Source organism: Seriola aureovittata, chromosome 18, assembly GCF_021018895.1.
Source record: "Seriola aureovittata isolate HTS-2021-v1 ecotype China chromosome 18, ASM2101889v1, whole genome shotgun sequence".
In the NCBI taxonomy this organism is placed as follows: domain Eukaryota; kingdom Metazoa; phylum Chordata; class Actinopteri; order Carangiformes; family Carangidae; genus Seriola; species Seriola aureovittata.
Window position 1 is genome coordinate 7245561 of NC_079381.1, and position 144179 is coordinate 7389739.

The window sequence follows — 144179 nt, forward strand, 5'->3', positions numbered from 1 at the left end:
CAGGTATAGCACGCTGAGTAATTGGCCAAACATGCTGAGTCACATGGAAGTGCTCTTCAGTGCCTTGCTAATCTGTGCGCCTCCAGTGTGTCACCATGACACCATAAACACTATGTGCAGGAATCTCCTTCCCCCTCCTCTCCAGCAGTAAAATGAGAGGCCCGCGCTGAGTCTGTGATCCACGAGTCAACAATAAAGTTGGTGGAAAGGATGAAAAGCCTTATTTCTCTTCAGCTGTCAAATACTATTCATTCATCTCACATGACAGTCAGAAATGGGAAACATCAAACAAACAGATGAATCTATAGTACATAAGCCTCAGAATAACAAATGTCGATGAAAGAGAGGTACAAATAATCTGTTTTGGACTTTTCGGGGGAAATAAGTGGAGGTGTGTATTTGTGCGTGTGTGTGTGTATATGTTTTCTCTTCGTGCACCCCTCGGCTATAACCTTGGCTGGCTCTGACTCTCTCACAGGTGAATGCTCTTTAACGAAGGTGCAGCCCCACCGCTCACAGCACCTCCCAAAGGGCCCCCGAAAACTGCAAGATGGGGAGAAAACAAAAAAACGTAACAGTGACCCTGTTTTTTATGGTTATTGCATATGTTCATTTAGTAAAGGTCACAAGTAAAAGCCTCGTTAACATTGCTCGAGTTATAGAAAATAATGAGATACAATATGATAATGACTAAATGATATCGCCTCCACAGAAAACAAAACAAAATACTTTTTGTTACTGGCATAAAATGTGTCCTTGAGGGTGCTTTTCTTGTGTCTTTGAACACAAAAGTAAGCAGGAAAACAGCGATTGCGTTTGGTGATAATCTTCAACTTGTGCCAATCAGCCAGCCTAATCACATTGGGGGATTTAATGAAAGTGGAGGACCACAGACAGCACAAAGTTAAACTGAGGCAGATAAGAAACTCCAGTGGCCTGTAATTGGACCTCATTGATCTGCTGGGTTTATAGATCCTTATCATCTCACATTATGTAAATTCTTCCATCTCACAAGAGCATTAGCAGACATCCCTTCTGACTTTAATTTTGACCCATACGGTTGTAAGAGGTTTCCTATATAAAAGACATAGTGGCAAAGAAATGTATAATATAAGACTGTATTTATTCCCCGTATTGCCAACTGTCCTCTGTATCTCTCCGAGAAAACAAAACTAAACTTGGTTGAGCACTTCCTTGCTCTCGTTTTGTCTTTCTAGTCATTTTTCTTTCCTTTTCCTTTTCTATTCTTTTCATCCCTGAATAAAATCAAAATTATTTGTGTCAAATATCCCCTCGACTAAAATGAAACCTCACTGCCTACCCATGTTCAACCCATGTGAGCTTATGTCCACAGAGACCCCATGGGCAGTTGACAGATGGCAAGGCACTACCATACGCAGATGCCCACCTCTTATCTCTCACGTCTTTGCCAAGACAAAACACATGAAGCAGGCATGGTATCAAGCAGTTGGGATCAAAATCTGGGGAGAAACACTGAGGGAAAGTGAGGCACACAAAATATGTATAGTGTGTCAAATAAGCAGAATCATGTCTGGCACAGGGAAAGTTCAGGAGTGTATTATCCTCTTTATGCAAATGGTTATACGACTACAAAATGGATTTTTAAAGCAGTTTAGCTTTAAAAATCCTATTAGAGAGGTATAGAGCTACCTTGTGTATGTCTTTACATGTGTCTGATTAAAGAAAATATATAGTTTAAAGTGCCATATGAGTCTGTTTTCAATTTTTAGCTCCTTGATTACAAATCATTTAATCTTTTTTACCTGTTAATGTTGAGCATTTTTCAATGCAAATCATACCGTTTCAGAAGTTTTGCATGAATTGGGGAAGGTAAGGCAGGAAGTATAAGCTTGTGTAACACACACTATCGTCCAAGAGTTCCATTATTGTCTATACCTCCCCGGTTTTTCATGATATCATCCATAAATGTAAATCTGCTACAGAAATTGAAAGAGAAATCTGAACTGACACCCACATGGGGAATAGTGCAAAAAACCTGAAGTTGAATTATTACCAATATGACAAGCTTTATAGAGGGTGCAATTGCTTCTGACAGTAAATCAGAAATTTTATTATACTAGGATAATAGATAAGATAGATAAGATAAGAAAAAATGGATTTCCAAAAACCTTTGAGTGATAGCAAAAGGGATTGTCATCCTGAAATATAGATCCATCTGCACTTCAGTGGAAAAAAATGAGAACAAAGCCTAAAAAAAAATTTCAAAAATTAAGAAAAATCTAACCAGTGAGAATAAATTCACAACAAAGACTCCATGAAGATTTCTTATTTTACTTCCACCGAGGATCCAACACCTGAAGTTTTTAAATTATATGTTGTATGTCAGTTAAAGTGCCCTGGCTCTGATGCTAAGTTTGTTCCATATTTAAACATCTGACATCATGTAAGGAATATAAACATCTAACTGACACATGGAGCCAAACTGGAGACAACTCAAGTGGAAGACGACCACCTATGGACAATATTCAATAATGAAATAATTGAACCAAGTAAGCCCCAGTTTTGCTGTCAGCAGCCTTGAGCAGAGGTTTAAAAGCCTCCACAGAACTGGAATTGTTGGCATAACCTTGTCGCCATTGTTTGCTCATTTGCGTTGTCGCTGTTGAATCTCAGAAGCTGTGTAGGCCTGTGACATCATCAGCCTAAATGGTGTAACTGCGCAATTAGCTGGCACACCTGATATTTATGTGCTGTTGTTTCCTTGTTACCTCTGCCTGCTGCTCCTGATGATGATGATGGTGTTACTATAAAACTAAAAAAGCTTGCGAAATCTGCCACTACTCCGTCTGTTTTGGGGGTAACTTTACTCTTATATGTGCTGAATAATAGTGGATCTCCTTGTTTGTGAAATATACTGTATATATTGACAAATAAAGAATCATATGATATGTTGGCACTGTTGGAATACAGGGCAGGAACTAAAAGGAGGGAACCACCATTACCTGCCTACAGTGCTGAATCAAACACTTCTTAAAATGGGTAATCACCCAGCTGGACTTCACACACACTGTAATGAGCAGGAATCTTTATGTACTATTGCAATAATGTCTGTGATGAGGAACAAAGGGGACTAGTATCAGCAGCACTAAAGGAAGCAAAATATATTACAATTGGATATCGTCACATCATGGCATTTCACTATTTAAAAGAAACAAGTGTAGTTATTTTCTATTCATTGCTCCACACTCCGGTCCAGTACATGTAAGTAACAATTCGCTAATCAATAAGTCAGTGAATTTATCAATCTTTAAAAATGATAATTTTTTCCATATTATTCAGATTTCACATTGCTTTCATTATAGTACAAAAATGGAATTAGTTGAACTGATTTAGTTGTATTACTTGAACACTGTCAGTACATGATTATTTAGTGCTGAGTTTGAAAAATCTGCATTCAGTCAACAACGGGCCACTTACTGTAATCAGTTACTCATTAAATATTACACGCTGAAAAAGTTGTTAATTTTAGTTAATTTACTAAATACTTGATTGTAAGTAAGTAAGTAAGTCACTTTTGCGACACAGCCCAGCTCTGTCAATGGTGCCTTTAAACAACTCCAAAACATCCACACCCACGTGTCAAGCTGTATTCAATACCAACACTCACCTCTGGACAAAAGCAGGTGATTCCTCAGGGGCTGATCTTAGTGTGAAGAAGGGACGTTGCCTTTTCCCCCTTGTTGGTAGAGACTAGCTGCCTACCCACAGTTCCAGCCCCCGTCTGGTCTCTCCACTGAATACAGAGAGACAAAACTGATATCAACCCTCATTCAAACTCCCAGTAAGTCAGCAAACAAGCACGCCCCCATATTTATAAAGTAACAAAGAATTACACATTAATAGTTTTACAGTTCGACCATCTAACCAGAATTTATTTGAAAAAAGTAGTGACACATTACTAAGTAATACATTTCTGTCCAACACTGTTAACAATAATATGACTGACAAAAGGAATGAATATGGACTTGATGTTCACTGTGAATGATTAAACAACCCGAGCACGTTTCCAGAGTCTGCTAATAGATTTTCCTTTTGTACAGAACTTAATGGAAAATAATGGATATCTGAAATGGGAGCAGGGATACATTCACAGTTCTAAAACACAAAATTGTGGTTTGCAGAATGTAAAGTATGAGGATTGTAGAACCTGTGGTAGAATATACACGATCACTGATGCAGGTCCTTTGACACCATATGAAACAACATCATAATGTAATACTACCCTTACCCAGTGCGAGAAAAACAAATAGTGTGCATTATCATGCTTGTTTAACATGATTCAAGCACTTTACATGTGTCTGATCATGTACATCCAAGCACCAAACACCTCAGCCCCAACCTGAGCTGCAATGTGTGGAACACAGCCTTCCAGATTGGAACCCAGCTTGGGGTAAAGGTTAATGGAAGCGACCTGCAAAACAGAGATTTACAACAACCACATCTGCTGTGGCAACCTTGGCATCATAACATTCTTTGTTCCAAACACATCTTTTTTTCAAGGAAAAAAAGAAAAAAAGAAAAAAAACGAAGAACAAGGAAAAACTTTTATTTTCACATGGCTCTGTGTTTACCGTATAAGCTGTCCCTGGATATTTGCTCAGTGATTCACATTCATAGGTGAACTCGAAAAACTCAGTGTCAGGTTGAAAATTGCCTTGAGGCAGGTTAAGATTATTCTGCCAGGCTTAAGATCAGAGGAAATGGAAAAAGAAAAGAACACTAGAGAGAACAAGTCCCAGTCTAATGTGAACATGGGAAGGACAGAACAGAGCTGTCTCTCACCCTGGAGATAGCCTGAAAATATCTTCTGGTGTCAGAATCACTTAGACAGAACAGGTGCACCAGCAAAGGCCATACATTCACCCATACAGTGCGGCCAGTGACCGAACTGCATGGGTAAACGTATGACCTGTAATTGGAACACAGCCGGTTAATCCATCTTTGCATGTATTTTGTATCCATATTATTCTTTTCTATTGAAAATACAAAGAAAATAGTATAATTTTTGACATTCGTCATAGAATATTTATTGATCATTATGGTGCCCATATGCTTTTTATGTAATGTTTGGTTCCCAGCAGGCAATAGAGATTACCTTCATTTTCACTCACTGAGTCATGCATTCAGACGTTTATTAGATTTGCAAGCTATTACCTGTTTTAATTCTCACAAGAATATAAACAGTATTTACACACATTATTGCATGCTATCGCCATTTAAGAATTATTTCCACTTCATTATGCATCGTGTTATGTTCACAGTCTCCAAACAAGACTCTCAGTGTGTACACTTTAATGTGTATAATGACAATCTTTAAAAAAACAAAACAACAAAAAAACAATAAGGATCTGGAGCATGTTTGTTCCATTTGATCTATGAATAGGCTCTGAGAGATCTTAAAAAGCGGTGTCATTGAAATCACTCAAGGCCTCAACATTTTCAACCTGAAAGATTGTTGAACATTGCCAGGCAACAAACACAGCTCCAAGCAGGGAAGAGTGTTACGGTAAATATTACCTGTAAAACTAGACTTTGTTTATAAGACACGTTTGTTGTTCAAGGCTCCTAACTTTTCTTTTCTTCTTTTTATTTATTTATTTATTTTATCTTGCATATGATGAATACTACCTACCTGACACACACTTACACCAACAAGCAGATGCAATTCATTGGGTGGTATGAAAAAAAAAGGTGAGGGTAAACTATACAGTTATATTTCTTGAGAAGATAAATCACTGTTGTAGCCTGTGGGCTGGCACTGTCTGTGTCTCCATAACTTCACAGGGTATTAATTGTTTCAGCGCCGTCAGCAGAATGGCCTCTGCTTGTTGAACCAAATCCAGAAGTAAAGTCATCAGCCAAATTGCATGGGAGCAGATACTGAGGCTGAGTTACAGTGCAAGACGCTGAATTTTAAGATGATGTTGGAGGATGTCTGGCTTCATTTTGGGAAAAAAAATAAAGGGTGCTCTGGAAACAGGTAACCAACACTGATCAGATGAATGGGTGGAAGACTAAACACATCAGTGGGTTGGTATCATGGCAATTTAGCAGAAGATGTAACATAGTCATCAAAGATGAAGCCATCATTGGTATTTTTGTGCTTATCAACACTGATCTACAATACTGCTTGGTATTTGTGAAGAGGATATACCATAAGACCACGTAAAGAATGGAATTTGTTGGCAGTCATAGACCACTGATTAGCAAGAGGTGCTGCAGGGAAAAAAACCCTGTGCTGCAGGGAAAGATTTTCATTTAAATAGACTTACTGTTCACAGTAAAAAAAAAAGGGACAATGGTGTAAGGCAACATCCAATTTTGTGGCATTTCTAATTTTGTAATTGGCTCTACTGGTGTTACCCATTTTTAACTGTCAGGGAGATTAAACTACTCTATACTATATATAATATGTTCTGTGAGCCGGTTTTTAATTAGAAAAAATATGCAAATACAGTAGTGATATAAGCAGACCTGTGATATTTCACGCTGAATTTAGTGGAGTTAAAGTATACAAAATGTAAATGCTTAATAAAGTATGGCCTAAGTACCTCTGCTAATAAGTTGATTCATAAACAAATATTTAACTGGCTTCATAAATTGTTAAACATGTTTTCTCTTTTCAACCAGATAACTTCCTATACTCTCAAGATATTCATTGAGAATGTGGGTGTCAGTATAAGGCCAACAGTATTTAAGGTTGAAAGAAAAGTGGACAACATAGATTAGTAACCCAGTACAGACGCAATGCACATTAAAAATTCAGGTGCCCATTTCTTCCTTAAATACAGGCAGCTGGGGGTGGCGCAGAGGGAGGCCGCTGTCGATTAAGTACCATTGCATTTCCAATACGGGTTAGTGCGGAATGTTAAGTAGAGTTCTGTTTATGACTGCTGGTTCAGTCGTTTTTCATAACCCGTTTACACTGAGAGGAAACAGACCCCTGGACAAGTTCCGGGAAACACTCCGCCTGCATTCACTGACTCCAATGCATCATTTCAGCACCATGGACAGCGTTCTGCAGGACTTCGCATTGGTTAACCCAAACCTCACTCTTTACCTTAAATCTGAAGCTAAGTATCAAGAAAAATGTAACCCCTCTCCATAAAAGATGAAGATCTAACACTCAAGATGGTCAAGATGAAGAGCTCACGCATACGCAAACATACTACAGAAAATACTATTTCACCGTTGGCTGCTTAATTTCTCATCATGTAGCCTACATACGCTGCATTCATACATACTTAATTCTTAATTATGATGATATCCATCTCATAAACATGTTTCATTGTCCTCAGGCAAATAAAGACGCGGTTCAAAATGAAGGGGCCGTTCATAATAATATTTGGCAACCTTGTTTTAAATCGTCTCACCGGTAACGTTTAACTCACGACGCAGCCTCGGACGAGCTCACGGGGTCGCAGTCTCACCAGAAGAGGGCATTCCGCTTCTGCCTGACAAAGTTGCTTTGACATGCAGACGTGATTAACAACAGCGTCATGCTGTATTTCAAACCGAGCCACGGCGACAATGAAAGGAACATTTGGACAGAAAGGTGGATAATTGGATATGTGGCTGTTCCGCGAGACTCGCTGACAGCGTTTCACAGAGACTTGTGGATAAGCCACCGTTACTTTTCCTCTGTGCGCCATGCGCGGATCACACTGAGCATCCTGTAGAATAGAGACGCCGGGGTTTTACTTGGGAGAGGAATCTAAGGGCTGCTCGACTCCTCTGGAAAATTACGACTTGTTTTCTCTCTTTCTTTCTTTTTTCTTGCATCGTGTCACTGTATTTGTGAAGTTTTGCAACAGGATTTTCGCGGAATCTCTTTGCGCATGTAAGACTGACATGAATTACTTGGATGTGGCTTCGTTATTGTCTGCGCCTACTGCAGTACTCTTTTTGGCTGTAACTTGAAAAAAAGAGAACGATTCTTCTGCTGCGAAGACATGGATAGGGTGTACTGAAACCGGATTTGTTTTTTTCTTTCTTTACCTCCCTTTTTAATCTGGAATTGGAAGTAAATGACATTCGCCCCGGTTCATTTGTACGGTTGTAGATGATGTTGTAAACCGGATAGCACACCCAGGTCCGGGAGAGTAAAGGGCAGGTGCGCTTTGGAGTCGGCGGCTGCGCGGAGAGACCGGGTTAGTGGATTAGGACGGTACCTGTCTGTGGAGAGCGCGTCATGCGGACTCGGATGTCGCGCACCAGAAGCCATTAAAACCTGTAGGCTGGAGCTGACAGATACGCGGATATGGGTAAGTTCTGTTTATGTTACCATCTTTTTTCTTTTTTTTTTTTGATAGCGTGGGTTGTTGGAAAATACACTCCAGTTGTCCTCCTTTCTTATAATATACCCCCCAAAATGCCTCGACTCCTCGGAGCAGAATCTGCTCTGAATCAGATGTTTGCATCAAAAAATGGTCGTCTTTTCAAATGCACTGTTGGAGCAGCTAATGGGGGGGGTTTGGTGTCTTTTGCGAAGTGGTTCGGGGAGCTTCAGGAATGTGGCAGAAGCCTGTGCTGTAGCTTGTTAGTCGCAGAGCTGCAATATATTGTTTCCTCCATTTCCTGGCGCTATACATTATGAGACACTGAGGATACTTGTGTTGTATTTCTGCAAGACTGTGCGCTGATTCACGAGCAAATCAAACAAGCCTGTTTGTCTAAGTGAGGTCTGTCCATTTTTACCCCCCCACCCCCCTTTCGACTAGTTAGAGTGGCTGGCTCATTGACATGGACTGGAATGCTAATCACGGTAAATGTTGGAAGCCAGTCAACTTTATAAAGCGTGGTCCTGCATAATCATTGATTGTCCTTAATCGGTACGCACGATGCCTATTGTCCAGTTTCAGCCCGCTACTGCTGCTGCTAACGCCTCCCCAAAAACTATTGTGGGCTGAAGGCATTTTGCTTAGCAGACTGATTCTCATTCAGGAAAGCCGTCGTGTTCTGCACCTGCCATCAAGAGGGACTCTCCAAATCGAGCATAAAACTGTGCATCCATGTAGCCTATCACTACTCTCTGACTGGCTCCCTCTCTCTCTCTCTCTGTCTCCTCCAGTAACGCATGATCGTATTTGAGTCTGTGCGCGTTCACGTGTGTTTTCCTCATCTTATTCTCAGTTCTGTATGATTACAAATTACCATTTTGCTCTGTTCTGTTTCCCATATGCGTGCGCACAGTTACACACTCATAACCCACCTCCCACCCCCTTCTTGGCCACTCTTCCACTCCGCCCCCCCCCCAACATTTATTTAAGCAATCCGAGCTTCTTCCACCGTGTGTACTCTCTTGGTCTGATATTCTTGTCTGAAGTAGCCTAATCTCCTCAGCCATTCTTAACTAGTATACAAATGGCCAAGTTCACTGGTGGTGCTGTGCCATTAATTGTAAGGCCGCATGATATATCGACCCACAGTGGGTTACTGCACCACATCAATATAAGCTACAACAGCATACAAAGCCATACAGTACAGGCTGTGGGAGCTCAGACATCAATTTATGTATACTGCAAGGCAGCCATATATGGTTAACTCTAGAAGTCTGGTTTATGATCTGGCTCTTAATTTGTTATGAGACCATGTCAGGAAACCCTGCATAGCTGAGGTGCAGTGATTTTTGACTGGGACTCACATGCAGGCGCAGATGCACTACAAAACACATTTGTGTTCAGGTGCACAAACTGCCCCCCCCCAAAAAAAAAAAAAAAAAAATCACAACTTTTGTCAACCATATATCTTCATGCTGTTGCCCACAATTATTTGATGATTACATGGCGCTGTAGTCTCAGTTATCCACCAGTGTGGCTGACTGTGATGCTCTTCATTAACAGCATGCAATGCACTTATGTTTCATGGACCATATCATTAGAGATCTGCTTTGCAGAAAGGGAACAGTGGAGCAGGGACAGTGCGGAAAAAAAGCTACAGACAGAAATGCAGATGCAGAGCTTTAAGATAAATTTAGAGGCCCAAATGACATTTCACACACCTTCCCTGCGTCTAAAACATATTTTTGCTGCGGAAATATGCCACCTGTCTGCATGATAAGAAATTAAATAAATGCAGTGTTAAAATTGAAATCAGTGCCCTATCAGTCATACCGCCTCTCCTGAGTACATTTCAGAGTAGCACGATACAGGCAACAGATGACCTTCTGCTGGCCCTACAGCATCCAACAGGCAGCATTCTTGAAATGTCAGGTGAAGCAGGTGAAGAGGGGGGGATCAACAGGCCCTTTGAGGGCAATGTCTGGGCATTTGTTATTTACATCTGCTTATTTTCAAAGTAAAAAATCAATGGCTCATGAAGCACTGGGGATCCAACATCCATTATCTGCAGTGTGCCTGCTTGTCCTCGTCGGGATTGCAGGAGCCTGGTTGCACTGAGCCACAAGCTCAGAGTTCACACTGGAAAGGTTCACTAATAACTCTTGGTATGAGGGCTAAAATAATTCAGCAATGTTTGACAATAGCCCCAATCAAAAGAAAAAGTTAGCGAGCACAGATGAGCTCTGTGTAGTTCAGCCTGCTAGGTTAAGATGATGATATTCAACAGAAAAGATGTGTTATAGGTAATGCCACTCTACTGGTTGCACATCCTTACTAGGACTCTTAGGCTCAATCCCATTTCACCCCTTGCCCCTACCACTTAGCCCTACCCTTCCATTTTGCGCGTTCACGTTTAGGCGTAGGCGTGTCCCGATTCTTGTTGAGATAGAGGGGTAGGGTGAAGAGTAAGGGGCTAACTGGCCCTTCAAATGAAGATTTTTCAGTGGCACACTTCAAACGTGTGTTTGTGTTGTGAGATATTTCCCCGAATGCCTTGCGAATCACTGGCAAAATGGCTGCGGAACAGACCCAAGCGACCTAAGAAACTCACAAATGTAATTTTCTCTGTTAATAAAGATTTAAGAAGTACGACAACCATTGTACTGTCTTAGCTTAATGTTGTTTCAATGAATTATGGCTCTCTTCTTCAAAAAATCGCTTGTAGTATGCTGATGTCTCGTTATAGCTATCGTTAACGTTACATCTTTATTACTGATTTGTGCGTGACAATCCCAGATTCTGTCATATTTTCATGCTGCACTCCCACCCCATTTGATGGCATAAAATGACCTAAATTTAACTGACACCCAGCAGCGATTTCGCTGAACTTTACCGCTCCCGTATCAATGCCGACTGTCGGGGCTGCCTACATAGAATTGCTAACAATAGCCTGGTTAGCGATGCCTAACCTATCCTAGCAGTTTTTTTTTTCTTTCTTTTTTCAATTGATCGATTGATGCGTGAAATTGAAGTTGTGAAAAAGTCCAATTTGTCCATGATTTTCACATTTTGACAGCACATTGAATCCCCGGCAAAAACATGTTGTGTCTCCTTATGTAACAGCCATCGGAGACTACTGATGACGTATCGCGTTCTTAAAGGGGCGTCCCATTTCGTAGGGGTAGATTTCAACCACTACCCCAGTTCCAAGGGGCAAGGGGTAGAGGTGAAAATGAGAAATGGGATTGGGCCCTACTGACATGATGCATTTTCTAGTCCCCAACCATTACCCTAATTCTGACTAAGTATGATGTTTTTCTGCTTGAAGAACTAAAGTGTGTGTTTTTAGTGGTTCTGCACCATTGGATTCATTGGGTCAGACTGCTTCTTTTTCCTGGAAGCTATTATAAGAAGACATACACACAATCTTTACCTGTGAAGTTACAACACCACTTGTATCAAACCTCAGCGCCTAGAACAGAATTTCCATGAGCAATGTTTCATTAAGAAATAATCATTGATAAATAATCAAATAATTAATAAACAGGAGGAAAGCTGTCTGCTGGGAACTGTTAATTTACCTGCACATTCATGTTTTTTTCACCTAATAGGGTTCTATCCAAAATAATCTCTGAATCTGCCACATCTAGGGATGTGTTGTGTTGTCACAGTAACCATAGTGAAAAGTACTGTAGAGAACTGCATGTGGCCTGAGACATATACTCCACTGCAGCACAGTGAAGGGTGAAGGCTGACTGGTTATTCTCCATAGCTCCACTTACATGGAGCTTATATAATTTTTCCAGATGTTGTTGATGATGTTTTAAGTTTACATACTTCAATGTCTCAGTGTTTCTGAAATGAAAGCATAGAAGAAATTAACAATCAGAGAAATTGAAAACAACATAGTCATGGAATGTTTTTTTTTGACTCATGCATGAGCAGTTGCAGTTTCAGTTCTTTCTACAATGTTGCAGAAGTTCCCATGTATGTGTTGTACTTGCAGGTTGCTTATCTAATACATATACAGAGGGGTCCAAAAGTCTGAGACTACTTTCCCATTCAAGTGAATGGGACTCCATACCTGTGTGTTTGTATTCACCCATTCATCACTCATCATTGTATTCATCAATACACCCAGCGGGGATCTTCTCCATTCTTCCTGATAAGTGCTACAAATATCAGACTGACACTTCAGGTGTCAATGTTTTCTGTTGTCAATGTTCTCTGACCACTGTTGAAATGGGTCTAACTTGGCAGGCCTTGCTGTCATCTCAAAGATAATTGGAGACTAATAGAATAGCTGAGGCTGGTCCGGGGACGTCCTTCCCTGTGTGTTAGGCTGCTGTCCAGCCTCTATGTGCAGTCAAGGCTGAGGCTGGTAGCAGTTTTGTCAATGACAGGCACCAAATAGCAATAAGCCACTTGTGTGCACTCAAAGTGCACCAGTTAGCGAGTCCATTTGCCAAGTTATTAAGCTACATTTGGTTTTATTTTAGGTCAGCAGTAAAGTGCACTTACTCTCTCTATGTGTTAGGGTTGAGAGGCAGAAATAGCTATCTTCTCGTGCTGAGGACAGCAGGGCTGTCTGCTACATAAAAAGCATTACGCACACGCCTTCAGACAAACTTTAGCTTTGACTTATCCATCCATATTAGATGTAGACAGATAACTGCAGAGGACGACAATGAAAAATGAGAAAGCAAAGGTCTCTGTATTATCAGACCGAACACTAAACAGGAAGCGAGAAAAATATACAAAAATTGGAAGAAAGCAAGACAGTCGGGGAGTGAAAATGGAAATTGACAAGTGGAGTGAAAGGTCTGAGGACATGGTTTTGATCACATGCATAAAAATAGACTTCACATTGTAAAAAAAAAAAAAAAACCTCCTGATGACTGCAGGGTTCAAGGACATGCAAAAATTGCATATTTTCAGAGGGACGGAGAAGGAAATGGAGGAGAAATCATTCATCTAAGCAGATACAGCAGGAGAACAGTAATGGAGAGGGGTACGTCATGTAAGAGGTAATAGAGACGCAAAGCCCATGAGTGACACCCCAGAGAGTGACTTGTGCTCCTTTGTGAATAAGATTAGAGGAGTACTGCGGAAGGAGATGGCTTACAGAGGCATTAGCGCACAGAGCGCTCATTAAACCACATACAGTGTCAGTAAGGGGGAGAGAGGTGTCTTGTGAGGCAGGCTCTATCTGAAAGAGATGGCGGAGTCACTTCTAATAAAGCATGCGTATTATGCACATGGGGAATAAAAGCAGTAGGGGGATTGTTTCTGCGTCCTCCTGGGATACGAGTCAAACATGAAATTTAGAAAACATGCATTCATGTTTAACAGCCCACACATTGTGTTCCCCAGTCAAATGTGTTGTCTATTAAAATTCCCTTAAATGCACATGGAACATTACACACGGGCACTTTCCTGCATCAGTATTCTTATGCCATCCCTACCTTTTTTTTATTTGCTAAGCCTTTGAGGCACAGAGTTGTTGGCAAATTAGTTAAAGCCACATTCAGAAACCCGAGAATATAAGAAATTGGCTGCCGTCAGAAACAGTGGATCCTGTGATCGCCATCTTTCTCTCTGCAGTATTAAAGTGAAAGTATCGCAATGGTGGGATCCGAGATGAAGAAACGTGATTGATGTATCTGTAGGTATAATCAATAGTCAGCACAAATTATCTGTACAGTTCCATGGTTCCCTCCATCTGTAAGGAATGATGAAAGATTCCTCTGAAAAACAAACACTCGCTCTCCATCACATTCTTACACAAACACACACATACATGCACACACACACGCACACACACACGCACACAGAGCAATACACACATACAATACCCATATGGGATCAGTAGATGCTTGGCAAGGAGTGAAATGGCTATGTTAGATAGCATATGCTGTATGATGCCTCTCAGGCACTCAATGTCAGGGAATTATTTCTGACAAATCCTGCAAAGATTACGGAAAATGCTAGAAAATTGAAATCAAGTTTGATGCCTCACAATGCTCCACAAGTCTCACTAAAGTCTGTAGAGTCCATGCTTTAGCTCAAGTTCATCATAAGTGTAACACGTTCAGTTTAATGAATTTGAAGAGCACGGCGACTGCCAACACGTTATTTTGTAAGCTAATTAAGGTGCGGACTACTTCTATCCTGACATATGAATCTTATCTCACTGTGATAATGGTAATAAAGTCCAAACTTGATGATACTGCCCCCCCCCAAACACACACACACACACACACACACACACACACACACACACACACACACACACTCCCCATACCACCTCCTCAAGGGGAAATCAATGTATCTTAATGACAGATCATTAGTGGCTCTGTAAGGGGGAACGATTTTAATGGAAACAACTCTGTCTCACCTCAGAACAAGGAGTGATATGACGAAGCCACTGACCACTTTTGCCTCACTTTTAAAATCTCATGTGAAACGGAGCATCCACTCCCAGACAATGGAGAAATGTATGTTATGAATATGTCAGTCAGTCATTCTCCACGGACACATTTGGCATTCGGGTAGCTGTTTTCTGTAGCAGAGATGAGTTGTGTAATTCCATAGGGGTCATGGTGTTTTGTTTTTTTTGTTTGTTTTTTTTATCTCTTTATTTGGACCTGTGGAATGCAGAGGCGATGATTCATGCTGAACCAGGTCCTGCTTTGGTTTGGTTGAACATGAAATGGCTGGAGTCTAAATTGAAACGCCTCCAGGATTGTATACACAACCATCAGCTCTTGAATGCTAACTTGCTCTGTATAGTCTGCCTTTTATGGTTTATCTGCTTCTGCCATTGGTGCGGTGATGGCTTATAGGATGACTGAATACAAACACAAGATAAAAATATGAGTGACTGAATTACAAGTCGCTTCGCTTCAACATTGATCGTCAATGTGTATTCACTGTAAACATGCAGCAAAAATGATATCAATCCAACCAGCTAAGACCTATTCCGGGCAATGAGGATTGAAGATATGAAATGTTTTTGTGGTTAAAATTAAGATGAGATGTATAACACCTAAGGACTGCATCAATAATATTGGGTAGTATATAACAGGGCCTAGTATATTCTTACATTAAAAGAAATAAATAAAAGTTCATAATCACCGTTTTTATTTATTTTATTTAACCTTTATTTAACCAAATGAGCAAACTATCAGACTGGACAAAACAACATTAAAAACACAAATAACTACACTGAAAACCAGGTGACAGTGTATAAAGGCTCAAATAAGCCTCTATACAAAAAGAAAAACACAACAGCAACAACAACAACAACAACAAACAAACAAAACTAAAGACAATGACAACTGCTAAAGGAATCCTTCACCATAGATTTTACAGTAACTTTGACTTCAGGCTGGAATATCAAGTTCTTTAGTTTAATTCCCCACTGTGAACAATTCCAAGCACCAAAACATGAAAGCTTTCTTTCCTGTCTCTGTCAAAACGCCAGTGACAGACAGCAGATATGTGTCTTGTGATCTAAGATCATGGTTGGAAGATGTATTCTGTGACATAATAGAAGTTTATCTGAATGTCTTTATAAATAAAAACATAACAGCAATGATAAAATTAAGAAACTAATAAGAGACACTCGCAGAACACAGGTGAAGCAAGAGTGTGCAGTGGTGGGAGTATGTCATGTTTTACAGTTTACAAGCAAGTGCTTAATTTAAATTTTAAGTCATTCCGCAAAATGCAGTGATTAGGTCATGCTGAGCCTCAAGTCATGAACTTAACCTTTACGTTAGGCTATATAAAATATTACAATCTGATGTAATTCCTGGAACTTATCAGACTGTCATTTGTCCTCTGGATTCACAATCTAAAGTGGAAATATTAAAAGTTATTTGAAAAATAAACTCTGCATGTGCAGAATCTTTCTTCTTTGTACCTTTTAATCTATAGATAAAATAGCTCACTCTGAGGAGTGATGAGTCACAACATTCACAATTTCAAACTATTTTCGAAATGGTTTTTAAGACATGAATAAAATAGTAAAAAGTTCCTGAGTTGTACTTTGGCTAATACAAATGACACATTTATACATTTACATTTATGGACCTAAGGATTTCTATATAGTTCTATATCTATATAATGTGTATACATATAGCTGTAGATACAGTGTCTCTCTGGGATTGCATTTAGGAATATTAGTCTGTAATTCAGTAGGAGGATCACTTACTTAACTACTGCAATAGTTGGAAGCAATCTCTCAAAAGCAAGATGAAAGGAAGTTCTACCATTTTGAACCAGGTTTTTATCCTCCAGCATTTCCACATCAGTTGGGATGTGGAAAAGTCTTCCTTCCTTTGGGATATAACAGCAGTTATTAACAATTTTCCTGACTTTCACAGCTCAATGTTACATTTTCTGGTGACTTTGCTTTTAAGCTTTTATGTTTTTTGGCAAAGGGGGTTAGTGTCCTTCCCATTCAGATGCACACTCATTAATCACCACATTGAATAAGAGCTAAAAACACAAAAGAGTTGACTTTTTGCAGCAGCATCGTTAATTGATAAGAAATCAGGTGATATGATAAGAAAACCATGTAAATGTAGAAGCATAGATACTTGATACTTGCCTCAGGATACTTAAGAAGTTCTAGACAAAGCTGCTAAGATGACAAGGCCTCATCTTCTCTTGGGCAATAAGTCACATCTGGGAATACGTGAGTATATCCTCCCAAGAAAAAAATTAAAATAGATAGGACAGATAGGTTGTTGAACATCCAATACCTGGAAAAATAGATGTGTGGCACCCATTTGTTTATTTATACTGTTTATTAAGTTTTTCCTTTTTAAGGAAAATTGCAAGTAACAATTTAGGGGTTTGGATTTTGTAATAAGCTCATCTTCTTTACATTCTCCTCTTGTCTCTTTTTCCTCTCCCCCTCCCCTTCCTTACAGGCTCTGCTCTGCGGCGTCGCTGGCTAGTAGTCCAACTCCTGATGCAGGTGTGGCTGGCGGCGAATCCATCTTTGAGTGAGCGCCCATGCCCCAAAAGCTGTCGCTGTGATGGAAAAATTGTCTACTGCGAGTCAAGCGCCTTTCGCGATGTTCCCAAGAACCTCTCAGGAGGTTGTGAAGGCCTGTCCTTACGGTACAACAGCCTTGCCAGTCTTCGCGCTGGACAGTTTGTTGGTCTCAACCACCTCATCTGGCTCTACTTGGACCACAATTACATTGCCTCTGTGGATGGAATGGCCTTCCAGGGGGTTCGCAGGCTCAAAGAGCTGATCCTGAGCTCCAACAAGATCACATCCCTCCACAACACCACATTCCACCCTGTCCCTAATTTGCGTAATCTGGACCTGTCCTACAACAAACTGCAAGCCTTGCAGCCTGGACAGTTCCAGGGCCTACGGAAGCTTCTCAGCCTTCACATACGCTCAAACTCTCTAAAAATCATCCCAGTGCGTCTGTTCCAAGATTGCAGGAATCTTGAGTTCCTGGATCTGGGTTACAACCGCCTGCGCAGTATCACTAGGAATGCATTTTCAGGCCTGGTCAAGCTCACTGAGCTACATCTGGAGCATAACCAGTTCTCCAAGATCAATTTCTCTCACTTTCCTCGTCTCTACAATCTGCGGGCACTTTATCTGCAGTGGAATCGCATTCGCTCAATGAGCCAGGGCCTCACCTGGACCTGGGCCTCCATCCAGAAACTGGACCTGTCTGGGAACGATCTGACGGAAGTAGATGCGGTAGTTTACCAATGCCTACCCAACCTGCAGACGCTCAACCTGGACTCCAACAAGCTGACCAATGTTTCCCAGGAGGTGGTTGATGCCTGGATCTCTTTGACTACGATTAGCTTAGCTGGGAATGTATGGGACTGTGGCCCAGCAATCTGTCCTCTGGTGGCCTGGCTGAGAAACTTCAGAGGAGCAAAGGAGACCACCATGATCTGTGCCTCCCCCAAGAAAGCTCAGGGTGAGAAAGTGATGGACGCTGTTGAAGCTTTCGGTGTTTGTCAATCAAACCCAGTGACAACGCTCACTGTGAGTATTCCTCCAACCCCATCCGATGTCCCTGTGCAGACTGAGCATCGCCCAGCCATTCTGGCTTCACCTACTGGTTCTGGAAAGAGAGGAGAAGGATCTGTGAGAGGCCCCACATCGTCAGCCGTTACCCCACCTGTGGCACTTCCCCCAGAGCAAGACTTGGAGCCCGTGTCCTTCCATAAGATTGTGGCTGGAAGTGTTGCCCTTTTTCTATCTGTCGCGATGATCCTGTTGGTAATCTACGTGTCTTGGAAGCGCTATCCTAGCAGCGTCAAGCAGCTGCAGGAGCATTCGGCAGCGGCCCGCAAACGCCGCAAGAAAGCTAGAGAGACGGAGCGCACCCTGAGCTCTCCGCTGCAGGAGTACTATGTGGACTACAAGCCCACCAACTCTGAGGCCATGGATGTGCTTGTCAATGGGACCGGACCCTGCACCTATACCATCTCAGGCTCCCGAGAATGCGAGGTATGACCCACACCACCGCCACTCCTCCTAAACAAAACTCTGTCCACAGCGAAGCGACCAGAGGTAATTATTTACTCTGCTTTGATAGATGATAAGTCTGCTACTTGATTACTTACCCTTAAAGAGCAGGTTAGTTAAATACATGGCGTACCCGTGGGTTTTTATTGAACGAAGCAGAGGTAGTTTTCGGAACACTTTGTGTATAACAAGATATCTCTTGTTTTCAGATGGGTGTTTGTATATTCGCTTAAACCTTAATCTCTGTTGAGATGCAAATGTTTGTTTTGCCGCAGAATTGTACAGAAATACAGATAAATGAGGTTGATTACATTTCCTATTCTGCATAATCTCGAGCTTAAGCTTTGCTGTTTGTGATAAGGCATTTGTGCTTGTTTAGGTACTCGTTTGCATTTTTTTTTTTGCTTGCACATCACAGGCTCTGTGCTTTGTGTTTGCTCTACTGCTATTCAGTTTTTGATGAGGGGGAGAATAGCTGAATGGAAGATAAGAAGATTCACTTATGGACAGTGGATGTGAATGCTAATAGAGACTCTTGTCACTGAACAGAGCTTCCTCTGAACTGATGACTGCACATTTTTCCTGACATAGCTGTGACTGAAGATACTTGTTGGAAAATAGTTAATGCTCATAGTCTCCCAACTGCACCCGCTTTCTGATTTTTTTTTCTTTTCCTTCCTTTGCAAACTGACTTGCTGAACCTACTCACTTGTTTACTCTCTAGCTTAATTGATTAGTCACACATAAACTGAAATGCACACTTTCACTGGCCATCCACACTTGAACTCACACGGAGAAAGAAAATGTACGCAGTTTATGACACCCACGCATGCACACACACACACACACACACACACACACACAAACACACAAACACACAAAGAAGTAGTGTTTGATATTCCCGTAAGGAGTGGGAATCCTTTGAAATGTTTTGTACACAGGCAAGTGAATTTCTTCAAAACAGTATTTACAGACTACAGCAATGTGGGAATACCACTTCTCTTCTCCTTTTGCTTTCAGTTGCTACGCTCTTGTGTATCTGACATACTGAACCGTTCTTACTTAAACCTTTTATTCCACTGTAGAGTTTCCCCGGGTTTTCCAAGCTACGGGAACCAAGGCTTCTCTAGAACTCTATTACTTATCATTGATTAACCGGCCCAGTTGTAACAAGGGGGCTGATGATAGGATAAACCCACCTGGATGATCAGGCAGCCCACTCTCTCAAAGCTGTAACTCAACAGGCCGTAAGACACATTATATATTTCCACATTACCAGCTCACTAATACTCAGTCTAGTATCTAGACTTTCTCTGCATTTCCATGGCATGAATTTCTGTCAGGTTCCCTCTGGAGGAATGACTATAAATGCAGAGGTTTAAACAGAAAGGAGGAGGAGGTGGAGGAGGGCTGGATCCTCCACACTCTTTTCCATTTCTGTTACTGACCGTCTGGCTTTCATCGAGAGGCGGGTCACCTGGTAACACGTAACACTTGCAGGTTGTTCAAAAAGGTTTGATTGCAAAGAGGGAACACATATCTCAGCTGCCACTTTGTTTGCCTTGGCCCTCCACTACAGAGGCTTACAGTGATATGTACTGTGATTTTTATTTATTATTTTTTTTAAACGTGATACTCCACGTAAAGTTATGTTCTGTAGGGGAATGAAAGTAGAAGACGCAAGTAATGATTTTCAGCAGCTGTATTTCTTTCCAATGCAGAACAACCTTCCATTAAAATATACCGTTTTCACATGACCTCATTTTGACACATCTTTTGTGGCTTCAGCATGACATGCTGTCGCCTAGTCAACAAAATGCATGCTAGGACATTTTATTTTTGGATCATGAATGATCTTATATAAATGCAGTCTGTTTACAGCTTACCATTTACAGAGGCTGAGATAAATGAAACCAGGAACTGTAAAATGTAATATTATCCAGTACAAGCACATTGCAAATATTGAATATAGACAGAATAATATAATAGAGATGTATTGACATTTCAGGTGCAGTCCTAACAGATAGAATTAAAATAAGCTTTCCAGAGGTAATATCTGTTGTGGGGGTATTTTGGATCTCAAAAGCTTGCGCACATGTTCATGTTCTTGTGACTATCTCCTATAATGTAAATGATTAGCTAGTTAATTGCAAAGCACAGAGCAGCTGACTTCTGCCCTCAGGAATCATATTAATATGAAAAACGGCATAATGATAGATGGACTTTCAAATTAGCAGTCATGCCCTCAATGTTGACCTGCGGATTGGTCAGTTCATTTCAGGTTCGTTTAATTTTTCATTTGTCAATTCTTTGACTAAGCCATTTATATATATAAGCAATTACAAAGTTGTCCTGGGGGGGGGGGGTTATTGGTAGCTCACATGTGTTGGACATTCACGTTGTCAGAGAACTTAAAAAATGTCATACTGTATGTTAGGAGTGTTTATTAGAGAACACTAACATAATATCAGGTAAAGAATGGAAGGCTATTGCAGTGAGGATCAGGAGGAATTAACAGAGTTGGGGAGGAGGGGATACTGTCACACTAGGTGAAAGCAACCAAAAAAAAAAAAAAGCACTGGTTACATTCCAGTACTTCACAAGGTATTCTCAACACTTATTTTTGTTGCAGATGCCCCATGCCAGTGGCATCGGTTTGATAATGAACGGTCTGAGGCGGCCCTATAAGAGACCTTATCTATTAAAGGTGCCCTCCACCTCCACTTAAAGGGACTGCACACAAAATGCCTCACAGCGTCTCCATCAGTGTGAACTAGAAGAGGGCTTGAAATCATTGCATCTATCATTAGCCTTTTTTTATCTTGACTTGACTGAACTTGCCAATTTAGCTGTCTCTTTTATCTAGTGAGCCAAATAAAGCAGGAGTTAACACATTCTAAGAGGGGCAAGGGCTAAATCAACACTACAGAGTCAGTCGAGTGTAATAACTCAGAAGCATTTGATGTTCATCAACAAACATATGAAGGAACTGTCGACGAAGATATAAGAGCCAGAAGAAAGCAGAAAGTTTTTGTTCTTTCAGAATTGAGGGCAAAACTGGAATAGATCCAGAGCAATATAAAGGAAGGTTGTTAAAGGACAAAGTGAAGTGAGCCCTTCTTAAAATAAGATAAAATAAGATATCTACAGGACTACAGGGCTCCCAACTATACAACAGCATTTGATCAATTGATCTTGAGCAGGTTTTACAATTTCTGATGCTTTCCACTTCCTATAAACTGTGTAGGTGACCTCCCACCTTACACAGGGGATGTAAGTCAGGCTGAAAGGTGAGATGTGTTCATACATACACTATAAATATCAGTAAAAGAGCATATGAACAAAGCTAATCAGTGCTTCACTTCTACAAAATATGTAGAGTATCTTTAAAGGAGCTATTTGTAAGCTAATTTGTAATTTGTTGTGGAGGTATTATAACCTCTTGTCTCGTAAATGCAACGATGGCTGAAGCTCGTCAAGCGACATTCGCCACCACCTGCTCCTGACAGCAAACCGTGTCAGAAAAAACGTACAAATGGCCCCTCTACGCATACATTTGTGCAATGTCTCATGTTGAAATGTTTTATTTAAAGTGTTTTAAGATAGAATCTTGGATTTACCTATGCAAGGAAGACAAGAGCATATATGGGAGGTACAGTAGCAGTACAGACTCCTGGCTGTGCATCTTTTGGTTAGTGTCCATGGGCTGATTTTTTTTTTTTTTTTTTTTTTTTAAGGCCTGAAGCCTACTCTGCCCCTCCCTCCCTGGCTTCCTGCAAATTGCTAATGAATTCAGTACACCTGTAGGGGATTGTTTTTGCAGCAATATTACATTTTGGCCTCAGGTTTCAAATAGCACCACCTGTAAAGCTATATTCATACTATGTGACATTATGCATGAAAACTGTTTAAGCTAACTTTGTGGAGGAAAAGTGAGTGAAGGCCTAACGCCCTGCTAATTCCTCTCGCAATAACAGGTCTGTGTCGATGAGACTATTTCTTTCTAAAATCCCTGCACTCTCCTCCATTTTGTTTCTTGAGATATCCTTGAAAATGCATCCTCTCCAGCCTTATCTGTCCCTCTGTCTCATCTTAAAATGTTGTAGAGGGGAGACAGGAACTATCAGTCAGCAGTCCACAAAGTCCTGAGTTCATCTCAGAATGTGCTCCGATCTTGTTTCTACATTTTGTTGCTCTCTCGTAGACATAAATCACTCGGCGGTACATGGCAGCACCTGCTGCACTCTCCCCACCTCTCTCAGCCTGGCTGTCTCTCCTCAGACACGAGGCCATAGCTGCTCGGGTCTGCTCATCTCTCCTGAGTGGGAATTGCTTATTCCTCCGGTGTCACTCTTACCGTTTCTTTCATTTGGATTCTGTGCCATCACTATAACTCACCCTGGACCTCTCCACATGATTGTCCTCTCTCAGCCCGCTGGTCCACTTGATATGAATGTGAGGTTTGGCAAGACTTTTTAGTGAATTACCTGAAGATGGTGCAATCCTCATTTTCCTATGTCACTTCAACCTTCAACAGAGAGGATTATTTCAATCATTTCATTCCCATCTTCCTTTGATCTTTTTGAATGTAGCTGTACTCCTGATGCAGACAGTGGACTTGACCCGATCTCGAGTCTGTGCCACTTATGGCCTCCGTCACCTTTTCAAGTAACAGAACATCCTCGGCCATTTTTGTCTAACCCATCTTGTAATCTGTCCACACCATATATTTTTTTTCCTTCCTTTACTCCTCTCATTGTCTTTGACTTTATAAAGTTTCCACGTGTCTAGAATTCGATCATCATCGTTTGACCTCTACCACCTTCCACACAGATCCGCTCATTCCTTGCCACATGCTGAAGCCGAGTTAACTAAGCAGACATCATTCTTTGCTGCTGACACAAAGTGGCTCAAATCTTCCTCTTTGATAAGGATGTCGATGATATGCCAGGCCTGCTCTGCCACTAGCGTTGCACATAATTCACCTACTGCCATCTCATCTTTCCCCAACACATGTCTTCCTTTTGTTAGGAAGGCCTGAAACTCATTTCTGCCAGCGGGGACTGCTACCTGGCCTTTTGACGTCAAGTCCTCTCTTCTTCTGATACTGCTTCTGACCTTTTCCAAACTACAATCATCCACTAACTATAATGTCACACGGCATATGGCTGTGTTTGAATTAATTATCTTGTTCCTGTGTTTAAGAACCTCCGACTCATCTGATACTCCAAACTAGACTATTAGCTATATGGCACCTACTTCTCTTTCAATGTGCTGTCCTTTATCCTGAGGTCGTTCTCATCGCTGCCACTCACCGTAATGTTGAGAGAAATCTCTCTCTCTCTTTTACGCCTGTGGCTCTAATACGGTAAATCATCAAATGTTCTTAAGACTTCGGCACACATAATGTTAACAGAAATGCCAAATTACACAAAACGAAAAGCTTCTTAAACATGAGGATTTGGCTGCCCTTCACTTTTATGTACCTGTAGATTTAAATTCTCTCTGATTTCAACCAGGGATGAGGCAAATACGAACGTTTTGAAGACATCACCTCGGGCCCTGAAATCACAAAGTGCAATTTTCTGACATATACAAACAGAATGGTTAATCAACAAGTAAAAAAAAAAAAAAAATGAACAAACTTACTAATTAATAATTGAAATAATTGCTAGCTGTAGCCCTAATCATCTGCACTGGATGATTAAACTTACTGTTTATTTCAGTGCTAAATATCTTGGTTTCTATAATCACTGTCTGTTTTTCTTAGACTGATGACACTCAACAGCAACTCAACAACAAATCCCAATCTGTTGCTCAGAAATTAAGCGAGAACTCCTTGATGAAAGGCAAAGTTCATCGTAGCTATAACAAAACAACTTTAAATCTGTGGTAGGATTAGGGTTCGTGTCGAAGTCGCCACACCAGTCTCTCTCGGCAGCTTCAGCAACATCAAGCTCCTTATTTGCTTCGTATTTCATACTTAGGGAGGGAAGCCATTATTTGCACGACCACAGCATGTTGCAACATGTAAACATATTTTAATATTTTAAGCAGCTGAACAGAGAAACAATGGTCCTCTTTTTTTCTAATTTCTCAAAATTGAGGCCTGCACTGCTGTTTACAAACTTGTATTTGCTTGCTGGATTTATGTCCACAGTGTGACTCCTATGCCTGAGCAAACTAGACCAGTTTTGCCATAGACTGGTTATTTGAGAAAGCATTCTGCTGTATCACTTTATTGTTGGCCTTGCTAATGGGATTTGTTACTTTTTTGTCACTCAAACACCCCTGAGATAAGACTGCAAAATGAGAATGTAAACACAAGGCCTTGAAATCTAAAGGTAAAAATATATTGTTACTCATTTGTCCTGTGCCATTGTACAGCAGTGGGTGTTTTTTATTTGAAGGTATGAGGCAGTTTGTCTTCTCTCTCTCTCCCTGTTTCTCTCTGCCTCTCTCTACAGTCCAAGGTCATGGTGTCAGATTGTTAATTGCTCAGAAAAAATCAACACAAACACCGGGAGGCTAGCCAAGGGCAAGTAAGCTATCTGTAATTCAGTGGGGAGGCTGAACTTCGCGATGCTAGTGTCTACTGTCGACAATTAGCCATGTAGGAGACTTCAAACATGCGCTGCGCGTGAGAGAGCAGGTCTGTCATCCTCTAATCCTGTCTGTTTCACACTCTGGTTCCATGCCGCTGCTTTCTGCACTCCCATTTGATCCATGCTTAATGAGGGTGTTAGATCACCAATATAGCAATTACTTTACCTGGAAAAGAGGAAAGAGTCTTTTCTGTTTCTCCCAGTTTCCACAGTGCAAGCCCAAGTACATCATTAATGCTAAGCTTCCTGATGCACTGCCTCTGTTATCTTTTCTCCTCGTCTCTGATACTCATCTTAAAATCTTTTGCAATTGGCATCTGATGCACTTGCTTTGTGCCGACTCGCTCTGCAATCATTATTGTTTTTCCCCTACTGGACCATTCACGTTCAAAGGCGTTTTTTTCAAAGCTGTGCATCATTTGTTTTACAGAGGTCCCTTGTCTGTTTTAGTACCTCTTATTTGCTTTACTACCTACTGATACAAATATCGCTACTCCACACAGCCTGTTCTCTTCAGACCCCCACATGGATGAGAAATCTTCAATGCCACATTGTAACTGCGTGTAACTGGACGAAGCAACAAAAAAACAGCCTGTTTTTATAAGTTGGATATCATAAAAAAATAAAAAATAAAAAAAAAGGGAGAAAAAAAAGCCCAGATTACTGACGGAACAAAAGCTGGAAGGGTTATATCACATTAGAGCTGTGGCTTCCTAAACTGCCAAACTAGCATGTGTCCTACAGCTACAGTTATTGCAGCGTGAAATATACAATCCTGTTAGAGAAACTGTGCAGCAACAAGCACATCGCAAACATCTGCATCCTAATAAGTGAGCTCTCTCTAAAAAAAAATTTGAGTTCCTGTTGGAGTGTGCCAGCGGCAGGTGTACCGCACCTTTGTCGTCATGGTAGCAAAAATGAACACGGTTTTGGAGCTTTTGGGACGGCCACAGTTTGGTTGGGTTTAGGAAAAGATAGTGGAACAGTCGTAGAGAAAAAAAAAAGAACAATGTTGGCTATGTCCTGTATTTTGTCGACGCATTTACCTTACATGAAATGGTAACTATAGGTCATAATGAGCTTTTTGGACTTGTTTTTCAACCTTCAATGAATAATCCCATTCAAGGATTTTTTCACATTTGTGTCTGTCTCTTAAAAAAGAAGGAATAACAAAAGTTATTGCACTAGAATGGAGAAAAAGAAATCTGTATTTCATAATGCTTAAAACAAGTACACTGTGTGCTGCATCTCTTTTATGATTTCAGTATAGTTGAGAAAGTAGTTCCTGGCATTTCACAGAACAATTTACTCTCTTTTCACATAGTTGTGTTAAATGCGTGACAGTTTCGTGGAATTACAGGAAGGTTAGAGGACATTAGCACCCCAATGAAGCACTCATTTTTTTCTCATTAACTATAAGATCATTTTCAGTAAGGTTGGACAGCCTTACTATCACCCTGGCCATTAGTCACTAAATTCAAATACTTGTAAATCAGTAAGTATGAGGGAAGATGAAGATGAGTCATCCATGGGCCTGCATCTAAGTACACCGCTAAGTACCTGCAACAGTACATCTGTTCAAGCCTATAGTGCAATAAAATGAAGAAATAAAAGGTGACCAAGCCATCCCTATGATCGGCATTTTTAATCCCTTTTTTTTTTTATCCAGACTTACTGTTGAATGAAGCACTTCTGCTGAAGTTGTGCAGGCTAGTTCACATTTACCAGAAAATGATGTGCTATTTAATGAATTGACAATGAGTCAAGTATAATTAGCCTGTCATCGTTGCATAACGCTGCTGTCAAATATTTTAGCTTTCCAAAGTCAATTTTATATTTCTGTTTAATAGGTTTCATGGGGCCTAGTGTCAAGAAACTTACTCAGAATTAAAGACTGCTTCTTTCAAGGAACTAAACTCTCAGTTCATTACTTCTAAGGAGACTTGTTATCTGATTCTATAGCTCGTCTTAATTAACTAACTACTGTAATTAAGAGAAATATTCAACAAAAAAAGACAGGGGAGATGCTTCCTCTTTGCAGTTTCCTGTGGGTGGACAGAGTATTAACAGTAAAAAAAACACAACTGTTTCTTCAGATGTCTGGCCTGTTTTTCTTTTTTGATTAATTAATTAAAAAAAATATTTTCTTTGCTGTTAAGAAAGGAGCAAAGTGCATGATCTTCCCACTGTCATTTACATCGCTTAAAATAGTGCTTTCATATTTTCTGTGAAACTAGTTAGTAAAAAGCAAATAGAAAAAAAAAACCCATGCAAAAATGTAATATATAATATACACAGTATGTCCCTATATCAAGAGCCATATACATCCTCTGGATATATGACGATATAAGTGTATAATATACGTATAGCCCGTAATGTATATGAAAAACTCGTGGTAAAATTTGTATATGTACATTTCTGATTAATATCTATAATTTATTTTTATATGGTACAACATATTTCAAGTAAAAATGTTAACAATATATATGTGCAGGTTTATTAGAACAGTATACATGCTTATATACATTATTTTAAAATTAATTTCTTATTAATTTGAATGTCTATCTCTCCGTTTTGGGTTCGGACTTTTGGAACCCACTGTATATAATATCGACATATTCTGACAGGCTTTGGCATGGATACACAGTATATTTATTTATGTGATTTATGGGCAAGACATATATGCCAATATATGAAATGGTTCCTATTAATAGGTTGATATATATTTTTTACATGTTTTTATTTCCTATGTACATACAGTATATTTCATTTGCGTATAGGGGAATTATGTGTTGCTTACTTCATAAGCCAGAAATCATCTCTGAGCCTTGTACGGGTCTTGAACCCCTGGTCTGCAGTGCATTATACCCTTGGCCAACTCCCTCAGGTATTTTTACTGAACCGATTAGACCACCTCTCTGCACTGTGCATGATTGACGGATTACTGATAGATTTCTTGCACCTTTTAAGAGGTGAAAACATACATCTTCTTCATATCTATTCATAGATTCATATCCTTACTGAGCAGATTAATCACAAGCTTCAAAGTAGGTAGCCTTGAACAAATGTGAATATGTAAGTGAGGAGCTGTAAATAGAATTTAACAATTTCTAACTGTTGGAATTGTCTTTGTCAAACTTTTGAAAAATGCATTGTATTGCATAAATTCTAAATCCATTATGTAATCATTTTAAGTCCGAGCAAAAACCTCCCCAGAGCTGAGGAGAAGTTTGTGATTTTATTGGTACTGACAGCGTTTAAGTCATCCTGCCCAGCGAATTCAACAGGCAGAAAAGATAGACTGGCACTCAGGGTTGAAGTGGACTGAGACAGGTAGGCAAGTGAACCTGGCAGAGCAGCGCGTTCAACAGGACGGAGCAGTCGACAGGCGGACAGGAGAGGCAGTTAGAAAGCCAGAGAAATCAGGCAGTCATCCAGACTCGACAGCTAGATTGGCAGGCGTCCGTCCACAAAGACACACAGGCCTTTGTCCACGGACAGCTGTCCATCCTCTGATCAGTGATGGCTCAAAGCTTTTTTGAAGTAAGATAATAAGTCTGAGGCAAGGCCGAGCAGATTGGCATGTTTTTCTCAGTGGTCAGATCAAAACCACTATGCACCGAGGATGGTGCGTGTGTCCTCAGAATTAAAGGGCACTTTTGATCAAAACTGCGTCCAACTTGTCCGGTTAATTAAGCGACTTGGTGTGAAAAAATTACAGCTGAGATGACAACACAATGGTACAGTTGCATTTACTCCTACACTAGCTGATAGTCGATGTAAATCATACATAGGCTGCTCTAGTTAATTAATATGACAGACTCTTCACTGCAGGGCCAAATAAGCACATAGTTCATTTTCAGTAATGGCCACATTAGAAAATATGGATCCATTTCAGGTTGTTATGGTTTGAAACAATTAGTTGATTGAGTGCAGTCAATGGAAAATGAATCAGCAACACATATTTCTGGGGTTTTAGACTTTTCATCACACCACACAAGCAACAACAGGTTGGTGAGCCAATCAGATGAGAGCCTCTCCTCTGATTGGTTGTTTTCTGAACGATCAAATGAAAATATAGCAGATTTTAGGTAAACACTCAGAGAAACCAAATCCTTCAAGGTTGGACAGAGGGTCCGAAAAGACTGGGCTTTGGGCATGGCTGAGGGCTGTGGCTGAGGGCTATGGCTGTTTCGTTGTGACATCACAAAGTTACAGAAGTCCTGACAGCTTGTTTCTGAGTACAGGCTGTGTGCATTTCTCTGTGGACTGAGTGCTTTGATTCTTTCACTGTATTAATATAGACCTAGACCTGCTTTCTAATCAAAAAAACTTCACTTTCTACCATATGAGATTTGTTCTGCATGATCACATCAATATTGAAAACTACAGGGGGACACAGTCTAATGAAAACAATCGCATTCGACATCTTTCTTCCAGCTTCATGGGCCACATAGTCAGAGTGCAGTTGTAGTCTTTATAGTTTGGAGGTCTAAACTCAAATGTGTTTTCGCTTGTTACGAGGTTTGTTAGTGACAGTAACTTGTGAGGCTTCTCTCAGCTTTCATTCAGGAATTCGAATCATGCACACACAATTTAGCTTCTCTCAGTTTCAAATTCCATTCAAACAGAAATTTGACATACATTGTCTAAATCAATGTGTACGTACATCAGGTTCCTAACACTTCTACATTTCACATGAGTCCGGCAAGAATCAAAGCGCAGCAGCAAAACCAATCAGATATCAAATTTCCGATGCTGCTGTGATGTGCTGCCAGTCTTTTATGTTGAATATATAAAGAACTCACAAGAAGGGGTGTGGGTAAGTGAAATACATTGATGCTGAAAATCCAATGAAATTTCCCATAGCCCTCAAGTTTGATCCTTCTACAGCGTGTAGGTGTCGGAGCAGGCCGGCTGCATGTGCTGCATCCACTCATGCTGGCATACAAAGTAACCTTCATCTCCCCAGCTGGGCTATTCTCGGAGGTTTCATTCCACTGTGTCTCCTGTTCCTTTTCAAGCCCTTTTCTCTGCTGTGTCAAGCACATATTATTTTTAGTTAATTACCTGTCTCTGCCAACCTACAGCATCCCACTCTGTGGCCTGACTGCATCAGCCCGATGCAGGTTGCCTTCCACTGCAGGAAAAAATGTAGACCCCTCATGATTGATGACTTCTGTTGTCCCACTGCCTCACTTTAGTATTCCAGCCTCACATATCCAAGCTGCAAAAAACACATAATACAAACACATGTTCTTAGAACGAACCCTGGCCTGTGGTCCACTTTTATTTTATTTTTTTCATGCAAGGTGATCCAACACAAACAAGAACGGCATCCCAAGACATTTGTGGAGGAGAAGGGGAGAACAAGTGGCTACACCATCATCGCTCTCCAATACACATACTCAAGCTATATCTGCCCCACGATGCAACACGCTCCATGTAGCAAATGTCATATATTTGGAGTCCATCTTTCACAGTAAAATATAATGGTCCCTCTTATTGATTGGATTAGCAAGGTAATAAAAGCCCTGTATTGACAAAACTGACAATGGATACGTTGGGGATTGATTGTGCCATGAAGCTAGTGAGCCTACTTAGGGAGCAGGACCCCTCTCTGTACGCGGAAAACATCACAGCTAATGATGATCATAAAATGATGAAATGAGGAAGACGGCAAACCCCCCTGAGTCTCGTGTCTGTCATAAATTTTGACATGTTTTGCTTAACATTTCAAAATCCTTATAAAATGATTATAATAAGATCAGAATTTTCATTGTTTTGACTCTGTTTATGAGCCTCCTGTTTTTCTAACATTCTGTGCATTGTGTATCTTGTTGCCTTTTAAAGAATAATTATTCACCGCCTTTCAGCTTGTACCAATCGTAATTAATCAAACTGGTATTTGGGGTGTCAGGGGGAATGGTTATGCACAAGGCCACAGAGAATGTCATGGACAGTTGGAGCAGCCTTCTCTCCCTTTTTTCTCCCTTTAGGTCAGGCTATCTCAAAATTCTTCCAGCTTTGCAGCAGTGGTTGAATTTTTACCCTGGGACTAGGCATCTCACTACAGTTTTATGCCCTAAAAACAGCACATATTTCCTGCCCAGTTAAGGGCTATTGGTACACTTACATATACAGTGTACAGAAATGTGTTAGCAGTGAGAAAAAACATCTGGGAAATGTGCCTTAAATTGCTCATAAAGAACATTGGACATAACAGATTACAACCAACTGCTCCTGAGCGGGAAAACCACCTGTCACAGGTTTACTGTGTCTTAATTAGTCTGTGGTAATTTGATTGAACACACATTTATTTAAGAATGTGTACCAGGTAAGCCTGGGACCAGGTATTACATTTAGATTTTGGCACAGGGGCCCAGTACGAGGCGAGGACTCGAGATTGGATAAAAATTGACTGATTGAAGTGATTAGGAATGTCACTATTCACCTCATCATATTTAGTTAGTTTAGTTTACAGGTCTTGGGAAGTACCAGTGCATACGGGAAAGGCTTGTCTGATAAATCGCTTCAAGTATTATAACTTCAGGGTCAGTTGGGGTTGAGGTTTGAAAATAAAAGCTTGGCTGTTTGGAGTTAGAAAGACATGAATTTACCATTCTCTGCAACCCATTCCTTATGTGTGGTTTAAGGCCAAATCTCTGACTGAATTGTCAGCAGTTGAGATGCATCGTGGGTAATGTAGGCACCAGGTTTTGTAAAGCAAATTGAAAAGATGTCTGCATCAATTTTGACCTTTATTCATTTATTTTGTAATGTTGCAGTACATCTTCCTTAAAGGAACTATTTATAAGTTTTGGTATTGCTACATAGCCAACGTTAGCATTGTTACCAGTCTTGAAGAAACGTGGTGAGTTCAGCATCAAACTTGATTCCTTTACTCGTCATGAGCTGTCTCCTGCGGTGGAGAGAAATGCCGGTGTTAACTCTTGTCTTTTCTTTTACTGAAGTTAGCATGCTAACCAGCTAGCCCTGTCAGTTTCTGAAAGCGACTCACAGTAGCTTCAAATCTGCCCCAAAGACATAGCGTAACTCAGGGTGCGTATTATAGCATCTTGTCTTGCAATCATGGTCGACAATCACCACCAGGCAAGAAACCACGTTCAGCGGCAGAAAGAATTTTGTAGTATCCCCTTTAAAAGCTACTTCTTTTAGCTATCTATCTTCTTTTAGTAATTACCAGTGAACCTTGCACGATCTGAGAGGTTTATGGAGTTTAGTGCAAATACACTAAAATGATATATAATTATAATATTGAACTACTTGTTCCCTCCTGCTACCCTTGTAATGACTTGTGCAGTGAAAGAGTGGATGTGTTTTCAGGGTTCTTAAAGGGCAGTTATACATCTTCTTTCTGCTGCACTGATGTTCTAGTACTGCTCATTATTGGTGATTTTGATACAAAAAATACTTCCAGCTTCTTTGTGACTGTTTTATCTTCTAAAATGTGACGATTTGCTGCATTTCTCAGTTGACATCATTGGAAATTGAATATTTTGTGTTGACTGGAAAATGTCAGATTAATCAATAGTAAAAAATAATCATTAGCTGCATCTCTAATTGCACCTAGTTCTACTTTCATTTTTTTTCCATGTCCCAGCTGTTCTCGAACCTATCTTGCCTTCATCTAATGTTTAAGGTGGATCCAGTAGGTGACACCATCATCAAACTGCCTTTTTCATCTGCAGTGTGTCTGATGCTTCATTCATTCATCTTACCTGATGCAGCCTTTGAGATATGATCCCCAGTGCTATTTTGCCACTGATTATAACCATTAACAAGCAGTCTGTCTGCGAATGGATGGGGTCACTACCCCCAACATTAAAACATTCATCAGGGAATATGATTTACTGGGATGCTCTCACCCAAGTGGGAGGAGATGCTTTTTTGTAACATGGACATTTAAAATGGGACGTATTCCAAAGTGCATCACAATCAATGCAAATAGAAAATTTTAATCAGCTCAGCAATTCTCCTTCACCTCTATTTTGATCGATTAAACTTCACTTCTGCGGCAAATGCATGTCTGATTTGACAATGCAGCTTCTCTCATGTGACTTAACCGAGCTCCAATGTGTCTATTCTTTAGACACATTGGAGCTCGACACAGATTCCAGCCTTTAACAGCGTGTGCCATTTTCAGTGCAGAGAACCATTAATAAAGTAGATGTGCATTTGACCCATGATAATGAAATTCTGCATTCACATATTTTTCTAAAGAGATCAACTTTAAACAGTTAAGCAGATTTTTATTTTTTTATTTTTTGCCTTTTTAATCAAGGCAGGTTGAGTGTTTTTCGATTTCTTCATAATAAGGGCCAGTGCAGGGCAGTAATCAACATCAGACTAACCAGATTTGGGTTAACAAATTGATGTCTCGGACCTATGACCGCTAGAGTTGATGAAGGTGAAATAATCTGCACAGTGCACATGAGTGCTTGGGTAAGATTAAAACGGTGGGTGCCAATCTGGTTATCCATTCATTTGAATTAAATCACCTGCAAATGGGATCCACATGACTACAGAACAATGCAGGGGATCATGAGAAATACTGGAAAGATACAATGACACATTCTCCCACAGTACTGAGGACTTAACTTTATATCTCAAGACTTTTTTTTTTTTTTCTCAAGTTTATGCTGTCACCTAAATTTATCAAGTCTGCTTCAAAGAAAGGCGCGGTATGGAAAGGGCACCGAAAAAGGAATGGAAAATTACAGTAGACAAAAGGAGAGGAGAGAGGCAGAAATGGGTAGGTGGACCTGCAGTAATGTAGGATTTGGGGACAGAGAGAAATTGATAGTTGGAAGGGAGCGCAGAGAAGAGCACACACAGTCACTCTCTCAGCTCTCTCTGACCTGAGAGGCACAGCCTGTTTGATTTAGTGCCAATCAGAGTTTTTAATGTCTGTGCAGCGCATCATAATTTATTAGGATTATCATAAACTTGTGCTGAGAGACAGAGCAGGGGCACTTGTGCCTCCTCTCAGAATGAATTACTCGCTGCGAGCTGGAGCGTCAGTCAGGCCAGAAATGGTGATACCAGCTTTTTCCCACTTTGTTTTTCTCCAATCTTTCAGTGCGGCCCATCAAAGCCGGGACCCACAATAAATATTCATCCCATCATATTCCACCCTGGACGAGGCCAAGGATATTAGATGAAGGAGAGCTAAAGGCAGGTTTGAATTACATTCTGGCTGGGGGGGGGGGGGCTGTGTCATGAACAGCAGAGGTGGAGACTTTATAGGGGAATTATTTGCTTTGGACTTAAGAACCAACCAAGTAGAACCAACAACTCCGCCTCTATCCAAACTATATAAAATATGTAGCGTATATAACAACAATACAATACAAGCCCAGTAGGGAATAGCAACTTACAGTACGTTCCTTATATTGGACGAGTAGAGCTTAATTGTATTCATATCTCTAAATATGCACCATTACATGAGTAGAATTGTTGCTATTAATGTGATTAATAGTTAATTAATTATCACTTCTACAACTTCACCCCACTGATCCATGCCCATGTAATTCTCATATTGATTTCCTTGGGTCTCCCGTCTCCTCTGTGGCAGCTGAGCTCCCTGCCTAATTTGAACACTGGGTAAAGGGGGCACTTGTTTCTTCGGCTGTTTTTGTTGAGACTGAAATGAAGATGCTGATCTCTCATCTCATCTGCTGAGCCCTTTTCACTCCGTTTTGATCTTGCAGAAGAAGGGAAGAGCCATTGAGCGGATCGTCTTCAATGTGGCGGTGAAGCTTCATTGTATCTGCCCAAGACTGAGAACCCTCTTAACCTACTTTAGCCTCTGCATCATGATGGACTGGTGCTGAATTAATTTACTCGGGGCAACAAACGGGAGAATGGGAGGAGAAACAAAGGTGACAGTGTAATTTGAGAAGGCTGGGTGGAGATCGCCAGCTTTTTCTCTTTTGCATTGTGTCAAGATTTTAAATAAACACCCATTATGAATTAATTTGGAGTTCATTCATGCTGAATGCGAAAACCCCAAAGTCATTTTTTGTTTGGAAATAACTCATGTAAGTTTTATTTTCTTTTGAAAAGCTCAAAAGAAAAAGAAAAACCAATACACAAATCTCATTTATTCACAGTCAAACTTTCTTGAATTATTCAAATGTCGAACAAGATGTTTTTTTTTTAACTGCATTGGGAAGTTATCCTTTTTAAAATTTACTGAGCACAACACAACCTGAGCAGGTAGCCTTACAAAGTAAAGGCCAGGTCCCTCAACTAAAGGATATTTCACCTCACTGCAAATTTAAGCATCATTGACCAAATGTGGCTCACGGTAAATTTCCCGCAAGCAGAGTCTTATCTGTGTAAGGTTATGTCTGTCCTGTTTAGGTGTTTACTGTAATTTAGTGAATATGCAGCGCAGCTTTAAACCTCACGGTGGCCCGCATTGATAGTGAAAACACACATTCCAATGAATGAATGGAAAATCTGTGGAACAATAGATGGGCTGGCTTTTGGGAGTCGGTTTGGGGCCTGTACTGGCATGAAGCTCAGTGGGAGTATGAGAGGCAGGCAGACTGGAAGCCTAATTAATCCAGCCTTCCTTAATTAGTCTCTCTCCCGTCCATGACGCACTCGCCAATCTTCTAATGCTCCTTTTCCCTCCTCTGCTTCTCCCTGTCTCTCTCATATGCTCCCTCTTCTTTCCCTCCATCTATATTTCTCGGTGACTTTCTCCCTTTCTCTCCCGCTCTGTCTGGTTTGCCATCTTTCCAGGCTTGACCGAATGGTGACAATATGTTCCGAGGTGATAAACAAGCACATGCGGCTTCAGAGGGCAGCTTAGGCAAAGCTACGGTTGTCTGTGCGCTTGCCTCGGTTGCCACTAGAGGACCAGACAAAAGCCCAGCTGTAGGCGGCAGAGATTGCCTGCACTGCATTGTCTTTAGAGATATACGGTGTGTCTCACAATGCAGGTGGTCACTGTGCGGCTGGATGGCACGACGCCCCGAGCGCTGCATCTCCTGCGTGCAGATCATGGCAGAAATCTGCAAACACTGGCACAGGAGAACACTGGATGCATCCCTCCAGCATGGCGGGATAACAGGCCATGGCAGTAGCTGTAAGCGGGGCCAAGCCTGTTATGCTCAAAGATGCTGACTTTAATGACGCTGTGCAACACTGAGGCCCAGCCCACTCACTCTGTGCCCAGAATAATGAGGCAGTTATTCCACCAGTGGCCATGGCCATTCAAAACGACTGCACTGTGAATACTGATCAAGACTAACTGTTGACATTCTCATGCACCATGCTGGCTTCATAATGAGCTGCATGATTAACTCATCAGGGTTTGCTTGTCTTTCTTGTGGGAAAGGTAATATACTCCACTTCAGATGTAGAGATTGATATTGTAGCGAAGGAAATGTAACTGAATGAAGGTTAGAATAGAAAATATTTTTAAAGAACGTGCTTTTAACCATTTATTTGCAGTGGGAATGCTGTTTATTTTGAGGTCCTGCATATTAAAGCTGTAATTACCAGCTTTTTCTTTTTTCTATTTTGATTGGATCATACAACAACAAGTAATGTCATGACAAACTTGTGGAATATGACCAGTAATTCTGCAGCTCCATGGATACTTTTAGCCTCTTTTAGGTCATTGTTTTGGTTTTACAGAAGATCTATTGTTTTGTCTCAGTGCTTTAACAGGAAGCTGTTTTTTTTTTTTTTTTTTTTACTCACACAAAAATGTAACACAGATAAAGTTAGCAACAAGCAGGTGAAGAACGTGCAGCTAACAGCAGCTACATATTTTCCATAAAGGCGTGGGAGTGGTCTCTCATCTAACCCTCGGCGAGTAAGTGAATGACCTTATTTCCCAAAATGTCAGACAACTCCTTTAAGCAATGCACATTACCCACACTACCACTGGCTAAATGCCCATCTCGCTAACATTTTTACCTGCTTTCATCCAAGTTTTTATTGAAAACAAAACTAGAACTAAAAGCTCAGAAACTAATCTCAAATCCAGCATATTAGGGAAGAATTAATTTATGGCTTTAAATGTGTATATGTAGCTTATGAGTCAGGTCTCCACCTGCAATCCATCAGGTTTATAGAATAGCTGTTAAAAAAAATATGCCAGAATAAAATAGATGATAATTACCTGAAAAAGATCTGCCTTACTTTCAGTGGACCATAATGTGATAAATATCTTAAGGGGGGATTTTTCATCTTTCTCCGTTTTTTTTTTTGCCTGTAAAGATGGGCTATTTGTGTATCAAGGTCATCTTGTATCCCCGCTGCATTTCCACAGAACACTTGCCAGTTTTTTTTTCTTTCTCTCTCTGTCTTTCCTCGTCACCCTTTTTTTTTATTTCTGACCTCTTATTTCCATCGGGGGAGGAAACAGTCTGAAATAGAGACCAAGGGAGGGTTGAGGTGAAGTTGTCTTTTACACTCCACAAGGTAAAAATCCCCTTTTCTCCATGCTCCCACCCTGTAATAATGCTTCAAATGTCAAACCTTAGTCGCGATTGCCTTCACCATATTATATGAGGCTTTGGTGGCATTTCGCGGTGAACTTGGTTCCAGATGAGATAAAAAAAAATCTAAAAAAAATCTCTCAGGTTATTTCAGATGGTATTTTTTTAGATTTCAGCTGGAAACTTAAAGGTTTAAGATTGAGATGTGAACATTTTCAGCAGTGTATTTTAGTGTAAGCTCCAGGAAAACCCACGCATCGAGGTGCTTCCTCTAAAGAAAAAGAATGCGGCCAAAACACAAGTCAGCGTTGTTAACTTTCTGTGTAACGCCTCGCCGAGTGTGTCTCTAACTCCTTACCCCTGCCTGTAATCCCAGGTTACTCCAAGGCTGTGTGGGTCTGAGATCTGGGGAGCTTTCAAGGTTCTGCACTCTAACTGGTGTATATAGTGACTCACCACTACACTGCAGTCTGCACACTTACCCATCACAGTCCCTGAGCACCGAGCATAAATCTGTTTAGTCTGCTCCAGTTTACTGTTTCTTTCTCCCACATTTCTTGTTTCTTTGACACTGTGAATCACTCGCTTTGAATCTCCTCTTTGTGAATAACAGAATTTTTTTTTTTTTTTGGTGCAAAGAAAAAACAAAAAACAAAAATTCGGCCTCTTCAGTATGGCCCATTTCCTCAGTGTGGGTTTTTTGGTTCTATCTGTGTCTTTATTTCTATAGCTCTCTCTTTCCCAGGGCCTCCTCGGCATCATTTGCATGGCCTACTTTCTGTATGTGGTTTGGTTAATACCCACAAGCAGACACTTGAGCAGTAAACACTTCCCTTGCCGTGACTAGCAGTGGGCTTTCCTGAATGAACTGATCCACTTAAGGCTTGATCTGTATAATGCCTGTTACACCATTCAGGACCATACTCTCCCTTCAAGATCTTGACCAAGCAATCACACACCTCTGCAGGGTCAACAGGATTCACTTCCTTTCTAAAAGAGAGACACTTAATACAATAATTATATCAACTCCGGTTCTTCTTAGCAGTGATATATAATCTGTACTCTGTAATTACCACACTCATACTCCTATATCGCTGCTGGTGCGACTAATTTTAATGCTTCACCCGTGCCGTGAGTGAGGAGTCAAAGTACCGAGTCCTGTGTGAAATCTGAGTTACCCTATCAGAGAATAATGAAAACCCGCCAAATTGTTTCGGCGAGGCAGAGAGTGAACCGTAGAAGCACTTCATGACTGACACAGCACAGATTTATCAACATACTCCACAGGGAAAAAAAAAAGGGGAAAGAGAATGCCTCCGAGGCATCTGCTGCTAATTAAAGTTATTGATCCCACCCGACACTTTTTAAGCAGAGAGAGAGAGAGAGAGAGCGCACGTTTTTCAGAGTTTGTCCGTGTTCCCGAACGTCTCGGAACAGTCGCTTTCGTAAGGTGTGATGCGATTATTTCTACCTGTCACAGTCCCTTTCAAATCCGGTTTCAGATGTGCAACAGCTGAATCCGGTGGAGAACAGACAGCTGCGCCTCTTTCACTTGAGAAGAATCCGGCGTCCCTGCTCGCGAATCCGTGATTTGTTTTCCTCTGTGCTTATTATGAAGTTAAAATTCCTCAAAACATATTGAAACTATTTGGGTGCGAGATGATTTGCAATTTTACAGTCACACAGGCTTTCTTACTTCATATTCCTTCTTTATTAATTTTTTTTTGTGTGTGTGTGTGTGTGTGTGTGTGTGTGTTTGTGTTTGTTGTCAGCGTTGCTGCATTTACTCGCATTTGCACACACGCACTCAAAGAACACACACACACACACACACATGTACTGTATAACCAAAGAGCACAGATACAGTATAAAATGTCAGTAAATGTAAAAACCCACACATCTGTTACCATCTTCACCTGTCAGCCTGAGCGCTGCTCTCCATATACCTCTGGGGCATTTCAGTGTTTCCCCCTTCAAAAAGTGTCAAATGATGAGAAGCATTCGCACATTAGCATGCAATTCTTCAGTATTTCGGGAGGGCGGGGCCGGGAGGGGGTGTGGGGATTTCAGAGAGCTAATCTCCCACCGCATTTGCAAGGCTTTCTGGGACACCAGAACCCCAGGAGGAGGAAGCCGTGTGCGCACTATAAACAACTTTCTCTGAGTTTTGCGTTGGACTGTCTTTGAGAGACGTGGAGGTTTGTCTTCCCAAGATGGGAGCAGTGAATAAAAGATGGGAGATGGATGAGAGATAGAGGGAGGGAGGGAGGGGTGGGGTGGGGTGGGGTGGGGCACGGTTCGGTTCATATATAATGGCTGACTGGTAGAGAATGAGAATTGGCTGTTTTTCATTTCACCTGTCGTCGTAAAAGAAGCGCTTGTCACAATGAGGGCAATGTCACCAGGACAGACAATGTTTCCATGACAACCAGGATTTTTTTTTTTTTCCCCCTCTTCTTTCTGATTTGTGTTGAGCTGTTGCATGGGTTAAGGTCTTTAAGCAGGGATGTGCTACTCCTCCACAGAACATAAATGAGAGGAACATTTCTTTTTTTTTTTTCCCGTTCACGCTGTGAGGGATGTTGCCTCTCGCTCTCTCTTCATTGTCCCTTTGCTCTTCAGATCTCTTTCTCCATGCTGCTGCTTAATTCTGCTCAAATCAAGCTGCGCCTTTTGATCGTTACTCTGCTTGTTCGGCATCAAACACTGGCAGTGAGAGTTAATTTATAGTCTGTCGTGCCGCTAATGTCTTACATCTGTGTTTAACATCTTGGCCAAAGACAAAACAATCAAGTTGTCATTCTTACATTATCAGACACTCTGAGTTTTTTTTTTTGCCAAGTGTGTTGTGATAAGAGCTGGGAAAAGACGTGCTGGAGATTCCACTTTGTCCAACAGAACAAAGAGTGCAAAAGGTTAAGATCCCAAGGCAGTCTATAAAGATAACAACAACCCATTGGGTTTAGGACGTTTCCTGTGCTATCCATGAAATCCCCAGGATGAAATGTATCAGCGCTGTGATCCAGGATAAGGCGCCGCTGCATACTGACACACAGCAGTGATTCCGTTCATCCGAGTGGTTTAATAAGTGTTGCAGAAAAAAAAAAAAACATCCTAAATCTCGAGCTCATAGTTATTATTGCAGCGAGTGTGAGTATGAAGGGCTGCTTCACCCAAATCCCCCCCCCCCCCCCCCCCCCCCAAAAAAAAAAAAAGAGATGTCTCCACTTAACTTACACTGCCTGGCCAAAAAAAAAGTCGCCACCTGGATTTAACTAAGCAAATAGGTACGAGCCTCCTATTGGATAATTACTGCATGGGCGATTATCTTTCAGCTGGCAACAAGTTATTTATCCCCAACTGGTGCAATGAGTTGCCTCTCATTGCTTAAACAACCATGTCGAAAGACACATCCCGTGGTCGTGGAAAAGATGTTAGTCTGTTTGAGAAGGGTCAAATCATTGGCATGCATCAAGCAGAGAAAACATCTAAGGAGATTGCAGAAACCACTAAAATTGGATTAAGAACTGTCCAACGCATTATTAAAAACTGGAAGGATAGTGGGGACCCATCGTCTACGAGGAATAAATGTGGCCGGAAAAAAATCCTGAATGATCGTGATCGGCGATCACTTAAACGTTTGGTGAAATCAAATCGAAGAAAAACAACAGTAGAACTCAGGGCTATGTTTAATAGTGACAGTAAGAGCATTTCCACACGCACAATGCGAAGGGAACTCAAGGGATTGGGACTGAACAGCTGTGCAGCCTTAAGAAAACCATTAATCAGTGAGGCTAACCGGAAAAAAAGGCTTCAATTTGCTAGGGAGCATAAAGATTGGACTCTGGAGCAATGGAAGAAGGTCATGTGGTCAGATGAGTCCAGATTTACCCTGTTCCAGAGTGATGGGCGCATCAGGGTAAGAAGAGAGGCAGGTGAAGTGATGCACCCATCATGCCTAGTGCCTACTGTACAAGCCTGTGGGGGCAGTGCTATGATCTGGGGTTGCTGCAGTTGGTCAGGTCTAGGTTCAGCAACAGTATGTGCTCAAAGAATGAGGTCAGCTGACTACCTGAATATACTGAATGACCAGGTTATTCCATCAATGGATTTTTTCTTCCCTGATGGCACGGGCATATTCCAAGATGACAATGCCAGGATTCACCGGGCTCAAATTGTGAAAGAGTGGTTCAGGGAACATGAGACATCATTTTCACACATGGATTGGCCACCACAGAGTCCAGACTTTAACCCCATTGAGAATCTTTGGGATGTGCTGGAGAAGGCTTTGCGCAGCGGTCAGACTCTACCATCATCAATGCAAGATCTTGGTGAAAAATTAATGCAACACTGGATGGAAATAAATCTTGTGACATTGCAGAAGCTTATCGAAACAATGCCACAGCGAATGCGTGCTGTAATCAAAGCTAAAGGCGGTCCAACGAAATATTAGAGTGTGTGAACTTTTTTTTTTGGTGGCGACTTTTTTTTTGGCCAGGCAGTGTATTTTGTGTGGTATCTGGACGTGCTGATAGTCTTACCTGTGTCTGAGATATCCATCTCGGAGATTTAATGCTGCAAAACCAAACATAATGAAGGTGACTCAGGTTTGTATCCCAGTCCCAGTGTGTCCCGGTAAAAAAACTCATCGCAGCGATCAGAGCAGCCTGGATATTGTTCGTAGAAAGACACAATAATGTTGAGTTTATTTTTATGTAATTTTAAGTGCTGCTATTTACACTCCATTGAGTGAGATTGGGATATCTCAAAGCCTCAGCAGATAAAAACAAGAAGCTATCTGCAGGCCGGGACAATACTACAGTTAAAAATGGCAGAACAAAGATAAAAATCTGTTTTCTTTTGTCATTTTCTTGAATCAACACTTTCCTAATAAGAGGAATCTGATGGCATTGAGTCAGATGAGATGTGACATAAAACACTATACAAAAGTGTTTTTTTTTTTGTTTTTTTTTTTGCGGTTCGTATTGCTGAGGCATTGTTGGCTTTGAGCAGAATCAGACCTGATGTGGAAAGAAGAAATGAGTTCGAGCAGAATCAGAGGCCACTTTTCTATTGTCACGCAGTTGGAAAATGATGAGGCCAATCTGTTCCATGCAGGGAGAGACAGTCCCCTGTAGGCTCGCTGATTTTAAGGCAGTACGTTTACGTTATGTTCCACCATCTCTCATTTTGGGAGCGGCAGGTGGGCTTTTTTTTTTTTTTTCTGGAGCACAGATTCTAGCTCCCGCCACCCCCACCCCCACCCCCACCCATTCCCCTCCCCCTCCTGGCATTGAGTCACTTTCCCAAGGTAGTGACAGACCTACTGTAGCACTGCGCTGCTTTCCAGATGTATTTACTTTGGGCAACGGTTATAATCGAGGTCCATTTCACCTTCAGTGAAGCAGATTATTATGCGGTATATCAATATATTGTGTTTCAATCATTTCTTGGATATCACATATATATTTACTTTCCATAGTAAATAACATTTCTAAATGTCAGTGAGGCAATCGAATCACGGTGAATTTAATGGTATGAAACCAGTGATGAATGACGTCTCATGCCTCCGCGGAGACGTTTTGAGTTTGCAGTCGTTGCAGAAAACACGATGGTCGGGACAAATGGAGAATTGAGGCTAAGCACATATGCTACATATTGATTCCCATCTGTGCCACATATTATTAATCATCTGTGATCCAAATCTTGACCACAGATTATCTTTAGCATTCTGACAAAGGCAATTTTTATAATCATGCAAATCCTGTCCTCTTCTTTTAAGTGTCTCTAAACTCTAGTACCACAAATTTGATTTGTTCATGTCAGGACGTCAACATACTGCTCTGTAAAAACATCGCAGAAATTTTCTTGGTGTTTTCAGTTAAAGGCAGAAATCTCTGATATTCTCTGCCAAGAAACTTTAGAAGTTAGTTTTTTTTTTCTACAGCAATCAAGTCCAGGCTCAAAGTAGGCCAAAACATTAGTCATTCCCAAAATCAATCAGTTAATTTTCTTTCTTTTTTTTCTCTTTTTTTTTTGTTGTTGCCACTTTCTTGATCAGTTTCTCTTTTAATCAATACGTGCATGGATTTCTATTTGAAAGAATGTCGCTGCATTGATTGTATGGGCTTCAGACGTCCATGCTGATCTGTTTCTTTTACGAACATAATTACATGCACTGATTTTTCACTGAAATTATGCAAATTTTATATTGAGTACATGCAGAGCTTAATGCCAATCAAGGGACTACTATGAATTCAGTTCAGTGCACGCTGTTGTGCTTGCTGAGCCAACCACCTATCCCAGCTATGTGCGGTCCTTTAGATATGAGGTAGATGAAATAAAATAAACACCTGAAAAACATCTTTAAGCTGCTGGTAAATATTTAAACTTATGTAAATATTGTAAATATACTTTTAGTGCATTGACTCAATTACATGAATTAACTTCTCCTAACTTCCCTTCTAAATTTTATATAGATAAAAAAAAAAATGTATATGCGAGTTTGTCTAAAATCTGGTTCATGCTTAATGTGCATACGGTCAAAATGATTAATTGTAATTGTAGTTATTTTTTCATGGTTGGTATTGAGATATCCAACAGTCGAACTGACAGTAAGTATAGTAAATGCCTGCGCTTGGCTGTCCAGAGATATGCACAAACACGCCGGGTGTATCACCTCTCTGATTCATACACAGCCCAGGCATGCTCAATTCAATCAGTCTTGAGCTGAGTTGTCAGATGGAGGGTCACAGTTCAAACAAAACTCTTCATGACTCCCAGCAGAGACAGCATTAGGCTGCGGTCCCTCAGTTCAGCGCGATGCAAATACACTGGAAGTGTGCATTGATTTTCCCATCATGTCAGGACCATTCAGCAACGCCAAATCCTTTTCCAGTCTCTCCCAATTAGCTTTCGGCCTGGGGAACGCTGTCGATCCCCATCTGCCCATCTGCCTGTCAGTGGCTTCATTCCACTGAAGGAGGGAGATAGAGTAGGGGGAAGTTAGGGAAGGAAATGAGGGGGAGAGCAAGCAAGAAATGGATAATTCTGTGTTTGGCGGCTACGGGCAAGAAGGCTTGGCTGATCCGTCCGCAGCCAAAGCCAGTAGGGGTGGTTTGGAAGCGGATGGACTCCCTGAGAGAGATACTGTTGTTTGGATGATAGAGTGAGGCACAATGCCCACTCGCTCTCTCTCCGCAGCCATTTCTCAATGAAAACACAGGACCTGTTCTCTGTTCAGCCTCCGCCAGGGACGGATGCAGATTTCTCTCTGTTTATTTCTATCTTCTCATCTCACCTTGGGGTGGAGATGTCACTGCTCTGCCCTGAAGGTTAAGGAAACGGGGTCCAGATAATGGCCTGTCTAAGAGTTCTTCAGATGGGTCTTTCACTCTCCCCAAAGGCCTTGGCGCTTAACGTCGGCAGAGCCAGGTGGACGTTCTGTATGATTGCTGCATCATCATTTTCCTGTGGCTTGTTCTACTCCTCCACCCCTCCCCGTGAAACAGAAGATAGTTCCCCTCTGAACCGAAATGAATGACAGAATGTATCCTCGCAGTCACCCTGCATGCAACGTCTGTCCGTGTTCTCAACTGCCAAAAATTGGCCACATGCCACAATTGTCAGTTTTGGGAGCTGGAATGAGAAATCTGTGCAGAGTAAATGAGATAAAAGAATAGTCCTGTCTGTCAAATTTAATTTGACATCCAGTTTTCTCCTCACGGGGTTCTTTTGCCTTGCCCACCTCCCACAGCTGAACAGTGTGTAATTGCATTTGTATGGAATAGCTGTTATATTCCATTGGCTGTGAGTGGTTTCATCCTTTGGAATTGGCTCCTTGCTGATGACGAAGCTTTGTCCACGTACATATAAATCAGAGCCCATGCTGTTGTGGCAGCTTTGTTGTCCTCACTCTCTTCACTCATTGGTATTCGTCTTCACTCCTCGTCCTGATGGGTGGTGTAATTACTGAAGCCACGGGGAGGCAGCTGGATTTTATAGTTTGCTGAAAACCTGCTGGGAGCCGCCCACTAGTGGGGAGGAGGAGGAAATACACGGCACCCTTCCGTAACCTCATCAACCCGTGCGGCAAAACTGATTAAACCCAAACTTTGATGAAAAAAAAAAAGAAAATGCATGTACACGCACTGATATTGAGACGTGATTGGACGCTATCGTCCATGCGCACAACACACACACTGAAAAACACTCATATAAATGCGTGCTCACACAGCAGAGGCCGTGTAGACATTGTGGAAATGTAGCTGTCCGCCCCTGCACACAAACAGATAAAGTCGCCATTGGCCCGGGCTGCAGGCCGATGAATTTTCCCCCTGCATCCATTTATGGGTTGTACTTTTTTATTTTCCTGCTGGGGTTTTATCTGGGGGCAGCAGTAGCTGAATCCACATATCCTGGCCCTGGCACAGTCGGGACTTCGCCTACAGTGCATTAGTTCTCACATGAGGAATGAGTTTTTTGATGAAACGGCCCACCATTCTCAGGCCTGATGGAACACCACTATGGGTTTACCCACAGTGATCTAATCCACAGCAGGGCCCAGACACTGGCTGATATACTAGTGAGAGGGCAGAGAGACAGAGAGAGATTGAAGGAGCTGAGTAGGAGAGATGTGGAGTAAGAGCGGGGGATTGAACCAGAATGAAAAGGATATACTCTGTGAGGAGAAACAGCGTGAGAGGATCCTCCATTAGAGAGTCCATGTTTGGTATGTGGACGTGTGTGTGTGTATGTGTGTGTGTGTATGTGTGTGTGTGCGTGCTTGTATCTCACCCATCTTTCTTGGCAGATAAACAATGCCTTGCATGACTGCAGGCGCACTGGTGGGTCAGTGTGGTGTGTTTGAGGGGATAGAATGATAGAATAAACATCAATAACAACAGCCACAGTAAGAAACAACAACAAGCGGCGGTGGCGGCGGCGGCAGCTGCTGCGGCGGTGGCGGTAGAGTTGCAGAGTAACCCACAGCGGTGGCCCCTGGAGGAGCAGTGGCTGCATTCAGAAGCGTGGGTATGACTCATCGCAGGGCTATAATGACCACAGATGGCCATTAGCGAGGTGTGAGGTGAACAGCATAGGCCCCGGGCCTCTTGCGCCGCAGAGGTGTACACCGCTCGGCTATGACAGGCTTAGACTTGATGTGCATCTAACGAGCCCCCTGGTAAATCGTGCTTGCATACGGAACGTCTCCCTTCCTCACCTGCCCGAGAAATATTCTAACAACACGGTCGCTGCGGGCAGATTCCACATCACCAGTATCATTTACTAACCTGAAACGTGTAGACTACATTTTTAAACTGATCCTCTGGCTTCTAACCAATTACAAATTAAATTTGTCACTGTACTCTTGCCTCTTAGTCAAAGTCTGGGTTTTGAGTGGGATAAGCACTTCTCTCCAGGGCACAGAGTAATCCTTAACTCCCAAATTTCCATCAAACTCACATACTTTTAGACATTTTTTAGTCAATTTGAATTTTTTTTTTCCCGTGTTTTTTTTATTTCCATGTCAAAATGTTAACAATTCTTTAGTTTCACATACAGAAGTTGACTGTAAACTGGTTAAAAAAAGAAAAAAAAGATCAAATTCCATTACTAACAAGAAGAAATAGAAAGAGATGTTCTATTTTCTGTATCATAAAAGATGTTGTTTTCATGGATGGTGAAAATAATTGCCGGATTCTGCAGGGAAATCTAGTTTTGGGTGAACCTTTCAATCAATTTGCATGTATAATAATGACCCTTCTACTCGAACCTGGCTCTCGTTGGTCCCCCCCCCCGTATCCACTGCTGTGCAAGGAGAGTCTCAATGTGCCACTCAGCTCGCTCACGGCCTCCGAGGCGCTCCTTTTCCCCAGGTGTATCCTGTGTAACAGTATGGCAGATGCTAAGCCCCTCTCCAGGGGAGTGGGTGCTCAGATCCTTCAAGGAGTTAGGGCCGAGTTTGCCGCTTTCCCTCTATCTTCTGCGGCCCCTCCCTCCCCCTCACCTCTCCTCGTCTCCCTCTGTCTCCCATCTTCCTCTCTAAGCTTGTTTAGATTCCCTGCCACGTTCTGTCGTGGCTAAGCTGAATAAATCCCTGCATATTTTCCCAAAAATTGCCTGATGGAAGCAGTGCTGGGAAATTTGGGCTTTATTTCTTTTAAAATGAGTTGTTGAGGGAGGAGAGGGGGAACCGATTTATAGTTGGATCAAAAGGAGCATTGGCATACTAATATGAGTTTTTTCATTTATACACTCTAACATAAAGCAGGTTCCACCTTCTACTGCACTTTATCTTAATATCTGTCCACCTGCTGTTGTCTGTATGTAAACCACAAATGACTGAAACATGAGTCTACTACTGACATTTTGTGTACACCCATATGGCCTCAATGAGAAAATAACCTTCCACTGTGAATGCCGGTCTCCTGCCTGCCACATACTGGGTGAAACCATGTATTATTAATAGGGTACATTGCACTAAGCCTGGGACAGCCAGAAAGTGAAATGCTACACGTCCAGGCGGGAGCGGGGACACTGCTGTCCCACATGCTGCTGGTGGTGGTGTGCTCCTCTTCTTTTTTCTTTTTTTTTTTTTTCACTTTGTCAGGTTTTAGTTTGACACTTTTTCCAGTTTTGCTGGCGATTTCAACTGGGACCCAGTTACACACCCGTCCAGTAGAGAGAAGAGTTTGCAGGAGAGTTTACCTCATAGTATTCATTTTTTAAACAAACCCAAACTGGTCGGGGATTGTGCGTTTGCTTGACCGTGTGAACCTAATCTGAATGCATATGTAGATATTACGTAAATATAAATGTAAAAAAAATGTCTATGTAAGCAGCTTAACACTGAGTACATTAAACTATTACACCCCAGGGGACAAAATATAAAGAGGTATGCATACACAGCAGGACGTAAGCTACAAAAGTGAAGATACAATCTATAATTTACATGCTACCACAATATACGACATGGTTCAGATGCCATGTCAACTTTTTTTTGTTTCTTACAAAATGTAGGCGGCAGAAGTGAATGGATAGCAGCCTCACTTCCCAGGAAGCTGTACTATTTACTGTGTATACTCCTGAACAAGTCCCTCACTCAAGAGCATTGCTGCTTTTAGAGCTATTCACCAGAAATAGAAGGCGACGGTTAAACTGGGCAGCACAGAGGTAGGAAGGTTCAACGACGTACTTTTAAAAAGTGAAGCAGCTCTGTAGGCAAAGAACAAGCTTGTCCATTCATTTTCTTTTGCCTAATTCCAGTTAGCTTTTGTCAATGTGCATACAAAGGCAATATTTCTCATTTTCCGGTTCAGTTAAAAGTCAGTTTCATAACTTTCTCCATTAGTGTCTAACATGACAAAACCTAGTTTGCACCTCGCCAAGGATCAAACGCTTCTCATCTGCCGCATCCTTTTTCCTAAAGCTGAAAACTTCTTCAAACAAAAGTGTTGCGAAGCAAGACTGTTCACAACTCTTCCTACTTTGAATTTTTCTACCCCGTCCTTTCTTGTTAGTCAAAACAACAAAGTCCGATTCCCCGAGAGACAGCTATAGGTTCTGGGCGTCCTTTGTGGTCCTTTATGGTGCATCAGGCCGGTGATGGAGCGGCTTTACATGACTCAGCAGGTATCAGTCTCCAACTCCTCCACTCAGAGGGAGCTGGACACCAAGCAGACAGAAAGTGCAGAAGCCTGTGGCAGGGCTGGAGAAAATGGATCACATAAAAACAACACAGGCTGACTGTAAATGAGCATGAGAACAGACAGCGGGGAGTTGAAGGAGGAGGAGGGGAGGGAGGGAGGGAGGGAGGGAGGGAGGGAGGGTGGGGGGGTGCACAGAATGGCGGCGGCTGGGTGAGGCAAGGAGCCAACAGGCCTCAGACCAGACGTGCCGATTCAACATCTCCAATCGTTCACACCGCCTTGATCCACAGCGGGGGTATTATGGGATTCTTCAGGTTTTTTTTTTTCCCTCATTGACTCTCTCTGTGATTGACAGCTATCTACATTGATTGACACTTAGGGAACTAGCAGCGTGCTGAGAGGAGGGGGGCGCCAAGCTAATTGACTGTCTTCCAGCTGGTTGATGGCTGGCTCCGGAAGAAACGGCAGGCCCGCAGCCCGCCGCCATTTTTTCTCCCTGGATAGCCTGGAAATCATGAATCCTGCTGGAATATTTTGGCAGAGATGCATGGAACCGGCTCGTCGATTCTCACTTTGTCTTTTCCATAAACATGGGGGTGTGGATGTGAGTCACCATCACCACCACCACCACCACCACTCTGGATGTGGGGAGTTTTCTTTTGCCGTTATAAATACAGTCTCCACGCTCCAAAGGCAGAAATTAGAATTAGATGGAGCTGAGGGGCTCTACTAAATAAAGCATTTCGGTGGTTGAATTATTGAACAAATAGAGATGTATACCTGCAGCAAAACAGCAGGGCCTGATGGTCTTTTTGAACACAGCAGCAGAATCAGTCATGTATTAAATTATGTGTTCCAATTATTTGCTCCAGTTTACTACATTGGACAAGGAGATTCTTTTTTTTTTTTTTTCTCTCCAACAATCACATGATTAGTAAATAATGGATATTACACACAGAACACACGCATGCACTGGAAGTGAAGACACAATTCTTGGAGAACCCGACAAAACAGAAGAGACAGTTTCTGAGAACTCTGCTGTAGTCGGCCACAGTGCTGCGAGCCAAACAGGAAAAAAAAAAAAAAAAAAAGTGCATTGTCATGTATGATTTATCGCACATGATCATTTATCCGCCAAGTATAAAATCTTGCTTTACCCGTATGATCTTCGATGATTAAGAGAGTAATAACTCAGTTCCCAGTTACTTCAAGCCAGTTGAATAGACACTGAATAGAAGCTGTGTGTTTAGCAATAGTTTAATTCAATAGTACAGCACAACAGTGACCGTAAAAATGTTACTGAATGTTCTATCAATACATTTCCAGCAAATATTGGAATAATAAAGGGTTTCAATGAAATAAATGCAGTGTCACGTTTAGTGTAAATTGTCACATGACCAGAGCTGTTTACTTCCTGGTTGCACCATGAGAAGGGAACGGCCGCATCAAAGCTCCCAAACAAAAGGTTGGTAAAGTTTGTTAACATAAACATAAGACAAAGTAGTTTGGCACACATCATCGTTAAGTTTTCTAGTAACGATTGGCAATTACTCAACTTTGTTCTACCAAACATTCTACTTACTTTTAGTTTCACTCTGAGTCGAGATCCTGTATGTTGGACCTAGGTGACTGCCCAGATTGCCAACATTTCCTTTATACCTCAAAATGAAAAAGATGCTTTCTTTCCTCCTACACATACGCCTATAGAGTTTAGCAAGATTTTATATTTGGTGGATGAATGATACATTTATAACGTGCAATAAATCATACATGACAATGCACATTTATTCCTGTAGAATTGTGATCACTGCATAGGAGAAATAGGATGAATATGTTAATTCAGTCTACCCATTCTCCCACCTGTCATAATTGTGACCGACCATAAAGCAAACATTTTCACCCACTACTGATGACACAGGATTTGGATATTTTCTTTTTTTTTCGGATTAAATAGGGTAACATTTGAGGAAGTGAATTTCCGATCATACTTTGGGACTCCCGTTACCTTTCTATTCTTTATGCAGAGCTCTAAAACAAACTTTCTGAGCCAGAGGATAAGAGCAACAACGCAGCCTCAATATGTTTTTAAATATCCTCTTGAGTAATGCTGATAAACAATATCTGGTCCAAAGCTAATATCCATTTTAATTTGCAGTAGATACACAATGTCTACACTCAGGTCATCCTATTGATTTAATGTAAGCCGCCTCAATGGGAAAAATGGCATCTACTGAGCCCATGCGCGGAGGGTTGCATTTGCAATAGATCTTGTAAGAAGACGCAGTCATTGTAATGTTTTTGTAGAATTCCACTATGGACTCTTCAAGACAAATTAAAACATTTGATTTTACTACGGCCGCAGAGGATAATCGTTAAGCTGAAGGCTCCGTGAACCGTAAAAGCATCCTAGTCAACTCTTATGCAAGCCACTTGTCACTGTAACTATCAAGCTGCAAGGCAGGAGGTCCTCTGCTAATGCACCGAGAACGCTTCTTTTGCAAAAAAGAAAGTGGCCAGCGTGGAATTTGGATGGGCCATCCAATTTTCTGCTTCAGTAAATGTCTGTGGGTGGTAGCTGTACGTATGGAGGGCCATACTTTGGCGGTAACACACAGAGGCTTCAGACAGGAGTCAGCAAAGAAAGGAATTAAATAACTAAGAGAGAGAGAGAGAGAGAGAGAGAGAGAGAGAGAGAGAGAGAGAAAGATAGATAGATAGATAGATAGATATGAAGGTAGGTAGTCTGACTTATACCATGATGCTGTGGGCTTATATAAAGAGAGGGTGCTGCGTGTAGTGTTGCTCCACAGCTCTGGCTCAAGCCTTGGCATTGACAAGCTGTCCACATCTCACTGTAATTTAGAGACCTTACCCCAGAGAGCAGGTCTGAGTTATAACATTTCTCTCTACCCACTCTTCTTCCTCTCTTGCTCCTTCCTTTTCCCTTCACCCATCTCCCCACCGTCTCCATCTTACTTTCTTTTTCCAATCTGATCTTGTTTGTCCCCTGGAGGTAGGACTCGGGTCTCGGTTTCATAGTCATAGGCCGTCGCTCCCACTGATAATAATAACAACACTGCACTCAGCAGGTTGCAGAAGGGCATCCATCTGCACAGGAAGATCATGCATGGAGATGTCGTATACTGACATGGATGCTGATAATTATCTGGGACAGGTTGGAGACTGACTTTCTGGGTCAACTTTGACTCACCAGTTGTGGGTACGTACAGTTTACCTGCACAATTAGGGATTATAACCAACATTTTGGGCATTTCGCTGCTTATTTCTTGCCTGATCAGACTCTGTTGTAGCAATGTCTCTGAGGCAAGTTGCAATAAACCAGAATTGTCCTTCATTCTCCCCTTCCCGCCTCCATATCAGTAGCTTCTTACTTTTCCAATAACCCAACTTAATACCAACATCCCATTTGGACTGTTTACAAAGGTCACCATGACCGCTGCTGTTACCGTCTTTGGTTGTGATATGGGTTCCTTTGGCCCCATCAACAGCTATTTGGTGCCACTCTCTAAAACTAAGGTTACCTAACCCTAACCCAACCCTAAACCTAACAACATCAGTCAACATGAAAAGGTCTTCCTGCTTTTGGGGGATTAAGTGGCTTTCTTATGCAGATTCAATGAAATATTGATTGAATTTTCTCTAACGATCTTTGCATCTTCTTGACATTATATCCCACAAGATGGTACTGCAGCTAATTTTGACAAGTAAATTGGAATGAAAAGTTCTTTGATGCGGGACTGCAGGCGTTAGTAACTGTAAAAGCTTTTTCTCCCATTTTCTTCACAACCAAATCTATCCTGAGTGGTGTGAACCTTCCTTATAAAAGCATAAGCAGCCTGCAGTCCTTGATCAGGTGTCCCACAAGACCGGTGAGAAGTTAGTTTTCTTTACACATGACTGAGAAACAATTACAGTAAATGAAAATGGACATCCCTCTGGATGCTGAAAAGCCAGTTTATCAAAACTCTAATTTTGTACCAGCAAATTACAATGTAAATTTGTCCCCGCTTTCAAAACAGATGTCTGTGATCAGCTTAACAAGAATTCAAACAAATGCTATAGTGTTCAAAGTAGGCAAGGTAAGAATTCCACAGAGGTTCCATGTGCCTCTTCACTGTTGACATTTCCATCTGACTGTGAGAAATTAAGACCGTCCACTTTAGATGCTAATTTAACGGCTTAGCACATGATTTCCTTTTCTCAGTAAAGCTTTACTCCCGCCATAAAGCTGTCGCGCTGGCTTCACATCCCGCTTCCTCCCAAGCACGAGGTACAGAGGTACACAGCGGCCCTCTTCCCCCACCAAGAGGAACAACAACCTTCATTATGTTCAGTTTTAATCACTTAATCCGTGCTTTAATACAGAAGTAAACAAATAAAAGCACATCTAAGTAAATGAACAGTTGGAGTCATTCTGTAATAGCTCGTAAATCTTTCAGAGGTCGTAATGAGCTCCTTTCTCCTCTGGGCTCAGCAGCAAGAAATCAGCACTTCACACACGAGTGAGAGGCGGCGTGCAGGCAAACTCCCATTCTAAATGTGTAGCATTGAGAGACTTGGGGGAAGATTGGATTGTTTGTTTGGGGGAAGTTGTGTTAATCCGTAAGAGCATCCCACACTCCGCCTCGATCCACAATGAACATCTTGAGAAAACGGGTCCTGGTAAATATAGATTTATATTGCCGAGCAGTTGAGATGTTACGCGTTTTATTTACTCGACTGTCTCATTTATTGATAAATGCAATGTCATATTGTATTTAATGGGTTACCTCAGCCTGAAAACATGGAGGGGGTGGGTGAGTGGGTGGGCGGGGTCACATATCTAATGCAGTGAGACGTCATGATTGTGTGCTTTAATATGCACGTGGATTTCCATTTAAACATCAAATACCTAACAATAAGATGAGATGACCACCCCCCCCTCCCCCCTGTATCTAGGCAACAAGAACACCACATTACATTTTCCTTCCTCTCTTTCCTTCTGTCTCTGACTCGTTTTCTCTTTCGCTGCAGGGAACACCTCATCTTACTTTTAAAATTAAAGGCTTGCGTAGATTTTTTTTTTTTTTTTTTTTTTTTCTGTGGAAATTTGTACTGATCCATCCCCTTTAAGCACATAACTGTACCGGCGGATTCCTGGTGCATCATCCACTGAGCTGTGACTGTGTTTTATGGCTCTCCTTGAGGAGTGATGAAATGTTTACCAGTGGGTGAGGAGCAAGCAGGGCAAGAGAGGGAGGGAGGGGGGTTGATGTGTGGGAGGACTAGCTCTGTTCTACTACAGGAAGGATGGCGAGGGAGGAGGAAGGGGATGAGATATAGGTGGAGTTTGATGTCATCGAGGCACAACCCCCACCAAGATAAATAATGGGTGCAAAGTTAGTTAGAACAGTGTGTTTTTTTCTTCATGTGTATGTGTGTGTGTGTGTCTGCGTCGCAAATATCTACACTCGTCCTCTTTCTGTGTCATTGGACTGCTTCCGTTTTCTGCCCACCAGTCTTCAATTTGCAATCATTTCTGAGCATCAGACTTACATAACCTTCATTTACCCAGTGATGTCTGGCATTCAGTGCTGATGCTTTGAAATCGAGTTGCCAGAGAAACAGAGCTGGATTTTTTTACTGCTGGAGGGAAAAAAAAAAGACAGCTTTGAGAAATAATAGTTTTTAAAGGCACAAAGGACCATTAATTGTTCCTGGTATTGTAATTAATTTCTCAGTAGCCCATTATAAGTAGTTATCAGTTATTTGCAATTAATTTCTTGATTGGGATGTAACACGTCAGCCTTGAATACACATGTGATAAAATAATTTCATGTGATTTATACTCCTCCGCTTTCAACTTAGAAAGATGTAATTTATTTCTTTTAATTAGCCGGTGATGATAGGAGACATGCATTTTCCAGTTAATCTCTTTCTCAAAATCTCTTTACCGATGTATTATTTTTTTATTTCCCCCATCTTTTTTTTTTTTGTCAATTATAAACAAGCTTGTTGGATTAACTTGTACAAAAGCCCCTGGTGCATTATGTATTTCTGCTCTTCATTTAATTTCCTTGCTTTACTCTGCTGCAGAAGCTTGTAATAGTTCAATTTGATGCATTGGTGGAGTTGCTATGTTCAGAGATTAAAGAGTCCATTTGTCTTTTTTTTTTTTTTTTTTTACATTGCTACTGCAGCCCTCTGGTGTGCACATCAAAGTGTTAAGTGACAGTATACAGTATCTGTTGCAATAAAATGACAGCATTGAGGATGTTATGAAACAGACCCACACACACCACGCTATTTTAGGCACTGGTTGCTGAATGCAGGTAAATACAGGTAGTCTCCAACAAGTGCAAAAAAAAAAGAAAAAGAAAAAGAAAAAACATCCACATTTTTTTTAAGAGCTTCCTCCTGTAAAAAAAAAAATTGGGAAATTGTGGGACTACATCTAGCGGCTGTAGTAATTATGAAGGAGGAAGTCGTTGTCATGGTCTCAGCCTGGAGGCTCCAGGGTTTTGGTTTTTTGGACTTTCTTGGTTTGGTTTTCTGGGTTTTGGGTTTCTGGTTTGGATATTTCTAGTGTCTAGTTTAGTCTTCCCTGTCTTGTGCTCTGTTTCCCCCGTGCACTTCCTGTTTTATTTTGATAGTCATGTCACCCCAGTGTCTGAGTTCTAGTTTTGCTTCCTTTGGTTAATCATCCCTGATGTGTCCCACCTGTGTCTGCTTCCCCACCTGTTCTCCATTGTTAATCAGTTCCGTTCCTTTAAAAAGCCCTTGCTCTGTCTTGTCTTTGTGGGATCGTTGTTGGTTGTGAGGTTTGGTGTGTGTTTTGTCGACTCATGTTTGGACTTTGGTTTGTTTGAATGAATAAATTCTTTGACTCTGGTTTATCCTCTGCATCTGAGTCTCTCACCTTCACCCCTGCCTCATCAGACCGTGACAGTCGTGTGATGTAGTTCATAGAGCCACAAAGTTCATGCTACTCTGTATGTTATGATTTAGCACTATATAAATGAAATGGAATTGAACTGAATTGAAATCAGGATGCTAACACAGGTCTCCCACACAGGGGATCGCTGCCAATGTGAAACCAATAATCAACGTTTTCTTTCATCCTTGACGGTTTCACAACCTTAACCATATTTATCATTGTAACCATAACAACAAAGTTCATCTAACCTTGTGGAAGTACCCAAATTATGACCTTTTACTAAACTACAAAGTATTTGCGGTGCGTAAGCCAAATCAAACCGTGACCGTTCCACTTCCTTCCACTACCATCAGACACCTGCCACTGGTACGATGCTGTGGTTTGTATCTTCTTCACCACCTCGTTTCTAACTTCGTCTGTCTGCCTCTCTGTGCTGCGGAGGTAGTAAACAGTGAGAATAATATAGTGGTTCTTCCTGAATATAGCAATGAACCTCAGGATAGATGTGCCATAAAAACCAAAACAACAATCAAAAAAAAAATTCACTATCCTTGCAGAGTTTGGTGATAACACTGCAAGCAAACCCTGCATTAGCATTAACTATGTGAACACATGCCTAAGATTATCTTTACCTGTACTTAGTTTTTCTTCTTCATCCCCAGAAAAGCAGTAAGGCGGCGCAGGAAGTTGGCTAGAGTGGGAGATGAGACACTGACTCTAGCTGATAGTTTCACATGATGGATGCGGCTCACAGGTGACGGTTCATGCTGACACCCCCAATGACAAAGCCATGCTTTATAGTGGCCGACAGACTACTACCTGCAGCCCGGCCTCTCCGCGGATGAGGCTTGATATCCTCTGCAGTGTAAAAATCACTTGTGGCCACATGCCAGCGATTCCGTGCAGTGATGCTATTGACAAGTACCATGTAGAGGTAAAGTGGAGTGATTTCTAAAAATGTCTCATATCCAGCCGGAGCCATCCCATGGTTTGATTCCATCTATGTTGTAGTAATAGTGTGCCTGGTGGGCAGACTTGCAGGGAAGAATTACTAGGCCAGTTGTTAATTATAACTATGCTGCACTGCATAAGTGCATATTTGGGCAACTTTGTGCTTGAAGCGTGTGTGTTTGTGTGAGTAAAGGCGAGGGTGTGTTTGTGAATATATACTGTGTATATATATATATATAGAGAGAGAGAGAGAGAGAGATTTTGTGCTTGCTGTGCACCTCATGTCTGTGTGTAAACATTATCGTGGTGCACATTAAAAATGGCTTCTCATCAGGTTTCCCAGGAGCTGGTATAAGCACCAGCATGTTATGACACAGGGAACAGAAACAGAAAGAGTCTCAGAAATTAAAATACACTTAAAGACATCTTGCGTATGGGAAATATAAGAAGCAGCTTCCTGTTCAATCTTGCCTTTTGTAGGTTCATTCCATGACCTTATTTTTCCCTCTGAAAACTTCCTTTCAAGAGGAGAAACCTTCAGGGGAGAAAACAAAACGTCAACACCTTGTTGTCTATTTCTCTGTTGTTTGACTTTTTTTTTTTCTTTGTTTTGTGTGAACCATACTCTCTGGCAAACTGAGACTTAGAGGGCATGAGAAGAACTGAGTAAAGAAGATAAGCTAAGACTCCCCTTTAAGTACCTCTCCACCTATTAAGATGGAGATTATAGCTTCAAAGCTAATTGTTTTTTTTTTCTCCTTCTTTCTTATTCTCTTCCTGGAGAATGTGCAGGAAATCAAGAAGTATGACCCTTTCTTTTCAATTTCCCTTCCTAATAAATTCCTCCGCTTTTATCCCTTGTCCTAATATAACGGCAAATTAAAATTCATTGAATTTCAACATGTTCATTAGGCTCTGAAGGTGAGCTCTCTGTGAGAGGATGTGGTGCTGCAGAGGTACTTGCCTTCCTCTGTGTAAGTGAATGACAAATAGGCTAGAGATAGAGTGTCAGAAGTGAATGCAGAGCAAGTGGTGAAGAGCTGGTGGCAGGATTCCCATTTGCTGAAGGATTTTCACTTAATGCACAGTATTCTGTTTGAGCAGTATTGTTGTTGTTGTGTATGCTCATGAGCATGCATTGCAAAAACACGATCGACAAGCAGTCACCGGCGTGCAGCTCCATTTGTACTCTACTAGCCACATGCATGAAGACACGGGAGCAGATACTTACTTATTTAACATGACCACAGACAGTTCAGCACATAATGATGAAAAATGGCACTGGTAGCTGTTGAGAATTCATGTGCAGTGCAAACAATGGTGTCAGTAACCCTGACTTTCTCACAGAGACAGCCTGCCAGCAAATAGTCACAGGGGGGTCCTCAGGGGGAAACTAAATGCCAGACTGTGAAAACCTTTTTCTGTGAGAAAACATCATGAAATCATCAAACAGTATGAGTTGCAGAACTGTAAGCAAAACCGAATCTCTTTGATAAAACACCATCAGACTAATAAATGGGGTATGGCCAGATTGTCATATGTTGTTATTGTGTGCAATGCTTGTCCATGCATCATCACAAGCTATTGCTTCTGTGTATTTGTCCTTTTGAGGTTTGCTTTTTAGCCTCATACCAGACAGGAACAAGTGTGTTTGCAAAACAAAATTGGATCTGAAGACCATTTATTAAAATACTGGAGTACCTTAATTGGGTTTTATATAGAAGTGAGTTTTCCTGGGTTTGCAGTATAAGAGGTCTGAAGATCTCTGTCTCTGATAAGATCCTCACTGTCTACTATCTACTAAATTTACGAGTAGGAATGAAAGGAAAGACCAGAAAAAAAATGTTACCTCACACTTTCAGACCTGTATATGTTGCCAAGGAGATAGCCTTACTCTGACTGGATGGGAAGAATAATGTATTCTGTATTACTGCAGCCATCAGTGAGGTTATGTCTAAGTAGAGTCATTACTGCAAAAATACTTTGCTATTACTAAAACTCCAGAGGTGGAATGCAGAGTAAAAAAATCGGTTTCATTCCAACAGATTTGGTGAAGCAGGTGACAAGTACCCATACATTAATATAAATGCTTTTTGAATGTGATTATTAGTACATTTTCATGCAAGTAACACTTGATAAAATTCAAATACATCAATGTAAATGTAAAGTAAGCCTCTCTTTTGGCAGAAAAGTACCCTTAAGTGCGCTAAAGACACCCTGGTGGATTTATATTAAATTTAACACTTATGATATGAATTAAGTATGTTGGATTCCCAGTGGACTATCACATCTAGGCCATAATACATCTAAGCAGGGTCATTAATTCCCTCCTGAAAGCTTTTCACCTTCTTGTTTTGGGCTGAGGGAGAGACAATGACAGAGAGCAAGAGGGAGATAGAGAGGGACGGACAGAGAAAACAACATAGTTCATCAGGTCTTGGCCTACTGTGAAGTGAACGAGGGGCGTGCAGTGTCTGTGTGTGTGTGTGTGTGTGTGTGTGTATGTGTGTAAGTGTGAAGGTTGGGTGCATGTGAATGTGTGTGTGTGTGTGTGTATGGGATTGGAGGGTTGATGAGAAAAATCAAGGACAGCCGCCTGTGCCTTCCCTAACTCTGTTAGGCCAGACTGGCATTTTAATAAGGGCTGGTGAATACCACTGCTTCATCCTCCCGGGGAAGCCAAACACACACGCACACACACACATTCACACATCTTTGGCCTCATGCACACAAAGTATACAGAGGGAGGTAGAGGCACAAATCATGCGTAGGTGTGTATGCACTCTAGTGTACACAGAATGAGGAGGTGTGTGTGAATGTGTGTGTGTATAAAAAAAAAATATACCTCCATAACTACATATTATAAAGACGTGAAGGCGCACTGGTGAAAGTGTTCTAGATATTAAATTACTTCAAAAATAAATCTATAAATGGTAAATTAAGTGTCTGGCAGAGACAGCCACTGGGGAGACCCTTGCCCATATTGTAATGCCATTACTGTCCATACAAGAGCAGCAAGGGTGGCCCAGCTGAATACAAGAGAGCTTTCACATTCTCTCATGTCAAGCACGGAGCCCACTGACAATAAGGAGTGGGAGTGAGCAGTGAGATTGCAGCGCTGGTGAAACACTGCATGGGGCTTGTATTAGTGTTTCGCTGCCTATCAGCTGTAGCATGATGTGTCGCAATCCAGAGGGGGTGCATCAGGCGACGGGGACTCATCTCGCGGAGAGAGTAATATAGATAGATGAACGCCAGCTCATATTGACCAATGTAGATGAAAGCAAGAGTCATACATAATGTTCACACATACTGTGGCGGCTTCTGCTATCGATCTCAAGTGTGGAAGTGGCGGAGATGCTGGCGTGCTGTGATGCACTCATTGGATTGCTGCTGTCACACTCTTTACTCTCAGCAACATCCTGTGTCAGTATTTATGTAATGCATCTCTGCATGGAGGCCCAGCCCCGGTTGTGTTACAATTCTGTCTTAGTTTCCTCGGAGCCCGCTTTGATCAAAAACTGAAAAATATAGCAAATGTAGTCATCTACATATAGAAAAACGCGAAATATTTCTATATAATTTGTTTCTTTTAAGCAAGAGTGAAAACACGATTGCTGAGTTTGTATGACAATTTGACTGGAGCAACTTGCAAATGCAGTTGGGACCAAACTAATATGTTGACCTTTTAAGCTGACAAGTGTGTAATGTGATTGCGCGCACGCAGCTCCGTTTCTATTTTCTTGAGTTTCCTTTTTTTTTTTTTTTTTTCACACAGCGGGGAGAGCAGCCTGCGAGAGGGATCAGAGTGGGCGTGATACCACTCGCCCTTTTTTTTTTTTTTTTTTTTAAAAAGAAGAGATGAAACAGAGCAACATCCTGATTGAAGATAAATCCACCCTGATTAGCTTTGCTGTGCTCTTTATGTTGTTGTTTCTACTTCTGCTTTTCTTCTTCCTGCTCCTTTTAGTTGCCATTCCAGCTGAAATATAAAGTCTGTCATGAAACACTGACATGCTTGAATAATTGTTCACTCTATAGTCTTGTTTTTTTTGTTTTTGTTTCATTTTTTTATTTTTTTGACTAAAGCTGTTTTCCAGATGTCTGTGTTTTTGCTTTGCTTGTCTGAAACCAACAAATAATTTGACTTCATCTGTAGTGCGCAGCTACAGAAGGTGCGTGACTTGTCAAGCATGAATGCAAGCGGAGACATGCATGAAACATTTTGAATTATCATATGTATTACTTCAATTCAATTATTGGTATCCCCTTAAGTTAGAAGAAAATATTATTGGATTTCCATTTTACATCTTGATTTATTCATTTTCCTTTTTCCACCAAAAGCCATGGCGGGCAGCTCTGTCCATGCCTTTTTCTTTTTTTCTTTTTTTTTTCCCTTTACATGCCTGCAATCATTGCTACCAGATGGTCCTTATACATACACCTATGCATAACCCCAACATGTATAGGCTCTGGCTCGTCCCTTTACATTATTGGAATTGCCCAATGGGCATTGCCAGCGAGGGTTTAATGAATTAAAGTGGACATAGCTGACTCAGTTCAATCGATAACTGGTCCCCAGTGGAGCCCACTGCTCTGTGCGCCAGAGACAGCAGAGAAGGGGGAGATGGGAAGACAGAGATAGAGTGACAAAGAGAACAAGAGAGAAAAATGAAAGAGAGAGCAGAAAAGAGCACACAAAAGAGGAAAAAAGACATGGTAACCCTCGAGAGAGAGAGACAGAGAGAGAGAGAGAGAGTGAAGGGAGAGGAGCAGGGATGGGGCTGAATACGAAAATGGATGGAGGCGATGAATGACGTCCGGCTGATGAAAGGGTTAAGTGTTTTGCAGTTCCTCACCCTAATGGCTCCTCAAGAGGGCTAGTTTGTGCTATATTCCCACAAGATCCTTGGAGATACACACTTGATTCCTGTTTTTTTTTTTTTTTTTTTTTTTGTTTTCCCCTACAGCGGCTTGTTTGTACTTTAGAGCACAAACAAACTGGGACTTTATAACACATGTGGCCTCATTCAGTCCAGCGCTCATAGAAACAACATTTGTCTTGCTCTTCATCTCGATGCTGAAATCATAATTGTTGTGGCCTTTGGAGCAATAAAGACTTTCCAATGGTGTGCTTTGTTCCAGCATGCAGCCTGGCAGTAAGAAAAAGGGAGTTTTGTTTTATTTTGCATAAGCAACAGATTAAAGAAAACTATTGGCCTTGAAAAGAATTACATAAGATAAAATGCAAAGTATAACCATTTTACAAGGCTGAACGATCCCTCTCCCTCTCCAGGGTCCACACCGACTTACATCAGGGATTCCAAACACCCACTATTAAATGGATTTTGGCTGTTTTATGGGTTTCTTCCACTGGTGTATGCGAGAATAGATGCTACACAGCTATCCAGCAGAGCCTGCTCTTGAAATAAATGACAACATTGGTCATTGGCTCACACAACTTGAAACAAACTGTTTTGGTTGAATACTGAATCAGGAAATAGATTGACGCTCTTAGGGGGTATTGTTCAATGAGAATGGGAGAGCAAATTGTAGATTCGGAGCAAGTGCACACAAAGTAGTATAACCTCTGAGATGTTGTCTCCATATAAAAATGTAATGGCTAACATGTTAGCAAACAATTGCCTACACCTCGAGCAAATATGAAGCAACGTAGGCATTCATTTAGGGTCATGTTACATGACAATGATTAGTGTTAATCTAATATGCACTCATCTTTTTGATCTGTTTTAGTCTTTACTAAATCCTGAGAAAAATCTGTCTCTTTAAAGGTGCTACATGTTCAACTGTCTTCAATACCTAGTTGTAGTACCTAATAGGGACCTAGTAGTACCTAACTTTGCATTTCTGCTGTGTGGTACAGGGCTGGTAGCAGTTGAGTCATGTGCTGCAAAACCAAAACAATGAGCTTGAAAGCTCTGAAACAAGTCGCTTAATTGTTGTTAATTCTTTGATCCATATTCATTAGCGGCACTTTAATCATACATGTTCTTTTTCACATTTCTTAAACACACACAAATTCAAGGACTGGATGAAGTTGCATTTACAGTCAGCAATTTTTTACATTTTGAAAACTATAGATTTTAAAGTCCCGTGTTTCCAGTGTTTTTAATAAAAGTTTTTGTATCCATAAGAAAATATATTTGTGATTAAGTGTAGTTTTCCATCTCCTCTCTCAGGCTTTGGAACTCTTGTAACAACAGGTCGGTGAACCAATCAGAAGAGAGGCTGTGAGCCTCTTCTCTACAGTCAAAGAAACACATTCCTAGAAGGTTGGATGGTGGGTTCAGGTGGGCTGTGCTGGGGGCATGACTGAGGGCAGTGACTATATAGTTGTGACATCACAAAGCTACAGACGTCCTGACGGCTCAGTTTCTGAATACAGGCATTTCTCTGTGGACTGAGCGCTTTGATATTTTTCACAGTATTACTACACAACCTAGACCTGCTTTATAATAAAAAAAAAAACATGGCAATCTCACTTTATACAATATGGGACCTTTAACACTACGGATTTCCTTCCAATTGTGTCAGATGAGCATAAACGCATTTCCATCCTGTCTGAAATGACTGTCTCTGTCTCGCCTGTTCTTAGCTGCGCCACATTTTCTCACATTCTATTATTTTTTGTTTTAGCTTACCCCCGGCCGGTGCTCTCTTTTCATATTTTTCTGCCTTGACAGGGAACGGGTTCGCCTGTCAAGTCACACTTGTGACTGACTGCGTGATGGATGGTATTCTGGTTAGAGCTCTTCTCTGTTTAAGGCACACAGCGGGGCAGAATCACCCAGCCACCTCCCACTCTACCTGTCATGCACCGCACCCTGCTCACGTCACCCTGTATTACTTGAGATTTTTCCCTAACCGCCTCTCCTTTTCAAAGCAACCTTGCTCTGCCTCTCCATCCATTTGTTGGCTTTTCACTCTCGTCTGGCACTATTTGTCTTTCCACTGTGTATCTGTCAGCTGCACACAGTCCATCATTGTCTTATGTTTTGAACTGTGATTCATCCCGCATTTGCATTTCGCCTTCATTTTAGTATAAGCTAATACCCTAATAACACTGTCTCCTCAAGAAAACCTGCTGTCTGGCGTTCAGTTGCTGGGTTTTTTCCATTTCGTCTTTACGCCTAAAACTCTGCGGTTTAATACGACTCTCCCCGCACTACAGTCGTTCAACAAAGACAATGTAATCTAATGGTACCCTCTTTTTTTCCATTAGGCTCTCTGTTCTACCATCCTTTTGCTCCCAATTATTTCCTTGCAATTTCCCATCCCACTAATCATAGTGTGCGCAGATGGACAAAGTGTAGTTATGCTAGCAAGGAGCAGGGCAAATGCAGCCTTTTTTTTTTTTCAGGCACTGCTGCGGTAATGGGTCCTTGACTGATTGACAGGCCTATTCTCTGCTCCTCCTGAGTGACAAGTCTGCAGTCGCCGCTGCAACGTAGGAAATGAGAGTGGAATTACAATACCGACCATGTCACCTCCTCAGGGGACAGGAGAAAAGAAAATACAATCACAGTCTCCATCAAACACACACACACACACACACACACACACACACAAATACACAACGTCGCAGTCTCCATTTAGCTTCACTCTGGTGGAGAAACGCACACATGCATGCACTCACACAACTAGTCTGCAGCAGTGGTTTTTTTGCCTGCTATTATGCGAGCATATACATGGGGTTAACATGACATCCTCCCAAGCTGTTCAGGCACTGAAATGGGGAAAGCTGCACGTATGCGAACCAACAATCTTTGGACGATGTAGGTATTATTCTTATAAGCCAAAACCTAAAATTCAGTAAAATAAAAAAAATTTGTCCTTTTTATAATGATAATAAAGATGTTTCTTTTTTTCTGCTTGGAGACCTGTGGGACCTCAGCTTAAATAGTTTAACTTTAGAGGAAGTGACAATGTGAATACAAGGGGAAGCTAATTCATTTCATCCTCGTGAAGTAAATGTGTGAAGTGACTGTGGTTTTCTTCGAAAGAACTGCAAACCCCCTTAATATTTTAGGGTATCCGAGGGATTTGTTTAAAGAAAATTATGAAAAAGACAGAAAGTCTCTCTATCTTTCTTCATGAATGTGTGTGTGTGTGTGTGTGTGTGTGTGTGTGTGTGTGTGTGTGCATGTGTGTGTGCATAAAAATAAAGTCACGGAGCAAAGAGACAGTGCAGGAGAGTTGAGGTACAGTGTGTTGTCTATTTACACCACATGAAAAAATGCAAATTCAAATCCGCAGATTCCTCTTCTGTCAGTCAAGGCTCAGTAATATAATCCTTGTAAACAGGAGGGGAAAAAGATACTAAGAGACGATGACCGAGGCATCAACTAGCGACTGAACCCACGGGAGGAGCTTTGCCGCCTTTGTCCAGTTCATGCTGCGATTGCACCATGCGCATTACTCCCTCTGAGTCATTACCAGGTCTGGTTAAAATGATGCTTTGGCAGATTAAAGTCTAAGTGGGGACATTTCCTATTAAAAGCTTTCTATTATGTCTGCTTTTACATGGAGACTGCCACCGGCCCCGCAGTCTGTTTGTGCTGCATTTACCCTGTTCCCCTGTCGCTCTGTCTTTACTGCCTGTGGTGCGAGTGGGGGTGTTTATGAGTTTATAAAGGCTCGTGACGCATCATCATGCTTTTATAAATTCAAACTTGAAAAATCAGCCCACACGCCCTTCCCTCTTTCTCCTAACTACCCCCCCCCAATATACACACACACACACACACACACACACACACACACACACACACACACACCCTTGTTTCCTAACCATCCCAGTACACTCATTTAACCTTGTTAAACCCTCTAAACTGGGCTGCTCAAGGGCTGCTACATGCCACAGTAATCTCTAACAGGGGATTCATTTCTGTCACCGTTAAAGGGGGGAAACGGTTCACATCGGCCATCTATAATTTACAGAAACGGAGCTGGAGATCTTTCGAGGAGGAGGAGGAGGAGGAGGAGGAATGGCGATTGTTGTGATGTAACTTTAAGATGTGGCCTTGGGGGCAGAAATAGAGACAAGAGGCAGGATGGTTAGTGCTCGGAAGCAACACCAAGGCCTTTTGTGTCGTGACAGGCCAACACGAGGTGAAAGGGTTAGGACTGTAAGAGCCAGTGGTGAAAGGATACACATACACACACACACACACGTGTTAAGCAGCAGCTGGATGGGTGCACAGCCACCATAATGAACCCTATTGAAGGTGAGCAGCAGCCAGGTGGCCAGCCTTTCAGAGGTGGACGAAAGGCAATCAGCCCTGTGCCCACTTTTGTTTGTGTGCATGTATGTGTGTGTGTGTGTGTATGATGCACATGCTCCTGTAAGAGTGAAAAGGGGATCAGTCAGAGAATTGAATTGCGTATGGCATTGAGAATTGCTTTCAGGAGAGCTGGAGTGTGCTGCTGTGGATGGACTGGTGTTATAGCCTCAGCAGACATCTATTGGAAAATCCCCTCAGAATTCATTGTGGTTAGAATAAAGTCTCAGTGTCAAGCATAAGACTGTTCAATAATTCTCCACTGTAAATTGATAGTTTTGAGTGTATTGCGTCTCATGGTGTCACGGGCTTCTGAAATTGTTTTTCGTTGAGCTATAGGTTTCCAATCCTGCAGTTAATGATACTTGTATTTTATTCTTTCAACTGCAGCCATCTGTACTCTTGAGTTTCCAACCAGGCTCATGAGCACACCTGTTTGAATGAATAATGGCCGGCGCAATATTGTGCAGTTAAGGAGCGTCGTACGGGGGGAAAGAAATGGTGATTGTTTTCTTCCTAGAGATGTTCTCCGCAGCCACAGCATGGGGCCCCTCTCCATAGATAAACCGCCAGATGTTTCAGCGCCGTAGATTTGGCTATGAATCTTCTTAACTGCTGCTCAACCCCCGGATGACAGAACGAGTATATGGTCAAATCACTGTTTGTGACAGCACCCCACAATTTTTGCTCCACCTAACAACTGCCATTGATGGTTTTCCTTTACTCATCCCCCCGCCCCTCCAATTCCACGGCTCTTCCTCACATTTTTTTTTTTTTTATTCCCCCTTCTCACAGGGTTCAGCTCCTGTGTCACGTGGCGATATTTCAAACCGCACAGTTTGCTGGTGCTAATGCATTTAGTATCAATGGCTAATTAAAACTGCAAGATCGCTTTGGTAAAACATCTGTTCCACTCTTAATAAGCAGGGCTGTCTTGAAGCGATTGCGTTAAGTGTCATTAAGTGCTGATCAAACGATGTTGCCCAGTCAATGGTGGTAAACGTTGCTGAATGATGAGTTGTGCATGCCCTGAATTCAAATACACTCCCGTACCCAACTATCACAATATTCTGGACCTTTTTTTTTTTTTTTTTTTTTTTGCTGTTGTTTGTTTCTTTGCTTCTATTTTATTTCATTTATTCATTTTCAGGCTGTATATTAACATCTGTTCAGGAGCAAATATGATGCTTTTAGGCAAATGCATCGTCCATCAAAATATCGTTCAATTTCAAGTGTTGTTCTGGACCCCTGGTCAGTCTGCAGATGCCTTGAAATTTTTTCAAGAATCATGAATTTCAATCTGCCCCTGATCTGTTCTGACATCAAAAAAAAAAAAAGAGGATTTTAAAACTGTTAAATTAAACCTTAAAAATGAAGCTTCTTGCCTTGTCTCCACTGTGTTGTGTTGACTTACCCGATATCAGTAAATGGAACAACAAATGCTTCCCTATCTGGGTCATCCATTTACATAAAGACAAAAAAGAGACAGGGAGAGAGAGAGAGAGAGAGAGAGAGAGAGAGAGAGAGAGAGATAGAGAGAGTGAGAACAGGGAAAGATAACCGAAAATTATTCATTTAAAAGTCTGAGAGCAGAAAGAAACGAACCTCAAAAGGGAAGTGAATTTTAAGTATGGCGCAGGATACTTCAGAGAGATTGATAATGTGCCTCCCAACTAGGTCAGATGAAGGAACTCATGACATCTGAATGACCTATGAAAATCAAGTTTTTAACCTTGTTAACATGTCCATGTGATGGGTTTTTTTATACAATACAAGACATATCATGAGTGTAATAAGCAGTGAACGCCATGACTGAGTATTTTCACCTTGGAACTGCAGCAGTGGTGGGCGGGGCACAAGGCCGGATCCAGATTTCTCAAAAAGGAAGTAAGATTTGATGTACCTTCAGTCCCAGACTTTGACTTTTTTTCACTTTTTATGTGTGAAAATCCACGTTAAACAAAATATTAATCATAGCAGAGTATTATTTTTACATAGGAACTTTAATAAGTATGGAAGCAGTTCAGTCTTACATACCCAATCATTCAATGTGACACATGTCAAAAAGTGGTTATATATTCTTCAGGAGGTGAGTTCTGCTCTCTGCTCTGTATATATCATTATCTTTTATTTAAAAGTTTTAATCTAAAGATCAATTTGAGGGAAGTCACACATACTTTGTAAAATTGTAGGGAAAACAAAAAAACAAAGCGGTTTATGAATTCCATGACGTTCCTTTTGCTTTTTTTTAATTATTATTTTTTTATTAAAACTTAATGGCTTTGGTTGGCCAGGGCGAATTTCCAAGGTTTCAGTGTTTCTAAAGATTCTCTTTTTAAACTCTGCTCTTTTCTTCCTTCCACCACCCTTGCCTGAATCACTCCGCTCTGTTATTACTGTATTTCCATTTTATTCTCCTTTCCATGCATCCCCCTATGCAAGTACTCCGTCGTTTGTCCCCCATATAATGTCTAAAAGGCAGCATTCCAAGTCCTATTGTGTAAAGCATTGGTGTGCATTGCTGAACTAATGGCTTTTAAGATGTCAAAGGGAAATGTAGCGCACAGAGAAAGAAAACTCCTTGCCCTGTGTGGGTTTTCATCTAAAATTGGTTCCTGTGCACTCTGCACTCGGACAGCTGCCATCCATTCTGCGAGAGACCTTTCTCTTCACTCTCAAAGAATGGTTAACAGCGGCAGGCAGCAATGACAATTCAAGTGGATGCATATTAAATCTGATAATGTTCACGCCGCCTCGTGAACAGGCATACAAAAGATGTTCCTGTAGCTGCGTGAACTGTGTTTTTGCAGCGTGCGTCCTTGCATTTTACACTTGGCTTTGGGCACGCTCAGGTGTGTAAAGAGTGAGGCGGCGCCTGTGAAAATGTGGCAGTGGGATGGATCCGATCCCATTATTTCCCACCCTGGCTTGTAAAAACACTGTCTGGCCTGCTCTCAGGTGAGCACATCCGCTACAGTAACAGCCATCAGCTTATACAATGCTTCTTTGCTCAGGCAATCTTTTTACTCGGCAAATGAAGGGCTGTGTGAGTTTTATCAGCACTGCAATGCTCCCTCTGAAGGCTTCCTCTCAGGAAATGGAGGGGGAAGTGAGGGGTTGTGCACCGTCAGTTATCAGATATACAGTAGTTGCTCTGGGATATTACTCGCTGATAGATTCTGAATAAGACATCTGCCAAAATACTCGGAGAGTCACTTCTTCGCATAGGTGCTTCACAGGAGAGCAGCGGCACACTATTTGATTCCGAGATTGGAAATGCTAGAAGTTGCAATTGTTCCGGTTCTTATCGGTGCAACATAGTGAAATTGCATACAGCCAAACTCACGCTCCCCCCACTCCCGCCAATTTACCCCGTGTGTCATGTGGGTTAAGAGGAAGTGTAACCAACAGAAGAGGACAAGTCCACTATATCCACAACACTTGCACCGACACATCTGACAGGTGCTAAAATGAGACATAAGGGCCTGTAAAAAACCCCAGACATGGAGGGCAAGGGAGCTGAGGAGCTGCAGATTTCGGAGGAGAAAAGACAGAGACGCTGCTGTCTGAGGCCACAACCCCAACAGCATCACTGTGTACCATTTGTTTTCATGGATGTGACAGTCCTTAATTATTTCCAGGGGAGGGCTGAATGATTTGTATTTCAGTCGATGAGCTACGGGCCTTTTCTTCATCTAGTGTTAATGATTTAACTAAGTGCCTCTCATGTGCTTTATCTGCATATGAATTCTGTTAACCATATTTTTTAAGCTCAGCATGTTCTCACTGATAGCTATATGATTCCCTGGCTTCGGTTTAATTAGCATTATCATTAGTGTATAAGGTAATTGTATTGCTACCGATGCTATTGCCATAAGTGGCTTCATCACCTGGTCCGATGGCCGTACTGTTTTTTTTTTGTTTTTTTTAAAGCGATGTCCTTCAGTTGAGAATATAATATGCTAATGAAATTCTTTTTGAAAATCAACCTGCAGGCTTTGAAGCTCTGCTTCTCGCTCCATTTCGTGTTCTTTGTTTTGTTTGCCTTGTACATTGGTGAAATCTTTTCCTGAAGCCCCCCCCCCCCCCCCCCCAAACTCTCTTCCCCTCCTATTTCCCAAGACGTTGCCACTGTAAATAGATTTACCTTTCCCCATAGCAAAGTCCCTTCTGCATATGTTTCCCCTCCCCGATTGAGCCTTTCATCCCTCACTATCTGACTTTTTTCTTCTTAACTTGAGACTAAACTGAGGGGACGGATTGATTCGAGGTGTCACGTTAATAACACCTCCCCTCTGGCATCTCAATGTTGCCATTAAGTTTGGTTCCATTTGTATTTCTACACCATAATGCAGTGAAGTCTGTTGTACTCGTACTGTTTTATCTGTGTCTAGTCAAATGTCTATTTCCCTCTAGTTCATTAGAAAGCAACATAAACGATCCAAAAATATGTTTATATGCCAATCATAAGATGAGAATGTATGAGAATAGCCTGTTTAAAACTGTATTAGCACACCGGGTGCATTATTACAGTCTCACTAAGCTGACAGTGTTACCTTGCTATTCATAACATTTAAATCTTCCTGCCATATGACAGCAAACAATGTAGGAGTGGCTTCCAAAATCCTCAGTAATCCATCTTCTTAGTGATTACCACAAGAACTGGCTGTTAACTGCTTGTGACAGCCAACATGAAACACTGAGACAGATGTCATAAGTTATTGTCGTTGGCAGTCAAGAGGCATTATGCAACTTTAATGGTGACTTACATCAAGCTTCACAAAGCATCGTCGACTCCGAATGAGGATGCTGTGTCGCTCGCGGTGCAATGTCTCTGCAGCCCAAATACACCACCCGAGTCCGTGAGCTGCAGCCAGAAGAGCATCGCTCCCAAAAGACTTACTGGAGCAAGGCCCCGAGCCACCTTGAACTATACCACTGCTCCTCAAATAACTCAAATGGAGGTCATTTTACAGAGTGAAGTTACTGTAAGCACAATGGATGTACTCACTCTGCAGCAATAGCCTGAAGAGTCCAAGAGCATAAATGAGGCCTGGGATATTATATTTCAATCTCCCCCTCTCTTCCTCCGCTCTCTGTCATTTGTGCACACATGCACAACATGCTCTCTCTCTCTCTATCTCTCTTCATTCCTCTTTCTCTCTGCCAGGTTTGCTTCTTAGAACAATTTACAGGGAAAGTGGCACAAGTCCACAGATTGCAACTCCTACTCGCATCCCTCAGCTCGTTAGCGTTCAGACAGACAGTGTAGTTCCTGTTCCAGCTTAACTCCCCCCACCACCACCACCACCACCACCAACACGTCCCTGACTCTTGCTCAGTGCCTATTTTCAACCCCATTTCCCACACCTAAATCCTTCTCTGTTGGACTAGCATGCCCCACTGTCTCAAATTACCCTCAGTTACCCCCAGACCCCGTTGCATGCAGCATCACGGAAACCCACTCATCTACAAATGTTGCCTTTCGTTACGCATGGTTACCGGCCCGTCGACATAATTCTCTCCCCCAACTCATTGGGCTGCTAATACCAACCAGAGAGAGAGAGAGAGAGAGAGAGGGAGAGGGAGAGAGGGGAGGAAAGGATGATGGGGTTGGGTCTGGGCAGGAGGAGACAACGAGGAGGGGGTGGCGGGGGGGGGGGGAGAGGAGTATGATCTGGCTTCTGAACTTAGCGATAAAAATATCATTTGCCAAAGACCACCAAAGTGTAATGCACAGCCTTAATGAATGGGAATAGCAAATGAGGGACTGGCATATACAAACACAGGCTGTCTGAATAATTCCATTAGAAAACAGTCAATGTTCATTTGGGCCGTAATTAGGCCCCCTCTCCCAGAGACATGCTGGCCTGATTGATAGTCAAATTGCAGGAGATTGTGTTTACTTTTTCATCCTATCTAGTTAGGAATTCTTCCTACGTCTCATGTCTCATGTTCTCTCTTTCATCCCTCCCCCAACCCTCCATCCATCTCATGAATAAAGCAACAGAATGGCCGGAGGTTGATTCTTGGAAACAGGAAACACAATTATTGTAAAAATCTCGCTACACCTCTCCAAAGGGAGTGTGTATATATGCGTGTGTGTCTGTGGGTGGGTTGGTGGGGGGGATAACAGATGCATTTCATCACTATGGGTGTGCGCTATGGCTGCGTGTCTGTATGCTTGTTTGAAAACCACCATTATAAATGTCATTTGTCTGTCATTGCTCACAATAACTGGCTCACTTGCTCCTTTCAAAACATTTGAATATTCCAAAATCGTTTTTTTTCCTAGTGTGAAGCGATTTAAACAAAATCCCCAAAGTATTTTAGTTATCTCTTTCAGCTCTGCTTTAGTGAAAAATATTTGCTTTTTCCATGGCTCATGGTATAATATTTTATCTGTGAGAGAAGAGGCATGGCATCATGGTGTCATCATGATCCTTGAAATCTTTCGCCTTAGGGCAGCACATGGTGCTTGCTGTGTTGCAGTGTTTTTTTCTGTAGAGGGGGCGCGTGCCTTCCAGTGCACTGCTTTTAGTACAGTTATCATACGACACATTGCTGAAGAGCAGGATTATTTATTTATTTATTTAATTCATTTATTTATTTAGTTATTTTTGGCACCAGGTGGGTGGTATTGCGTTTGGATGGCATGTGCTGTTCTCATATAGCTCAAATATAACTTCCACTTTTTTTGTGAGGACCTTTTTCTCAACCTTAAAATCCTATTAGATCCTGATTGCATCCGGTTGTAAGGTGAATGACTCAGTCCAAATCATGTGATTGTAATAAGCTTGTCAGTATTTTTTGAAACGTTGCTCGGTGTTCGAAAATCAATCCATCTCACTTTCAAATGCTCTAACTTCCCACTCCTCATTTCCTGGATCCCAACTGTTTCTCCATCATGCAAGAAAAAGGACCTAAAAATAAATGGATAATATAACTTATTTTTGTTTTATTTTTACTATTCCACGACCAAACCGCGTGTTTCGTAAGTGCCCACGACAGCAGTTTTGTTTTCCTTATTGTTCGCTCATGAGGCCACACTGATGAAAAAGGCGTCCTGCATGATCCAATGGCAGCACACTCACCCTGGCAGCCATGTGTGCTATCGGAAAGTGCTGGCAGAGCCTGCAGTAATGACTTAATATCAGTCCTCCCACGGAGGAGCAGATGAGAGCACAGGTGTGCAGATTGTCCCCTGTCACATGGCACTGCAGGGTCCACACATGCCGTTCTCCATTAGTTAACCCACCATCAGACCATTAATATATACACTGACATTAGCATATTTATATATATATATATATATATATATATACACACATATTTATGTGTTTATATATATATATATATATATATATATATATATATATATATATATACACACATATTTATGTGTTTGCTTAGTACGCATTCCTTTCCTGTACTAGCTCCTCCTGGCTGTTCTCTGTTTCTTCTCAGGCGTCGAATGGAAACGTCTCAAAATCCTACCATCAGGGGAAGGCTGTAGCTTTCTTTATCTTTTCCTCTCGCTTGCTTTTCTACGTCTCCCTCCTTCTGTCTCTTTCTCTCTCCTCTCTGTCTCTCTTTCACACACACCCACACTCTTACATGTGCCTACATAACCACATTGTCTTGCACAAACACAGTAAGGGGGGGTGGGGGGGGTTTGATGACTAGTGATGGGAATGTGCTTTGGCTTGAATCTCATCCGAAGCCGCCCCAGCTGCCCCAACCGTGGCAGACGGACCCAGCTGCTATCGCGGGCCGCGCATGCACGGCTCTGTCAACAGGTCAGGGTGCTTCACTGCCTGCACTTTGTTCTTCCTCACAAACTGCTGCAGCTTTTGTGCTTTAAGACCAAGCTAAATTTAATCTCATTTCCAGTTCTCTGCTCTGTTCTGATTTACTCAGCCTGAAACCAAAGTCAACAAAATGTAGTTACATTTCCGTGGTTGAGTCCAAATATAAACAAGAAATAGCTGCTTAGAAAATCAAGTACCCACACATCACCATATACAGTACATGCTGTTTTATGTCACAGACAGTTGCATCATCAAGCCCAAATTAATTTTGTGCATGCTTTAAATGATGATTCTAGTCTATTACAACTTATTTTAGTGGTTTTGGCCATCACTTCTCTCACACTGTGACGGACACCATGTTCCCAGACCTCCGCAATTACTTTTTCTGAGTACAGTGTTATCATAACTGATGAAACAGACGGCCAAGTCTATCTTAATAAGCCTTGTGTTTTAATACACTGGAATTATCCTTTATAGTGCTTCATTTAACACAGCTGTGGCTTCACTGCAGGTGAGAGATGTGAAGTTAAAGTGACAAGGCACAGGCATACACTTCTTCTTCCTCCCTGGAATCTCAAGTGTATTTTTTTTTTTTGCATTGTCAAAAGTCCTTAACCTGTCACGGAAGGTAAAATAAAATAACAAAACCTCGGGGGGAAGCCGATCTGACTAGCTGCCACGGGGTATGAGCCAATTATACACTGTAACATATGACTCAAAAATTACTGATGAGCAAGAACAGTAATGCGTCACAATGTGGACGTGTCATCTGGGCAATTATACAGCTGAGAGTGTCAGCCTCCTGGGAAACAAGTATATATGCAGAACTCTATATTATTTACATTCCCCCGTTTGCACTCCTGGAGGCAGCTGAACTGTGTGGGTCACAGCTGACAGGTCGAAGAAAACATGTCAAGGTAGTTTGACTCGCTGCTGGACACCAAAGCACTAGCTGGGTTTGAAAACAACAACCAACTCTTACAGTGTGCTTCCGACTTCAGAAGAAAAAATATCCTTCTATAGATGAGCTAGAAGGGAAATGCAAAATGAGACCACTTTTGACATTTGACTTTAGCCTTTAAATCACAGTTTTTTTTTGGTTTGTTTTTGTTTGTTTTGTTTTGGTTTTGTGCTGGTTATATAGAGTTGTTTTTTAAGTAGAGACGTTTAAACCAATATAAGAAAAAAAAAGTATTTATAACTCAACAATAATGACTTTATAGTAATTATTGATAATTGTGTGAGATAAAATAAATGTATGACTTATCAAATTTCTACATGACACTGGTACAAAAGGAGCAAAATATCAGCTGTAGCATTTTTTCCAGATACAATTTCTTGTTCTTGTTCAATGTTCTTTTTACATCTAAATGAAAGAGATAGAGATTTGTGCAGGGCTATAGAGTTTTTTGTATGTGTTTTGTAAGTAATCATGATTATTTTTCTAAGCAGCAAATTTAGCCCATCACAAGCAGGGACATAGCCAAGTAGTCAAATGTCTTTCAAAGCAGTGAATATACAGTTCTGAGAATTGTACTGTGAGGCCCATTTTGTTGTTAGAACACCTGCAGCAGCTGTAATAATGTTGACGGGAGCAAAGGAGGAAGTCAGGTGAGGTAGTATAAAGAGCAACAACATACGTGTTAGGAGGAGGATGCTGGGGTAAATGCATAGGTCTGCTGTTTGTGTCCAAGTCAAAGTTGTTTCTTTTATCTGTGACTGTTCCACAACCTTAACCACATTTTTATTACTATAATCAAGACGAACTCACAATCTCTCCCTAGTCGTAACCATGACAACAAAAGTTGCTTGCTTAAGGTAATGATCCCATAAGTTGTATTAGAAGGTGACAACTAATGACCTTCATGGTCATTCAGGTTGGAGGACTGTTGTTGCCTTGTATGTTGTGATGTTGCCTATGTGGTTTCCAAACTAAATACATTGTGTTATACCTTTATGCATAGTATAGGAATTGGCATAAACAATAACAATAAAATTTGTTAAGTAAGTTCAATTTGGATGTACTTAAAAAGAACTATTTGCAAGTTGTGCTATTGCTACATAGCTAATGTTAGCATTAACAGCTGTTTACTTGTCAGTCTAGAAGAAACGTTATGAGTGCAGCATCTAACTTCATTCATTTACCCACCAAGGAAGTTAGCATGCTAACCAGGTAGCCCCACTCAGCAGGCAAGAAACAACGTTCGGCGACAGAGGAAGCAAACAGCACCTTTAGAAATAGAGGGGACACTGGAGCCAAATATGTCATTGGCAAAACTAATATTTAATTTAGAAAAAAACCTCCTCATACTGTCAACAGATATATTAGACCAAGTATGAAACTTTGTTGTTGTTTATACATTGATTATTTGATTGAAAGGTTGATCACCGTTTAACTGTCATTGTCACTGATGAACATCGCTGCATTAGAATTCTCAGTTCCAGATAAGTATCAGTAACCATATTACTACTACATAGTAGTAGTACATAGTACTATTTTAATATAAACAAAATGCAGTGTTGTTGATTTTCCTGGTGGGTAGAAGGTACAATAAGTTTCAAAGTGAAATAACTGACTGAAAAAGCCCAAATTCCTATCAGTCTATCTTTTCAAGTAATGACATTCAAACAGGAGTTGTTAATTTGGCTAACCTCATGACATGTTCAGTACCTCACAGCTTCACAGATGCACAATTCATATCATTCGCAGCAGAGCTTAGAGGATTGTGGGTGTAGAATTAGCGATAAGCTCGAAAAATGAGAGACATGGAGTTCATTATCGGGCGAGTTACGCATTCAGAAATAGTACCAAAAGATCAATAAAACCAAGGCACTTTTGTTAAGTTCGAAAAGCTATAGATATCCGCCTGTGTGTCACCTTCTATTCAGAATATGGGGAAAATAACATTCAAAAGTGAAGTGCAATAACTACATTCACCAAGTGACCTAAAAAAAATTCCTGAAAAACCAGGTTTCCTCTACGGTGAAATGCAGTTATTATGAAAATATCCTTATACTGTGAGTCCTAGAGGTATATAATTCCTATGGTGGAGTAAGGATGAAAGACTTGAGAACATATGCAATGCATGTGGAGTCATAAAACAAACCGTGAGTAAGATCTTACAGCAGTCTGAAAATATTCACTTGGCATTGACACACAGGTTTAGTTCATCTCTCAAGAATTTAGGCAAATTCGCTACCAAATAGTTCATAGTACTAACACATGAATGTAACAGTGTAAAACAGAGAAAGAACCAATGATGCGCATTATCCAGTCTGTAATGTTTCCATGAAAGTAATAAGGATCCTAATTCATCCAGTATTTATTACCATTTTCCCACTGTAGCTGTAGGGGATAAGTCATAGTTTCCATTCAGCGTAGATAGTGTCTTTGAAACAGCCCACTGTTGGAGGGGTTCTCTGGAGCCACCATTTAGTGAGCAGTTTATAGCTTGGAGCCATAAAGATCTCTTCAAATATACATCACTTTTACATAAAAAATACAAAATATATAAAAAAAAGAGTTAAGTGACAATAAACCAGCTCCGACGCAATATCTTTCCAATTAAGCATCCTCCCCGGCAGGCTTGGGTGTGTGGATAAGGCTGGTGGGTGTAGGGTCATGGTTCAGTGCTGTTCCCTCCAGCAAGCCTTCTGGGACCAAGGTACTTTAGACAGCGACAGCAACGGCTCGAGGGAAATATAATATCACCCCTCTCTTTTTATCAACATAATGGTAAAATTTAGTTAATGAAAATATTTTGCAGGTTGCAGTCTTCCTCATATTTCATTCCTTTTCTACGATATTGCACTGTAGGTTAAAATTGGGGCCCTGGTTTAATACTTTAACAGTGGAGTTTACTATTAAGCCTTTATTGACAGTTAACTGAAATCACCATCTTTCCCCAAACATCAACCAAAGTTGTTGCCTAGTGTGCAAGCTAAGCCTTTTGCTGTATTAAGTCAAACTATTCATACATATCTGAAAAATTCCTTATGATGACAGTGTTAGAAAAAAATTGACTTTGAAATGCTGAAAACATGTTGCTTGAACTCTTTTGATCATGCTGATAAACACTGCTCTTCTCCGCAGCAAAGGTCTAAGTATTGTGATTATAGACTGTATATGAAGATGGACATAGTCTCTGTGACATCACCCATAGGTTTCTGAAAAGGGGTTGTGAAAGCCCAGAGAGGGCTGCTTTTCCGTTGCCGTCTTGGCAGTGCCTGACTCCACCTAACTCCTGGCTAGTCCAACAATGGGCAAAGAGATGGGGCTTGTGCAGATTTGAGACTTTGGTGTATGCTGGTTTCCTGGCAAGCATACGCTCACCCAGCTCTCACTGAAAGTGGCCACGCCACTTATGAGTTCAGATTTATGCAGAACTTTAAGCCTTAATCAAATTGAAATGGGTGAGTTATGTAAAAGTTCACACCCCATACAGTTGTTGTGAAGGGGGAAATTAGCTATAAAGACCAAAACAGTTTTTTGTACCAAGTGTCACTTGGATTGACTCGCTTTTGGAGCCAGTCTCAAGTGACCATTTGAGGAACTGCAGTTTTTGGCACTTCCATGTTTTCAGTGCCAATTTTGATATCGATTGTGATATTGCAGTCAGACTGGATGATACAAAGTGTGTGACAAAGGAGACCATGTTTTAGGTCCTACCAACAGTCAGTTTCTTTTAAGGTTAACTATAGCAGTGGCAGATCACAAAACACTCAGCACTGACAGACTACCTATTATTTTATTGTCTATGTTGAAAACTTGTTTTTGAACTTCTGTCTGTGCCTTTGTCTCTATTGTTTTCCTGTACATCATGCAGTGCACAATCGCCCACTTTGAAGTAACACAAAAACCTTATCTTTTTCTGAAGGAAAATGATTGAGACAGTCTGTTTTCTCAGGGTGTAATAAGATTGACTCAGATGACACACTCGCTGCATCAGACTAATTACCCTTTCTCGCAACTATGCCACCAAGGGATTTGTGAGAACCCACGGGACATCGAAGACAAGCATCGTCTGCTCATCCCTATATCCTCTGTCTCTTTAACATCCCTTCTTATAAAAACACTGGTCTGGCTTAATTGACTTGGCCCCATCTAGAGTAGCTCTTCCATATTACTGAAACCTAAGCTGCTTGTGAGTGTCATGAGGCAAGCCAGCAAGGCCTGGGGAGGAAATATTCTGCGACAGCTCCTCTCCCCTGAGCCCTTATTGTTCTTCCAGCAGCACCATTGGCTGAGAATGGAACATTTGGATGATTAAAGGGATTTGGTGGCGCACTGTGTCATGTTCCTGTAATCTCCCAGATGATGGATTAGGGGTCTGCCCTGTCATACTCCCCTAATCTGGCCCTGGTGACGTTTACATGCGAGTCCCAGATGCCTTGACACCCACGCCGCCTTCCCAGAACCCACCACTGCCCTGGAGGAGCAGCAGCCGCAATTTGACCCAGTCAGCCAGATTCCTCAACACAGTAGCATCGTACGAGTGGTTTATAATCAGAGAAAGCCTGTTGCTTTTCTCTCTACATTCTTAAAGTATAGCCACAATAGAGAGATTGCTAAATATTCTGTTTTTTAACTGTTATATTCCATCTACATATCACTTTTCTTAGAGATCAGGAAAAGGGGGGATGGGGAGGGGGCTTGATAAAGAGGGAGGGAATTACTATTCAGAATATTTTTAAACCCAAGGGAGTGTCACACTTGCCATCTGTCATAATACACATTCTTACCTGACACAAATGATTTGGACGGATTGTCTCATGGGATTTTGAATATGATAAAGCGGAATGATACCGAAATTAATAAGGTGAAATAGATAGATGTGAGCCATGGCCTTTGCCTTTTAAGTGGCTGTCATCGCTCCTTGACAGGCTTCATAAGGAGAAAGAGAACGAGGGCGAGAGAGAGAAATAGAAAAGGGACAGAGGGGATGAGGCGGGAGAATAGCTTTCCACTACCGCCGCCCCTAACAATAGCCCTGTCATCTCCCTCCAAAGAGCAGATGCCCAGGTTCCCGGTGGCATCTCCAGAGAGAATGTCAGGGGAGAAATAAATCTCCCAGCCAATTTATGTGAGGAAGGTGAACTTTTTACTAGCTTTCCATGGTAAAGGCAAGAAGGGGAAATCACTGACAGCTCTGAGTGGAGATTTTCTTTCTACTTTCCTAGTTGACATGGCATTTTTATTCATTGGACCTCCAGAAGGCACTCTTGTGCAACGTGGGGGTGAAAGAGAGTCAAAAACAGTCCATGTGAAACTCCCCCGACAGCAGAATGGCAAAAAGTGAGAAACATTTCTTTTTTTTTTCTTTTCAAGCGAGCTTGAATCCCTGCTGATCAGTTTGCTCCCATTTTTTTTTTTTTTGAGGCAAGATCCCATTAGGGGCAAGCTGTAAATACTCATTCAAGTCACTCATGCACATTGCATTACCTGTTTTGCTGAACAAACATGTGACCCTCCACACAGCTTTTTACAATTTTTTTTTTTTCCATTACACGCATCTGGAGCACATGTTAGGTGGCATTTACCTCGAGCCAGCAAAGTAACAAGAAAATCCAATGGCAAACTGCAGCACATAAAATTAGCCATAATGGATCTGTGTTGCTGTTTTTTTTTTTTTTTTCATATAATATAGAGCCATCATCTTGCCCACTGTTATCCTGGAAAGCTGGCGAATATTAACATGAAGCCAATTGGTTTTCCAGCAGTAAAATACATATTAGTTTGATGCAAACTGCTTTATTCGTGTCTGCACTCTAAAAACACACTGTAACGCAAGTGAAAGCTGCTTGGGATTCGGTGCACATGCAACATATTGATGTATCATTTTATGCCAAACAAAGCAGTTAATACCCTTGAAAAGAAGTGAGGAGAGAACCAAGCATCCTGCACATGTAATTTACAGGATGAAACAAGAGAAGAAAAGGTTACAGGAATGGAGTATTAATTTACATATCAGTGCCATATCAAAAATGCTTTGCAGTGGAGAATGCTGTTACTCTTCAACAGCCCCATAGCTAGAGAAAACTTAGAAGAGAAATGTGATTATATTGCTTAACCTGTGCATACAGTGTATTTGCAGTTCAGCCAATCATGCAAAAATCTTTCCTTTACAACATGGAAAAGCACATCTTGGCAGCAACACGATGTTATATCTGAGATACAATATGGCAATATGAAAACAGCACTGCTGGGAAGAAATCAGCTCGTAGTCTTCACTCATGACAAAAACCACACTTTTTAAGTGCTGCTGTTGGCTGAAAGATAGATTTTATTTATTTATTTATTTATTTTCGTCCATACTGGAGAGGCTGTCTGAATCTGATCCAAACCTTCTGACACAGCAGATCAACATGCAGGCCTACAGGCAGATTACTACAGGAGGCAGCACAGAATATAGGAAACAACCTAGAAAACTTAATGAAAAAAAATAAAAACGGGGGACAGGGGCACAGCAGTGCTTTGAACTAAATGCTAATGTGCAAATGCTAACATGCTGATGTTAAGCAGGTAGAATGTTTTTACTTGTTCAACTTCTTAGTCACTGTGTTAGTGTGCTTACATTTGCTAATTGGCACTTAACACAAAGTAGAGGTGAGGCTGATGGGAAAAGCATTGCCATACATAGAGAAATGCTGCTAGCATCACTACAAAGTGAAAAAGAAGAAGTAGTTCCAGCATTAATGTAGCACAAAAATGGTAATAATAAAGACACTGCAGATGCAATGAGCAATGATGGAGAGTTTTGAGTTTAAACGCACAGATGGATGCCCTCCCAAGCATGTCAGTACCAATACTGAGGCTGTTGGTGTCTTGATTGTACCTTATGCTGTTGGCATAATTAATTGAAAACAGAAGAAGAAGACAGCAGATCTCATCAGAATGTGGCTACACATCCCTCACTTCCTTGAGTGTCTTAAATTCCAGATTAGAGACTAATGTGTCAGAATAAAAGAACATCTGACAGTTAATTTAGACAGCAAGTCGTGAAAGCTTGAACAAACCCCCAAAACTTTTCTTAAACATCCTGCACTCTTTTTTTTTTTTTAATTTTTCTATTTTTTTATGAATGGACCCGATGTGTGCGTGCACGCTGGTATTTTAGTGTGTGCCTCTGTGTTTCTCGTGGTATAAGCCGGGCTGACAGCCTTGTACTATACCGGAGGGCTTCACACTACAGAGGTCAGCGACTACTTTCACTTGTTTGGTGATGACGAGATTTTGCACTTAAGAGCATAACTCTCAGGTCTCACCGGGCAGTGCAGCGAAGATATTTTGACAAGTCGCTACATGACTACGTAGATGTAGCGAGAAATTTTAATGAGAAAAAATGCCTCCTCGTCTCCCTGGGTGATGACTCAGTGGCAGTCAAAGCTACAATATGAATGCAGTGGAGGAAAAAAAAAAAAAAGAAGCTGTTTTGCCCCCCCCTCTTTTTTTTTTTCTTTTCTTCTTTGTCATGGGTAGAATTAAATTAAAAGACAGCTTTCTCGTCCTTATTGCACAGGAGACAGTCAAGAATAATGCAGAAAAAAAAAAAAAAATCATTAATCTTTGTGACACTGAGTTCAAGTGGAAAGCTGGTGCGGAGGAGGTCTTATTCACATCCACCCTGTTCCGTCTGTCCTGCTTGGTGGAGTGTCCTGGCCCCCGAGGGGAGGCTGCCCGCTAGCATGGCACACACTTGGTGCAGGGATCTGCAGTGCCGGCTGGTTGCCGGGCAGAGTTCAACTCTATTTCTGTCTGTTGCGGCGCATTTTTGGGGTGGCTCCTCCTCAGCAGGATGTCAGCTATACCTATAAGGGTGTACAGGAATGTAACAGAAGCTGCCAAGGCACTACCAGAAAAGTCCACTCTCTTTCTCTTTTAATGAGACCAGCCCATAAACAGACACATCACTTGCACTATCTCAGCATGAGGAGGCTCATTAGTATGTGCATAAAACATAAGGTGGCGAAGAGATGTACAAATAGTATGCTGTCCCTCCATCCAAGGTGGTGATATTATGTGCATATCATTCCTTTCCTGGCTGGTATATTCGATACATATTATTCAAATCTATGTGAAGCAACATTTTATCACTCCCTCTCACTTTCTGAGGTTGCCCATGTGAAACCGGTTTTTGCTTTATCTGCTGAACATGGTGGCAGCATATTTACAGTGAGCCAGAGGTTGTTTGGATGCCTTAATATGGCTCGCACTGTATGCCAGGGTGACAGGCTTATTCTCTTTCTCTCTCTCTCTCTCTCTTTGTCTTTCTTCTCTATCCCATTTCCACAATCCTGCAAGCATGGAATTCACTGTCATGATCTATTGAACCCTGGAGGAACATTATCAACCAAGAGCATTATGTGTAGTGTAGAAAATTTGCTGCCCTACTGCACGTCGACCTCAACAGGTCCCAGGTCCTCAGACCTAAATGAGAAAAACGTTAGTTTGTTGGTTTCTGTGACCAATCTGAGATCTCTTTGGTTAAGATCTAGTTAGGTTTTTGCTTACAAAGAAAAACCATTAGGTTAAGGTTAGGAAAAGATCTTGTAGAAGATGGGATGGGAAAAGCAATCATTGGTGTCAAAGTCAGACGCAATGTGAGAGCAATTGTCCTTGTGGTCTGTGTTCTGATTGATCCCAGAGGTAATTGATATGGTATGGTTGAGATCAGGGCTCTTCGTAGGCTATTGTCTAAAACATTCTTCTACTGTTTACTGTCGGATTATTGGCCAAGCTGTAAACCATGAAAAACAGCCTTAGAACAGAAGTTAACAAAGGTTTATGGTTAAATTTTGGCCATATAGTGTTTGTGAATTTTTTTTTTGGGGGGGTGGTGAACCAACCATATATTATGGGTTCTATTACCGGACTTGTTCTCTCTCACTTTATCTTTTTACTCTCCTGTGTTTGCACAACGCAGCAACCAAGGGACTCACAGTCAATATCCACTGAACACTGGAGGAACATTATAGACTAAGCACATTAGACGTAGCAAATTTGCTGTGTGCCGCATGTCCAGTTCTGCTTTCTTCAGCTCACCATTTTAATAACAGAATTACACTCGGCTCAATGTCACATCGTGCATTACGGAGCAATTTGTTGTAATTCCAAGTGTATTGTTTGTAGTCTGTGTCTATCTATGTGTGTGTGTGTGTGTGTGTCTAAGTGTCCGTGTCCACTGTGGGACCCAGCTCTCCTCTGGACATGCCAGGGGGGCGGCTCGGGTGATAGGCTACACTGCCGCTGTCGGCCATCCTTCTGAGATAATATCATAATGGGGGGGGACAGCTGGCAGCTTCGTTTCCTGTCGGCGCAAATTTTCTACTACATCAATAATGAGTGCCACAGCCCAGCCATGAGCGCTACGGCTCAGTAGGCGCATGACTGTATTCTCATGTGTCCTCTCGTTCTCGCTCCTTTCTCCTTTGTCTCTCTGCCTCTTGCTTTTTTTTCTTTTCTTTCTTTTTTTTCACCTTCTCCAATTCATCTTTATCATGTCTTCTCCATCACAATCTCCATTCACATTTATAGGTGTTACTCCTCCTATCAATCTCTTCCTCCCACACAAATGTGGTTTTCCTCATTTTTATATTTTCCCTTTACTCTCTAATTGAAGCATAAAAGCAATTCAGACTTCCTGCATCTCAAAACATGGTTATGGTTCTGATACTGGAAGGGGGTTTTTAGGACTGCTTTTTAGTAAATATTGTGATATTTCAGCGTATATACAGAACAGTGAGACTCCCATTAATCCACAGATGGTATGACCTATGTTTATATGCAGCTGGAAAGAGCTTCTTTCGCCACCATCTAAGTGGAACACAACCAAAATGGAGAAAATTATGAAAGGATACTTGAATTCATATTATGTTGCTTTTGGCAAACTTGTCTTATCTGCAATTTTCCTGGTTTCCTAATACAATTTGATTTCTCTCAGTCGTGTGAGATATGTGCTGCATAATAAAAAGATTAATTAAAAAAAAACCCATTCTTTTAAGGTGCTGCATAACAGTAAAGCAGACGTCTTGCTCTCAAAGTGCCTCGTGTAAATATAGGCTATGGAAATGACGGGGAAGTAAAAATGTGGAGGGTGGGTGAATGTGACTGCTGACATGTTAGAGCATCAGGGACCAATCGGTGGCATGACAGTGTGACACTTAAATGCAGTTCAGGATTTCACAAAGACGCATCAAAGCTCAGTGATATGTCATGGTAGCTGTCTTTAAAAGAGTGGGAACAAAACGCGGCAGAATAATAAGAGTGCAGTGACTCTGTGTGTCTGTTTTTTTTTTTTTTTTAATGCTTGTCAGTATAACCACCTGGAAAAAGTTATACTGTGATGTTCAGCAACAGATATCTTTGTTGTGTGGTATAATTTTATATATTTCATTGAACAAGGAAGCCTGGAAAAATGGAATCAGCATTTTTAAGTTATTCATCAGCGTGTCAAGAAAACGAAAAAAAAAAAAAACGATAAACTTCTTCATTGCTGTTATAGTTCTAACTTCGGTCTTCCTCAGCGGAAATGAACCCTGCATAACCCTTACAGCGCGAGACCCCGTGATTAAAAAATGAACTTTGACACAGAGAGACATGAACAAGATAGCGAGTAAGATCATCTGTTGTGCGCCAATCAGTGGCGGGAAGCCTCCCACCACTCCTGAATTTTAATGTGCGGGGGTTATTGCACGGCCAGAAGCGCAGCACGAAAATGAAACGTTACAAACGTGCAGATCTCTGTTATTAGTAGACCTTTAACATGATTTTGAAATATACCATCCGCAGTATGTGCCAGTTGGTGCATTCACATTTCATTAAGGAAGCATTGATGCATTGCAGGGTTGAGAGAGACATCTTTACAACTCACTTATCTCAGCTTTATGTCCTCACAAATTAAGGAATACACCAGTCGGCTGTGATAATATGTGATGATCCCTGTAACTGTAAGGAATTGTTTTGTCATTGTCACAAATTAGTCCAATGCGTCTTCCTTCTTCCTCACTGAATCAATGTTGTCATTGTTTTCACCCATTCTGGCGGCATGTCTCTATGGTCTATCAGTTGTTGTACCGCTTTGGTACAGGACTGAAATATCTCAACAGCTATTGAGCGGTTTGCTATGGAAGTTTGTAACGACATTCATTGTACACAGAGGATGAACCACAGAGATCTTTGGTGATCCCCTGACTTTTCCAATGGCAGCACTGGCTGGATGACATTTGTAGTTGCGTCATGTCTTTTTATTGTTCCTGTTTTCATCAGATCTGGATTAGTCTTTTATTTAGAGTCTTGGTTTTACTCTTTGTAGTAATTGTGATGTATTTCCCTATTTTAGTGGTTATGGGTGTTTTGTATTCACTCCCAGTCTGTAAATGTTTTCATCTTTATCTGTCTCTGTAAAGCACTTTGTAACTTGGTTTTTAAAAGCACTTTATTTAAATAAAGCTCATTATAATTACAGTTAGTCTTTCTTAGCCAGTCCATTATCACCACTTCGGTTTAGTTATACCAGGAGTGAATAATAATCTCGAGGAACCCGCTTTTTAACTAAGAAAAATAAGAGAGGTCTAACCAATCACATCCCTCTGACTCCAGCAGTGTCAGAAGGAGCTGTTGTAGCATGTAGGCCTGCAAAACATCGCTTCTGCTGTAATTAAGATAACAGTTGATTGAACAGCGGAGGCCTTGAGTGCTTGATCAAATGGTCGGTTGCAGTTTTCCCATCATAAACGTGCTCGTATTCTGCTGCTAGCAGTGATGTTAGCATTGTTGTCGTTGCAGATTGTAAGGGGGGGGGGGACTTTTAAAAGTGCAAAATGCAGTGCAGAGCAGAACGGCATGGAGCCGCCAAAACCTGCTGGAACCAATGGTGAAATTATCTAGAGTCAAACATCTGGTGAGTTAGACTGTCGATGTATTAGGTTCTATACCGGGCTGTCATGTGGTCCACTGCTGACATGATGGAGATACTTTTCTGCCCACAGTGATAACAATCAATTGAAAGGGTGCCCTCATACAGACGCTCGGGTATATGGATAGATGAAAAATAAAGTTTTAACGCACATATTGCTAATCTAGTGAGGAAGCTCGAGGTGAAAATAGGCTTTTAAGTATTTTAGAAATTGTTTCACTTTTAATGCCGACAAAAAAAACTTGTGGAAGCTACCTCTCTGCCAGTGATTGATTATGGGGATATATTGTATATGCACGCAGCCTCCTCTGTGTTACGGAGCCTTGATTCAGTGTGAATCGGTGGGCTGGATACATATTGACCAATCGCTAAACAATGGACCGCAAGATCTGGGGAAAACATTTTCTTTATGCACCTTGAACAAGGAATAATCTGCAGAAAGATCCAAAATTAAGATACATGTACATCCATGTAAAATTTTAATGGCATTATAAAGAATGTGACAGAGATTAAGAGAGTGAGACATGTAATTGTTTTTTTCTTGAAAGGCAATCGAGTTCAAAGCGCTGTCATGACATATATGTGGTATTTTATATTTTATGTTGTATTTCAAAATGCGGTGAGTTTGTATAGCTTCGATCTTGGCCAGGTGTCTCTTGTGTTTTTTTTCTATCTCAATAGGACATCCTGGTAAAATAAACAAATAATAATACTGTGTAAAAACCAACAGTAGCATTTGATTGATTTACTCAATCATTATACTTATTTGATTTTCGGAAATTGTTTTGTAGACAGTTAATTCATCAGTTGGGTTCCTGCAATCACTGATTGGAAGAAATTATTTGTCTTGGTGGAATTCTTGATATTTTATCACATGACAATGGGGGATTTTCAGCATAGTGTGATACATTAAGGGACACACTGTGCACAAAAACCAACAGAGAGCTGAATACTTTTTCCATTTTAATGACAGCAAATGCGTATACCGTGATGTTCACAGGAACATTGTCTTACCATAATCACACGGCTATGGAATTTCTTTTAAGGCCCCTTTGATTTAACAGCCTGAACTGCCTCTCTTAGCAAAAACACAAAGCCAAATCTTTCTGCTAATATGAAGACCTGATGTCTCATATTAAATTCAGAAAAACCCTAACTGTAGAGGCACGCCACAGAGAAATTTGAACATTTACATGACTTGCGATGCATAAACAGTGTAATAATGACTGCTACTCTGGGGTGTCACATTCTGTGATTTCAAACAGCATTTCACAGCCACAAATGAGACAAATCATCACAGTAAGATGGCAGTGAAAACCCTCTTAACAGTTTTGCATATTTTTCTAAGACACTCAATGTGAACATAATGCCTTTGTCATTCTTTTTTTTGGCTTTTTTTTTGCTTTTTCCAGCTTCACTGCCATTAAAGTAAATTTGTAGAAAAGAAGTAGTAAGTGGTTGTTGATGTTCGTTTGATGTGTACGAAATGTGTGGCACTGATTTTCACAGGTAAGGGGATAATAACGAGTATTAATAATTGAGTTGACTTTGCATAAGACATTTTGGGGAAAAAAAACAAACAAAAAAAACTTTTCCATGCGTTTCCGGAGAAGTTGCCATGGAAACATCCGTCTCAATGCCCAGGACATGACCATACAATAAGACCACTTAGCAAGCAAGTCAAAGGAAGGTAGTTCTTGGCTCCCTCTCTTCCCAGTAATTCGGTTACCACTGGGCTGTCATTTAGCGCAGGCAGACTGACAGGGCTTTAAAAGTAAGGAAGAAACTGCAATTACCCTGGGAGAAATGCAGTAAAAAGGCAAGAGCCATCAGGCGGCTTTCATGTCTACACTAACACACAGGAAGTGAAGGACTGCCTCTATGTTACACATCAGCGAGGCTGAAGCAAGTTTCCTCGGTCTTTTGTTTCCTCTTTTTTTTTTTTTTTGTTCTCGGTTTAGCACAATGTGTTGCATTTTGAGGCTTTTAGATTTGATAAGACTCGCTGCATGTCATGTACATCGGTGCGCTGCGCATCAAATACAGCCAGTATCTGCCATTTGATAAAAAGATGATCCACATGCAGAGACATGTCTACCCGTAGGCATAAATATGACACATTCTGCCCAGTTGATGCTATTTTTTTTTTTTTTCCCTTACAGATTTGTCTCATTGTTTCATTTCACAGACTGGACCTTTAGGACTTCTTACTGTTTATTTGTGTTTCACTTCAGTTTTCATTCAATTCATATCAGTGTGTAATCCAGGGTGGCAGGCTACCTCTGCGAGATACAGTGTGATGTTAAGTCTTAGCGCCAGGTTGACGTACGTTCATGGAAAGATCATACACAGGCTACATGTGTCTGTCTGATGAGGACAGAACACCCGTAATTTCGCTTAAAAAATCACAAAAAAAAAAAGAAGACATTCCTTATTATTATTTTAGATCTTGATCGTGATTGCAGAAACTTCTAGTGCGTACTGGAGCATGATTATCCATGATGCATGATGGGAACTGTAGTGCCAGAAACTCAAAACAGATTCATCAACTAATATAAGAAAAAGGAAAGACAATATGAGTAACAAAATCCATTTCATTTAGCTTTTTTTTGGCGATTCTACATCAATTGATTTTTTGATCAATTGTTCCAATAATATGGTTCTTATATGTTTGGAATACAGATCAATATCAGTCACATAAATAAATCAAGTAAAATATGTAAATGACCAAAAGTAAAATAATCACAGGGAATATATTCAAAAAAGCAAAATATATCATTCATGTTCATAAGAACAAAGTTTTATTTGATATCATTATCAAAATCATGATGTAAGCATTTTGTTCCAAAATTCAAGTCAGTTTTTATTTCAGAATGGCATTGTTTCCCCAATGACACATTAATTTGATATATTGATATTGTTGTATTTTCAACGCCTGTTGGACCAACGACCATGGGCTCAATGAATGAATTATTTCGTTTTGGATTTTTTTTTTTTTTTTTTTTTTTAAGGAAACAGTGTAACTCACATTTGCATTTAAATAACATTTAGTAGAGGAGTCTAATTTAGTCACGCATTCTGTGGACATGTAGAGACTAGTCCATAAACCTGTAAAAAAAAAAAAAAAAAAAAAAAAAAAGGGAGCAAAGACTGAGCAAAAAAAAAGTTATTATAAATTATACACGTTGTTAAGTCAAACAAAGAATTTTCATTGTCTTAACTTGTACTAGAAATGAAACTAGGGTAAAAACAAGAACGGGCATGAAACTAAAACCAAATTACCCTTGAATCAGCCTGTTGTGCTGCAACAACATGAAAAGGAAAAACACTGCAAGAATGTATTATTATTTATTTATTTTCATTGGAAGAGAGAACCAACTGCTCTGACAAGGACGTCCAAATACACTCCATTAAAAGTCTGACAGGGTCTCAGTAGGATATGAAGCCAGGTATTAGTTTTCTACTACAGTGTGATCATGTCCATGAGGCAGTATTAATGAATTTCTGTATTCCTCTAATATCCATGAACGTAAGAATTCATCTGTGATGCTATTGCAAGAAGAAAAATTACTATACCAAGGACAAAAGGAATCCCTAAGGTCTTTAATACATATTTCCAAATTTCTGTCACCTCTCACCACCCACAGATGTGCACTGCACAAGGACGTGATGGGATGTTTGCTCTAGTAGTTGGGGCATAAACGGGCCAGTTTTTTTTACATCTATCAGCTTTAAATTCTGTTCAAGTACATGACAGGATACAAACTGAGCTTACCTGTGTACACTTTTGTGCGTACGTTTGTCAGCGTGTTTAGCCGTGGGTTCTGCCTATCACTGACTGTAATTTTGAGTGATGGAAAATGTTCTAAGTCGAGGTCAGAGGAGGAAACGAAAAAGCCAGAACATGCGCCCGAGAAGACAAGGCACAATATTATGCATATACAGTATATGAGGCTATTTTTATAATCTCAAAGAGAATAGGCTGCTATCTGTTCAGTTTGACTCAAATTTGCAAAGACAGCAAAAATCAGTCAGTTTGTGCACTGGCAAGCAGACTGCCACTATCAGCCAGATGGACTCTGGAGTGCTAAGTTTGGGCTGACACTTGACTTGGCTCGGACCATCGTGGTAAAAAAAAAAAAATGCCTACTAGCTACAGCTCAACATTGTTTTTAAGCACAATGAGATACTTGAAGACATTACATCCACCAAAGCGTGTTCCTTTGAATCGCTGTTATATTCGATGTTTGTTGTGTCTGCAGTCTGCCAGCTCATTAGTCAGCTAGTCAGCTGGAGGACAGGGCCTGTCAGGTTTTTGTCCCGACATGTCTTTGAGCTGAGAGAATTATATCCTGACAACGATTTACCTCCATATCTACAATACTGTCAACTCGAATCTTAAAAGTGTGAGAAAATGTGTTGCTTTTTATTATTTGTGTTGGAGGTTTGAGGTGAACTGCACCTCCGATAGTAAAGTAACACCTTTACTTGAAGCCAAACATAGTGATTTAGGATGTAGTGAAAATAATAATGAGACGTGGATTAAGACCAGCTTCTAACCTTCTTTTGGTGCGCTCCCGCCATCTAGACTGTTTGGTGTAAGGGGTCCCAAGTCAATCTTTTTGTTCGTCTCGATGTTCCAATAAGATCAAACATGTTTTTAAGTCTTGGCTCATGCAAACAGTGACATGCAATGAAGCTTTTTTCCGGCACCAAACAGGAAGCAGCAAACAGACATGATGGTGAGCATGGAGGCGACTCCGGGGAGGCGCGAGAATGTGAGGCCAGCATTAAATACTTAAGGCAGGCACAGAAAATACTTTCAAAATAAAACAGGAAATCATAAATACAAAGTCCAAACATTCATTTTAGAGGCAGATCATGACAATTGCAATACTTTATATGATAATAATAATTATAATAATAATAAAGATAATGTAGATTTTCAAAGAGAAAAAAAAGTCTGGAATAAAAGTTAATTTCCACCTGGGCCATGATGGGAAATAATTACAAGGGAGTCCATCCAGTCTTGCAAATAGTGACTTTGCAAGAGGCCCATTCTTTAGAAAACCATATTGTATATGACTAAATGTCTTAATGACACATTGTCTTTAGATATGACAGAGTGTCAGACTTTAGTCTTTTCCAAAGTCAGTGCTCGTCGCTGGAAGGTTTACACCGTAAAGAGTTTGATTTTCGCATTAACAGAACACTAACACTGCAAAGCACTGGCCATCAGCAGCTCTGAGTCTCTTGTGATGCATTAAGTTCATTTATTTTTTTAGCAATCTGAAAATGAATTAAAAAAAAAACTAGGAACCATTTGATTCTAAAATCCTAAAACAATTTTAGAATTAAGTTACGTTTCCATTTCTAACAAGCAAATCAAAGCACAGAGTAGACAGAGGCTAAAGTTTGGAAGAAAATACTAATTTGGATTGTTTTTAATCAGTTTCCCTTTGTAAAATCAGTGTGTGCAAAGCTTCAACAATGTGATCATCATCGCACACAGATCCACCGTATTTCAGTGTCCCTGGTTCATTTATACACCTTGGACTGAGTGAGAGAAAGGACCAGATGACCGAGGCAGGTACAGATGAGGGAAAGGACAAAAAAACTAAGAACAACTCAGAGGTGTGGGAGAGAGGGGCAGGCTGCCTGACAGTGCATGGAAACATACCACTGTGGGCCTGGACAGACTGTTGGTCAAAGTGCACCATACTGGGGGTTTGTCAGGTCTGGGTCCCACCTGACCCACTCTGCTCTGGTTAAATCTCCTCAGGTGGTCATTTTATGGTTTGTAAGTGTAACTGTAATGCTAAAAAAGAGATGGGCTCTAAGAGGGCGTTCGCTCAAACTCTGACATCTGATAGTAGATCATTTGTACAATGACAACAGAGGAGAAGAGGTTTTTATTTTTTCTTTCTTTTCCATTGACCCTTATTTTATATTGTACATTGGTGTGACATTTATCCTTTTTTTCCATTCACACTTGTTGTTAGGAGTAAGCACTTCCTTGAGTGACAGGCAAACAATGAATATTTTCACATAAACTTGGTGTGTGTCCTTTTTTTTTATTTTTTACATTTGTAACTAAAGTCAAATAAATATAAACATGTATTTTTGAAGTCATTTGATATTGTAGAAAATAAATCTATTGTATTCAATTATTCATTCGCACAAATTTAGATATTGCTACAAAAGCCGCTAAAAATAAGTGTAATTGTTTGCTTTTGTAACAAGGGCCAGTAAAGTGCCATTGTGTGTGTGTGTGTGTGTGTGTACACATTAGATGTATGTGTATGCAGGTTTGGATAATACCATCTGTGTTTGCTAATGTGCGTGTGTGGGAGGGAGAAGGAGAGTGGGTTCGGGAGGGGGGAGGATGGGGACAGGGGCTGTTGCGATAATTTTACTGAGGGCGATTTGAATATTGTTACTCCATTACAACAGCAATCACCAAGAGCCACCTGATGAAATATTTATCAGGGATTTGAAGATTCAGGCGGTTTTAATTACCATTTGCTAAACAGGCATCTCACAAGGTTTGCTCTGGTGCCATCGGTCCTGTCATTCAGCGTTCATGCTTGTTTCTGCTTCCAGCAACATGTTTTCAGTGTGCATTACGATCAGAGCAACAGAGGAAACTAACAAAGGAAACTTAATGGTTTTTAATCTCATTAAACCTTAGCCAAGTCCTTGGTCGTCCGTAACTTCAGTTAGCCTGTAGTGTGTCATGGTGCAACAGGTCTGTACGTAAGTCAAGTAAAGTCCTGTCCGGGAATTTAAGTTTCCTCAAATGAAAACTTAGCATCACCATTCCCCCAGGACAGACAGACATGCAGCAGGTCAAGACTGCCCTCCTGTAATGAACGATTCCACAGGTCGTTATGTGCAGCAGGTTCTTATGACCCATAGTTACGTTTTGTTGTTAGGCGACATCTAGGCAAAAAAAGACCTATATGGTTGTTCAGCTTGGAGGACTTGTTGAGCAGTCCTCATATGAAGAGGGGGCAGAAGCAGCAGGAACGGAATTACAGGGTCGATACGAACCAGCAACTTCAAGGTTTTAATGCTACAAGGTGCTAGACCAAAAAAACTACAAGGGAGCAATCCTACAAAGTAAGACTGACAACTGCAGGTCAAGTTGATCAAGATCAAGACTGAAGCCGACGACAAAGCGAAGGTGCAATGCAAGTTGGTAAATGATTGGTGAGATACAATGAAGAGCATGTGATTCTACTCTAATAACATTATGGTGATCATATAAAGTGGTAGATTGAAAACAGATAGAAACACAGGGACCCAGATGAATTGGTAGTCTTGGCTGGGAGAATTGTATTTCTTAGATTAAAGTGAATGAAGAGGGGTGAAAAAAGGCACAGGGCTGCAATTCTTGTCAAACAATGGTAAAATGATCAAGGAGGTTATTTGCCACAGATTCTCTGAATTCACGACGCCGACATTTCTCAGTGTTTAGTTCCGTTTGCGCTGCCTCTTACTGAAATACAAACTTGCCTCAAAGGAACTGTCGGGTCAAGGTTTATCAGCGAAAAGGTTCTCTCTCGAGGGATTTGCTCTGCCGTGAGCGTATGCAAAACTGTCCCCTCAGGGACTGCCTGTAGCGACCTGGATTTTCCTGCGATTACTTAAGCCCTATGGCTAATTACCTTTTCAGATGAAAACATACGCCTCCTCATTAATTCAACACTCCACAATCTATCATAATTACTGCCAAATAAGTTGTTGTTATCGCTTTAATTCAAATTAGTGGCTGTGATTCTGCCTCAAAAGAATTTTTCAGGCATATCTGTGCACAGAGTCAAGTTAAAGAAATTGGTAAGAACGTCATAACATATAAAACTTTTGCTAATTACTATTGCATTTTCAATATATGTTTTTTGAAATAAGAGTACGAGCTCTTAAACTGGCTTACATTCAAGTTTTGGAAGATGCTTTTCTGTGTTTTATGGCATTAGATTTATAAATTTGACTTCAAACCTGTTATTGTACCAGCCAGGAACTGTGATGCTACCCAGCAGACTCTCTGCTTACGATTTGTTCACATTTCCATTTTTCCATATAAATGATACACTGGTATCAATCAGTATATAGTATCTATGGTCTGATCAGAAGCCTGCCAGTCATTTTACAAGTATAATATATCTTAGACTGTTGTATAGCATCAGTAGTGGAGACAGTAGTGCCTCACTGTTATATGACTTTGCATTAATGGAAGTGTCCAGAGACCGAGGAGTGTTTTGCCAAGAAATAATTAAAACAAGCTGCTATTTCACACATTTCACCCCATTCAGAAACAGAACGTGCCGATATAAGAGAGCAGAAACTGTGACGAACTGTTTTAAAAAAAAAAGTTAAGGGTAAAAAAAATAAAGAAGAAAAAGTTTCTGACCTTAGTCCAACTTTTAAAACAGTCAGACAAGGGTGAAAAATAAGAGGAGAGCCAACAGAGAAAGGAGAAAATGATTAGCCATGAAGGCCACATGCTGCTTTGAGATGCCTCGCGTTGTTTGTTTGCATCAGTGAATATCCAGCTTTGTTAAAAGGCCATCTGTGTCCAAATGCTGTTGAGGCGGCGCATGGTGAGGGAGGATCGGAAGTAGATAGGGACAAGGTCTGCATATCAGTTCTGGCTGCTGCCCAGCTCCCTTTGACATGTCTTATTAGTCAGGTCTTTAAAAGCCTCGGCCTGCCTTCCCAGGCACACTCCTCCCCAATATCCCTGATTAAAGTGCGACTGACGCTCCCAGTGTAGAGCCAAGTTGGCCACACAGCGTTTATGTTGGGTCATGCTCATTACTCAGACACACTGCCAGTGCCGCCACGATGGGGAGGCGGCACATAATGCAAGACACCGTCGGCCAAGAGATTTGGGAACTTTGAATTCATTATGGGACAGCAGAAATGAAACTACAAATTGTTCTCCTTTGACACAGCCCGTCATTCCACCTTCTTAATATGCACTTGGGTGCTCGGCGATGGGTGCAGGAGATTTACCGTGTAAGCGGAGCTGGATGCAATTGAAATTTGTTTGTTAAGGAACTGAAAAACAGCATCAGCGTGCCCCGGCTTCCTGCATTTGCATGAAACATAAGAATAAAAGCCCGCAGATGGTTTTAGCTGCGTAACGAACCTGCCGTAGGGTTAAGTTAAATTACACCATGTCGATTTAATGTTGACGATGGGATTGCATTTGGATTTAGCCTGTAATATAATACTTGGGGGGATGCAAAAAAAAAAAACAACAACAAAAAAACAAAACAAATAATTATTTAGTTATTATCATATTTAATCTCTTCTGATAGCGATCTGATGCTATTGGACAGATAATGTTGCAGTTACACTATTAGATGAAGAAGATTAAGTATTTCATATCCCTTATGAGTGTTTGCAGGTATTTTATTCAGGCTGAATCAACATCCACTTGAAAGGAAGAGCAACCTGCATGTAGCCTGAGAGGTAAAACCCAAGGGGAAACCTTTTTGGAGTGGGATAGCGGAAACTGAGAGTGGACGGTAATAATTCTGATGATTGTATCAACATTTTTTATCAGCTATGATCTTGGCAGTTGCTGGATAGTAAAAAAAGAATATATATATTGTATAAAAATAACCAGAAATGATACGTACAAGGCTAAAACGATTAGTGGATTCCTCATTTAGTTGATTGGTTGGTTAACAGAAACGAAACTAGATAGGAAATTTTATGTTGTCGCTGCCGACCAACATCAAATAATTGTTTTACTTTTTCAGTGTGACGCTAAAAGATTACAACTATGGCAAAAGCTCCATCATTATCATTAACATAAAAAGTGCTGAGAGAACGCATTAATTGGACTCCGCATTGCTATGGGGTTGGTTGTGGGCCGCCAACATTTTTGACATTTTCAAGTGGGCCATGAGTTGGATCCGCTGACGTAGCGTGAACAAATAATCAGAAGAAAAAAAAAAAAAAAAATTAACAATGATAATCATCATTAGTTGCAGCCTTAATTTGCACTGACCATACTGTACACTGCAAGCTTTCTGTCTCATTTCCATTGTTCCACCGACTCTTTGCCCTATCCTTCATTAGTTGTGGTGATTGTGCATCGTGCTGCGGGTGTGTGTGCGCGTGTGTGTGTGTGTGTGAAAGCAAACCGGGCTGAGGAACGTGTTGAGCATTGAGTAACATTTCACGGCCCATTTGCTGTGGTCTGCAGAAGCTCCTTTACTGTACGTACCGTAGAGTGGGAGGAGGTTGTGATGAGCCAACGCTGGGCACTCACCGGTGCGTGAAGGGGGGCCTCCATCCTGCTCTCGCCTTCTCTGTCTTTTCTCTCTCACACTTTTCCTACCTTTAAAAACAGCCTTCTGAGTGGTGTTCTGTATGTTTTTGTTTGTGTGTCCATCTGTGTGTGTGTGTGTGTGTGTCAGAGACCTGTAATCAAGAGTCACTGCACATAAAGGGGGCCTCCAGTCATTAAGGAATTAGTGGGAGGCTAACGGCTTGTTTAGAGAATCAATTAGTTTAAAATGTGGACATGTGGACTCATTTTCACACACAGCTCTACGCGGGAATGTCAAGGTTGTACATTCTGCCTCTGAAGTCAACTGACCCTTTATGATTCTATGACTAGTACAGTCCTGAGAGGCCTCTTTAATCCCAGTCAATGGATTCTGGCCTTAAAAGAGACAGTGAAATGACAGTTATGGTATCTTTAGCTTCCGTAATGGGACACATTTCCGGGGGAAATGGAATATGAGGGACGGGTGTAATTTCAGGTCAGATATGATCAAAAGTGTCCAGGGATTTGACGTGATCGCTTGAAGTAGGCGTTATTTAGTGTTCACACAGAGCCTCCGGAGAACCACAGCCTATTTTCTCTATTCAATACTACAGGACTGTTTGTGTTGTTGTAACAGCAAGTGGAGGAAGAGGAGGATGAATGAATCATCTTCACCCACTTAAATTGAAGCATGCTGCACTTTTGGAAAATCTAAAAGGGTTAAGGTTTCCGCCGTTTACATTTACGTTCAAACAGACAACTCTGACCCATCATGTCCCTCTGCTGCTACAAGCCGCAAGCTAATAATGTTTAAGTTGTTTTTCTATGTGATGGGTGGGGGAAGCTGGTCTCCTCAAACCACATTTGAAATGTAGGTAGATAAAACCCAGTCCAGGGGAAGTCACCAAAAACATAACAGAAAGTGAAAAGAGATCAATTTCGCAAAAATGCTTTTTTTGGTTTTACACTGCATTTGTATTCAAAAACAATTTATAAAAGAGGACGTTGTTGTTGTGACGAAATGATGATTTTTTCCCAGCATCAAAATTCTTCCACGCAGCCTTCGATTATGTTAATAACCACAGATGTTAACACATAGACAGATGCGCACTGCTACACGTGCACACCTAAGTCTATTACACTGCCACACAACAAGACACACACTCACTTACCCATGCAGCTGGGAAGGCTTCCTCTCGGGATGTGCTGTCTGAAAACAAACTGATGGTGTTTAGCTTCACACCCCCTCAGACATGTCCATGCACACCGCTCTGCTGAGAACCTGACTGGTGGGCTCCGTGTCATTGATGCCCGCCTAGCAACATCTGTGCTGACTATCCTCGCACGCTTAGAGCGGCACACATTTGAAAGGCAACACTCACCCACATGGGGACTCACAGTCGCGCACACACACACACACATGCAGACACACATGTGAACACCCACACACACACACACACATGGTATTTGCGGGTGCATGTACGCGCAGAGTGACAGTTTGCAGAGGACACTTGGTGTAGTTATTTCAATTAATGAGGGTTTTTAGTGTGTAGTGATAATTCGCAGGTTTATGATTTCACACGTTCACATGGTTCAAGACAGAAACTACTGACAAGCGAGAGATGTCTACGTATACATGGCCCCATGCAGTCCTTATAATGAATATATATGCATTATGTACATGTATATATTACCACACCTCACATATTTATATGCCATTAAAACTGTTGGAAGCTGTAGCGGTTTAGACTACTTGGTAGCTTTTTCACTTTACTGATGAGATTTTGCTGACTGGCCTGCTGACACATGTACTTAACAATGTTGTGTTGTTGAGTCCCTTTTTTTCAATTTTCTGTTGTCAGTTCAGTTTGTGTCTGTTAGCTGCGCTGACTATATTCATGTTTATCCTGTTTGCAAAAGGACTGACTTCCTCTATTACTTCTGCCACTACTACCACAATTTCCACCACCACTAAGACCTAACAACAGGTCAGTGAGCCAGTCATAAAAGAGGAGGCTCTGAGCCTCTCTTCTGATTGGCTCACTGTTTTCTGAGTGATCAAATAAAAACATAGATAGACATGGAAATATAGATTTCAGGTAAACAGTCAGAGAAATTAAATCCTGCAAGTTTGGATGGTGGGTCCAGGTGGGCCAGGCTGCTAACATCACAAAGTTACAGCAGTCCTGACGGCTCATTTTGGACTGAGCGCGTTGATACTTTCACAGTATTAATAAAGAACATAGACCTACTTTATAAACAAACAAAAGAAAGACATGGAAATCTCACTTTATACGATATGGGACCTTTAACAACAATATGCAATAGCCTATACTTTCAGTTATTACAAGGGAAATGTTTAACTGTCATTCGTTTTGTAAACACAATTTTTACTTGATCTTTCATTAAGAAATATGCCAGCAAAAGTGAAAACGAGCTAATGATGGCAAAGGGAATGATGTCGTAAGTGGGTGGCAAAAGTAAGAACAACACAAGACCCAGAGCTGAGATTTATTCTCCGTGGCAGTTAATACTGTGTACAACAACAACAGTGCTGTGGGATGTGGCTATACTGAAACAATTTCAGCAGCATAAACACTGACGCTTTACATCAAATATGTATTACACTCTGCTTTAAATATAGATGGGCCAAAATGAATTATGGTAATACATCTCTAGACTTCTACATAGAGTACTAGAGGGATGTGGTCTAGACAAAGAAAAGTGTAATTAAGCAGTTATTTCTAGTAACTCGGTCATGGCTTGTTTCAATAATTCCCCCAAAATGAATAGTGATCCCACAAATTGGTTTATATTTAGTAATGCAGTGTTAGACATCCTACTGTACATGCAGGAAACAATGTTACGCAAGAATATCAGCCAATAACAATGAGACTATTAAAATGTATGAAGAAAGAAACATATAAATATATACGTATGTTTTACTTTGTGATATCCACAGACTATGACTAACAATAACCAATTCCCAACATAATTCATGGGTTTACAAACATAAAACAAACCTGAACATTAATGAAATAAGAAAAGTAAAGCCTAAGCAACATTTTTTAGTGGGAGTGTGTTGCACCTCCTCTTCACTTTGTTATGCTTCTGTGTGCCACAATACGGTGACTTGAGAGGATCAAAGTGTTTGGCTGGGAAAGCGGCAGACTTCTGAACTGTAATGCTCCTAAAGCCCAGGGAGGCATTAGCATTGTCTGCCTGTGGCACTGTTACTGCCTCCTTAGCTGCTCATGAAAGCATGAATGCAAAAAGAAACACAACTTCTAAGGGCCACTGGAATACTGTAAAAATTAATTTATGGTATTTGGGGCTTTTTTTTTTTTTCTTCCTTTTTTTTCTTTTTTTTTTTTTAAGAGTTACTCATGACTCATCGAACAAATTAGAGCTGTTGCAAGAAAGTAATGTAGAAACTGAGAATGCACAGATAGATGTTTTGCAGTTCTCTATATAGGATTTTATAGTCTCTGGTAATTAGGCAGAGAGACTGTTTATGCACAATGGTACACAGATTTGTGTCACTATAGATATATATATACAGAATGTCACACAGGTGATAATCAAACGTGCAAAAATAACCATAAACGGAGCGACCTGAGTGCAGAGTAGTTAGCGGCGCACACCATATGTGAATAATGAGCCGGGTTCAACTCCCAGCCGGCCAGACCTTCTACTGGCATTGTTTGCCATGGCAGACACTTTTTGTTAGTTTGTTTGGATTTTGTCACTTCCTGTTTTATTTTGTAGTTGGTTTCTTTGTGTGTCTTAATGTTTTTACTTCCTGTCTTGGTCCTGTTTCTCTGTGTGGTGATTGTTTGCCCCGCCCTAATGTGTTTCACCTGTGTTCAATCACCCTTGCCTCCCTTGTGTCTATATAGTCTCTGTGCTCCCCCTTTGTCTGTTCATGTCTGGTTTGTCCTCGGTCTGTTCATGTTGCCCGTTCTGTCGGCTGTGCTATCCCCGTGTCTCTGGTTGTTGTTTCTTGTGTGCCCTCGTGCTTCGTTTTCCAGTTCTTCAGTTAATAAACATTTTTTGCACCTCATTCTGTGTTGGTTGCATTTGGGTCCAGCCTTACCCGCACCGTGACATCTACTGCATGTCAGTCTTCCACTCTCCCCTCTGTGTTTCCTGTCTCTCTCCACTTTCCCAGTCAAATAAAGGCATAAAAATGCCCCAAAAATAACAACAACAAAAAAAAAAATCATCAACACAAAAGCAGCCAAAGTCCCATAAAAGCCAGTTTATGAAAAGATTTAATAGATGACACAAGCTTAATCTCCTTGGGAAGCTTGGGTCATAGCGCCGGGGCCTAAGGTCAAACTACAGTGTGTTCAGGCATAAGGGGATAAACATCCAGGAAGAGGCAGGATGCCAGTCATTGTCAGTGGAAGCACATGCCAGTAGGGGTGGCAGAGATCCAAAGAAGCAAACAAATCCATCCAGCGGTGCAGCGTGTGGAGTTGAGAGAGTGTTTTTTTTTCCTTAATGCAAATGCACTCTGACAGGTAGGAGCTGCAGCACATAGGGTGCAGCAGCAGCAACTAAGGCCCTCACGCACATGATACACATGACAGCAACAGGATTGCTTTGTGTGTGTGTGTGTGTGTGAGAGACATGTTAATCCTGCAGAGATGCCCAAAACCTTGAGTTACAGCGCCACTTTGGCCATTGTGCCACCGTGCAGCTCAGATGATGTGTTCAAAGCTCAGTTTCACTTTGTTTTGTTGTCACCTTCCAACGAGCCTTTAATGCGATGACAACGGTCCCTCATAAAACCCCAAATTCTTGCAGTGAAAGACCAAAAGAATGGAACAGGTTTCATGCACCCTGCTCCCTTCTTGATCGCCTGGTTCTTACATGTCTTCTTCTCAGAAGGAGGATAATTGCTGGTGCTCTTCTTCTATCTTAAACTGAAATACATAATTCATAACTGCCGGGATCCTTGTTTTGACTTTCAAATGTCCTGGTGCTTTGCTGCTACCTGGCGCATAGCGACGTGACCCCATGCTACACTTTTGCCTCTTTACTGTACTCTGTGCTCCACCTTGCGGTTGGCGCAGCTCATACCACTGATCGGCCGCAATCTGGGACCAGGACCGTCTCTGTGTCCAGCATAGACATGGCTGTGCTTCAGTCATGGTTAGATGTAGCAAAATGAAGACACTGTGTTGTTCCCTGCAAAACACGCCTATTGGTGGCAAATGAGTCAATTTTTGTCAAGCACCGGTAAATACTACGTTACATCTACTAATAAAACGTCATTTGGCTGCCATTCAGCTGGATATGTAAATGATGTGCTCAGTGCTCGACAAACCCCGAAAGCTACAGATTTAGCAAGCGAGAGAGCATGTCTCTTTGTATCCTTATGTCTGACTGGAGGGAGCGTCTTCACACTAGACTTTGAAACTACTGAGCTTCCTGCTTTATGATCTCAGGTTGCTCTAACCAGGGCGAGAATGGAAGTAGTGTGAAGATGCCAAAAACCAGGATGATACAAAATGAATTTCATAGTTGTGGTGAGATGCTTTGCTCTGCCACTTATCATCATGACCAGATTTTCCCCTCCGAAGTAACATTTTAACATCATTATCATCATTTTTTTAAAGGTCCCATATAGCATAAAGTAAGATTTCCATGTTCTTTTTTTATTGTAAAGCTGGTTTAGGTTCTGTATTAATACTGCCAAAGTAAGAAAGCGCTCAGTCCACAGAGAAATGCAAACAGCCTGTATTCAGAAACTGAGCCTTAAAACAAGCTGTCAGGACTTCTGTAACTTTGTGATGTCACACACAAAACAGTCACCGCTCTCAGAACCTCTCTTCTGATTGGCTCACCGACCTGTTGTTGCTGGAGCTCCAGAGAGAAGACTGAGAGGGGAGATGTAAAACTACACTGAGATGGTTTTTGGTTTTTCAAACCACAAATATATCTTCTTATGGATATCAACACTTCAACACTAGAAATTAAATGATCAATTAATAAATAATGATTACGTGTGAAATATTGCAGTTTAGATGTGTAGTTCCTTTTCATACAGCAGCCCAAAAGTTTTAGTAACTTTCTCTAAGCACTAAACTATCAGGCAGGAAGAGGAATCCATTGGTGGATATAGTGTCACAAAAGCCTGGATTAGTATCTAAGTGATTAGTAATGGACAGAGAGAATTTGCCCTGTGCTGCTTTCATTTTGTGAAAAAAGAGAAGTCACTTCTGCACAGTGTTCGGCCTGTTAGATAAGCCCCCAACTTCACATCATTCATTCCCAACCCAAACCACGTATTTTTAGAACATTTGGAAAGTAAATTGAAGTGTCTGTTTTGTATTTTTGTTCGTCTGACCAGATGTTCTCCATTTACATATTTGGCTGTCTCCACTGTCGACAGACTATTCAGTGTGAAGGAATTAATAATTTCCTAATGCTGAGAGGCACAAAGAGAGGCTGATAGCATCCCTAATGAGCGAGCTGTACCTTGCAACTATGTGGATGGCGGGTGAATATCAATAACACCTTTTGTTCAGAGCGTTTTGGGTTTATGACTTTATTCGACAAGCCGAGTCAGGCCAGCTGATGGGCAACATCACATGGTCCTTTCTAGACCTGCAGTGAATATTAAAAAAATATAGGCTCATCTCTCTTTATACATGGTGGCCCCTCCTCTCTGCTTTTTCTGTCTTCTGCCTCCATTTTCTATCGAATACGATCACAGACAGGCTTCCCACGCACGTATGTGCACGCACGCTCACACGCCCTCTGCACGAGGCCAGATTTATGCCCTGACAATCTGATAGAATCCACTGAAACGCTAAGGAGTTAATATCGGTTAATTAATTCGCTGGACCTGTGCAGGGAGCTGTGAGCAGAGCTGAGGAGGACTGCGTGACGGGAGACGAGGTGGTGGCCGGTGGTGTGGCGGCTACAGCGATGGCGGCGGCGGCGGGGTTGGTGAGGGGTTTAGTATCTAAATGAGGGGAGTAATCCACTGAGTGCCTATAATGTAATGAGTCAGTCTCGCTTAATGGAGTCTATTTGAGGAAGAAGGAGGAATGGGAAGGAAGGAAGGAAGGAAGGTGGCAGTTCTGGAGGATGGGTTTGTGGACTTAAAGGTGATTTTTTTGTGAGAAGTCATGCCAGTGGATGAGCGCGCTCTCAGTGGCGGTTTTTATCTGTGCGGTTGCTGGATTGTGATGCTGCAGTGCATCATGGAAGTGTGTTACTGTAAAGCTCGAGGTTACAAATAACACTTTTTTTTTTCTTTTTTTTTATATCTAAAACAGAACTGGTGTTAACGCTCTGAGAGTGGCTTTATCTTAGCCCTGTGGTACAGGGTAATTCCTGAACTGCCAAGCTGCGTTAGTGCAGACGATTTCCATTTGACTTTGAAATCTGTGCACACACACACACACACACACACACACACATAAACACACACTTACCCCCCCCCAGCCAGCATATATCTGCATTTCATTGACACAGTCCTTTTTTAAGAAACACTCATCCTAAATTCTCTCATGCTCCCTCAAATATAATTTCTCTTATCAGAATTACTTTATATGATAAGTTGAATAAATGTACAAGGATTGCTCGTAACCGATGACTCAATTGTTCTCAAATGCACTTTGTTGACTTGTCTTCTCCTGCTTTGCTTCCCTGGGACGTCATTTAGAGTCTATTTGGGATGACTAATAGAGTATAATTTGTTTTCCTGTTTGCACCTGTTACCTTTCCCTTCCATTTAAAAGGGGTCGAAAAGAACAATGTGGTGGTATGTAACCATGCGGCTAATTCTGGGTCTGATGTGCCAAGGTTCTCAGCAACCTGCCACCAACTGTTCGCTCTGGGACTGTTTCTTCAATGAAAACTTGTCTGTTGTCCAAGGTAACAAGACCATGTTTCTGGTAGGATGTGTTGCTTTTGAGATTTTTTCAAATGTTACTTTTTTTATGCTTTGGAGGAGCCCAAATGAAATTCAGTTCATCTTCACAGTATGAGATTGACAGCACCAACCTCAGAGACTGATATCTCAAAATCTTGGCACTTAAATCCCAAAAGGTCTGCATGATTAGATACCAACAGACAGAAAGTAGAAAGGCATGCTTTCTTGTAAATTAGATGAACTGATTTTTGAAGAAGTGGATCTCTCTTTTAAACATTTTTATTTAATTTTTTTTTTTCACGAAGCGCTGATTAAAATCTTCCTCTGACGGATCAGGTTAAGGTTAAAAAATAAAATGTCAATGGTGTGCAGGAAAGACAGTTGCAGTTGTGACACTTCTCTGCATCCAACGCCTCCTCAGGAGTCAGTGGTTTGTATTATTCATGTGTCTTCCGTGCTGGTGTCGTATCTGTAGCTCCTGCTGTTGTTGTGTGGCTCCTTGTTGCCTTGTGTGTACAGATCTGATGATCTGTCGCTCTGCCAGGCTGCGGTGTTTAATCCAGGTCAGCTGCCATCTTACCCTGCTGTTTTCACGGCCTGTTAGAAATCGCTTAATTGGCCTCTTTTTCTAAGGCGAAAAAGTGTGTGTGTTTAAAGTTAGGGATAGACGGAGTGTCACAAGAGTCTCATCTGTTTGTTTGGCACTGCGTTACGGTTCGGGGAAGGGAGCACAGGACCAGACGCATAGCCAGATGTGACGAGTGCTCCTGGCTGTGACCACAAGTGACATGGCACTGAACGGACTGCAGACCTATTTGCTCCAGCTCTTGTACCATAAGATGAACACAAAGGCATCTGTGGTTTTTGTCATCTGCGGCGGTGATTTTTGTGTCATTCACATGCAAATGGGTGACATCTTATTTTTGTGACAGTCACAGTGAGCATTGCCAGTTGTGGGCAGGAACGACACTGACATCTACATGAAATGCTTCTCACATCTGTATAAGAAAAAAAAAGAAAATAAAAAGGAGATGTCGCAGATTTTTCGAAGCACACATATTTTGGAGGGTCTTTGCAAGCAAACGGGTTTTGGGTATAGTAGGAGGCTCAGGTGGTCACCATGTGAGGATGATTACAGAGGGCCGGCACTGAGCTGCCAGACTAACTGTGTCACACAGGCACAATGAAATGTTGTGTAACAAATTAGACGCACTGGAAAAACGAAACATTGTTAAAATATTTATTTGAAAAGAAAACAGCTGTGGCTGCTGTTGCTGTAGTTTATCTAGGGCTTGTTAGATGTAGTTTTAAAAAAAAAAAAATACAGTAATTAATAATTTATTTTTAAAAAGTTGGTTCACCAAGATCACATAATTTTTTTAAACTGAAAAATACTCATTACAAATTAAATTTCTCTCACTTCCAATCGTTTGGGGTGAAAGGCAGCAAACCTCAGCTGGAGGCCATAAAAACAAAACTATCTGCATGGCCTGATAACACAAGGTTCAAGTGAGGAAGATGTATAGTGTTTTCCTTTTTGTTATTGGCTTAAACATATTTTTTCAGTGGGCGAAAATATGATTTGAACATTAAGCATTCTGTAAACTCTTGACGTAACTCTTCACTCTTTAAACTCTTTAAACTCTTGTGCATAATCATTTCAGTCGTTGATCACCAATTTTCTCAGCAAAATCTGTGTTTTGGTTTGTCACTTTGCTGAGAATCTGCATGCCTAACATTTTTTTCTGTGTCCCCTTTTGTTCCCTCTTCTGCTTCTTTCCTTTCCTTCTCTCTTTTACAATCCTGCTCCCGTCTCCTCCTCCTCTTCCTCCTCTCTGCTCGCTGTCCGTGTGAACAGGTCCCCCACCAGATGGGCGCGCTGACCTTCTACCGCTATGAGCAGCCTATCGTAGACTACTGCCAGGCCCATCAACCCCTGCGGCTCAACATGGGCTATGAGGGACCCCCACAGGGCCTGGAGGGCCTGGAGGACCTGGGGCCGTGTGACAGGGGCACTATACAGACAGTGGCGCTGCCCGCCGTGCCCACTGCTGCCAGCATGGGCGCTCCTATGCCCGGGCCCCGCTCTCCCCCACCGCCCCTCAGACCACCGACTGAAGGCCCCAGCGGCGGCCCTTTCCCTCCCGCCGAGCGCACCGGCACACTCAAATTTGGACGCTAGCGAGCCACGCCTGGGTGTAAGAAGTGTGGCTAGGGCCTTTGATTCACCATGACTTTGTAATGAAGGGGCAGGCGAGCTGGTTATTCAGTGGGGCCTTGTTTTCAGAACATGACTACGTGAACTAGAGGACTAAAATTTTCAGATTCTGCCTGGAGGGATTTTGCCATCTGAAACACACAGTCTCACCAATATACAGTAGAGGTTGAGACATCATTGCTGATCATTTCGATTTCCTTTTTTTTTTCCAAAGCACCTTAATAAAAACATATCACGACTCACCCATGGGAGGTAATCCAGAATATGACAAATAAAAAAAAAATTTACCTTGTTTCCAAATCTGGTCTTTGCCATATCCCAGGTCCAGTTCACGGCATAATGGCAGCCCACTTGCGCTGAGTCAGGAGTGAAAGGGAAAAGTGCAATAAACACAAGTTTCTCAATCACAAAAAAGTGACAGCAGTGACATAAACGAGACGGACCTATAGACATCATGTGAAGAGCAGGAGGCTTCGTACTGTGATTATTATTCCGTTTTTTGGTCAGTAGTCGGTAATGCAGGCAAATCAACATCGTTATTTCATAAAGATGAGTCATTTTCTCAAGACAGGTTAACGACAGAGTTTCTGTTTGTTTTCGTTTTTTTTGCTCTCTTTGTTGTCTCTGGATGTTGGGTTTTCACGCTTCAATTCCATCAATGTGCATGTCAAACCAAAGAGTTTACTTATATTTTCTTTTAATGCACATATGCTACTTTAGCCAAGGGCGTTCTTAAAATGCCAGCCGTGCTACTAAAACTAGCCTCTGCCAGCTCACATTCACAATTTACAACCAAATGTCCTGGTGGTCGGAGCTCGTCTTCACAGATTAACTGAGTAGTGAAGCATTACACACAAGTGAGGTCGTGAAACTGAAATTTTAAAGAGTTTTTTTTTTTTTTTTTAAATCATAGTGATGTATCGTACCTGGTCCTCCCAACATGCAGTTGAATTGTTATTCGTGACAACAAACAACAGAAATATTTTAAAGGAGATATTATGGCATGTTCCATAAACGTCTTAAACACACACACACACACAGAACATGGGACCTTTCCACATCAGAATGGCAGGTCTTTGTATATGATTATATCCCAGCTGAATGACTCACTATGCTTTAATGAGGTAATCATGGGGAATTTTTTCTTAGTGGTAAAATAAGTACATCTGAATGCAACTTATTGTACATATTCTTAAAAAAGGTCCACTTTACTGAAGGTCAAACCACTCTCACTGCCCCGAACAGTCGTTTGAAACGTTGTTGAGTCAATGTTTGACTTTCATCACACCGGACAGTTTGGAGAGCACCGTGTTGCCGGGTTGGCAAAGCTCTGGCCGTGCGCTCCAACTGTCTCCCCTCCACCACAGAGAACAACAGTGCCTAGTGGGAGCATGTTGAACCAGCACGTTGACTTCTCTTTGACCTGCGTATGAACCTGTGGACTGCACTGGGAATATTGCCTGACATCTCCCTTTTTTTTTTTTCTTTTTTTTTTTCTCCCCCAAGAAAGCGTGCCTGCGGTGCTGGACTTTATTGCACTCGGTAACCCTTTGGCCACAGTGTCGAGCACTTCTACTTATTGACTTATGGAGCTGATGAAGACTTCAGATACGGGCTGTGATAGCCTGTCAAATATCATCTCCGGCTTAATCCAAGCTGTGCTCTGGGGTCGTTTTCTACATGTCAGTGGACAAACTCCCGGGAGTTGTGGAAAGCAGTGCTCGGTCCTCCCACAACGCAACTGATTGATCCACAAGATGAAACTGCGAGGGGCCAAACTTCCCCACATAAAACGTGGGTGTATCCTCAAGATAAAAGAAAAAATAGGGTTTTTTCTTTTGGTTTTGTTTTGTTTTGTTATTTTGTCTTTTTGGCTTGGAACAAAAAGAGACAGTTTTTGAGGTGTTCACAGATGATGTCAAGAAATTCTATAAGACTAATCAAAGGACAAAAATTGAATAGAACTTATTTATCGTGTAAATAGTGAATCTTTAATGATGAAAAAAGAAAAAACAAAACGTATGAACTTCACTTCTTCTGAAACACAAACTGCTTGTGACCAGAAGAGGAGCCTTATTCACTTTCCAGTGGGAATCTGTTGACTCGGTGAAGAGGTTCCTACTGCGACGCTCCTGTTGTTTCGATGATAAATATTTTTCTATCTGCTCCCGTCACTATTCTGCCATTCCACCATTAAACAGAAATTATATTAACTGAAGTTATTTCTCAAAATCCAGTCATTTTACTGAATCACACAAAGAAGGGAAGATTGGGAGGCCTGTTATTGCGATGTAATTCAAAAAAAAAACGCCAAACCTCATTGTTCTGACTCCCGTTTGAAATGTTTGAAAGCTCATCGTGCAGGAGGTGGCCGTATGATGTGTTGTTGATCCACTCCTCTTGTTTAAGAAGTTCCAACTCTCTCTGCCATTTTAAGGTCTACTCGGGGAGAAGAAGTGTGCTATTCTTTATACCAAGAGTTTAACTTGTGAAAGATTTTTCCTTCCTTTTTTTTTGATGTGCCATTATTTTTGTTAAATGTTTTACCGAACACCAGCCCCCAAAACAACAAGTGACCCTAAAAAGTCTTCATGGTTCCATGACTAAGGAGGGTTCGGTCCCCTTCGTGTACAGGACATTGCATAAAAAGCAGTTGATTCGCTCAGTATGGTTGCTTAATAGTGCTGGTGGAGTTTACTTTGTAATAGCAGCTGTGCCAATGTCTTTATAATGGGAGCTCTCTCAATTCTATCCATGTATTGTCTTGCCTTGCTCTATATCACCCCTGCTAACTCCTTGGCCTGAATTTCATGTCTGCCTCTTGGTGACTCGGGTGAACCTGTTTAATGATGTTCTATTTCTGTCCGCATGCTGATATTTTGGGAAACTACACCCAGTTAGGGAGGAGCGCTGAACCAGAGACAAACAGTACAGGAGATAGTTCCCGTCTGGTGTGCCCCGAAAACCAGACGCACATGTCATGGGCAAACTTCACTATTTTTTAAAGCAACGTGTTTGCTGAACCATACCTGCCCCCCCGTGTCAGCTAAACTAGAATTCCCTGGCCATTGAGCCGAGAAGAAGGCTTGTGTTGGGCTCTCACTCCAGGGACAGACTTTCCCTTTAATAGTCTCCTGCTAAAGCCCAGTGCCCCACATGTAGTAATTACCTCCGTTTTCATAGCAGCGATACTGGTTCAATTCTCTCTAAACACAATGATCAAAGCCACTTCGCCCATCATGTGTAATTAGAAAATGCTAATAAAATCTGTGTATGCTCACAATTAAATCAACTACTAATAAGCAATTGATTAATCATGACTACCTCCCTGATAAAATTGGATATGTTCAGTGGAATGTTCGAATCGTGCTGCCAGTAATTATTTTGTCTTTTGTCCATTTGTTTTTGCCATCAGAGAGCTGGAAGCACAGGCGCTGCATGCTAATGATGCATGTTTGAGCTGAACTCCTGGACCGTCTGCGCTAGCCCCGCAAAGCCAATAGGCTTTATTTTCTCTTCTGCTTTGTTTGTTTATGGTTTTGTACGCCCCGAGCTCCCCACCCCGCTTCACTCTTGGGCTCTTGAGTTTGGGCTCAAGTCCACACTAGGAGCATTCCCCCTCCTTTCTTCTTATCCCCCCCGCCGCCCCCCTTTCTTTTCTTATTTGCTCCGGGTGGGGTGAATAAAGGTCTGCAGAATCGCAGTTAAAAAAAAACTTTCACATTTCAGTGTTTATGCTCAGAGGAGAAGCTAAATGCAAATCTCAAAGGGGAGAGGGAAAGCAGAGAAGGTACTGTACAAGATGCTTTACAATAGGGAGGACGTTGAGGGACATATATAAGTGCAAGGAGGTTTTATTCTATCACAGTAAAGGGTTTGTGATGTCTCTAAATGTCCCGGGCAGCTTTAAATCTACTGTAAGTTTGTACGACACCAAACATCTTCAGCCAGGGGTTAAAGTGGGATGGGAACCCCCCCCCCCCCCCGGAACAGCGTTCAGCACCTTCGATTAATAAGTAAATAAATCTGATTGGCAGATTCACACATAATAGCGTAAAAGAGAGTTCATTTTTCGTGTTGCTGCAGCCTGTCGTTCATTCCAGCTGATGCCATCGAGATACACACTCAGCAAATTAGAAAGTAATTTCACTCCGCGGGCCCACCCCCACACTCGACACGCAGCCACTTTAGTCTTTTTCAGTCTTTTTTGCCCCTCTCCTTGTTGTTCTCCTGGAGTTTCAACTCTGCTGATTTTTTTCCCCCACCACATTATGAAATTTCTATATTTGCCCCTACACTATATTTATCACAAATAGTATCGCTGCTGTTTGTGATTGGTTTTTAAATGATGTACTTATCCCACATATTTGCCATTTGTGTCTAAAAAGAGAGCGAGACAAACGAGTAAACATACAAACACATGCACGGACACACGAGCTGGCGAGATCATCATACAAATCGATGGTCCTTTAAACCTCATTGTTGCAGAACCCACGTTGATCCGCTTATTCAGGAACACATACAAACCTCTCTTATGAATTCACTATAGTTGCAGTTATCAAGATCAGTCTTACGTGTGATTTAAAAAAAAAAAAAAAAAAAAAAGAATGAAAGAGCAGAATCGCTTGTTCTCCGGTGCTGGGAGATTCTTGGCTTGTGGTGTGAACAGCCAGGCTACATTGACATGTTGCGGAGCGCCTCCGCCTCCCGTCTGAATCAATGCCTGGAATTGGTAACATGAAGGGGTGGGGTTTATGACCTATTTTGCAGCCCGTCAACAGGGGGGCAATCGACATGTTTTGGCTTCACTTATGGCTAGATGTGATATCATCCATGCCTACAGATGGTCCATTTACTTGCGATCTAGCTAGCTACAGAAGGGGAGCGAAAGTAAATGGAGTTGCTTTTTTTTTTCTGAAGCGGTTGCAAATTTTCCAATGCAACACATATCACCAAACGCACAAGCTTTTTTTTTTTTTTTTTTAATCTACAACTTGGCTGTGTGTCTTGTCGGCTGCCGGTACGTTATCAGTTTGGGAGTCACTCTTCCTTGCTGCACCGCTACACCGGACCTAAGAGTTCCCCCACCTGCCAAACCCCTGGCTTCAGCCAAGCTCAAACACTCGCAAGTCACACACAAGTATAAGTATTCTGTAGAGTCACATGACGCACAAACACTAAACAAAAAGGCATACTTGTATCTTCTAAACTGTATTTATTATGCATGCTCACATACAAAAGTACTCCGATACACTCACATGGTTTAAACGCCTTATCTGAATTGAATTTATAATTTACACTATATTACCAAGAATCCACTTTACATTGTCAGTCTTTAACTGCAGAAATAATCACGCCTAAATGCATATACACGAAAGGAGAAAATAACTACAAACACAGGCAGCACACATGCCTTGATAAATGATAATAAAGTACTGCAGGTTTTGACACTTTCATCCATTCCAGTTCACCCAAGGCCATCCGCGACGGTTCAGTAGGTTCTAATCCATTACCTGATAAATAGATTTGAAAAAATTAATTCCAAGCCAGACGTGGATTTGCAGCTTTTCTTCCTCTGCCATACATCTGTGTCTTACCCGCAGGCAGCACCGGGGCATACCCATATCCAGCACATAGTCATGACTCCAGAGAGTCACAACGTATACATATGGATGGAAGGGGGCATGCAGATAAAAAAAAAAAAAACACAAGCCAATGCTCCCCATCTGCCACTTCAAGATTTCCACTTTCTATTTTTGTTTAGTGTGTCATTAGCGCGTGTGCAGACTGCAAAGTGGGAAGAATTAATAACTTTGTCATGCTAAAAGGCATAGAGCGAGACAGGAAGCATTGCTAGTGAGTTAGCTACCCCGCATGTACCCAGAAAGCCTGTGTGTGTGTGTGTGTGTGTGTGTGTGTGTGTGTGTGAGGTGTGTGTGTACGTGTGTGTATCTATAGCAGCACCTACTCCTCTACCTCCTCTGAACCAACATCACCTTTAATGTTCAGGCCAACCCGGTCCCCATTGATTGTTATTGTTCCATGCTGTTTCACATTAGCAGGAAGTCTTTAACCTTTGACCCACATTGTCCTGATTCTGTTTTTCTGTCGTTGCTCATGTCAGAGGGGACACAGAAAGGGGAGGCATGATCATTAACCTCTGTCGGAGAAAAACACACTTTTGCGTTTGTCTGACAAAGCCCGTTTACGCCCCTAATTGGATTTAATGTGAGCACCGAAGAAAAGGAAGGTTTTTATTTAAATGGGCTGCATTCCGCTCCTGCAAGTCGGCTCGAGAGTGCAGTGAGAGAGAAAGCAGAGGGGAGCTGACAGAAAGCAATATCAGAATTAGACTTTGTTTCTTTGCGGCCTCAAAGCACTTTCCCCCATTAATTTGCTTCCTCTTAAATGCTTTCCATAGAAACCACAGGATCCCCACTGTCTCCTTCTCATTCATTTCCTGCAGAGAGCATTGATTTCTGTAGGGTGTAAATAAGCGCTGCATTGTTTTCTTTAGTAGTTGGTTTGTTGTTGATTTTTTTTTTTTTTATCTTATTTGGATTTTTGTTCTTTTTACTGTATTCAGACCTTAAGCATTTTTGTGGAGACCTGGTCCAAGCGCAAAAATATGGCTCTTTGAGTATATTATTGTCAGAAAATGTTTTGTAAAAATTTTGATGATGATATCAGAAATAAACATCTAAAGATGGGAGATGTGATGTCGTGTTTACTCGTATATATACTGTACTGTAACTTGCTTTAAAATGAGAACTAATCAACAGTAGTTAACTAGTTGTGGGCAGTACCACCTGTTGTGATGTCAGGGAACAGCAGAATGCTTTCTGATCCTCTGATGATGCCACCAAGGTTATCGCAGGCTTAAAAATTACAAATGTTAATGGAACAGCTATTCACTTGTTGAAAGACGTGTTAGGAGGCTTATCCACTAGAACAATGCTATCTAGTTGCACTGTTGGAAGTGTATGATACAGTGTTTTTGGAGCTGCACTGTAAAAATGTCAAATTATATTTTCTAGCATAAATAATTTAAAGTAGAAAATTAACATTGTGATAACTGATAACTTTAGATTTGAAACTGATTCATTGGAAAGTGAGAAGTGAGTTTATTTTATCTTTTGCAGTGTAAAATCTCTATGTTGCATTATTAACTCGGTGTAAATGGGTCACAATGTTTGATTATTACACTCAGAACTTATAATTATGAGTTTGTTTGATTAAATGTCCAATGGATAGTTTACTTTACTGATCAAATTAAGTCATTTAGAAACATTGTTGGCTTATTCATATATACTTCTCAGCATGCTCTGAATTAAGGGGGAATATTCTCCACAAATCCACAAGAACGTTACATAATGAGGATGATTTTGTGTCTTTTTACAAACTGATGGTCTTTATTCTGATCAAAATGAAAACAATGCAAACCATGATGAACACTGGTATGCATCTCACACACTTCTTTCAACCTTAGTGTGTATCAAACCAGAGTCTTGTGGATCATATTGTACCTTATTGAGACTGTTTAACTTAGAGTGAATCAACAGAAGTACAAATCCTGAGTTGAGATGAACTCAAAGAAATTCAATGTCAATCAAATTCAAGCACAACCCTCCTAAACAACCCAATTATGCTAAATTAATCAACGCTGCATACATTTCTTACACACAGTACAGACGCTGCACAATGCCGGCTTTTGGTGATTTACCCTGAGAGCTCGAATGGTAAATAAACTTGTCTCATTGGTTCATTCTTCAGTTGGTTCAGGATTGTACGAGCTCCGTCGTTTTCACAGAGAATCCAGCTGTGTAGGATGGTGCTCGGTTTTAGATGTCTTATGGTTGAAGCAGATGCGACTTCTCTAGCCTGCAAGCTTCCTCGCTGTCTTCTCAATTCTCTGCCATAATATGAGGATTTCCTCAGCAAATTGTGCCTTAGTTGAGTCTGGGGAGATTCATTTCAGTCATAGTAAGATGTCCAAAAATAATTTAAACATAAATTCTCCTGGGCTGCGCTGTAACACTCATCCAAACATTTAAACAAATTCACAGTAATAAGTGTAATCTGGACTTTCCGCCACCTGCAGCACTGCAATCAAACGGTCCAAAGAGAGGGAACAAAAATCAAGCTCAGCAGGCTTTGACAGCCTGTGGTTAGCCTGACTAGGGATTCCTCAAAATAGCAACACGATCCACAAAGAGCACCATAAGAAGAAGAAACACAGACCACAATGTCAGACACTGTGTGATCTGTGATCACATTGTGACAAACCCCCCCCCCCCCCCCCCCCCCCCCCCCACACACACACACACACACACACAGACACACACACAATGTGTGAAGAGATTGTCATTCCCTGTAGCTGAAGTTTCTGAGGAGTTCAACACAACACACTGGTGTTTTTGAAACCTGCCAACATCTTTGAGACAGTGCTTCAGGCTCACCAATGGTCTACACACCAACACGTCAACTGAACCGCACCATCTACGCCGTTAAGTGAAGTGAGGGGTATGCACAAGCGAAAGAAACGGAGCTTTCCAGTCAGAGAAGAAATTATGTTTCACACAGTGTTCAGGTGGCCTATATGTCAAACAGGAGCAGCACTCCAGCAGAGGATTTATTCCACACCACAATGCAGCTGAACTTAGTTGAACAACATGTCGGCTCCATAGTAATAAGACCCGTGGATTTTGTTTTACGTTTTTGGAATATAAAACATGGATGTCTAAAATAAATATACAAGGAGAAGAAGTAGAAACAAGATGTGTTAATCCTCACATTGATTGTATCCACTGCACAGAAAGCAAAAAGCTGTTTTTTTTTTTTTTCTCCCCTCCTCTTGTGATTGCAGATGCATATTCCACCTGGATCACACACAGACATCAGTTTGGTATGGCTCTGAATACTACAGTACTCAGGAGTGTGTGGAGGTCATGGCATAAACATGAACCCAGCCAGACACACAAATCAAAGCAGCAGTGAGTTCAGAACACTTTACCGCTGCAATCAGGAGCAAAAACGCTGCATCATATTTGGTGAATTCATTCTAAATTGACCCAGAAATAAAACCAGTTCCCCAATGCAATGTAATGCTTGCTGAAAATCTTCCTGATGATGACCAGAAATGTAAGTTTTCACCTTGCTGTGTCGATGTATTTGGATGTGTACTCCAGGGTGTGACACTACAGCATAAGAAAACTGCGGCTACAGGTGCAACAGAGCTCACTTCTGACCACTTTCAACCACACCCAGTGCAACATGTTGACACCTTTAACAGGCTTTTCAGCCAGGTATTAAAAGGTTTTATATACAGTATGTATCTATGTATGTATGATATTCACTGGCACTAAATGTCATACTACACCAGCGGCGTCTCAGCTAGGTGTTACAAAACATGCAAAGAAAAAATGCAGCCATTAAACACACAATGAGCAGCACAACTGAATAAACTCACCTTGTGTACACCAGAGCTTGGGGTCCTTTAGCTGCTCGTAGCGCTCTCCCAATCTCAGAAAAAGCCTCACCAGTATGGGCTCCATGGTCAGACTATGACAGAAATTCAGGCACACAGAGACGGTGCTGGTAAAAACATGAAAATCTTTTTGGATGTTTTAACCATCCACAAGCCAACCAGGATTTGACCTGGTAGGCCCCGTGGCTAGTCTGGCTGTGCTCTGGTCTTATCTCTTGCTTTGTCTGAGGAATTTTTTTTTTTTTTTTAGCAGAAAAACATGGTTTCTTCAGTATCTTAAGTCTTGCAGTAAGAAATTCTGGAAGGTCACTTTCACCTGAATGCTGTGTACTGAACTGTGCCAACGGGGTCCTGATCCAAACAGAAAGCTGGTTTCTGGCACAAAACATGCACAGTGAGTCACCAAAATACTGAACAGGCCCAGGCGAGGAAGAACAAAAAAAAAAAAAAACAACCTGAAGAAAATTCAAAGACAGTGGCCAGATAACCCACATTTCAGAGTTTGTGTTTATTTTACAAACTTTTTGGGAGACGGTGCCAGCATACAAAACACTCAGAAAGTAAACTTGTCGACTGACTGACTGAACCGAATCCCCTCAGCGAAGGAGTACCGTCGGTGTCACGGAGACGGGGAGATCTGTTTGCTTCAGCCTGCTGTCACTTCAGATGCACACATCATGCCATCACTGCCTTGGAGTAACATGACAGGCCCGCTCACAGTCCGGCTCACAGCGGTTTTCAGGACATGAGGTCTTGCTATCTTTTACTTTTCTCCTCCGATGATCACACACCCTCTGGAGTAACGTCAACACTGATGTCAAGAAATTACCCAATACTCATGCAGAAAATGTTTAAAACCTGTAGCTAGGTAACCAACCGATTAGGTGACACCGCTAATGGCATTTTGTGATCTACAACATATAGTGATTGCAAAAAAAAAAAAAGAATGCTTATGAACACAGATCTTACATTTATAATTCATTACTCGATGTTAGAAGCTGAACCATAAACATTCAGCAAAAAACATAACCAAAGGGTGTATATTTCATATAGACGCTATAAGATAGCATACAAGATGCGCTGGAATGCTGTGAGCGGCATCATATCAAAATACCCCCAAAAATTGATATGCTTTGGAAGGGAACCAGCTTTTCCTCTGCAAAGGCACACCTTATCTGAAAGGTTAAAAAAAAAAAGAAGGTCCGACATGGCTGAGGGGGTCAGCCTATTTCAGCTGATTGCACACAGCCCACCTCATCTCCGTCTGTGTGAAAAAGCCTGTGGCTGGTGTTTGATTGGCCAGGTCAGGTGGCTTGGTAAGTATGCACTGTCTGATTCTCGGTGACCTTTAAAGCAGCGTGATGGTAGCACGGGGCTGAAATCTCTACTGGTTAGGAGTGTAAAATTCATGGGCTTGAGACACTGAGGTTGTTTTTTCACTGTTTTGAAACTGCAACTCTTTCTCGCTCTCTTCGCTTTTATTTATTTATTTTTTAGCCACGCAAAGATTTTTCTATGGTTGCCGTTAGCCCTGCGTCCACTGCACGTAATGGAGCTCCTCAGGGATGTATAACGCTTTGTCCCCACACAACCTGCACTGGCTTTCAGCTGCATCCTGCCACAGTCTGGATCCAGCTTAAGAAAAAATTTCATCCACAATTGTTGCCCTCTATAGAAGGCCAAAGAGAGCCCTTTTGCCGTTCCCTTTGGCACTTTTCTTTTTTACACACTGTTGTGTCTTCCCCTTGACCTGAAATGAGCAGTCAACATTTAAAAATAGAGTCTAGATTTTGCTTTATTTGCTCTCTTTTGGTTTTGTGCTTCTTATGCAGTCTCTCTTTCAGCGTTTCCAATATGAGTACTTTAAGACATTTTAAGAAATCCACCGTTCTAAAACAGTCGAAAAATATCATTTGGTTGACTAGGAAAGAAAAAAACAGCTCCAGAAACTGGGGAAAAAAAAAAAAGAAAAAAAAAGTTTCTAAGGATTTTGCTTTCTTCAGAGAAACACACAGAAGAGGGCAACAGCTGACAGTTAGATGCCAGCAGGGAAGCTTTAAAGGGGGGTTTTCCACCACAACAACCCACTTTTAAAGGATTCAGTCCACCCCCCTGTGACAGCAGAGCAGAGCAAAGCCTGGCTGCTGGGCCTCAGACACGCACACAGATTTGAGGATGTGCATTCAAGGTCAACAAGGTTCCCTGGACAAAATCTTAAAGCTTAAACCAAACAGATGTTTATTTCCACCAGAAAGATGGAGCAGCGGAGTGTAATAGGAGGGAAAGCTGGGACGCTGTGCGGCCCCCCTGAAGGGAGAGCAAAGAGCTTAAGCTTAATCAGCAGCCTTCCCCCTACGCTACAGTGTCACATAATGAGAGGGAAGACAGTTGGGGATTGGGGGAAAAAAAAAAAAACTGGCAAAGATGGTGTTGGCGATGTACACAGTTTGCATATGGAAAGCATGCAGAGGGGTTGCAGGTGAGCGCTCATGAGCTCCAGGTCAACAGTGAGCTGTATAGCTTGGCTTCAAGAAATGCCATGGAAAAACTAGCAAATATTGCTCTGTGCTCGAAAAGTGGGAAAATAGCCTCCCAAAAAAAAGAAAGATTGGGGTCACGCATGGTTGATTTGGGTCAATACTTTGGGAATGCTGCAACTTGAGGAATTGTAATAAAAACCCACACTGCTGGGATGTTACCTAACATGTTATTTATGACAGGATGGGTTCAGGGAAAAAGGTGTTTGTTACCTTGAACTTTGGTTTGAGGGTTTGTCCAAACCACATTAAGAAACTGAACTCTCATCACCTGCTCCATCAACTTCTAGTTCTCTATTTTTTTTTGAAAAAACAAAACTGAGTTCTTCTCATAGCAGGGTTATGGTGTTCCTGTTTTGTGATCCTGTTGAGTGAAAGCACAAACATTAAGATAAAACACACTCCAAATCCCAAAATGTAAAACATATGAAAGCATATACAGAGAGGGGAAAAACTCATTCTACAAGAATTATTATGAGAGAAGTTCACCAGGACACGTGGGGGAGTGTAATGTACCCAAGTCTAAATATTTTCTTTCTTTTATTTTGGTAAGAAAGTAACTATTTAGATGATGAATATGTGGTCAGTTCATCCAAGTAATACCTAATTAGAAATCTGCTCCCACACAAATACAAATAATAAATAAATAAATAGACTTGTAGTGCACTTCCTTTAATGTATACACTTTCTCTCTTGGAGGCATTTTGTCCTAAGGGGCCACCGTAGGTATGTATTCCTCTGTTGCAGTGTTTCCTACTCCTCTGCCAACATCAGAAATATTTATCATTGTTTATTATTATTTATATTGACATTTAGACCAAATTGTGTGGAGCAAAATGTTAGCTACCGACAGGCGACGGAAAATAAAAAGCCCCTACGTACCTCACTTCGTCCTGCTGCTGCTGCATAATAAAATCCTTAAAGTCTGTCGTTTATTAAATCAAAAACCCCTTTTATCGCTGCATAAATAATTTCAATTCACCTTTGTTATGTTTAAAAAGCACTGCCAGGAATCAATTGATTTACAATAATATTAACTTAAAAACCTATTTTGCAAGGTGGTTGCAAAGCGCAACTGTTTCTTTTCAAGTTGGATATTTTGCCTGAGGTTTCAACATCCTTCTGTTTTTGTGTTTTGTTTTGTTTTTTTTTTCCCCCCTTCATAAGACATCTTTAACTCATGTGGGGTTTTAGTCTCTCTCATGGGGCGCAATCACTCCGCAGAACTGGACCCCTCTTTCTAGACTTAAACCGATTTTGCCTAAATTGGTGCCTCGTCTTGATGTATAGCCTCCCAAGGCAGAAAACACACACTCGCAAAACTCTGTGCATTATTTGAAAATTTACTGAGGGAGGGTGACACTAAAACCCTCCACTGGGTAGGATCTTTAGTACTGCGAGGGAGGATGGACTTCATTACAGCATAACAAAGTGAAGCAGATCAGAGGATGAGGCTTCTGTACGGTGGATGAATAGGTAGAACAAGAAGACGAGAGCAAGTGATTTCACTGATACGTTAAAACAGCAGGGAACTTTGAATCTGTAATGGAAACACTGATCTTCACAGTGCAACTTCCAGACTTTACTGTACTGTACTTTCATTTACAACATGTTTTCCAGATTCAAGCAGAGACAAAATCTTACCCCAGGTTTAATCAAATATTCCTCCCATGTCACGAGAATATGTAAATGTATATGAGTTATACAACCTGTCCATCAGAGTTTATATCACAAATGAATTCCCGAACAAAGACAAAACTAAAATCTAAAACATTACCTTTCGTCACAGTTTAGGACTCCTGGACCCAAATGCAGACAACAGAGCAGAGCTGGTACTGTTCAAAGATTCATTTGATAAAGAAAACACAAGAGTCTTAGGAACTCAGGAACATAGAAAAGGACAACAAACAAACAAAAATCAAAACATAAGGTCTATACAAATAGTGCTTCCAGGGGTATTGAACTAAGACGGACCATTTTCTAAACCCAAGACATTGCTGCCAAATTAAACCCAAATTGTCTTTCTTGTCTCAATCTAATGGGGAATTCCAAAAATTCTGCACGTCGGAAAATCTTTGGCAGTACGATATCTATGCGACCTCGGAGGGAGTCTGATGAATTGTTTCAGAGTCAGTTGGAGCTGAAGATGAAGATAATGAAAAACCTGTGGATGCCAACTAATCATCTGTGCTTGATGCTAGCAGCTCAAGGAGTAAAAAAGACAATAGCTAGGTTTCCAATGCAGTTTTGCACAATATAAAGGGATTTTTGGGGTTTTAAAAAAAAAAAAAAAAAACACAAAACACAATTGCAAATAGTCTGTGTTTTCACTGAGTTACGTTATGTGAATAAAGTTGGGTTTTCTCCTCTCGTGACATCATTTCAATTAAACCTGACGGCGGGTTTCCTGCAGTCGGCCCCTCAGTTGGAACTGGCTCCCTGGGGCATGATACGGCAGGCGGCACATCCTGAATGGGAAAAAAAAGGTGTTTCCATTTTAATTTTGTGAAATATACCTTTGTCTAATAGTCTGATAAACCCCCTCATGCAAGCGTATACATTTTTATTTTCTATTTTTTTTAAACTCATCTGTTTCCATTACTCGTTTTTAATTTCGTAATTTCTAATTGTGCATTAACCAGGTTAATGAAAACACATTTAATATCTCTTCATTTGATTTAAAAAAAAATAAAAATTTAAAATAGAAATCATCATAATCAAATACTTCATTCAAGGAAACAGGTGCATCAGGAAGAAAACAGCCTCATTTTCCAACAGTACTACTCAGCAAAGGATAGACAAGTACCAATTGCCTTTTCAGTTGTTCCCTTCATGGTGATAGATTAATAAAGAAAGACAGCAGTGTAAATATGTACAAGATCAGAGGTGATATATTGAATATACTTTCGTCGTTTCATGTGACCGCTAAATCAAATCAGTCAGTGGAATCAGGGTTCCAACGCAACAAAATGCATTAACACAAACAATACCAGTATCCGCATTATAAATACAATTGCCAGTAAGATCTGAACTAATATATTAAGCATAACTACACAAACCCAGTGGAGAGAAAGTGGAAGTATTAATTTTTTAGCCCATTTGGAACAGTGCTGCACAACACATTAATCCGCCCAGCGACATTTTAGAAATATATTTTCAACTCGCCTTGACTTGAACTATCTGAGGTGATAGAAATGGTGTGTCCAATTGGTACTTTTGGCACATAATTGAATTCTTGGTCAAATAAAGTTAACTTTCTCACTGTGATGTGCCCACATCACATATCTATTTAATCTTTCAGAGTTCAGTGTATTCAGACAGACTGTGCCGGTTTAGAGGTCAAGGGAGAGGACGGGCAGCAGAGCTGAGAAGAGGAAGCGAGAAATGAAAGTACAAATGGCAAGAGAGTGGTCAGAATCATTTGAATTGGTTGAGTGCCCAGAACATGAGCATTCTGGCTATGTGTGTGTGTGTGTGTGTGTGTGTGTGTGTGTGTGTGTGTGTGCGTGCTGTTGTTGTTGTTGTTGCTGTTGTTTATCTCTTGTCTTCTATAAAGCACTTTGAAATCAATCTGCTTGTTACACGTTGTCTTCTGGGTACTTGACTTGCATTACAGATAATAAAACAATAAAGGTTGAAGGCACAGAAAGGGAGAGTGTGTGTGTGTGTGTGTGTGTGTGTGTGTGGGGGGGGGGGGTGGACATAATCCCAACTTGATAGACCTAGATGTGGCTTTTTGATAAATCTATGACCTTGGTATCACACTAAATTCTCTGAGGCCCCAAGAGAGGGGTGAATATTCATGCATGTCCTCACAGGGGGAATTCAATTACAGGCATATCCAGTGTTTGCATCCAGATTTCAGTTTTATCTTTGGCATTAAGAGCCTCTTGTCCCACAGCAGGTCCATGTTGGCTTATTCCTTAACTACACCGTCCAGATGTGGTGTGCACGTGGAATCAGTCTTTTTTTTTCTTTTTTTTTTTTTGAGTTTTGCAATGTTCTCTCAGGATTTGTGAAAAGGCCTACAAGGAATACCGTGTGAATGAAAACTTATGGTGAGGCGCATATAATTCCCTTTTGATCAACAAACAAAAACTGCATTGGTGAGCTCCAGTCACACAGTATATCACTGAAAAATCACTTTCCAGTGATGATGAAAACATAGTCCTGGCAATTAATAGACTGAAAGCTTGGCAACACATCACGCCTTCTACTTAGTACTTCAGATCATCTTGGCTTGTTTCACAGGAAACATGTTCCTCCCAAAAAAACAAAGTGCCCCACAACAACATATGTTTGCAGATCACTATCTGTTTTCGACCAACAGTCAACGTTAGTTTCTTTTGCCCACGACCATAGTCGTTCAGCAACCCTAACGACGTGTTTATTATTGTAACCAAATAAAAGTTACATTTTTTTATTTTAATAAACCTAATCAAGTCTTAAACATAAATCATAAAAATTGATTTATCTTTAACAGTGATTCGGAACGGATTTAGAACAGCACGTCTGACGTCCCTATCAGGCAGCTCCCATGGGGAGGGGGCTACTCCAAAAATACTTTCATTTGGAATCGCAGGAGGAAAGAATGTAGCACGATGCAGGTTCCTAATAGAGATGTATGTATAGTAATAGCAGGCTAATAACTAGAATGACACTAAGTCAAGCACATACCTCCACCAAGGCCAAACAATCCTACACATTAAAGAAAGTGATAAAATCACATTTCTGGATTGGCCCCTTTGATCAGATCTGCATCATAATTTGATGGTTTTCTTCTCTGGCCCGTGCCCCGTCCCTCCACCATGTTTGGTGCAAATCAATTGGGTAGTTTTTGCATAATCCTATTTAAAAAAAATAAGCAAACACAGGCGAAAACAATACCTCCTTGGTGGCGGTAGAAATAATAACAATGATAACAGGCCTCCTAATAATAATAATTGTAGCAGTGTGTGGCTGCAGTTACAGATCCGGACCCTACGTTGCCGCAAAATGTCAAATATCAGTGAGATTTATAAGGCGTTAGCAGCTGCAGCAGTTTTCAGTGATGAAAATAAAACTAAGCTTTTCATGACCACCGTCTTTTCACTGATTTAAATGCAGAAACTGGGGTTGATCGTCAGAATTTCATTCAGCTTGACTCGTGACTTGCTTGATCTCAGCAATGACTCGACTCGTCTTGCTCGACATACAGCGGGGACTTGACTTGCTTGATTCTCACCACAGCAACTTGAGACTTACTCCCACCTCTTTTCCATTACCCGTATCCAAAGGTTAGGGCTCAACCATATAATCTGCTCCACTCTCTTGTGTTTCATGCAGTTTGTTGCCAGAACGGTTTCCAAAACTCCACGGATCTGTGTAAACAAAAAACCGAGCTGTGCCACTCTGCTCTCCCACACAGGACCAGGTTCATTGCAAAATTAACAAACAGGCACAAGCGCAAAATAAGGGAGTTTTCATTCTGGATGTATTTTTGCTTCACCTTGAGCCCAGCGTGTTTATTTGCTGGAATAAGCCCTATGTCAGCAATCCAGACCTATAATGTGATAAATACTGAATATTGAATAGCAGCGAAACCCCCCCCCCCCCCCAGTAAAAGCGAGAAATCCTTATTTATGCTCTATTTACTGTATGTTTTATTTCTATCACAGCCACTATCACACAATCTTATTTTTCTCAACGGGGCAATAAAGATAGACGTGTTGGGTGAAGGCCAAGTATGAAGAGGAATGAGTGAATCGAGCTCCAGCACGTGCGAACGAGCCCCGGTAATGAACACGCACAATGCACAAATCGTTTCACACTCATTTGCCTCTGTACATGCAGTCACATCCAAAGTCTTGTTCTTCTGCTTGCAATCCCGAGGGTCAATCTAATTTACTTGGAGATTTTTCATTTCCATTAATACTTTTTTTTTTTTTTTCCTGTGTTAAGAGAAGATAGGCTTATAAAATTGCATTTAGGCAGGGTAATGACAGGCATCTCGCTCTCAGCCACCAGTCAAATAGTGCAGCAAAGAGCTGTAGCAGGCCACTAATTTATCTGCATAATAGGCAAAATTTATCAAGGCACATTGGTGACTGCAGGGCAGGGACTCTGCTGGTAGGGGGGCCAGATAGGAGGACATTGTCAAATTATACCATGCGGGAGCTGCAGAGCCTTTGACCTCTTGACTCTTGGAGAGCTGTCATATTGGCTCATGCTGGAGACATTTACTAGGACTTTGTACAAGGATTGTATTCAGTGCATGGCTCCAGACGGGAAGGAAGTGATGAATTTGGATGTGTCCTTCGTATACGTTTCATCTTCCCCTTTACTAGATGACTGAAATTATGTCACTGGGTCTTTTTTTTTTTTTTTATAAGCTGTTGGTTTCTGCTTTTTCCCCCACTTGTATTTAGGCGTCAGCTGCAAGTGAAACAGATCAGATTTCATTGATGTGCAAATTCTACATACTCAGGATTCATTGTGGAGAAACATTTCATTGACATGTGGCTGAAAATTAAATAAAAAAAAAAAAAAAGTCAAAGCTAAAGCAATAGAGTGCATCTGATCTCTCCTTTCAGGCTCCAGACAGCAGTCTCTAACTCATTTGTGGTCATCTTCAAGGGCACAAAAGAATTCAAATCCCCTATCGTCCTAAATCTGTCTCTGCCAACAAAGCTCCAGAGTGCTCTTCTCTCGTCTTTCTAGCCATCAAAAAAAAAAAAAAAAAAAATCGGTTTCTCTAAAAATGTATAAGCTCAATGCAGGAAATAGATCTGAACTTCAATTGGAGAAAAAAAAAAAAAACAGAAAAACTTTGTCTTTGAAAGTCTGTGGCATGTTATTTTTGGTAAAGCTCTTGTTTGCATCAAGGCTGCTAACTTCTAAAGAACTGAATCATGCCTCCGGAGAGTAACAAGTAGAATTCAGCTCTCATCACTTCACCATTTAAAGAGTTGCAAAGCTCAGACTGAACACCGTTATCAGACAGTGAGACCCTTCTTTTTTTTTTGGACAGCCTGACTTGCAAAGAGCTCTGGATCTGTGATGTATTTAAAAATCTATGCAAGTTTTTCACGCGAGTTCTCAGAAGTCAAAGCAAATAATATCTTAATATATCACACTCCCAAGAGGGACTAAATTGATTAATAAGCCTTTGTTGTGGATGATGTGAACTGCACAGACTGCAAATGTATTAACTTTTCCAATTACCGTAACTGCTTGTAGAGAAAGCACCCGCTGCACCTCGCCCTGTGTCGATGGAGTGCCGGAGCAATTGTATGTGTGTATCACTGCATTTACAGTAGCTATAACGCCGCTCAATGAGCAACGCTTGAACCCAGCAAAACAATAGAGCCAGATCCATAATACTCTCTCACTGATGCCTCAGCAACAAAATAAAAAAGACCCTATATTGAATACTCTGCCGGTTGTGTAACCCACTGTTCTGGAATTCTCTTGGTTTTTTATTATTATACAATCCCCTGCTGTCTCTGATTTATTAGTCTGTTTGAAGTTGTCCACTCATTAATGCTATAATGGTATTACTTCAACATACTGGCAACATAGCAAGCTCTTACTTTATTCCATCAAACAGATAAGAACAATAGAATCGGCTTACAATAATAAATTGAGCTCAGTTTACTTGTCACGCAGAGTGCTAGTAACTCTAGGAAAAGCTCCTTCCAGAGCCGCATAACACATTCAAGTCTGTTTTCACAAAGTCTGGAAATATAACGCTCATGGCGTGGTCAGGCTCGGGCTCGACAACTTGGGTTTGTGCGCGTTAGTGTGTCCCACCTCACATGCTGTACAATCCTGCTTTGGAGCAGTATTCAGAACCAAGTGATATCCCGGAATTCGCCATAATCTGCTGCACAACACTAGTACAGCTGCTGGCGGTCAATCTCCTTTAAGCTTGTTTTTGGGACCAACAATAACCAAAACACATGGAGACAATAAAGAGAAATTATGACATAAATATCATCATTCACATCCAAGCACTATGCAGTTGTACAGCAGAACCTCCACAACATAAATGTCAACGTAAACATTAAATACCATATCATTTTATCAATGATTTTGAGAAATGCATTCCTTTCCAAAATAGTTGTTATTAAAACACATAAAAATTTTTATTCAAAATAATATCGTATGCATTTTATGTGGTTTGACAAATGATATCTTCAACATATAATAACTTGACTTGTTTACGTTAATGAATCCACTGTCGTACTCCTCGCCTCAGCTCCTTAATGCGTGTTTGTTTGTCATTGTCATTTGACTGTAACTGTGTGCTTGCTTCGCCTTATTTGTTCATTATATGAGCTAATTGAGCCATGTATTGTACGCATGCAGGGGGAGAGATCATTAACCAGGCGTGTCTCAGTTTGCTCCGATAAACATCCACATGCTTTCAGTTTTAATGGGGGCTCTAATGGGCGCAGCGTTGGCAGTTGCCAGACACATGTCATACACATGTATCTGCAAGTGTTGGGACGGACCCATCGTTACTGTCACGACCAGGCAAGGACTCAGGACACAGATGCAGGGTTCAATAGACAGTTTTTATTGTTTCTTCAGGGCGCCTCCAAGTGGAAAAATAAATAGGCTATCAACCTAACCCTCACTATATATGAGGCTATGAAAAATATCAAAATAATAATCACTCCACTAAGGAGGAAAACACAATGGATTATTAAACTATTATCTGTAAATAAAGACTCTCCAGCAAACTGGAGGCTCTACTCTATAAAAGGTAAGTAAACAAAAGATCACTCCACACGGAGGAAACAAAAGGCTATGCGATCTTTAACTATGACACGAAACTAGGAAATAAACTTACAACTCAAAAACTCTCACTTGGAGGAAGAAGAACACAAAACTTTCAGGAACGCTGTGACAAAGGGCTGTGACGAAGAGCTGGGGTGTACGCACGCAGACGAAACACACTGGCACAAGGGAGACACAGACTATTTAAACACTGGGCAATGTGAACAGGTTAAAACACTCAGAGGGCAATCAGATGAGGAAGGGCAAGTGACCTGAAACGAGAGGAGACTTACTTTTCAAACTAAAACAGGAAATGACAAGACAAAACACGGAGACAGGACAAAACCCCAACTGGACCTCAATGCGGTGTGACAGTTACAAACTTTGAAAGAGGAGTTTGAAGGAAGTGGGAATTTATCAAGCAGCAGTCTAGTGAAAGATGCTATTGAGTTATATAATGGAAAATGTAGTATTGTCTATTTTACGGCCTTGAGTCTGATTAAAATTCAACATCTCAGGATTTTTTTTTTGTTTTGTTTTTTTACTCATGCCCTACTTGCTGTCACCATGGTCTGACATTTTCAAATCAACCCTGTCTCCTAGAAACTAAACTGCAACAGCAAATACATTTTGTAGGAAACATAATTGTAACCAGAGAACATTTTCTATTTCATTATTGAGCATAGGTTGTTAATTCACATATTTTGCGAATCATAAATACGATGATACTGAACATGTCAGTAAAATGTTGACAGACAATCTTTTTGTTTTCTTCCAATAACCATTTGTATTGACTACAGCATTATTCAGTTTTGCTATGGTTATGTTTAGACACTCACAGCACTTGGTTAAAGGAGATATTTGTGAGTGTTTCTGTTGCTACATAGCCAACTTACCAGTCCAGAAAAAAACATTGCAAGTTCAACATCAAACTTCATTTCTTTACTCACCAAGAGCTTTCTCCAGAGGTGGAAAGCAATGTCAATGTTAACTCTTTCCTCTATCACTTCATTTCTTCAACTGAAGTTAGCATGCTAACCAGCTAGCACCTGGCCCATTCCAGCCAATCTCGTCACTTTCCCATATTAAGTTGGCGTCTGCCCTAAATACAGAGCGTTGCGTATTATAACCTCTTGTATTAAAAAGACAGTGATGGCTGAAGCTCTTGTTAAAGCGGAAATCACCACCAAAGGCTCCCGGCAAGAAATCACGCTCAGCAGCAGAGAAAACTTACAAACAGCCCCTTTAAGGTTTGAGAAAGATTGTGGGCTGGTGTAATACACTTATAAAGTTTACAGTGACTTCAGACACATCTTTATTTATTTATTCATTTATTTACCAAAATTAATCCACCATATTTCCTTAACCAAAGTGCTCTTGTTGCTTAAAACTATAACCACAGACTCTGGATGTGAACCCCTGGTCTCTGGTGTGACACTTCACATCATCCATCCACCCCAACCACGTCCTGTTGACTCCACTGCCATTAATAATGTAAAGCTTCTTTCAGTCAAAAAAAAAAAAAAATCCAGTCAACGATTGTTGTTTTTATAAAATGTATTTGCTGTTGCAATTTACTTGTAGTTGTAATTGGTAGTGGCTGTTGTAGATTACGTTTTTGTCTTTGTGTTGCATTTTACAATGTTGTTGTGTAGAGTTAATATTATTCTACTAGCATTGACATTTTCTTTTAAAAATGAATCAATACAATTATATAGATACATTTAAAAAATCATTATTCGAAAAATCATTATGCACAATAATAAAAAATATAATTTCAAAAGCAAAAATGCACTTTGCACTCTATTTCAATTAAAGCTCTAACTATCTATTTACTATCTATAAGTTTTCTTTCTTTCAAGGACTCAGAGAGGTACTGTCACCGAACTGTGTTGAGAGTGACATTTTGTCTAACCACATCATATTATATGGTCCAACTAAACCGAGACATGATGCATGAAGTTCTGGCTCTGCAGTGGTGGCAGGGAAAATGATTTGAAATATTTGACAGGGTGAAAATTAGCTCCGTACTAAAATACAGAGCTGGACTTGAAGAAGAGCCTCTGCAAGTGGTAGCCCCTGAACCCACGCCAGGTTGTCTTGGACACACTGCAGAGAGGAGTAAAAGAAAAAAAAAAAAAGCAAAGTGGGAGAAAAGAGAGAGGGAGAAAGAGGAGGATTAGTGGGAGAATGAGGCTGATAAGCCTGAGACAGACAAACAAACAGCTCAACAGATTGACCGGGGATGGAGGGACAGATGAAAGCTTTACTGACTGAAAGAGTGACTCAGCCAAAATTCATAATCTGGCCATGACACAGGGGACAGAGAATTGTTTTCAAAGTTGATAACCTGTGGTAAGTGCCTCATTCGAGCATTGGTGTAAGTATCTCCCTGGTGAGAAATGAAAGAAAAAGGGAAAAACAGACCAGTGGGTAAGAAAGAAGAAAAAAAAGATGATGTATTCCGAGCACAAGATACCTGCCGCCGCTTAATTATAGGATCAGTGTCTTAATTACTGTCTGTAATCAGCCAACAGAGTGAATGTCCTTTCACTCATTACCTCAAGCGTCAGTGTTACAATAGACTTTTCGCAGCGTCTCCCTCTATAGACACGCTAAATGAACGCTAAGTCAATTTCCATCACTTGGGTAAACATTGGCTCTAACTTTAAACAGCACGTGTGAGCACAGGCGGGAGGAAGTGGCTGGCATGCAGGTAGCACCGAGGTAAGACTGACACGACGAATTTGAGGTTGCTGGGTTTAATATGATGTTTTTTTTTTTTTTATTGCAGGTTGACATCTGTTTTTTCTTTGGAGGAAACCACTGCAAAGCCTGGTTTACTTTATTTTATTTATTTATTTTTTTTTTTTTACCCGAGTTTAAGAGGGGGTATAGGTCATTAGATTAGCTGTAGTGGTTCTCAAAGCAATTTTTCTTCATCTCTTTGTTGAATAATACCTGGTTTATTATAGTATTCGAGCACTTGTTGGGAGAATGATGATTTCTGAGAGGTGATCAACCTTAAAATTTATCAGCGCCAGCAGAGAGCATCCCGCTAGGATATATCATCTAATATAATTACTGTTTTCTTGTTGCCAAGGCAGTCAAACCGAGATGGTTTTCTAATTCAGCACTCTGCCTACTGTATGATGTTGGTGGGTTTTTTTTTTTTATTTGTCAGGCTTTGTTGGATTACCAATGAAAACTCAATAGCAGATAAATTCATTTCAAATCCAGTCTGTGAAAAGAAACCCCTTGGTTTCACTTATTGGTAACAATAACCACAGATCTGTTGGAGAGGTCTAATTTATTTTATTTTTTATTTATTTTTCATAAACTTTTTACATAAACTTGCTGAACTCACTTGTCAAAGCTGAAAGTAAGGAAATGTAAACATGTTTTGATGAAGTTAGTGTTCGAGTGAGAAGAGACTGGAGCAATTATTTCTGACTGGAACTGTCATACACGTCAAGTGCAACGTAAAACACCAATGGGACCACTTAACAGGCAGCGTTGGCAACACAAAAACACTTGGCTGAAAATTCCGAACACCTCGCTTCAGTTTCATTTTTCGCTCCGCGTGGCACAATTGAGGGAGGAGAAACACCTGTTCCTACATTTGCTCCTGCAGACAGGTAGGGCCTCCAGGGATTTAACACAGGTCCGACTCTGGGTTGTAAATCTTATTTTTTATTTATTTTTTTTTTTCCCAGGAATGCTGGTGGATTTAGCTAATTAGTAGGAGTCAGGTGTTAATTAGCCGAGGCGAGAGGGAATCGGTTTGGTTCCGATCCATAATGCTGTGTCTCACGGAGCTGCAACTCTTTGATCTCCCCTGCAGGGCTGAACGCGCCACTGTGCTTGTCATTTTCAATTAGGACGTTAAACAGATATTCCAAAGATATCCTCCTTGTTACCCCCCCACACACACACACCCCCCCCTCCCCCCCCTCGTTCCCTTCCTCATCCCAGCCGGATGAGTGGAACAAGAGGGATGACAAATCGTCGGAGTGAATATTTTCTTTCTGTCAAATGCTCTCCTTTCAGCCATCTGACAGGAAGCCGCCGCTCTGAATACGCAAAGCAACACCTGCTGAGGAGGACACGGGGAGGATGTAAACACAGCAACAGTTTTCCGTCTGGTTTGGATAAAAACCTAAATCAAATAATTCCCGCACATGGCAGTTGTTGTCTCAGTGATAAGAGATGGGACATTTCAGTAGCAACAGTTGTCCCTGAGCTTTTTAAACTGGCAACACTCAGGCTGGATGCTCTACCCGCGCAATGTCTGCACAAGTTGTTGAAGGGGCCGTGAAATGCATCATCAAATCTAAATGCGTCACCAGTAGAAGTGAGAGGTGATTTAAACTTATCAATCAGCATATTATGCTAATTAGGAGTGTGTTTGTTGGCGCAGCCTGTAGGTGCTTCACATGTGAGCACAAACACCACCAGAGATGAAATACAGCCAGCAGAGTGTACAGCCAACTGTGTGTGGGACTTGCAGTGCAGGTGACATAGCACCTCAGTACCTCAGTACCTGACATAAATGGAAAAATTGGCTATTGCTTTCCATTACCAGCGGGCTGCAAGAGAATTTTTCTCCATCATGATTAATTTTTATTATGTCAGAAAATATCTGAAACGACCATGGAAACAGTAAAGAGATGTTGCTTCACACACAATAAGGGACGCACAAACATCTTTCATTGTCTGCAAATATTATGCGATATTGTTCCTCCTTTATATTGCTTCTATCTGGCATTTTATCGTGTAAAATTTAAATCCTGTGTGTGCAATTGTGTAGAAAAGACATTGGTGCTCCTCAATTTTCATTTTTAGTTTGTCTTGTCTTAGTCTTGAAGTAAGCAATGTAAGTAAGGGCCTTGTTTGTGAATTACAATTTAGCTTTCAACACTATCTCGTTCAGCCTGTATGACAAACTCTTTCATATGAGAGTTGAACAGTCCCTGTGTTAATGGGTCCTTGACTTTTTGTTGGAGTGGAAGCAAGTTGTTAAACCTCATAACAAATTCAGTAAAGCTTTAACCATTAACTGTGGGGGCCTCACAGGGGTGTACTGTTTACCGTCCCTAATCCGGTGCTCACAAATTCACTGATGACACCACAGTCGTGGGTTTGGTCCCTAAATACGATGAAAGACCTCACAGAAGTGAGGTTACATCTCCGGTGTTGGACATCAACGACACTGATATTCAAACCTTCAAATGGCGGGACAACACCGCTACGAGTCTGAAGAAAGCGCAACAGATACTTTTATTTTGAAAAAAAAAAGTGGTATAGTCAAGAATGGTATGGTGCGGTCTTACAGAGCAGCAGCGGAGAGCATCCTTATGCAATAACTTTGTGTTTTGGGAACATGTCAGCTGAGGACAAAGCAGTGCGTACTGGATGTAGAATTACTGGATGTAATCTCCCACTCTGTTGTGAAAATCTACATGGCTAGATTACAAAAGAAGGGCCTTTCAAAAGGACCCCTCTCACTCGGCTAACAACATTTTTAATTTCCTTCCTTCTCACACAACTAAGAAACATTAAGCCCAGAACATCCAGGTTCCAGAATGGCACAAGCTGTCGCCTTCCTTAACACGCTAAGCCTAGCACTGCAGGCCAGTCGCCAGGTTTAAATCATTGCAATGTGATAATGCAGATGTTTTTAACGCACTTGAGGCTGCTAATTCCCCTACAGGTGCCGGGGTTTTATCTATAGCGTTCTTATGTGTTGGATTTCATTCTATTCTACCCATTTGTTTTATGCTTTTATGATGACTTTGGGTTGGATTTTATCAGTTTTTTTTATGTCCTTTTTTTAAGTGAGCTAATTCAATCATGTTGACATGGCATTAAGTATGCAATTTTGAATAAAGCAGAATCACATAAACTATTTACACAAATTGGGTTTAATTCAAAATATTCATAACTTAAAAGGTACTCTGTGGAGTTTTACATAAACACGCACAGATGTGTTTATATTCAGGGTGCAAGTAGCCTATACTGGAGAGCACAAGATACACACAAAATACAGAGCTCCACAACGCCAATATTGGTCAAAAAGTCAACAGCGTCTCTTTAATATGCAAAAGGTTTCCAAATATTTTGGTGAATGTAAACAGATATGAGCAAGCTGTCTGTAAGTGTTTTGCAATTAATCGAAGAGAGCAACTCCCTGATGTGTGGCTATGCTGATGAGCGAAAGGCAATGCGCGTGTGAGTCTAAATATAAATTACGTGTGTGTTTGGTCATGTCATGTCCTATCATTAATGTCGCACTCGCTTATTTAACAGCTTGATGTTTTTGTCATGGACATTTGTCCTGCTTAAGGCAATCACAGAGTTTGTCGAGGCCCTATCATGACTTGACATTTTATTCTTGATTTATGAAGGAGATGGCACCGTGTGAATATGCATAGAAAATGGATTAGAGGCTGCAGGAATTTACTGGTGTCTAGTTTGCATCTCTGCAGTGCCTCAAATATCTTGCAGCACTCGCTGCACTGAATCGTGTAAACACCTTTGTTTTGTATGATGAAAGGCAGGTGGGGGTTGGGGGGGGGGTTGAGAAATTTTCAGAACAGCATGCAAATACAGAATAACAGCAGATTAGAAGAGGCACATTTGCATATGAACAAACTGTTCATATGGGCAATGCTTGATGCCTACAGTCTATGGGTGAACACACAGATGAGTAATGTCTCTTGTGGATGAGCACGTGCAGGAATAGCTCATGGGTTTTTCTCCTCAGAAGGATCCAATTGATGGGCTTACATAGAATTAGCTTGGCTTTGGTACTATAGGATTTCGCTGTACAGACACAAATGACAGGTGATTTAACATGCTGTTGTAATGTTGTGCCGTAATGTGGTAATTGTTTGGCTGTGTAAATGCGAACCCGAGTGTTCTCATTTTGAACCGCAAATCTGTGTGAACGAAACCATAGAGGGAAAACGGACAATTAATTGGATGGGTGGCACGCTTATCCAGTGTTTGCACGGGGAATGGGATGGATGGGCAACAGTGTTGAGGGAATTTCAGCCCACATTAAGATGTACAATTGCGGCTCTTAGGACACAAAATCTGTGTGAGTGGGAGGTGGGAGGAGAATAAAAAGGGACAGAAGGCAAAGAAAATCCATCAGAGATTGAAAGGCATGTCACTCAACAGAGAACACCAGGCAAGTTTATACACAGAGAGGCAGAGGGGGCACAAAGGGGGGAGAGAAAAAAAGTGAGAGTGTGAGAATGTGGCTAGAGGGGAGACAAAAAAAAAAAAAAATGCAATTGAGTGATACTCCTCTCAACTTGATTTTGGGAGTAAGGGAGTTTCAAGGGGAAAATCACTTTGAAGGAAAACGTTAAAATTTAAAGGGTTGAAAGCTGAAATGGATGGGAAGGGGAATCTAGGGGTCAGGGGAGGGGGGGGCACAGAGACTCGGAGACTCTTTGCCAAGGCTACAGCACAGCATCAGCAGCCGTAAAAAAACAACAACAAAAAAAACATTGACATAAAAATACTTTATCAGCTACAGTGCCGTTTGAAGAGGCGCAGTTAGCAGAAAAGCCAACAGAATTATGATTAATACTGGGTAAAATTACAGACAGTTTTTTCTACTTATTTCAAAGAATGTATTTTGGGAGATTTATGCACAGATTTTTGGAATCAATCTTCTGCAGAATATTATCTGCCTCTCTGCCACAGAATAAAGAGCCAGTAGTGGTTACAAAAAACATACGAACACCCTTGTAGAATAAGGATGAATTAATATAAATTCCAAGTAGAAAATTCCAGTGTCTTACCCAGTGTCCTTAAGCAAGACACTGAACCCGACGTTGGTCCCGATGGCAGGCAAGCGCCTTGAATGGGTAAATGAGACTGGTTGAAAAGAGTAGAAAAGTGCTATATAAAAGTCATGTCCATTTACCATTTACAAAAGCTCTGATTCATCACTTCATTGAACGCATACACACATTAAACAGTAGGACAAATGGTCATCAGAGAAACTGTTACCATATGGCAATGCAACCAGTAAAAGGCTCATTGTGAAAGCCAGAAAAACATGTAATATAAAGCACGGATGATTTCCAAAGGCCACTATGTCCCAGCTTTTTGTAAAGCTTGTCATTCAATCTGGCTTGGAGACCCTGAAGGCTTATATCAATCAATGTCTCTGCATAGGCAATTATAAGGAGAAGCACTTCTGCTGTAAATCCAAATCATCTTCATGCACTGCCTCACAGTAAATGTTAGATGGCAAGGCAGCAATAGGAGGAAATTGAAAAGCACTACACAGTTATGCTTCAAGGACTGGAAAAGAGTTGTTTCATTCAATCAGACAAAAGCACCCGGATGCTAATTGAGAAAGCATGAATCACTGCACTCATGCTCACAGAAATGAGCCCATACGCTAGTTACTGCGAAAAACTCCCATCACAGGGAGGTAGCGATAAACATAGACATTTTCTATATTTCAAGACTGTATCCACGTGTCACCATCTTTCTTTCTCTCTGGCTCTCTTTCTCTCTCAGTCAGTTGTGTGATAGACTGACCTAGGGATATAAATGACATGAATTCCTATCTATCATTCCTCCTCCGTTCCCTCTCCCCTTCTTCCCTCCTTGTGCTGTGGAAATCAAAGACTGCTGAGCCAAGGGGAAAAAAGATTCCATCAATCTTCACTTGTCCCTAACAGTCACGTTTACCTGACAAAGTTGCACAGCACTCTGTGAAATGCGGCTCTGTCCTGCCAAAGCCTTGGCTTATGCCCCTGAAATACTGTTTCTTTCTTTATATTAAATTCTATTTAATGGGCTGCCTTGGTGTTTCAGCAGGCGTAGGTGCATAATGTGAACTTGCAAGATCATGGAATCTGTCTCATGACCTTCGTCACATGTCTTCCTCTCTTTATTTTAAGCTGTTATTTATTCAGGGAGGGTTTGCTGAGCACGCAGGCTCGCTTTCAACAACGCCTTGCTTAACATTCACACAGCTACACACATTCACTGGGAGGCTGCCCCGCACTACATTTATATCAGCAAACAAAACATGAATTTAGTTAAAGGTCCCATATTGTAGTTCCATGTCTTTTTTGACTATACAGCAGGTCTAGGTTCTGTATTAATACTGTGAAAGTATCAAAGCGCTCAGTCCACAGAGAAATGCACACAGCCTGTATTCAGAAACTGAGCCTTAAAACCAGCCGTCAGGACTTTGTGATGTCACAACAAAGCAATCAGCGCTCTCAGCCGTGCCCCAAGCCCCACCCTCCTAGACCCACCATCCAACCTTGCAGGATTTGGTTTCTCTGAGTGTTTCCCTGAAGTATGCTATATTTTTATTCGATCACTCAGAAAACAGAAGAGAGGCTCAGAGCCTCCTCTCTGATGTTAGAGAATGACTGACTAATAGTGATTGCGCAGCACCGCCGGACGCACCTGCATCTGGAGACGGTGTTTCGTTCTCATATCAAGAGCTGCCGTCGCCGTTCGCTCTGAGGTTTATTGAATTGTTATTTTTTGTTTTCGTTTATTATCAACAGCCAGAGGTTTTTTTTCCCACAGTGGCTCTGCCTGAAGCTGATTCAGCCAACAAGCTCTCACAGAGACCGGTGTGGTGGCGTGTGTACTGGGCTAGACAGTCGCCGGCAGCACAGTTGAGATTTATTAGGCTGTATTATAATTCTTTATTCATTATAAATGAGGGTGATTTTAAATGTTGCTTACTGTTTATAGCCTACAAGCAGACTATTTACAAAATCAAGGTCTAGTTTGTGCTCACAAAATAAAGTTTACGAAGTGGCTGCGTCATGAGTGGACATGCTGACAGACGGTGACAGTGACTTTCTCCATCACTTAACCATCAGCTTCCCCCATCGCTCAGGTTCTGAGAAAGTGACTCTTGCTCTCTCTCCGGAGCCAAATGAAAAAATGTAGGCCTAATGTTAAATGAAAACAATAAGTGGAAAAAATACACGTGCGAAAACCGCAAAATTGAAACATGCAATAATTCCTATGTCCACAGCTGACCAGAGCGGTCTATATGACCGCTTTGGCAGTCCGAGGAATAAATGCTCAGAAATATTGTGTTTTTTATCTTAATACCTTCTAGGCTTCAGAAAACATCAAAAACATATATTTAGGAAAGGTCATGGAGTTTTATTTACATAATAAAAACTCAAACGGTCTGTCTGTCTTGGTGGTTCTAGTTTTAAAGGTCAAATATTGAATAAAGTGAGATTTCCCTGTCTTTTTAATTATAAAGCAGATCTAGGTGTTGTATTAATAAATGTATCTTCTTATGGATATCAACACTTCTAATAAAATGCTGGAAAAGCGTAAAATATTCGGACTGCTTTCATGCCGTTTTCCACAGTCAAAACTTTCCTCACTGCTATGAATGACTCTGCGTCCATGTTTAATTTTCTATTATCCCTGATGTCATCAGTGAATCGTTTGACGTGCAACTGCTATGCACTGAAATCTAGGTTAAACACAACATATGTGCCTTGCAGTGATCCAAAGTTAAACACTCAAGTCAGACTCGCTCCTGGCCTTTCAGAGAGGAGAGTATTTCACCAACTGGAGACCCTGAGGGATGCTGTTGCAGAATTACGATGCTGTGCATAGCCCTGATACTGAGCAATAACATCATACACCTGTCATGGTGTGTTCCAGGGGTGGCTGTGTGTCTTGTCACGTTAACAACACAATAAATGGGATGCTAAAAGGCCAGTATCCTCTCAGATGACCCATGTGTCCTCAGGAATTCTGCCTTTGCTGCGGAGTCATCTCGCGTTAACTCAGCCTGACCGCTAAGGGGCTAACATGTTGGATAAACGATGTTTCCGGCTTGCCAGGAGGTAAGAGCAGGGTCGTGACATTGTCTGGAGAGGCCCTGTAGCCATGTCAACACATTCACTGCAGGTCTTTCTGCTGTGGGCTACTCTGAAAAACATCAGGCTTTCCAGGTGCTTCAATTCCTCTTCCCTCCTCTCTGTCCTCCCATTTAGCACCCTCTGGAGACAAGCTTCTGGGCAGCTCCCCTCTGGCCCACAATGATAATGTTGATCCTCTAGGCTTTCAGCCAAACCCAGAGAACTTTCTATACTTAGAAAGACCATCATAAGCATATCTGCAAATACTTTATCAAGGCAGCACTGAAAAATAAGGCTGGGCAAAGACTTTAGGGGTTATTCAAGCTTAGTGGAGTAGTTAGCATCTGCTGTCTGATCTGTCTTAAGGCAATATCATATCAGAATAATGAGGACAGATATATTCCAGCTTTGGAGACTGCAAAGCAATCTCTGAATATCTTTGCCTTAACATATAATTCATTCAGTGGCTAGCTGAGGACAATTCATATCTCCATATCGTGGTGTGTGTCAGGGAAGAATTACTCATGTACAGTGAGCATAAAGGACTGTTATATAATGACCAACTACTTGAAGTAAATCCACTCAAATAATTCTGTGAGACTGAGGGCCTTAAAGTTGAGTTTTTTAGAGATTAGTCGCAAACCTTGGCATTCGGTGGAAAGTGACAGGAATGATCGTAGAGAGGAGATAAGCTGCACTTGAGAGGAGAGAAAAAAAAAGAGAAAGAAAATAGGCAAGTATGTGTAGAGATTAGAAAAAGAGGGACGTATCTGCATTGTGAGAATATACTACATATCCAGTGTAAAATATGTTTTTTATGGTTCTTCATAAAAGGGCCTTAACAAACCACATTTTCCTCAGCAGGAACAGGACAGAAGCGTTGAAGAAAACAGATGTCTTTTTGTGTCTTTTGTGTCATTAAGGAATGTCAGCCTCAGAAATATGCTGCGAAGCCAAGGCGGCTTTGCTCACGGCAGAGCTGCTAAATAGACAAAATAGGCTATACAGGATTAATGCAATAACAAAATGGACCTGGAAAAACCTACAGTCATGGAAATGTTATTCTAGGATTACTCTGTTTTATTTTGCTTTTGAAGTTGCATACGAAAAAGAAAAAGAAAACTGTTTAATATAATCAAAATGTTGTGCATTGCATTTATTTTTGTCTCCTCTGAGGTTGCCGTTTTGTCACCATTTTTTTTTCTAAAATAATTGTAAGAATGCCTCTAACTGGCAAAATGGATTGGGATTAATCTATTTATGTACGCTGCTATTTCAAAAGAAGCATTTTCATTTGTATCTTTCGAACTGCTCACTCTTTGAGCTCAAAGACTGGAGGCAGCTGGTGTTCAGAGAAGCCGTGCTTTTTGTAGAAAACGTGAAAATCTTAACAGCGGTCTCCATGTGTGCAGCATCGGCCTCTGCGGCGAGGCTCTTTGTTGTGCTGACATTACAGGGCAATGAAAAGGAGACATGTGACTGGCACTCAGAGGGAGCAGCTTCGCGTTGTGTAGAGCACTGTTAGGCGGGGGACATGTGAACATTAACATTATCGCTATGAAGAAGAAGAAGAAGGAGAAGCTTGCAGTGCGGGGTGTGAGGGAGTGCTAAGGAGAGCTGAAGTCGGCCGTGGCCTTGTATAACCTTTTGCAGGAAATTATATTGCTATAATGGTAGTGCCCTCCTTTTCTAAATGAGAATATAAACAAATGATGGATAGCAATAATCTGAGCAGTCAGCAGAGCGCATCGAAAGCCCCAACGCCCACATGACCATGTTGAAACATTAGGAGAGAGAAAAATAAATGGGGAGAGGACCAAAAATGAAAACAATAAAAAAAGCTCCTGTTTCACAAATAACTAGAATTAGAGTGAGGCTAGAAGAGTGGAGCAGGGAGGGAAAAAAAGAGGGAGAAAGGGAGCATCCTATTTGCTGCTTCTGCACATTTACTTTATGTAGCTCTGTGTCTGGGTCGGCGTGCCTTTGTGTGTGTGTGTGTGTGTGTGTGTGTGTGTGTGTGTGTGTGTGTGTGTGTGTGTATGTGTATATGTGTGTGGCTGAGTATTTGTATTTCCTTCCTCTCAGATGCTGGTCCAATGCAATGTTTGTACCTGGCGGTGGATGCAGGTGCAGTGTTGGCCTGGAAGTCCCATCTCAATGCTGCATCATGTCTTTTTTTTTCGGTGTCTCATCTGTTTTCGTATCTCATTGTCACTGTCCAGGCTATTGTGCATGATGCCGCTTCATTCCAGCAACTACTGAACCTGATCTAATGAGAAATTCTCACAGAAATAAATGCCGCTTGTCTGAGTTATATGTACAAAACATTTTTTTTTTTTAAATTAAATCAAGTCCTGACCTTACATTTAAAACGACAGGTTAGATTTAGAGCTGGGTAATGTGTGTAAATAGGCACTTTCAACAGGCACACACACAGAAGCGATAATGTGCAAGGCGCCATGTGTGTCACATAGACAGATAGACATAGCTTAGGTGACGTCACCCATAGGTTTCTGAAGAGGGGTTTTGAAGCCCACAGTGAGCTGCTCTGCCATCTTGGCAGTACCTGACTCCGCTCAACAAAAAATGGGCAAAGAGGTGGGGCGTGTGTGGAGCTGAGACTTCAGTGCATGCCGGTTTGTGGCGAGCATACGTTCACCCACCTGTCACTCAAAGCTACACGCCCTCAATTATGCAGAATTTTAAGCCTTAATAAAAATTTAATCTGGCAAGTTATATAAAAACTCACTCCCTGTTCTGTTGTCATGAAGCGGGAAATTAGCTATAGATACCAAAACCATTTTTTTGAATCAGGCAGGTAAATATGTTTATTTCTTACTGTAAAGTTGGGCACTTTAACACGGGAGTCTGTGGGGACTATGTGGCCATTCAAGGAACTGCAGCATTTTTTTTCTTTTTCTTTTTTGTAGTTTTTTTATTCAGTCATCACACATAATAAAGTAAATATAAATGATATAGACAGAAAAAACAAAACAAAAACAAAGTCAATGGTCTATGTATTAAGTAGTGACTGAACAGGCTACATTCTTATCACTTAAGCTACCCACAGATAGAAAAGAAAATTATTCACACTTGTAGCCCTCAGAAATAAACCACTCTTCTAAGAAACAAAAGGATATTAAACATTTTGTTTAATTCATATTTGTATCGCTCCATAAATTAGGAAAACTAACTCTTTCACATTTGTTACCCTCAAAAATAGTTTCATAGATCCTTCATTTAAAAACCAAAAGCAAATTACAAGTTTTAATACTTAGCCCTGGAGGTTTCTGTTTACTTTAAATACAATTCACCACAATCTTAAACCTACAATGACTGATTCTTTTGGACACTTGGGGGAAGCGGAAACCCAGTGTGAACACAGTATTGATATATCATCACCTTTCAAGTTGATATGGCAAACAGTTCCTCATTCGCACATAAAGCAGTTGCAACATTAGCATTCATTTGGAATCATGTTTCTGGCCGCATGTTGACCGTAAAAGCCCAGCGTTCACCTTCTTTTTCCCCCTTAACCCCAAAAGCAACTGTATCAAGAGCTGCAAGTCCAAAGATCTTCTACAGCTGAATAACAATAAGTTGTAAGTCCTCAAAAACAGAGACAGGTAATATATTCACATTTAGATTCACTCTCTCTACAATACAGTGAGCAGGTCAGCAACCTCGGAGCCGTTCTTCATGCTGACCTCAACTTCTGACTGAACCTTCACCGAAAAACATAAAACACAAGAATGTGAAACCAGCTGAACTTTGTTGCCATAAAAGGAAAAACGTCCTCATTGACAAAAGTCACTATTATGCCTGTTAACCAGGACAATACACTGACTTACTGCACATCCACTTGACAGGATGAGAGATGACCTTTTCCTCCAATTTATTTTTCCCCCTTTTACTAATATTGCTGATGTGGGTAGCCTTGTTATATCTCTCAAACACTGTGTCTTGCTTGGGTTCATAATTTTGTGATTGGTTATTGATTAGTTTGAGTAGCGGGCGTTGTCTGTGAAGTCATTCTTGTATGAATAAATGAGTTGAATTGACTGCGCAGCTGAGCTGACTGGAGAACGCCCCCGCTGCTCTATAGCAAACACAGACAGCGTGGGGACCACAGAGGTCAGCGGTATCCTCCCCTTTGAGCCCTTTCACACCAGCCACAACCACGCCGCTCACCTTGGAGTGACCTGTTTATTATGTACTATTTGGAGGCACACTGTTTAAGCCATGTCAGCTGGCCTAAATAATGCCATCACCTGAACAAGCAGGACTCAGCAGAGAGATGGGGGGGATTAACCAGCGTGTTGGCTGCTGGCTGTTTCGCCTGCTGAAGGGCAGATGGAAATTACTTGGAAAAACAATCCTTTTATCACCAATGTCAATATTAATATTAATCACCCAGGGAGCAATTCTGTGAGCAAAACTCAGGGAAAAAAAACAAAAACAAATAAACAAACCAACAAGGAAAAAAATAAAAATGCTAAACATACATTCATAGACAGACATACACAGTACTCACACACAAACACACACACACACACACACCGTGTGTTTGCTCTGGCCAACACACACATTCAGTAAAAAGA

General features: G+C 41.2%; 1 protein-coding gene across 3 annotated transcripts; it reads left to right on the forward strand.

Annotated features, from left to right (window-relative positions):
- The first annotated feature begins 7450 nt into the window (after positions 1 to 7450).
- LOC130186318 (leucine-rich repeat transmembrane neuronal protein 4) lies at positions 7451 to 114611 on the forward strand. Of its 3 annotated transcripts, none has more exons than XR_008830277.1 (3): positions 7451 to 8306; positions 17264 to 18888; positions 107540 to 107669. XR_008830277.1 is itself a non-coding variant. In XM_056403351.1 (3 exons), exons 1-3 carry the CDS (start codon positions 8303 to 8305, stop codon positions 107861 to 107863), a joined length of 1890 nt encoding a protein of 629 aa, XP_056259326.1. In that variant the 5' UTR covers positions 7451 to 8302; the 3' UTR covers positions 107864 to 114611. The 3 variants fall into 3 exon arrangements, 2 of the variants coding, with proteins under 2 accessions (XP_056259326.1, XP_056259328.1); XM_056403351.1 differs by having other exon boundaries at positions 17264 to 18825; positions 107540 to 114611; XM_056403353.1 differs by lacking the exon at positions 107540 to 107669 and adding an exon at positions 34552 to 34646 and having other exon boundaries at positions 17264 to 18825.
- The last annotated feature ends 29568 nt before the right edge of the window (positions 114612 to 144179 follow it).

Coding starts and splice junctions, on each gene's coding strand:
- LOC130186318 (XM_056403351.1), top strand. Junction 18,826..107,539: donor CAGGCTCCCGAGAATGCGAG/GTATGACCCACA, acceptor CCGTGTGAACAG/GTCCCCCACCAGATGGGCGC.